We start from the raw sequence: 143,863 nt of genomic DNA on the forward strand, positions 1-143,863 counted from the left end.
GTGTTGTCCCCTCCAGTCTCTGCCGTGGTGTTCCCCTCACCCTCCGTCCCACTGGTGCCCTCAGTGTCGGTGGACTCTGCCTACAGGGTCCTGTGGGATGCAGCTCCCTCAGTTGCCAGTGCCTCTGCTCCTCTGTCAGATGATGCTAATGCACATAAGAACAGGATGACAAAACAAGAAAGGGGGGGAGAGAGACAAAGGATACACTGGGTCAATGACTGCACCAATACTACCGTTGGAGTACACCGCACCCTCACACACAGGTAACAGGCCTAAGTACTATGCGTTGCACTACCAGTGAAATGGCTACTAAACAAGGAATGAGGAGGGGTACACACCACCAACTGCAGCACAGTTGGGACCCACGCAGCCCTGACCAGTAGTGAATACTAACAAGCTAGGTAAGCAGTATTTCCCCTTCAGACCCTTAGCCACCAGAGGACCTATGCTGCTATGTCTGGCCTGGCCTAGGGGCACCCACTGACAAACAAACACCACCCGGGTAACTCCCCTCCAGCCGTGAGCTTCAATGATGGAAACTGTACTCACCCCCTTGTGGCTGCTGTGATGCCCTCAATCACCCATCCAGCATGCGGGCCATTAAGAGGGTCAGGGTCCGACGGGCACCCCTTCCTTGTTGGGAGGTCATATCCAACTGGGCCTCTGTGATCTTCCGTGCCCAGCGTCTTAGGTACTCCCACTGTTTCTGACGGTGGGTGCTCCATCTGCCATAGACCCCCAGGGTCCGCATGTCCTTGGCGATGGCAAGCCATATACTCTTCTTTTGATGGGCGCTGACCTGCAGAGGCAATACAGACAGGAGAACACCATTAGACAAACAATCCAGCCAGTAACACAAATGGCCCACCATGCCTGTTTCCATCACCATTGGCACACACATAGCCCAGCACCCGTGTACACCGCAAAGAGATCATCCACCCACCCCCTTACACGAGGCCTTCACACACACAACTCCATGCATTCATGCCGCATGCATTGTGCCCACAGTGTACTCACCTGTTGGTCTGGAGGCCCATACAGCAGTCTGTACTGGGGTAGGACCCCATCCACCAGACTCTCCAACTCCTCAAAACTGAAGGCTGGGGCCCTTTTCCCGGTCACACGGGCCATGGTAGGTTCAGACACAGCTCACAGCAGCACATGCAGTGTAGGTCCTCTTCCATGGAAGATCGGGAAACAAGTGATAAATATTATAGAAAATGGTGGTCACTTCCGCGGCGGTGCATACCGTCACTACCAGCGTAGATCACCATTGGCCACTGTACCCCATATGGCCCAATTATAACCAGTGAGGAATTGCACGTTGCACAAAGTCAGCGGCTTTACCTCACTTCCACCTGTCCCTCCACACAGGACAGGCGGACGCCATTTCAGGGGGCGGGGGAACAGGCCTATGGATTAATGCTGCGTCACAGGATGAATAGACACATACTTCACAAATTACACTATCCCATAACATGTTTGCAGATTGTGGACTGCTGTTGTGGCTCCATTGCTCAGTTTGTGACAGCCTCCTCACTTTTTTGTCCCTTAGATACCTACCCCTGCGGATGAGTAGGAGATGGAGGCATACCCCCGTGTACAGACCCCTGGTGGACTTGGCAACACTGGAAGACAGGCACATTATACTCACATATAGACTGGACAGGGCCACAATCACAGAGCTGTGTGCCCAATTGGAGCCTGACCTAATATCTGCTATCCATCACCCCACTGTGACCCCCCCTCTTGTGCAAGTGCTATTAGTTCTCCATTTCCTGGCAACTGGTTCTTTCTAAGTGACAGTGGGCTTGGCAGCAGGAATGTCACAGTCAATGTTCTCAAATGTGCTGACAAGAATGTTTTCTGCCCTGATAAAACACATTTGCAGCTACATTGCATTCCCCCAGGTTTAGGATTTGGCCACTGTAAAGGTCGGATTCTATGCAGTGGGACATATCCCCAATATAATTGGTCCAACTGACGGAACAAATATTGCATTTGTACGCCCCCACCAGAATCGACAGGTGTTCAGGAATCATAAGAGCTTCCACTCCATGAATGTGCAGATGGTGTGCTTGGCAGACCAGTACATCTCCCACATCAATGCTAAGTATCCTGGGTCGGTGCATGATGCCTTTGTCCTGAGGAATAGCAGCATCCCACATGTTATGGCCCAACTACAGAGGCAAAGGGTGTGGCTAATAGGTGAGCCCTGGTTCCCAACCAGTATATGTTGGTGTATGCCTATGCTGTTGGCCATACAGGATAGTGTGTGGCTAAATGTTGTCCCTCAATATTTGCAGGTGACTCTGTGTCTTATCCAGGTGACTGATTGACACCTATTTGGTTGTAGCTGTTTCAATCAATACATATTTGAAATACATGACATACTTGAAGTCGAATTTTATCCAAGGGTGTTTATTGTAGTGCTAATATATAGAGGGGAAAGTGCAATGGGATGGGGTGATGATGGAGGAAAGTCCAGGGTATTGTTCCAGTCTGTTTGTAGCACAGGTGCATTGTCCATGAGGACATGGGAAGGGGAGCAATGGCAGTTCAAGGAGGACAAGTTGACTGAGTAGGACACAAGGGGGAAAATCAGGAGAGTCTCACTTCCTGGCGGTGGTCTTGGCAAGTATCTCTGGCTTCTGTCTGGTTTGCAGGGAACGTCTGCAGGGTGGTTCACCTTCTGCAGGGGGAGTTGTGCTGGTGGCCTGTTGGTCCTGTGGCGGGACCTCCTGGCCACTAGCAGCAGCGGAAGTGGAAGTGGAGGGCTGTTCAGATGACTGGCTATTGTCAGGGGCCCGCTGGTGTGACACTGCCTCCCTCATAATGTTGCCCATGTCTGCCAGCACTCCTGCTATGGAGATCAGGGTATTATTCATGGCCTGCATGTCCTCCCTGATCCCCTGACTGATACTGTCCCTCCTGCAGCCGCCTGTTCTCCTGCACATTGTCTAGGATCTGGCCCATTGTGTCCTGGCAAAGTTGATAGGCTTCCAAGAATCTCGAAGAATGCCTCCTGGAGAGTCGGTTCCCTGCTCCTGTCCTCCCCCTGGTGCACAGCAGTCCTCCCAGTGTCCCTAGTGGCCTGTGCCTCTCTCCCCTGAACTGTGTGCCCACTGCCACTGACCACATGTCCCTGATTGTCTTGTGTGTGGGGTGTAGCCTGGGGTACCTGTACAGGTGGGCACACTGCTGATTGATGTGTCCCGGGGACAGAGGTTTGGGGATGCTGGGTGGGTGCTATGATGTTGGTTCCTGATGGGGGAGGCTCTGTGGTGGTCTGTGACTTGGCTTGGGGGACCGGCTGTCCAGTGGTCCCTGATGGGCCAGGTAGATCGTCCAGATCCTGAAGACCACAGTTACTGTCATCACTGTGGGCCTCTTCTGTTGGGGGACTGGATAGTGATGGCACCTCCTCTCCAGTGACATTGACAGGGGTACCTGTGGGGATGTAAATTATGTATTATGCTTCATGTGTGTGACATATTGTACATCCCTGGCTTCCCCTCTATGGTTGGTGTTGCCCTGCCAGCTTATACTTGTGTATGTTGGTGTATGGTGGGATTGTTAGTTTCCCTATGCTGTGCGTGCTTTAGTGATGAGTGTCCATGCATTGGTACAGAATGCAGGGCTTGGCATTGGGATTAGTGCAATGTGATAGTGGAGTGTGTGGGATGGACTGCAGTGATGGGAGTGAGGGTGAGGGTATGTGATGGCATGCACGTATGGGGGGTGATAATTGTTGAAAGTTGACTTACCAGAATCCAGTCCTCCTCCAACTCTGGCCAGGCCCACAAGATGCAGTATTACCAGTACCTGCTCCTCCCAAGCAGTGAGTTGTGTGGGAGGTGGTGAGGGTCCACCGCCAGTCCTCTGTATAGCGAGCTGGTGTCTTGCTGCTATGGAACGTACCTTCCCCCGTTGGTCATTCCACTTCTTCCTGATGTCGTCCCTTGTTCTGGGGTGCTGTCCCACTGCGTTGACCCTGTCAACGATTCTCCGCCATATCTCCATCTTCCTTGCTATTGATATTTGCTGCACATGTGCTCCAAATAGCTGTGGCTCTACCCTGACGATTTCCTCCACCATGACCCTTAACTCCTCCTCAGTGAAACGTGGTGCCTTTTTGGTGCCATGGGTGTTGTGTGATGTGTGTTGGTGAGTGTGTGTTGGGTAATATGTTGGGGGGTGTGATGGGGAGTGCGTGAAGGGTGTATGGGTGTGAGTGGTGTGTGGCTCTAGTTGTCGCATTGGTCTTCGTGTCAGTCTTGTGCCAATGATTTGTATTCGTAAGAGGTTGTGGGTAATGTGGGTGTGTTTTATAATGGTGTGGGTGTGGTGTATGCATGGGTGTCAGATGTGTGTTGTTTGAATTGGCCAATGTGGTGTTGTTTTGTCTTTTGGTGTCCATTGTGAGCGCTGCGGTATGTACTACCAATGGTTTACCGCCGTTGAATGTCCGCCGTGGTGATTTGTGGGTCATAATGTGATGGGCGTTCTGTTGGCGTAACGGTGTAGGTTTTGGGACCGCCACTATAGCACTGACCTTTGGTCTGGCGGATTTATATATGTGGCTGTATTCTCTCGGATTGGTGTGTGTGTGTGTGTGTCATAATATGGTGAACGGATATCTGCCAGCGCGGCAATAAGTTGGCGGCCGTCAGCGTGGCGGTAAGCAGGATTTACCGCCAGTGCCATAATGAGGGCCTCAGTCTTTTTGAGTGTATTCAGGGGATTCCCAATTAATTGGTCTTAATTAGTGCCATTTTGCTGCTGCTATTTTTAATTTGCAATGGCTGCCCCATCTCAACAAGGAGGACTGATTGCACCACCACAACTGTGTTGTGAACACATGATGCAGTATTTCAGAGAACCACTCCTGAGGAACTGGAGCGCAACTGGTCTCTATCATTGAGACTAGTCCTGGACTGTGTGCAGCCCGTGTTTCATTGTCTTTGGTGTCCTTTTGAATGTGCAATATAATTGTGTCTTTCTACGCAGCACTTACTTTCATTGGATGCTGATTTGTTAATGTTCTCATTGAGGGCTCATTACCAGACATGTGCGTTGAGGGTGCTATGGGAAGCCTCCCATGAGCCACCCATCCTGGATCAAGTGGCTCTTGGTACTTTAACATCTGGCACTACACAGAATACTGCCACCTTGGCTGGAGCTGAGGCTTCAGAAAACAAGTGCTCTTTGGTTTTCCTTGGCACCGATTTGGTTGCATTATGCCTGCTGAAGTGGGATCTTTCCACAATTCAATTGTCCTGGCTATAATTGGTGATTTTCACAATGACAATGACTTTTAAATATGGTATTCAGCTTTTAACAACAAGATCGTTACATTTTAAATTGACCGTTTTTTATTTGGACTGCTTCTGTGTGCTTTGCTTGTCATCATGGACATTTATATATATATATATATGCATATATATATATATATATATATATAAATATATATATTAGTTTATTTTTAGTATGATATTAATTGGGTCAACCTCTACACTTTGAATCAACAAGGGAAGGGTGTCATGAGGTTATTTTAGCAGCTTTTTATGGGCACGTTATTGTAGCCATAGGCCTGCAGTTTGTACTCTTTAGCTTAGTAATAATTAATTTGTGTTCATTTTATTTTCTGAGCAGAAGCATCATTCTGTGGTGATGTTTTTTATTTCTTTCATCTAATACACTTTTAGCCCAGAAACTGGTTAGTCTGACATTCTCGTTCTGTGCTTTGCTCAAAGGCTTTACACAATATTGTTGTTGGTACAAAGTGGAATACCAAAATCTCTGCCACTTCACGCAAACATATGTGTTCTTAAGTTAGGACAGTCTTCTTAGAACAGCAGCTGTTTTATTATAAGACATCTCTGCCCCCTATACATTAGAGGGAAAGTTCCAGCCAGAAATTGCCACTGCACACTGTTGCTCCTTTGCAGCTGTCTGTTGAAGACTTTACATCTTTTCTGCCTACAAGGGAGAGGACTCTTGGTAGAACAACAGCCCTCTATGCTTCTACCATATTCAGCTATGGGGGTTGTTGTCTTCCATGGGGCACTGAAGGGTGGATTGGGGCTAATGCTGCTAAACTCTAGTATAGTACTCTAGTGGCATCGGTAGGAATTCCAACACTTAGCATTCTGACACTATGGTGGGACTATTCTTATGTTTCACATTCTTTGTCACCGCTCTGCTATCATTATGTTTAATAATCCTAATCATTGTAATACATGTCATTTTATCTAGAATGCAGTTGATTCAATAGAAAACATTGAACCAATTCCTGCTTCTGTTTGCCTTTGCAATTGAGAGACAAATGTAACTGAGAGAAAAGGATGAGCTCTGTTCCACCACGATTTCCCTGAGGAATCAGAATGTCATGCGCACGGCTGCTAGCTGGCCGAAAGAATTAGGGTGACAGTTGTCACACGGTGTGGGATTGGACTCAGTCCCCCACAATCCGGTAGTGCTGCCACCCAAATCCAGCAGTCTCATTGGTACAATAAGAGCCAACAGAACCATTGTACAGTGCAGCTAAGTTGGCTCTGGATAACTTGAGTTCTTAGAGAACCTACAAACTCTATATATCCCACAACCAGAAGGGTCTAGCAGGTGTAATGATACACTGTGTTTGTAAATCAGCCTTTGTGACAAAATGTTACAGAAGAAAACGTCACAAATGGCCGTTTTTCTCTACTCATTTTCAATAGTTATATATTTCAAAAATTAGTTTCTCTGCAAATACCTTCAGGGATCTACACATATGACCCCTTGCTGATTTCGGAATTTTGTGTACTTTTCAGAAATGTTAGCTTTCATGGATCACCTATAGGTTTCACACTGCTTTCCACCACAAATTGGAAGTAGTATGAAAGCACAAGAAACAGGAAAAATGGACTATCTTTTTTAAAAATGCCACAACTGTGATAAAATAGTAGTTGTTTTTTAAAATTCATCTCTGCATGTTTGTGAAAGCTTGGAGATTGTGACTTTAGCACAACAAACCATTCATTGATACCATTTCTAGGACAAAAAACATGCACTTTTATCCAGAGCACTTTTTTCTCATCTTTCCCAAAAAACTCAAAATGTAGCAATATTTTGCCCCTTTTATCTGTAACCTCAAGGGGAATCCACAAACGTGGGGTCCGTTTAGAATCCCCAGGATTTTGGGAAAAAGGATGCAAATTTGGTAGGAATACCTTATGTGTAAAAAGGTTATGGTGCCCTAATCTTGAACTACCCCAAATAGCCAAAAATTGGCTCAGCACTTGGGAATGAAGGGCCAGCAGTTAAGGAGTTAATATGTAAGGAAACACAAATGTCGGCATATTGGTTACAGTTTGCAGCATACAAGGCGCTAGTAGTAGGATCACTTGTCTCTTAGAAAATCTTAAAATTTCTTATGGAGTTGCACGTAGCCATGCTTTACCACTTCATGTGCCAAATGAACAAGTTACTTACCTTCGGTAACGCTTTTTCTTGTGGATACATTAGCTACCTGGGGATTCCTCACCTTATGAATTATCCCAATACGCCAGCATCCGACGGAAAATCTTCTTCCCAGCTCTCCACGTCGACGAGGATGTCACAATTGCACAGCTCCACGCGAGTCCGTCTGATGTCACCGTGCCAATAAGAGGTCCTCGCCGGCGTGCTGTCGTCAGTTTCACCCATTTTTTATGTTCCTTTGAGGCTAACAGGTGAAAACCGACCTCACAATAGCTCAAACGAATATATACATAAAACCATACTGGTGTAATACAATTATAACCATCATTTATATATACATATAATAACCAAAACATATATACACTTGTAAAATAAAAGCCTTGCTATGACCAGACAGGCAACGGGGAGGCGGGTGGGACTGTGAGGAATCCACAGGTAGCTAACGTATCCACCAGAAAACGCGTTACGGAAGGTAAGTAACTTGTTCTTCTGATGGATACAACTGCCTGTGGATTCATCACCTTATGAATAGAGTCCCAAAGCAGTACCGCACTCGGAATCGAAATCCTGAAATACAGATCGTGCAAAATGGCCATCCATCCGAACCTCCAAGTCCAAGCAATAATGCTTTGCGAAGGTGTGGAGGGACGCCCAAGTTGCTGCCTTGCAAATATCCACTACCGGAACCCCTCTAGCCAGGGCCGAAGTGGCAGACTTAGCCCTGGTCGAATGGGCTCTAATACCCTCAGGGGGGAACCTTCTTTGCCAATGAGTAACAAACCATGATACAAAGAATGACCAACCTGGATTTTGTTCTTTTATTGACCGCTCTGCCCTTCCTCTTTCCTACATATCCCACGAATAGCTGGTTTTCCAACCGAAAGTCTTTTGTCCTCTCAATATAAATACTGAGAGCCCTTCTGGGGTCCAAATGGTGGAACCTCTCTTCCTCCTTTGAGGGGCGAGGAGGAGGGTAGAAAGATGGAAGGGTAATGGTCTGTCCCATATGAAAAGGAGTGACAACTTCAGGTAGGAAAGCCGCCCTAGATTTCAGCACCACTTTATCAGGAAAGAATAAAGTAAAGGGAGGTTTAACACTCACAGACATGCCTAGCCGATGTTATAGCTATCAGGAAAACCATCTAAAGAACTAAAAATCTTCACGGGCAAGAATGCATGGCTTCAAACAGTGAACCCATTAAAAAAGTTAAAACCAGATTCAGATCCCACGGAGGCATGTGAAAAGGAGTGGGAGGAAATGTATTAGTTAAACCCTTTAAGAACCTAATAACAATAGGCGAATTAAACAAGGAGGGTTGATCTGGAAGGCAAAGAAAGGCTGACAGTACCGCCAAATAGCCTTTAACAGTAGCAACTGCACAACCCTTCTGTGCCAAAGGTAATGCAAACAACAGAACATCAGACAGATGGGCCCTCAAAGGATCAATTTGTTTCTCTCCACACCAAGCCACAAACTTTGCCCACCTGCTGGCCTCAACAGTCTTAGTGGAGTGTTGCCTGGCCGATAAAATAACATCCACTATCTCTGGTGGGAGAGAGAAAGAACTCAGATTGCCCCGTTCAATCTCCAGGCATGAAGGTGCAGACTCTGGAGGTGGGGATGTAGAACCTGCCCCTGCAACTGCGAGAGGAGATCTGCCCTGAGAGGGAGACGGAACGGAGGGCACAGTGAGAGTTGAAAAAGGTCCGTGTATCACACACTTCTTGGCCAATCCGGAGCTTTTAAAATAACCTGAGCCCGATCTTGGCGAATCTTCCTCAGAACCCGTGGAATCAAGGGTATGGGGGAACGCGTAAAGCAACTGGTCGCACCAAGAGATCTGAAACTCGTCCCCCAAAGCACTGTGCACCAGATACTAGAGGCTGCAAAACGACGGGCAGTGCACGTTCTCCCGAGTGGCAAACAGATCTATCCTTGGAGAACCCCACATCTGAAAGATGAGCAGGACCAGATCCGGATGGATACACCACTCGTGATCGGCCGAGAAATGTCGACTGAGAGTGTCCGCACGTACGTTGAGCACTCCGGCCACATGATTCGCTACCAAGCAAATCCGATGGTCCTGAATCCAGGACCAGAGCAGCAGAGCATCTCTGAAGAGAAGGTACGACCCCCCTCCTCCCTGCTTGTTTATATACCACATCGCGGTAGTGTTGTCCGTCAGGACCTGAACTGACTGACCGCGAAGGGACGGGAGGAAGGCCTTGAGAGCCAGACGTATCGGCTGCAATTCTAACAGATTGATATGAAAAGTCTGTTTCACTGGAGACCAACGGCCCTTGATCTCCAGGTCCCCCAGATGAGCTCCCCACACTAGAGTGGAAGCATCCGTCATGACTGTGGCCACCGGAGGCGGCAGTGAAAATGGCCTTCCTTGAGAAAGGTTGCCGTACACAGCCCACCATCGTAGATCCGCTGCAGGTTCTCTGGAGATCGATATTGACTCCTTGAGATCCCCTTTGTGTTGAAATGACTGCTTGCAAAGGCACCATTGGAGAGCCCTCATGTGCCACCATGCATGAGTGACCAACAGAATGCAAGAGGCGAACAGACCGAGCAGGTGTAGGACCTTGAGGACTGGAACAACCGCTCCATTTTGAAACAATGGAATTAACGCCTGGATGTCCGGAATCCGCTGAGGTGGAGGATAGGCTTGATTCAATGCTGTATCCAGTACTGCCCCTATGAACAGGAGGCGCTGGGAGGGCTCCAGGTGAGACTTGGGCACGTTTATCGAAAACCCCAGACTGAACAACAACTGAGTTGTCATTTGCAAGTGATACAGCACAAGCTCCAGAGACTTGGCTTTGATCAACCAATCCTCCAGGTAAGGGAATACCGATATTCCCTTCTTTCTGAGACTTGCTGCAACCCCCGCCATCACCTTTGTGAAGACTTGAGGTGCTGAAGTAAGACCAAATGGAAGGACCACAAACTGGTAGTGTTGCGACCCCACCACAAACCAGAGATACTTCCTGTGCGACTTGAGTGTAGGGATGTGAAAGTAAGCATCCTGCAAGTCAACAGACACCATACAATCCTCTTTGTTCAACGCCAGAAGCACCTGCGCCAGAGTCAGCATCTTGAATTTCTCCTGTTTGAGGAACCAATTCAAAATCCTCAGGTCTAGGATTGGTCTCAATCAACCATCCTTCTTGGGAATCAGGAAATATCTCGAATAACAAGCCTGACCCCGTTCCTTCTCTGTAACCAACTCCACTGCACCTTTTGATAACAGGATTTGAACCTCCTGCTGCAACAACAGGAGATGGTCTTCGGAACAAAACGAGGGAAGGGGAGGGATGGCAGGGGGAACTCCTGAAAAGGAAGAGCATATCCTTTCCTCACGATGTTCAGAACCCAGGAGTCTGATGTGATTAACTCCCTCTTGCGGAGAAAAAGACGTAATTTTCCCCATACAGGAGAAGTATGGCTGAAAATGGGCAGAAAACTAGGGCTGCTTCCCTGGTTGTTGTCCTCCAAAGGAAGAGGATGATACAGGGTGCTGCTGGGTGGCCCCTCTTGTCCGAACCCTCCCCGCCCTCTAAAGGACCTATATGGAAGGCTGGCAGTCTGTTGGACTGTTGACTGAGGTCTCCCACGGTAAACGGCTCCATACCCAAACCCCCTGAACCTTTGCAAAGACCTGAAAGGGGTAGTAGTGGAAGCCTGCAGTCCCAAGTACTTTGCTGTGGCCCTACTGTCTTTAAAGCGCTCTAAGGCAGAGTCAGCTTTAGCACCAAAAAACTTTTCCCCCATCAAAAGGCAAGTCCAAGAGAGTAGACTGGACATCCGAAGAAAGGCCAGAGGACCTCAACTACGCATGCCTCCTGGTAGCGATAGAGGACTCATCGCCCTGGCCACTGAATCTGTAGACTCCAGACCAGACTGGATAATCTGTTTAGCCGCCACCTGAGCATCTGACAGGAGCTCTCCAAATTGTCCTTGCACCTCCTGCAGCAGGTCTGGAACCATAGCCTTAGCTGTGTCCACCAGGGCGTGCACATATCTACCTAATATGCAGGTAGCATTTGCTGCTTTGAGGGCCATACTACAAGAAGAAAAAGTCTTCTTCGCCGACTGCTCCATCCTCTTGGACTCCATGTACGACGGAATCACAGGGAAGGAGCCTGGTGCAGACCGTGTGGAACATGAGGCTTGAACAACTAGACTTTTGGAGGTAGGATGTTTTGACAAAAATCCCAGATCTCCAGGAGCCACCCTGTATGTCCTTGCCACAGATCTGTTGACAGTTGGGGATGACACAGGCTTCCTCCATACCTCTAAGATAGGCTCCGTAAGAACATCATTAAACTGAAGGAATGGTTCCGCTGAAGCCCAAGAAGGATGCAGGACCTCAGTTAGAATATTATTTTTGAACTCTGCAGCAGGCAACGGAAGATCCAAAAACTTTGCTGCCTTCCTGACCACAGTATGGAAAGAGGCCGCCTCCTCCGTAAACTACCCTGGAGAAGAAAGGTCCCACTCTGGGGAAGTGTCCAGCCCACTGGCTGAGTCAAGTCCTTGATATTCCCCCAAGGGCTCCACAGTATCTCTTTCCTCCAGCAGCTGCCTTTGGTTCTCCTGCTCCTCCAAAAGCCTTAAAGCTTTTCTGCATGACCTCAGCCTGGCCGCTAACCTAGGCGTCGACATAGAATTAGCCGATGTCGATGACACCGGCTTCAAGACTGAAAGACGTGGACCAGGAGAAGAAGGTTGACTACGGTCTAATCCGGAGCCATCCGGTGCCGGAGCGGATCCCATCAGTGCCGTGGTCACCTGAGGCTCTGTCATCGGCGTTGACTGATAAGGTGATGTCATTGGTGCCACAGGTCTATAAGGTGATGTCATCGGTGCCGCAGGTCTTTGAGGCGACGTCATCGGCGCCGAACTAGCACCCTCAGCCGGATAAAAGGGCATAAACTGCACCATCTTGTAAGGAGCCGTGGAACCCAACGTTAATGCAAACGGACCCGTGGGACCAGCCGGTGCACTAGCAGGGATCATAGCATTAACATACTAAACATGGCATTTAAAAATGTCGCTGGATCCGCTCCCGGAGCCGGAAAGGCAGGATACCGCTGGTCTCCATGCAGCACTTGCGCTGGTTGAGCATCCAAATCCTGTGTCGCAGGTGAAAAGCGAGGACTCTCTGGAGGCGCGACCACCTCGAAGACCAACAGCACCAGAGAAGCCTGAGGCTCCGTCATTGGCGTCGACTGATAAGGTGAAGTCATTGGTGCTGCAGATCTATAAGGTGATGTCATCGGCGCTGCAGGTCTTTGAGGCGACGTCATCGGCGCCGAACCAGCAACCTCAGCCGGATAAATGGGCATAAATGGCGCCGCCTTGTAGGGAGCCGGGGAGCCCAACGTAAATGCCAAAGGACCCGTGGGACCAGCCAGTGCACCAGCAGGGGCCATAGCATTAAACATATTAAACATGGCATTTAAAAATGCCGCTGGATCCGCTCCTGGAGCCAGGAAGGCAGGATACTGCTGGCCTCCATGCGGCACTTGTGCCGCTTAAGCATCTGAAACCTGCGCCGCAGGTGAAAAGCGAGGACTCTCTGGAGGCGCAACCACCTCGAAGACCGACGGCGCCGGAGAAGCCTAAGGGCTTTGAGGCTGTGGAGTCACAGTAGGACTAACCGCCCACATCCCACGGCGCCGTCTAGCTGGAGACCTGGACCTTGAACGGCTCCGAGCCGAATGACGCAGAGAGTCGTGATGATGTTGCTTCTTGTGCTTCTTCGATGAAGTGTGAGAAGACGATATATGATGGCTCTTATGTCCTTTCTTCGCCTAAGCCAAAAAGAGTTTGGCTTCTCTCTCCTTCAGAGTCTTTGGATTCATGCTCTGGCAGGATACACACTCCTCGACGTCATGCTCGGAGCTTAAACACCAAAGGCAATCATCATGAGGGTCGGTAACCGACATGCGACGCCCGCATTCTTGACAAGGCTCAAACCCCGACTTCCTAGGAGGAGACATTGTAACCAGAAACAAGACTGTAACCAGAAACAAGATGGAACACCTTCCACAGTGGCAATACCTTGGAGGAAACCATTAGCGTCGAAGGCACAGAAAAAAGGGAACTGACGTCAGCACGCCAGCGAGGACCTCTTATTGGCACGGTGATATCAGACGGAGTCGCGTGGAGCCGTACAATTGTGACGTCCTCGTCGACGTGGAGAGCTGGGAAGAAGATTTTCCGTTGGATGGTGGTGCATTAGGAGAATTCATAAGGGGAGGAATCCACAGGTAGTTGTATCCACCAGAAAGCTCTATTTAGCAAGAGAGGATACTGATGTAATAGTCTTTCTCCTTGTTGGCTTACCTGGCAGGTGGAAGTTGCAACTTGTGTATGGATGTAGGGACATTTCCTATAACTAGGACTGCCATGGCTATTGTGCCCATGATTGTGGAAGAAGGATGATTTTCATGGTCGCTTACTGCATATGTGTCATATGGCAGCAGTGGTAGAGAAAGAAAAGTATAGCTAAATATCGAAGACCGGTCTAAACACAGTTAACACTAATTTATACAAGTATGCCGTGGTATTCATTCGATGGTTAACATTCAGTGGTTATGCCTCTGTAAATTAACACTTCGTGTAAAGTACACCAGTCACTGGGTCGAAGGGCTGTAAACAATGCAACTTTTTGCAAACCAGAGCGTGTTTTGTTTATAAACTAATAAAGATTTTCAAAGTGCAGACGGTACAGAACTGATGGCGATACATACATTTGCATATAACCCTAAACTCACAAGGACATCAAGGGTCAAGAGTTGTTACTGTACAGAAACAAGGGCCCTCTGTTTGTTCTTTCTTTTTATAGAACGCAAATACAGATGGTTTACTCCTGATGAAACAATTGGGAATAATAGGGGGTCGAAACGACGTCAATACTACATCCAGGGAGCTATGTTATTATAATTCGCATTGGGATTAATATGGGAAATTGAAAAAGATGTAATATAAGAAATTGGTTTTACAACCCTTGAAGTTCTTCTGATGTTACGGGTATGCACACATATTTGTATTACCGTGAGCACTGCACCATCTGCACTTTGAAAATGTATCTATATTACTATGGGCATACATAAAGCATTGGTTTGAAAAGAGTGGAGTTATTTAGGTTTTTCACCACTGTTTTTGACTCGTTGGGTTTAGGGGTTGGTCTACGTTTATAAGTATCAGTCTAACCACTCATTCTTTTGTGAGTGCAGGGGTGACTACATGGAGGCATAATATTAGCATTTTATTTTTGGTCTCTGTTGAAAAAGGACTATCGGTGGGATACTCCACCGATGAAGGAAGTATTGAATAATACTCGTTTTGATCTGCCATTATGTGCTTCCTGATGAGCTCTGCTTAAGTGAGCCGCAAAGGTTGCCCATCACTGGCAGATGCGTCATCAAAAGGTGAATGCAATGTGAGTGATGCCAGGGCCTAATCTGTTGAGCCTTATTGGATACCCGAGGAAAATGTGTGTCTTCTTGCTGTTGCATGTAGCGTAGGGTTGTTCTGTGTGAACTTGCTGTATTTTGTTTGCAAGGGTCTCTTGAAAAGCCTCCGGCAGCAGCTCTAATGCAGTCAGCTCCAACAGATTAATGTGATGGATTGCATATTGTGGTTTCCAGTTCACTTGAATATCAAGCCTTGTCACATGTGCACAAACCCTTAGAAGGGATGGTCTGAATTCATAGTCACTTGTTAACTGTGGACCACAAAAACTGTGCACAATAGATTGTGTTTGCTCCACCTCTTTAGTTGTTGCTTTCTATTGAAGGCCAGCAGTATTAGATTCGCCCAACACCCTATCACATGAGACAATAGGCTCATCAAACATTCTTGATGAGGATGCATTTCTAACCTGACATCAGTCAGTAGACAAATTCATGATGCCATTGTTCCCCCCAGTTTTGTTACCTTTCTGACTGTCATACGCTAACACATTTGGTAAGGACGAATCAACTTCTGAAATGCCAATACCCTCTTCACTGAGTGAAGGCTTTTGGTGCTACTAAATTGAGGGGAGATCCCAGGAAATGAATAATCTGATTTGAAGTATGATTTTTGGACATTGACAGTGAGCGTTAGATTGTGTAACAATAAAACTGTCTTCTAATGTTTGGTATTCGTCTATTGAGGTCCCTTTCAGCTGCCACTTATCTGCATACAAGTACCCAGGAAAAGAAGCAATGCTGCTACCACAGCTAGACATTTGAAAAGCCTCTGAGCATTCATTTTATTCAGAATGTCAATACTTTGAACTGGTAATATTTGCCACTATCCATAAATCACAGGTGTCTGTGATGTGTTTGGTGCATTAGTATGTAAAAGAAGGCACCAGGTCCAGAGTAGCTATGAAATTTCCCTTCTATAATAGAGGAATGACGTACTGTAGTGTTGTCATCCTGAAAAGTAAACACCGGACATGCTTGTCTAAATCTAGAATTGGTCTAAGTAAATCATACTTCTTTAGTATCAGGAAGTATACTGAATACACTCCTTTCCTTGGTTTGGATAGCAGGGCCTTCTCTATTGCACGTTTGGAAAACATAGATGCTACTTCTTACAATAAGAGTGGCAAATAATCTAGTTTTGTCTTGTGTCTTTAGAACTCCTCCAGCTTGCTCCTGCTCTTAGATTCTTCACTACGGCTCTTGGTCCACCTTTCCTGTACCTCTAGTTTTGATCCAACTCCGGCCCTACTCCAGCTCCTGCTCCACAACAGAACCTGTTCCTGACAGATGTGGCTCTGCTCTAATCTTGATCTTACTTATACCCAAACCTTCAGCTATGCCAGAAATGTTCTACAATTGGAGTCGAGAGGCTTGCTGATATATTTCTGTCATTGTTTTTTTTTTTTTTACTCCTGGTGCGGTGAGGCATACTTTCCAGAGGCATCAGACATTGGGGGTCATTCAGACCCCGGCGGGCGGCGGGAGCCGCCCGCCTGGAGGGAACCGCCATATGGCCGCTCCGCGGTCGAAAGACCGCGGAGGCCATTCTGGCTTTCCCGCTGGGCTGGCGGGCGACCGCCAGCAGGCCGCCCGCCAGCCCATCGGTAAACCCCTTCCCACGAGGAAGCCGGCTCCGAATGGAGCCGGCGGAGTGGGAAGGTGCGACGGGTGCAGTTGCACCCGTCGCGAATTCCAGTGTCTGCTGAGCAGACACTGCAATTCAAAGTGGGGCCCTCTTATGGGGGCCCCTGCAGTGCCCATGCCATTGGCATGGGCACTGCAGGGGCCCCCAGGGGCCCCACGACACCCCTCACCGCCATCCTGTTCCTGGCATTCGGAACCGCCAGGAACAGGATGGCGGTGAGGGGGTCGGAATCCCCCATGGCGGCGCAGCAAGCTGCACCGCCATGGGGGATTCCCAGGGCAGCGGAAAACCGGCGGGAGACCGCCGGTTTTCCTGGTCTGACGGCGGCCAAACCGCTGCGGTCAGAATGCCCTGTGGGGCACCGCCAGCCTGTTGGCGGTGCTCCCGCATCCCCGGCCCCGGCAGTCCTTGACCGCCGGGGTCGGAATGAGCCCCATTGTGGCTTAGGGAAGGGGGTAATTGTTTCCTCAGAGCCTCAAAGAAAGAGAACGACTGGCCCTACATCTAGCTCTTCATGCCAGGACACCTTGAATCCTTTAATTTCAATTAGAACATTGGAATGATGGTAGCTCCATTGAAAACAATGGAGTGCTCCGGGCTTTTACTGGCCAGTAAAAGCCCGCAGCACCAACATTCCAATCTTCTTTGTTCACAGCAGCAGCTGTGAACAAAGCCTCACGGAGCCTGAGGGGATTGTAATCCCGTCCGGTTCCCTGAAGCCTTTGTTTAATTTAGGAGAACATTCTGCCCTCTAATGGCAGAATGTTCTAATAGCCTTAGAACCTGCCGTAGCGGGCTCTACCGGCTATTAAAGCCCCTCTCCCTTGTTAAAGCTTTAACGCGGGAGCGGGCCTTTAATAGCCGGTAGAGCCCGCTACGGCGGGTTCTAAGGCTATAATAGTTTCACCTTATTATTTCTTATGCCTTTTCTTGTGTGGCTTAAGAGTATATTGAAAAATTATCTAGATCTCCTATATTTAGTGACTGTTGCTTTCACTGAGCAGTGCTTGGGAAATGCCATGTGCCATATCACGATTGCTCCACCAGTAACTGTTTTCCCCACTAAATCACTGAGATTGCCCACCTTCTCTTGGACTTTAGCATAAGGCACATGTAAAGGCTACAGGGAGCTGCATTAAATCTGGTTATACATAACCTTCAACATATATTAATGCTTCAGAAGCAGATTTAAATGTGCCTCTCCCAAAACTTATAGGAAATAACACTATTTTCAAAGAGTTCTTAACGTTTTCTGTTGTCAACTTGATTTCAGTCTTCAGCATTACCAAGGCCTGATTAGTTTTTTCTATGCACAAGAAAAGCCTCAAAAAGTTATTTATTTCTTCTTTAACATCATGGGCGCTGTTGATATGGCCTGCAACTCAAGAGCGCTATTTGCCAAACTCTGTTGATGTGAAGGTCATGTCAAAGCACCAAGGACTCAGAATCCCTTTTTTCCATTTCAAGTCAGGCAGCTTTGGGGAAGAGCCTCCCCATCAGCCCAAGGGCTTTTTTGAAGATCATCATTAATTTGAAAGTGAAATGAGCCATTTGGTGCTCTGGGGCATTTCTTTGCCTCCCAGGTCCCAATTTCAATGGAGAGGTACAGTTGGAAAGCAGACAATTTTACCTTTCCAATGGTATCTCTCCCTAGTGAATCCCTGCTTGGGGATTGTCGCACAAGGGCACTTCTGCCCAATTTTGGGGAAGATTATGGAGTTTTACACCAATCTGAATGTAGAAGGGGCAGAAATACCACTGGGCGCAAGGGAAAACTTATATCAATCAGAAAAGATGGTGGAGGCAACCCACCCAGGCATCAGGCCAGGCCCCTAAACATAAATGGGCTACCTGTCCCCCTTACTCCACAAGCCCACTAGACACCAGGGGATTTCTTTACTGCAGGGGAATCAGTCACCCTAAACATGGGCCTGTTTAGGGTGACTGCTCACCCACCCACCCCCTGGCCACAACAATCTTTCTGCTTCCCTCCCACCTAGCGGAAAGATAAGGTGTTTAACCCTAACTGCCCCTATTGTAGCAGAAAGCCAGTAGACAACAGGGCATAGGGCAACTGACCCAAGGGGTTCCAAAGTCCACTAGCTACCAGGAAAAGAAAAAGTTCAAAAACAAAAACACTGGGGGGCAACTCATTCACACATCAGGAAGCACTCTCACCCTGAATGAACACAATAGTCTTTCTGCCAACCTAGGGATGGGCTGGGGGATATTTACTCCCAATCTGCCCCTAGAGGGCAGAAAGCCAACTAGATGCCAGAGGAAAAAAGCTCCAGAATGTGCCCTTCCTGAGAGGCGGACCAGCCAGATGGAAACAAGGAAATAATAGACCTCACAAAAAAAAAATAAGGGATAGGGTTGGGATGAGGGATGAGCCTTAGGGGCGTTTGACTTGAGAGATGAAGAGGGCGGCAGACTGTTTGGGTGCTCCCAGTGAGAAAGGATGCCATCCATCTGAGCGCAACGTCTGTGATCCCAATCTACTGTAGTCAATCCATGAGTGTGTGGTGGGATACAGTGTTGAAGGCTGTGGATAGGTCCAGCAGGATCAGGGTGGTTGACTCTCCTCTGTCAAATAAGGTGCGGATGTCATCTGTTGCGGCGATCAGACCTGTCTCTGTGCTGTGGTTGGCTCTGAAGCTTGGTTGGGATGGGTCCAGTAGGTTGTTTCTCTCCATGTGCTTAGTGAGTTGGAGGTTGATGGCCTTCTCCAGGACTTTGGGATGGAATGGGACAAGAGAGCTTGACCAGTAGTTCTGGAGCTCGCTGGGGTTAGTGGATGGTTTCTTGCGGAGGGTCTGATCTCTGTATGTTTCCAGGCTTTGGGAAAGGTGGTTGCAGATAACAAGGTATTGAGGATCGTGGATAGTTGGCGGCTGATCTTGTCTCTTCAGAGGTTGAAAATCTAGTGGGGGAAGGGGTCGGTCGGTGCTCCATAGTGGATGGAGTACAAGTGTGGTGTGTTTGGTGTGCTGAGTTGTTCCCATGCTGTGAGCGGGTGTTTGGCAGTGGTGGTTGATGGGATGCTGAGGAGGTTGGAGGGTTGGGGATTGAAATTTCTGTAGATAGTTTCTATCTTGTTGTGGCGAGGGCATCACAGATTTCCTGTGAGGAGGGGATAGAGTTTCCGGTGGCTAACGGGCAGGTAAACTCTCCAATGATGGTGAAGAGTTCCTTGGTTTGGTTGGCACTTATCTTGATTCGGTGGGTCAGGGCCTTCTTTTTTACGACTTTGATCTGGCGGTGGTAGTCATTGAGGATTGATTTTAAAGTGGCTTGGTCAGTGTGGTTTCTGCTGGTGCAACATCTTCTTTCCAGCTGTTTGCACCTGGGTTTTGACATGCTGAGTTCTGAGGTGTACCAGCTTGCTTGTTTGGAGGGTCTGTGGGTTTTGGCTGGCTTGGTTGGAATGACTCAGTCGGCAGCGCTAGTGATCCACTCAATGAAGTACTGTACTTCCTGATCCAAGTTGGTGAAGCCCTTGGAGTGTGTGGTGCTGAGGGCATTGTTCCACTGTTGCTGAGACTTTGGTCCAGCTGTGGAAGGGGGCGCTGTGGCTGTTAGGGGTGGTGTGGGGAGGTCCGGCGAGGGTGAAGTGTACAATGGACTGTCTGACCAGGTGAGTTCTGAGGTGTGGTTCTATCTGATTCTGTTGCTGAACATGAAGATGGGGTCCAGCACGTATCCAGCTTTGCGTGTGGGGTCTGTGACCAGCTGCTTGAGGACAATGATGTCTAATCCTTCCAGTCCAGAAGGTCAGTGGAGTTGGAGTCAGTGGAGTTACCCAGGTGGAAGCTGAGGATCCCAGGAATTCATAGTGCTCCGATTCAATGGTGAGTAGGGTGATGAATTCAGGGATGGCGTTGCTGAGGCCAGTTCAGGGTTCTGGTGGTCTGTATGCGATGGTGACTTTGATGGTGGTTTTGTCGTCGATGTGGAGCTGGAAGTTCAGATTTTCCTTGATCGGTGTGGTTTCATCATTGCTGATGGTGCAGCTGATTAATTCCTTGTGTATGATGGTGATACCACTTCGGTGTCTGTTGGTGCGGTTGTAGTGGTTTTTTTTCCAATCTGTGGGTGTTGCAGTGGCGATGTCAGGGGCTGATGCGGGGGTGAGCCAGGTCTCTGTGATGAAGGTTACACCAGGGTGAGGGTGGAGATGGTGTCCCAGACTTCAGTAGTGTGTTTGCAGAGTTATCTGGCGTTGAGCAGGAGGCATTTGAGTTGTTCCTGGGAGGTCTTTTGCAGTGAGGATGGCTTGGTGTTGGTAGCTGCGATGGCAGTAGGTCCTGGGGTGGAGGAGTACCAGCAGTGGATGTAGGTGAATGGTCCAGCTGTGGAGTGTGGTGATGTGAGGCATCACCACACAGTGATCTGCGGAGGAGTATCTGTGGGAGTGCAAAGGGCCTCTAAGAAGGTAGGACTCAAGATGGCAGGAACCAGGTGCTGGGTTCAAGGTTGCCAGAGCATTTTGTCCCTAGGCTGTAGTCAGAAGGCCAGAAAGAACAGATGATGGACGGAATGCTGAACAATGCAGACATTCACCTCCAGTCACAAAGATCTGGGTTTAATCCATCATTCTTTTGCTCACCACACCACCCCAGTTTAGGCCCAGCCATATGCAAATCAGTCTTAACCCTGTTCCCCATGGGAACAGTCCACCCCGAACTGCCAAGCAAGGTCCTCCCTGGACCGAAAACAAGCATCCAAGGACCGGTTTCAGGGTATCACCCTTCATCAGCCAGACTAGCTTGAAGCCAGTGGCGCAGTGAGCACGGGACCCACGTCTGGGCATACATTTCCCACTTGGGGCGACAAACGCAAAAGAACAGATGATGGACGGAATGCTGAACAATGCAGACATTCACCCCAAGTCACAAGTGAGAAGGCCAGCCAACTAGCCCATGGAGTTAAAAGAGGCAAGAGCTTTCATTGATAGGGGTTTGTGGCTCCCAACAGAACCTTTTCTTTTTACTGTATGTGTTTTTGCTGATTTTGGTGTTTATTTTTATTTTTATGCAAATAGTGTTTTTTTTAGAACTATATTTTAACTTTACTGGCATCTGGTTAATTTGACACTGGAAATTAACTTTGCTTTTAATGGCAAAACTTTCAAAAGTACCCATTTATTTTCTCATTTCCAAATTTTAGGACTTTTTTCACCAGACCAAAGGCTGATTTTGCATTGCATGCTGTGAAAGGCAGGTTTGGTGTGGTGAGGGTTGTTTAGACCCTCAGTTTGCCTCAACACCTCTGTAGGAAAGTTTCTGGTGATCCAGTGTTATGTGGCTTCTGCAGGCACTGTTCTCATTGGAATTTGGCACATTCCTTTTCTTGCTTTGCCTTGAGGTGCCTGTGCTTGGTCGATGTCCATAAAAAAAGAATATTCCTCATATCCCTCTACTGAGCTTTGAGTCACACAGCTAACAGATCACCCTCTGGAATTTAGCTTCTTCTCTCAAGGGGCATAAGTAAAGAGCTCCCAAACTAATGAGTCTTTGGTAGTCTTGTCAGTCTCCACTTTCACCGCTGTAAAAACGACATCATCTTACTGCTCAAAAGCGATGGCCCTTCAACCTTCTCGTCGTCGGCTGAGCTAGGCATCGTTGTGAAATCCAAAACAGCAGTATTCGAGTCTAGCAACTGCTATGCTCTCTAGAAATAGATGTGACTCTTATTGCTGTGGGACAAGCTCTTTTCTGATGTCGTGAAAGGTTGTCTGATCTTTTAGTTAATGAAAAACTCAGAACACCCTTTAAAATGACTAAAAGTATGAAGTCTCTGGTACAGGTCCACGTTCATGATTTTTGTCCATATTACGGGAGACAGACATTAAATCCAGCTGTAGCACTGTTAAAATACAATAGAGAAGGAACAACGATATATCTTGATTTAATCGCTGGCAGCAAACAGATAAATAACTATACCAAATTAAGGGCCTGATTACAATCTTAGCAGATGGGATACTCCGTCATAAATGTGACGGATATCCAGCCTGCCATATTACAAGTTCCATTATATCCCATCCGTCACGATCGTAATCAGGCCCTAAGTGAGTATTAAGTGCTTTAGATATTGTGATCGTATGTAATGACAAGTTTAAGTTAATTTCCTGGAATGTTATATATTTTATTTATTTGTAGCAAAGCCTTATGTGGGTGATCTGAACGTATCATAAAAAGTGTTTGACAATGGAATTCGCCAATTAAAGAGGCTGATTAAAGCCACAGACATGTGAACAAGACTATTGTTTGGTCATTTAGATATCGTATAATTGTGTTGTCTTCTGGACCTCTCGAAAAAGATGGAAAAAGACCTGGGCATGTGGGGATATGTTACAAAAACTCTATGGCCTATGAACGAAGCTCTTTGATGGGCTATGTCAATGACACAAATTATATTTTTTCTTTTGTAACTTCTTGTCATTGGATTATTCACAGCACTGGTATCTAATAAAAAAAAAAAACCTGAAAAACAATTTGTTTTAAAGTGATGGAGAGGTGACATGCAAGATCCTCAGCTCAGACATGACTATGCATCAACCCCTAATAGATTTTGTACTCATTCGCTTTATATCCATACAAGACAGGGATTCGTTTTCAAGGGTTATAAGCATCCTTTGGCAATAGACTGATGCCTGCGACTAGGATTTTGGGAAGTGTATTTTCATATTCTGATGTCTTTTTGAAAATATATTAGCCACTCCTAATTTGTAAAGAGGAAGACACCCAGGGCCTGATTAAGATTCGTACCATAACAGGGAACCTACCAAATACTATGTTTACTGTAACTGTTGGAGAATGTCAATTTTCCCGAAGGACAAGCCCCGACTGTCTCCACCATTGGTCATGGTATGCTTATAACTAAGAGACGACCTAGGATGGGAAAATACTCATGTGGTGAGAGCATTAATGGAAATTGGTATTGTTAGCTGTACCAAAGGATAGACTCGATCTCTACATTTTGTGTGTAGCAGTTGCTGAGATCGAGCAATATAGGCAGATGGCTTCTTCTTGTGAGTCCTTTTACCAGAACAAACTTTTTTTCCTGATTTACCAATGCATCTGTGGATTTACTCTTCCGGGATCATCAGACAATAGTCCACCACCATTCTGAGCTGTGGCTCCACCATAACAGACCACCGTGTAAACCATGGGAGTCTGTCACAGAACCACAAACAGTTTTCCTCTTACAGAATGGAAAGAAATCTCTAGTCATACATATATTTAAATGCTAATCCTTAAAACAGATACAGTACATTTTTAAATCCTATAATTTGTCCGGACACACTCTTAACATTAGTTACCCGAAAAATGAAGGAAAGCCTTACAAATGAAGCAAACTATATCTCCTTAGAAGTTTATTTGCTATAACTAAAGGATGGAGTCATAGCACTGGCAAATATATTACATGACAGGCAAATCAAGTGAACCTATGGCTCCTGTCCAGTTAAAACTCAAAAGGATTACAAGAGAAAGTCTATCTCAGCAGGAAACTCGATGCTAGAAAATATTCTGGGCACCTTCTGCAAAGTGAGTGCATGGACAGGCACCTCTAGACCTAATGACAGAAAATATTGTCTTTGTTTGCTGTGATGAGATATATACTGTCATCTTCAGTTATCACAATGTAACATTTGCAAGATGGTAGCAAAGGCAGAAAGCACGAAATACCATATATTACACCTTTCAAGCCTGTTATCTGTTTCAGTCCAGTTTCCAATAATTCAGCAATAGTGATGCTTGGAAGATACTCTGTTGACAAAAAAATGATTTCAGACACTCTACCCAAGATTCTACACTGTTGAATGTGCATGCCTTTTTTGGTTTGGCTAGAGATAACTTCATATGGCACCTACATTTATCCACTCACGCTGCCCACTCACTAACCTTTAACTACCTACTTTCAAGTATCACCCACTTGCAGCCGTCGACCTTGCTGCTTGCGTTCTCACACTATAGTCCATCACTCTCACTCGCCAGCCACATTTATAAACCTATCTACTCGATCCTGGCAATCACTTACTCATATATACAACCCCAAAGATATACAAAATCTCTGATCAAAGAAGTTATTTCATTGATAAAGCGCCAGACCTATTGGTGTTGACAATGCTTGTTCTGTTCAACAAAAAGGGACTGGATTTGCATATAAGACTGAATTTCTGAAGGATTTTAAGTAATTATGTGGGTATTTAATTTGCTCCAAGAAAAAGGAGATAATTTGATCATGTACACCACTGTTTAAACAAATATTAACCATGATAGTGACTTTATTGCACTCGGCAACAGACCTCAATTGGATTCACTTTGCTTACTATAGGAAATACAGTTGTTTTCCCTTGATTCACAGATGCCCTCTTCTCCTTTTCTCGTTCCTTATCAGTGTTCCTCCTCTGCTATTTTTGCACTGTTCTTCATTTACCAGCAGTCCTTACATGACCTTCCTAATTGCAACATAAATTTCTATGTCATCAAGTGCTCTTGTTCCTGAAAATCATTGTCTTCTGGCAACTGCCGAAACAGGCAGAGGGTACATTAAAGCCATGTTTGTTCAATCAAGATCTGGTCGCGCGTTGAATGTGTTTGTCGGTTGCGAGAGGAAAGTGTAAAAAACTGTTTTATCCTGGCACTTTTCTACAAGGATTCGAGGATGAAATTACCACACTCCTTGAATACCCCGCATAGAAGCCAGCCATTATAAAAAGTAATTCAGGCTTTTTATATGGCTATTTTTTCATTCAGAACTTCTAAAACGATTTAAAAATTCGAGTTTGGTTTAAAGATTTAAAACAAAACTTAGTAAATACTTACACAAAAACGTACACGTTTTTCGAAGTGATATTTTGGTGCAATTTCAACTATCTAAAAAAGAAAGTGCAATGTCAATCGCTTTGGGTTTTAATAAATCAAAAGATGCTCTCAAGCTTCCGCGCTAGAGGGAAGCGGTAGCACAAGTCTAGTAGTATCAGATGCACATTTTCTCACACACTGTGCTGTTAATCGTGAATTGCCACTGCACATGTAGATGTTCTGTGTGCGGGTAGAAGCCCGTGCTGCCACGTGACCCATGACTGTCCTATGCGAACCTTGCACGGAGTGTGCTTAGGTTGTACCTGCGTAGCTTGGTGAAAAGTTGTTCATTGTATAAAAGTCGAAACAAATGCCACTTTGGGAGGCGGGGGCACACAGCAAAGGCACAGAGAGCAAAGGTGGGTAGGGCCGAGGGAGCGAAAGGATGGAGGCAATGCGGAAGCGAGGGGTAAGAAGAAACCGTTATTTATCAATTATCTCCCAATATTCCGAACTGCCCCTGCTTTCAAGAGAGCTTTTATCACTAAATCCTCTTTCTAGTCTTCATTGTGTTTCCAGGCAATTCATAAAAAAAGCATAAAGCTCAAACTTTCCATCGTAAACATAGGGATGAACTGTGTTTAACCCCTTCACTGCCAGGCCTTTTCCCCCTCAGGTGCCAAGCCTTTTTCAGGGTGGAGCCTGCGTCGCATGCGATTTGCATGCGTATCGCTAGCGAGACGCTTTAGGAATTAGAAAAGGGCTCGGAACCCCGTCCACATCACGTCAGTGTCTTTCATTGGTTCATGGGCTTGCCTGTTAGAATCTGCTTGCTTTCATTGGTGGAAGGCACGCATACGTCATGCCTTTTCCGGTGGTTAGCCCTCCTTGAGGGCATCAACCAAGTACTGAAAACATGTGAGGCTCACTGGGTTTGTGGACTACTTTTTCTCTATTTTCGCAGCGCGATCTCGCTTGTTTCAAGTAGTCATTACATTCACTGATGGTTAATAGCATATTAATCGACTTCCTACCCTAATTACTTAAATTAGTGCCCTGCAAGTGCTAGTCAGTCAGAGAATAAATTAAAAGTGTCTTTCGATCCAGCCTTCTCCATCCAGCTCAGTCTGCGCACTTTTTATCCGCCGTCTTCTCAGCAGTTCTGTGTTTGCAGAATCTATTGCTTGGGACCTGTTCTCAGCCAAAGGGCATGCTTTCATCCATAAATAACTTGTAAGGGGGCGGTGTATTTACAACAGTGTTGTGGTTTGGTTACACCATGGCCACTTGCTCAGCCGTGGCGCTTCTGACTCGGCATGTTGTGCGTTTACTGTACATTTGATGGGTTGTCTTCATTGAAACTTCGTAATGGTGAAGTAAGGCCTATTGTTTCTAGGACACTTTAAACGGTGACATGTTTATACTTACAGAAACGTTAGTCTTTTTTTTATTTTTTATTCACGAACCTCAGAATGCCTTACTGCTGGCCAGTCTTTTTCTCTGAGAGGCGGCAAACCTAGTGTTGGGTATTGTTCATAAATAATAACACTTACGTTCTAATCATTGCTGATCTAAAGATCAGAGGCAAAATTAGTATATAAACATATAACGTTATGTCTGTTAAACTATAGAAAATTTAATGGAAGGGGAGATGGGGCAATGAGGGCGATGTCTGTGTCAGTTCTAAACCGACAGAAAGGTATGTCACCTACAATAAGCATAAATAAGGTATCCAAATGTTTTAAAAAGAAAAAAGAAAAAAACTGGAGAAAATGAAGGCTTTAAAGAGCATAGTTGCTTTAATTTTACAATTTTCTTTCTTTAATAAAAGTTAATTCCTTGACCCTCCCTCCTTGCAACACATACACGTTGCCTATTAGGTGCTGGATGGGTTCAGAAGGTGGATCCAAAAACATTTGTAGAAGTTTCAATGATCAATAGAGCAGAATTGTACGCAGAATATTTTACAGGTGTTTCCTTTCACTTCGGACGTAGTGGTTAAATGTCCGCTCATACAAATACTTAAGAAAAACATTTCACTTAACCTGTCTAATCCTTTAGAAAACACCCCCTTAGATTTTTTTGTTTTTTTAAATGCGCGATATGAATTTTAGTAGTGCCCTTGTTTTGTAGCCCTTAATGGCATTTCTTTGGATTGTATGACACTGAATGTGGACATCTAAGGTGAAACGTCCGCAAGCCTGGGTTCTCAATAATTGCCTAGGCAAAAAAAAGGTTATATGTCTCAAACAAACAGTGTAGTAAGACCTTGATGAAGGATGTTCCCATAAAACACAGGGTCCTGTCTGTCGACTAGAGGGGTTGTTGCTAGAGCGATTATTGAGAAATTAGGCCTCATCTACTCCGACGAGAAATTCGCACAACTGGAACAGCAAACTAGCTGTAGCAAGAAAAAATCTTGAACCTGTGATAATTCAGGTAGTATAAGTGCATAGAAGTATTTAGTAATTTAGTATGAATACACTGCTTATATTGTCTTTGTCCTTCAAAGAGCAAACATCAAAGTGTATGTCAATTCAAGGATGAATCGGTCATGCAAAATTAGAGTTTAACAAATTATAGTTTAGTCTACGAACGCCAGACTAGAATGGCATGATACATAATCCCATTTGAATGTTAACTACTGTGTGTATCGAAAGGAAATCTTCTACCTAAATAAGTCTACATACCTTGTTAAAGATCGGATTTGTGCATACTGTATTGTGTGACAAGCTGAAAATAACTTGTAAGCCCCAATTATTTAGTTGAATATCATGCCAGTGTCATGCTCATAATGTTGGAAAGTGTTTTTCGGTTAGGAAAATAATTTCTGCCTCTCAATATTCCTTTATACACTTTAAATGGATGGGTGGAGGGTGTAAAAGCCAGTTAATGGTTGTACACTGAACAGTGTGGGCAAAGTAATGGGGACTGTTGGACTTTTGCTTTTGCAGGGTCATCCCCAGACTTTTTTGCCTCCTGCCTCCTATATTTTTCTGACATGTTGCTGTTGGCTTTTCAACTCTGAGCACTTTACCACTGCTAACCAGTGCTAAAGTGCATATGCTCTCCTGTTTAAATTGTATGTAAGTGGTTTATCCATGATTGGCATATTTGATTTACTAGTAAGTCCCTAGTAAGGTGCACTAGAGGTGCCAGGGCCTGTAAATCAAATGCTACTAGTGGGCCTGCAGCACTGGTTGTGCCACCCACATAAGTAGCTCTGTAATCATGTCTCAGACCTGCCACTGCAGTGTCTGTATGTGTATTTTTACACTGTAAATTCGACTTGGCAAGTGTACCCACTTGCCAGGCCTAAACCTTCCCTTTCCTTACATGTAAGGCACCCCTAAGGTAGGCCCTAGGTAGCCCCAAGGGCAGGGTGCAGTGTATGGATAAGGTAGGACATATAGTAATGTGGTTTATATGTCCTGACAGTGAAATACTGCCAATTTCGTTTTCACTGTTGCAAGGTCTGTCTCTCTCTCATAGGATAATATGGGGGCTACCTTTAAATATGATTAAAGTGTAGATTCCCCTAGAGAGTAGATGGACAGGTGGAGTTTGGGATCCCTGAACTCACAATTTAAAAATACATCTTTTAGTAAAGTTGATTTTGAGATTGTGCGTTTGAAAATGCCACTTTTAGAAAGTGAGCATTTTCTTGCTTAAACCATTCTGTGACTCTGCCTTGTTTGTGGATTCCCTGTCTGGGTCAGTTTGACAGTTGGGTTGTTTTTCACCTCACACCAGACAGTGACACAAAGGGAGCTGGGGTGTGATCTGCATTTCCTGATTAGCCATCTCTGCTAGGAGGGAGGGGTGGAGTGGTCACTCTCATCTGAAAGGACTGTGCCTGCCTCTGACAATGCTGTCTCCAGCCCCCTGGTGTGTGTCTGAGGCCTTGCCTGGGCAAGGCAGGATTTCACAAGAAGGTGTGAGTCCCCTTTGAAGGAAGGTGACTTCAAAGACTAAAATGGGTATAAGAAGGGCACCCAAACTTACAAACTTTAGAAACACTTCTGGAATCAAGGGGAACCTCTGCCTGGAAAAGAGCTGATCGCTGAGGAACAAGTGCTGCCCTGCCTGTGACTGTGCTTTGTGGAGCTTTCCTGCAGTGCTGCTTCTGCCAGAGTAAGAGGGCAAAGACTGGACTTTGTGTGCCTTCCATCTTGAAGAAGAAATCTCCAAGGGCTTGATGTAGAGCTTGCCTCCTGTTGTTGAAGTCTCAGGGATAGCAAAGACTTCTTCCTGCCAGCACCTGGAGTCTCTGGAGAGACCCCTACTCTGCTCTGTGGTGCCCTGCCAGTTCCTGGGACCCTGAAAGGAGAGGCTGGCAGCCTAAGGACAAAAATACACGCACCGAGCGCCGTGCGGAGAAAAGATCGACGCGAATCCGATCGCGGCTGAGAAAACGACGCGACGCCGGCTCCGCAGCTGAGAAACGACGCCGCAGGAAACGCGACCGAAGAATCGACGCCCGGAGCAGGAGAAACGACGCGCAGCATCGCTGACGAAGGCTGAGAGATCGCAACCTGCGCCGCGGGACTTTCGGACCGTCGCGGGGCTGGCTTTTTCGACGCGCATCGCCGTGCCGAGCTGTTTTCGACGCATATAACCGTGCAGGGTTATTTTCGACGCACACCGCCCGTGCGGGGTTATTTTTGACGCAAACCAGGTACATTTACACGCTAGCAGCGCTAGTGTGTTGTTACAACTACCTAAAGACTCTTTTTATTTTAAACCTTTTAAAAATCATAACTTGACTTGTGTATGTTGGATTTTTGTCGTTTTGGTCTTGTTTTGTCTAGATAAATATTTCCTATTTTTCTAAACTGGTGTTGTGTCATTTTGTAGTGTTTTCATTAAGTTACTGTGTGTGTTGGTACAAATACTTTACGCCCAGCACTCTGAGGTTAAGCCTACTGCTCTGCCAAGCTACCAAGGGGGTAAGCAGGGGTTAGCTGAGGGTGATTCTCTTTTATCCTAACTAGAGTGAGGGTCCTTGCTTGAACAGGGGGTAACCTGACTGTCAACCAAAGACCCCATTTCTAACATTGGTGACCAGCGGTCGGGATTGGACTTGTATTTGTACTTGACATACAGTAATTAAGTGTACACTACTGTTTTGATCTCAGACCACTACGTGACCACATAGTACTTGTCTTGTGATTCTGCTTTTTGTTCTCTGATGTCCTCCTGGAAGTATTGATAATATTTTTGGACTTTGTTTTTGGGTTGTGAAGCCTTTGCAGAATGGAAGTCAATTTCTGGCACCTATTTATGTATAAAAAGTGGCAGCTTAAAGCATTTTGCATGGAAAGGGGACTGGCTGTGAACAAGAAATCCAGAAGGGAGGATCTTGAGTCAGCCCTGTTTCAGTATGAATTGAAACGTTGTCAGGCAACACCACCAAATGAGTCTGAGGAGGATGACTACTCCGAAGAGGAGGAAACAGAAAGAGATGAGTGGCTCCTAGCTCGAATCCGGAGTCTGGAAGAGCTAGATGCAGAGCTTGAGAGGGCTGAGGAGGAGAGAGCCTTAGTCCTAGAAAAAGAAAGGATTGCAGCTCAAGAGCTGAGCTGTGAAGAGCTGAAGCTGGAGGCCATGAGGGCTGAGTCCAGTTCAGATGGTGGCAGCAAAAATCTTGTATCCAGTACTGCTGAAGAAGTGCACATGCCCAGAGATGTGGTGCCCTACTTGAAGGAGGGAGTTAACACACGCCAGGAGGTTCAGGGGTATGAGGTAGCTCCAGTGATGCACAGGGTCCCTGAGGTGGATTGGGGAACTGGCATGGGGAGTCATATTCCTACTGGTGGGAGGGACACTCTACTGACTCTAGTTGAGAGTGACAGGGAGAGGGGTTCCCCCCAGGTAGAAGTCCTGGTTATGGAGTGTGAAAACATCCCAGAAGAGTGTGGGTTGAGTGTCAGGGACAGTCAGGTACTGTCTCACCAGTCTCAGGAGGGTGATGTGGGGTGCTTTTTCAAAGCAGAGTCACTGGATGGTTGGGTGAAGGGTACTTTGGTTAATTCATGTGAGGGGCTGAGTGATGTAATTGCTGGAGAGCATATGTCTAGTCCTTATTTTCCAGAGCTATGCCAACACCAGGTGGAGTGTGAGTTCTCTGACCCCAGGGAGCTTACAATGGAGGCAGACTTCTGGGTGAGTACCAGAGAGTCTGAAGAGGCATTTGGGGGTGCTCCTGAGAGGAGTGGTCTAGGTAGTTCCCAACCAGGTGAGGTAGGGAAGGATTGTAGTGTCCCAGGTAGGTCCCAGTGTAGTGGGATGGGTGAGGGACCCCATGTCCAGTCTCAGAGGAGAGGGAATGGGGATGGGTTGAGGCCCAAGGTGCCCGAGATCCGGTCCCAGGTCCTGGAGGGTTCCCTGCGGGAACACCAGGAGGGGAGCCTAGCCTGTACCATAGGGCCATCTGTTGAGGGAGACCCCACAGTGTCAGGAGAACTTGGGGGGGCGGCTGTAGCCAGCGTCCCACCAGTTCTGGTGTCTGGCAGTACCACTCCTAGTGAGGGGGTGCAGAAGTCCAGACAGAGGGTTGAGAGGGGGTTGCGGACCCCAGTGGAGAACCTGGAGGGTCAGGGGTCAGCTCTGAGAGCAGAGCCCCCCATGAATGACCTTGGTGAGACCATTTCTGGGTTGGGGGGAATCCAGACTCTGTCAGATGGGCAGAGGTCAGGAGACCTGCGCCAGCCAGACTCTTGTGTGGCCCTTCGGGACAGTGTGTCCCTTGAGGGGGGTAAGTGTGCCCCCCTGGAAGTCCTGGTGTGCCAGGCAATGGTTCAACCGCAGGGTGGTGACTCTGGGTTGAATGATCAGGTTCAGGGGGTAAACTCTGACCTGATAGGGGGTAGGTGTGCTCCCAAGGAAGTCCTGGTGTGCCAGGCAGTGGTTCAACCGCAGGGTGGTGACCCTGGGTTGGATGACCAGGTTCAGAGGGTAAACTCTGACCTGGTAGGGGGTAGGTATGCCCCCCAAGAAGTCCTGGTTTGCCAGACAGTGATCCAGTCTGTGGGTACAGGCCCTGGATTGGGAGGCCAGGTTAAGGGTGTCCCCCCTGACCTGGAGGAAGGGGCTACTGCTAACAGTGCCCCTACCATGTTGTCTTCTGGGGGGGCCGCTCCTAGTTGGGTGGTTCAGGACCCCAGAAGAGAGGGCAGGGGGAGGGAAGCCTCACCCCTGGCCCTGGTCCAACCTGAAGGTACAGACCCCAGGTTGGAGGATCAGATGCAGGTTAACATCCCTGCACTGATGGAAGAATTGTGCAGGACTGCTTCTACAAGCACCCTGACAGTTTTGGACTCTGGGGGTGCCGCTTCTGCAGGGAGGGTACAGAGCCCCAGAGGGGAGGACCAGGGTCAGGTTGTCATCCCTGACCTGGTGGAAGAGAGAGTGGTCAAAGGGTGCCAGGCACCTGGGGCTACCACCCCCCACTCTCCACAGTCACAGTGGTTAGAGAGGCCTGAGGTCGGGCTCTCATCCCTGACAGTTGTCTGGGGCCACTGTGGCTTGCTGTCCTGGTGGACAGAGTTGCCCCTGGGGGGGGGAGGACGAGAGTCACACCCCGGGGGTGGAGTGGGCAACACCACTGTGTTGGCCCTGGTGGTACTATCTGCCCATTGCAATACATCTGTGAGCAAAGTAAAGTTAGGTGTTGCACAGATGGTGTCTGTAGATGTGGAGAAGGGTTCCCCATGGGTTAGCTTAGTGGGCCCTGAGAGTATGGACAGAGGGATCCAACTGGAGTCAGGAAGGCGTAGAACTGGAACATGCCCCTGCTGTTGTGGGCCTGGGTCCTTGTTCTATCGCCCCAATCAGGGAAGTACATCAAGGTATTGATTGTTCTCCCCTGGCTTTAGGCTGGTAGGGGGTCGTGTTGGACTTTTGTCGTTTTGGTCTTGTTTTGTCTAGATAAATATTTCCTATTTTTCTAAACTGGTGTTGTGTCATTTTGTAGTGTTTTCATTAAGTTACTGTGTGTGTTGGTACAAATACTTTACGCCCAGCACTCTGAGGTTAAGCCTACTGCTCTGCCAAGCTACCAAGGGGGTAAGCAGGGGTTAGCTGAGGGTGATTCTCTTTTATCCTAACTAGAGTGAGGGTCCTTGCTTGAACAGGGGGTAACCTGACTGTCAACCAAAGACCCCATTTCTAACAGGGACCATAATGCTTATGAAATAGTAGGTCATTGGCTAAATGTGCTTTTGTACATAAAGATCTAAAATTAGGAAAATGTAAATCTCAACATAGTGTTAACTCCTGTCAACCAGCATCATTCCATTGTTTAAATTGTGTAGATTGAGGAAGAAAATACCTCTTTTTTTTTCTCGCAGCCTGTCCTTAGTGTTTTTAGATCGAGCGCGCAAGAACTCTGGCCTGTTGTAATCTATCTGTGGGCTTTTAACTATGCCCATGGTACGCCCGTCACTTTCACTCGTCCATGAGTTTGCCTTTCAAAAATCATTTGTTATCATTGGTAAATGCTTTACGTTTGTCCCTCCTTGGGGCAGTTTTGTTACCACCCTGGCCATCGACCCTGTTACATGGATAATTGTGCTTTTGCCGATACGTTAGACTGCGAGTGAACTTCTTTCTCCTTCTGTGGCTCTCCTTCGTGCTCATGCTCATGGCGGCCGTGGTGCTTTGAATCGGCTTGCTTATGTCAATGGTTTTACTTTTCATTTTCAATTTATGTGGCAAGAAAAGTCCAGTTAGGAATTTACAACGCGAATAGCTCTATATCAAGCAAATGTGAGATCCACTGCATCGTAAATGCTTGTTTTTTTGGCTGTTTGGAGCAGTTCACGCTTAGGCTCTCATAACCTTTTGTCGACATAAGCTACCCACGCCAAATTTGTGTCCTTTTTTCCAACTTCCTAGGGATTTTAGAGGTACCCAGAGTTTGTGGGTTCCCCTTCAGGAGACCAAGAAATTAGTCAAAATACAGCAAAAAAATAGTTTTTTTAAACAATAAAAATAGTAAAAAAGGGCTGCAGAAGAAGGCTTGTGTTTTTTCCCCTGAAAATGGCATCAACAAAAGGTTTGCAGCTCTAAAATCGCCATCTTCCCAGCTTTCGGGAACAGGCAAATTTGAATCAGAAAACCACATTTTTCAACTCAATTTTGGCATTTTACTGGGACATACCCCATTTTTACTGTTTGTTGTGGTTTTAGCCTCCTTCCAGTTAGTGACAGAAATGGGTGTGAAACCACTGCTGGATTCCGGACAGCAAAACATTTCTGACAAGTAGACAAAATCCTGAATTTAGCAAGGGGTCATTTGTGTTGATCATACAAGGTTTACCTTCAGAAAATAACAGCTGAAAAAAAAATATTGAAACTGAAACAGCCATTTTTCTCCACGTTTTACTTTGTAACTTTTTCCTGCAATGTCAGATTTTCAAAAGCAATATATTGTTACGTCTGCTGGACTCTTTTGGTTGTAAGGATATATAGGGCTTGTAGGTTCATCAAAAACCCTAGGTACCAAGAGCCAATAAATGAGCTGCACCATGCAATGGGTTTTCATTGTATACAGGGTAAACAGCAGTTCATTTGATGAAATACAAAGAGTGAAAAATAGGTATCAAGGAAACCTTTGTATTTCCAAAATGGCCACAAGATAAAGTGCTGAGAAGCAGGGGTTATTTGCACATCTCTGAATTCCAGCGTCCCCCATACAAGCATTTCTCAAATAGATGTCTTTTTTACACACAGTCTTACATTTGGAATGAAAAAATGTAGAGAAAGACAAGGGGCAATAACACTTGTTCTTCTATTCTGTGTTACCGTACGTCTCCTCATAAGAATGGTACCTCACTTGCGTGGGTAGCCCAATACATGTGACAGGAAACGCAACATGGACACATCACATTTTTACATTGAAATCTGACGGGTTTTTTGCAAAGTGCCTAGCTGTGGATTTTGGCCTCTAGCTCAGCCGGCAACTACGGAAACCTACCAGACCTGTGCATTTATGAAAACTAGACACCTAGGGGAATCCAGGATGGGGTGACTTGTGGGGCTCTCACCAGGTTCTGTTACCCAGAATCCTTGGTAAACCTCAAAATCTGAAAAAAAAGAAAAACCTTTTCCTTACATTTTGATGATAGAAAGTTCTGGAATCTGAGAGGAGTCACAAATTTCCTTCCACCCAGCATTCCCCCAAGTCTCCCGATAAAAATGGTACCCCACTTGTGTGGGTAGGCCTAGTGCCCGCGACAGGAAAGGCCCCAAAACACAACATGGACACATCACATTTTCCCAAAGAAAACTGACCTAGTTTTTGCTAAGTGCTTAGCTGTAGATTTTGGCCTCTAGATCATACGGCTCCTAGAAAAACCTAGCAAACCTGAACATTTCTGAAAACTAGACACCTAGGGGAACCCAGGATGGGGTAACTTGGGACGCTCTCAGCAGGTTCTGTTACCCAGAATCCTTTGCAAACCTCAAAATTTGGCCAAAAAACTAACAAACAAAAAAAACACTTTTTCCCTCACATTTCGGTGCTGCAAAGATCTGGAATCTGAGGGGAGCCACAAACTTCATTCCACCCAATGTTCCCCCAGGTCTCCCGATAAAAATGGTACCTCACTTGTGTGGATAGGCCTAGTGCCCGCGACATGAAATGCCCTAAAACACTACGTGGACACATCAAAATTATCAATACAAAACTACCTGTATTTGCAAAGGGGGGCATCTGCATTTTTGGTCCTAGGCTCAGCAGCCACCTAGGAAACCAACGAAACCCAAACATTTCTGAAAACTAGACACCCGAGGGAGCCCAGTGAGGTGTGACTTGCATGGATCCCTCAGTATTTTCTGACCCAGAATCCTCAGCAAACCTCAAATTTAGCTAAAAAAAAATAAATAAATCACATTTTCCCCACATTTCTGTGTGGGATCACCACACCGGCACACATTTCCTACCACCCAACGTTCCTCTGTCTCCCGGTAAAAACTGTGCCTCACTTGTGTAGATGGGCCAAGTGCCTGTGACAGGGAAGAGCCAAAAGCATGTTGAAAATGAGGGGGAACCAAAGCAGGTCCAAAAGGGCAGTTTGAAAAAAAAAACGTTTTTAGGCTGACAAGTGGGGCAGACTTTTTATCAATGGTGGGTGGTAGGAATATTTTGGATTCCTGCAGATTCCGGAAGGTTCCATCAAAAAAATGTGGGAAAAATGTGTGATTTCAAGCCAAGTTGGAAGTTTGCAGGGCATTGTGGGTAAGAAAATGGTGCAGGGTGCATGTGGAGCACACTACCCTGGACTCACCCAGATGTTTAGTTTTCAGATGTGTCTAGGTCTCAGATTTTTCTACATGGCAGCGTCCCAAAGTCCCAAAAGAGCAGCCCTCACCATTCCAAGTGGGACGATTCTTAGAGTTAGACAAGCTCTCATGGCCCAAATGTAAAACCACAACCCAAAATAATTAAATGTCCTCTTTCTTGCCGTGGGATACAATGTTTTGGTGTGCGGGGGAGAGCTGAAAGACTGTTATCCCCTTTAGTTGGGGTGGGGGCATAACCATGCCCATAATGGTTGGTAGGCACCACCTCCCTATTTTTTTTTTTATTCCTTGGCATCTAGTAGGCTTTCTGCCCCCCTGGGGAGTGGATCAGGGTAATTTCCCCATCTGCCCACCGGTAGGCAGAACAACTTTGTCCCCATTTATTTGGGGTGGGGGTATGGCCATATCCCCACCCTTTAAAAAAAAAAAAAATCTTCCATGGTCTCTGGTAGGCTTTCTGTCCCCCTTGGGGGCAGATGGGCCTTACAAAAATAGGCCGTTCTGCCCCCGGGGGGGCCGAAATGCCCAACAGTAATGTGCCACCATGGGGAGCAACCCTTGCCCAAGGAGCTGCCCCCCAAACAAAACACATATACACACACCAATCCCATGTGCCTAAGTGGTTTCTGCCCCTCCCCCGCGGACAGATAGGCCTAATAGAAATAGGCCGATCTGTCCCCAAGGGGGGCAGAAATGGCCTAAAATAAATTTGCCCCCCAGGGAAGAGACCCTTGCCTAAAGGGGTCGCTACCCATCTGTAAAAATTAAAAAAATCCTTGGTGCCTATCGGCCTAAGAAAAATAGGGCGATCTGCCCACAAGGTGGGCAGAAATGACCTAAAACAAATTTGCTCCCCCAATGGAAGCGACCCTTGGCCAAGGGGTCACTCCCTTTGCGTGAAACTGACAAAAAAAATAAAAAAATCCCTGGTGTCTATTGGTTTCTGCCACCCCCTCCAGAGGCAGATTGTCCTAAAAAAAAAAAAAAAGAAAAGGCTGATTTTCCTCGGGGGGGGGGGGGGGTTTAGGGGGAGGCTGGTAGAAAAGACCTAATAATTAAATGCCACCACAATCCCCAGGGAGCAGCCCTTGCCAAAGGGGCCAATCCCCTTACGCATAAATCAAATTAAAAAAAAATCCCTGGTGTTCAGTGGGCATTTCTCTGCAGCCTGACTGTGTCACAATCGGGCTGCAGAAATGCTCAGAGGGAAAGGAAAAAGGAAAAGAAAAAGGAAAGGCCTTTCCTTTCATGCCTCTGGCTGTCCCCACCTCCCTGTCGGAAGAGAAATGCTTTGCATTTCTCTTCTGGATCGCGCTGGGAGCCGACCTCTGATGACGTCAGCGCGCAAGTGCACCCTGCCGTCATCAGACGTCACTGGGGGCTTGGGTGGAAGGGGAAGCGATTCTCCATCCATCACTGATGGGGGAGGGTGGGTGGGAGGCCCACGGGGGGGAACGCAAGCGCTCACACTGTGGGCCGGGTGCAGGATGAGCTGGTCTAGTCCTCGGCACACAGGAATCGTGGGCGAAGACAAGACAAGCTCATACCGGCACCCAGGGGGATAATTTACAGATCAAACATTCATCAATTCTAAACAACCTTCTACAACACCATAAAAGTATTTAGTGAGTAATAGGTTGTAGTTATGCAAAACGAAGTGAAACTGATGATTTCTGAAATTTAGTGTGGCGATGCCCATCCTCAGAATCCCTAATATTCACTTTTCTAAATTTTTACCCAGATCATGTAATACACAAATGCCTTTAGTCAGAAAAACACAATCAGAGCATGGATCAACACACTAACTAGATTGTATGTCCTGTATTAGGCTGGTGGACATCTTTTTATTATGTTTCCATTGGCAAAGTAATTAAAACATGGAATTCGGTTGTGATTACAGTGTGTCAGAACCCTTTATTCAGTGTGGGAGGGTCCACAGGACAGACATGATATACTGGGCCACAATCGTGCTGGTTGAGCTAGTTTGCCACTGGAGTCCTGGTGTCCGTTCTACTACGGCTCTTCAAAGTAAGTTATGTCTACCCTTGACTGTCTAGGTAGCAATGGTAAGCAGTCCTCTCAGGGAGTAGTGTAGGATTAAATAATGCAACACAGATCAATTAGGGGAACGAGACATAGAGTTGGGGAGGAGTTTGTTGACAAACTTGCTGCGCTACACCATCTGGCACCCAACGCTCACCAAAGGAGTTGCAAGGCGTCTGGGTCTATTCTCTGGTGTCTGGATACAGCACTGCTTAGGCACAAGTGCAGTTCACTAAACCAACACCAAGGAATGTATACTCCGAAGAGTTCAGTTTGCTATACATCTCTTGATGATTACTTGCAAAAAGAGTTAAATCTGCAAACCTCTGCCCGCTGCTTAGAGACCCATACTGTTCTCAAGCCCCATGGATTCTTGCATTTTAGGCGTTGAAGTCCTGGCAGGTGCAAGAAAGATGTGTGCCTCAGCAGCAGCTTTGTAGCTGTCAGCCTCGCTTGGAACTTGACAACTTTAAAACATAGCAGCTCCTAGGGCAGCTCTCATCTTCTGCACTTGTGTCGTCCTTAGGATGTAGCAAACATGACGCTAGTATAGCATGTGTGGCCTCCAGACCAGGGATGACTTCAATAATGTGCCAGCTGGCCTATGAGGGTGCCACCTCTGGTTTCATTAAGCAGTGGGACTCCGATGTTAGCAGCAGCACCGGTCTCTCACTCACGGCAGACTATCAGTCACAATTGATGCTTGATTTTTGCGCAAGTCTTGTTGCGGTTCATGACGAGAACCAATTTAGAAAACCCCTTTCCACACAAGGAGCAATCAAGTCTTTGCTACCTTGCAGTCGCTCACTTTCTTTGGCTATGCCCCATGTTGTAAACACACTGGGCTTCTCCTGGACAGTCTCTCTCACTTGAGTGCCAGTCACTCTCCTTTCCTATTAGAGCAGGTAGGTAAACTTCTAGGTGATAGGCAGCTGCACAGCTTCCTGATCATGTTGTGCAGATCTCAGGTAATGTCCCCTTACTTCTGAGAGGGGGCTGTCAGACAAACACAAGCCCTGGCAGCACAACAGTACTGGGAGTACTCTGCAGAGACCTCCCTTTGTTGGTCAATAACTTGGAACCAGAAGAAAAGTAGGATGACTGCAAACAGGAGTATATAAATGGGAAGTATAAAAGTGGGCCCCCTGCAGGGGAGATGAATCCAAGGTCTAACATTTCAGAATCGGTTTGGGATGGTTCTGTTTCAAATGTCATATTATGGAACATCCATTATGAGGGCAGTCATAATCATCAAATGTTACACAAGTACGTAGCACGAATACATACCATAGCAGTAGCAAAATGCAAATAAATGAAAATAAGGGATGCCGTGGCAGCAATACATCAAAAATAAAATCAAGCAAACTCCGGTATGTACACCTCATATTACATAACAGTTCTGGTCGTATTAGACCAAGAAAAGAAGAGAAAACTACTAATCTGGGTATAATCTGTTTTACATTTACAGATGCCCTCCACAAGATATAAGCCACCTCCAAAAATATTACCCCGACAACAGCATTTAAAGATCACTCTTGATCCCACATAAGGCCAGCCCAGATTTTCCTAAGCCATTTCAATGCCTCAGGGCCTCTGAACTTATGATCAACATCAGAGTACTAAAGCTATCAGTATGCACAGTTTTACAGCCCAGCATGATCACCCTAGCGGATAGCTCTAGATTACAGCCTGAGTGGTCTATTACTAGCTGAGTGACACCAGCCTAAAATCTGCATAACACAGGACAATTTATAAACATCAGCTGTTAGATAACTACAATTCAGATTTGAAATCTTAGTTGGATTATGGTTGGTTGTCCATTTGGAGATCAAATTGGGTGTACAGTACAGCATACAGATGGTCTAGAACTGTTGTAATTTAAAGCTTACCAAGCAAACAGATTTTTTTTTTTTACAATCTCTAAAGCACTCTGGAGAAATCTCAGTTGCAAGCACCCTGCTCCACATGAAAGCAGCCGCAGGCTATCATCTTTACTATATTAACTGAATCTCTTATACAACATCCTGGCCATATTGTCTTCTTCCATCCATACAGAAAGTAGTCCCACAGCCACAAGTATTTAAAAAAAGAAGCTATGAGGAAGCTTATATAATGCCTGCAGACAGGCAAATGAGCAAAATACATCACTGTCATATAGCTATCTGAGGATCAACACCCCCCAACCTTTACCCATTGGGTCATGAAATATCTCAGGAAATGCGGAGTTTCCCCAGAGTGGCATATATGCACGCAAGGTGATGAGTGAGTACTTAGCACAAATCTCTTGCTATGTACAGACGATGTCAGTAATTACTTTAAATCAGGCTTGTTTGAAATACTTGGGATCATTAAAACTATGTAGGAGGAACCAGACATCAGCCTCCAAAGCCAATTGGTACCCTAGGACAGATGGTTGCAGCTCCCGACCAGTGAGCAAGTTCTGTATGCGACCTGCAAAGGCTGCCTAGAAATATAGCTTAAAGTTGGGTAGTTAAAGCCCCCCTTGCATGTACGGCAGTTTCAGAAGCCGGATAGCCTGCCTGGTCTTCCTATGCCTCCATATAAAACTGCCTATGGTGCCATCAAGCTGCCTAAAGGAGTCCAGGATTCATAATAGTATAGCAAGAAACAAGTACAGGAATTTTAGGAGGGCATTCCAATCACAACGCAGTGTTACAGGACATTCATTATCACTTTCTCTCAGATTATTGTTCCTTTTATAAGCAAACATCCTTCAATGCTTTAGCATATTCTATAATATGGCAACTTTGTGATGGGTTTTGATAATCTTTTCATTTTTTTGAGGAATTCAGCTCATATTATTTCATAGTGTTTTTTTTACTTTCTTGTATTTCCCTTAAGTAGCTGCCGGTCTTTCTTGTATAACCCTTCTATATTTTCTGGAGTATAATAGCCACTTTTTTTTCAAATGTATCTGATCACTCTTTATTTAAATTTACTAAAACCATAAGTGATGTTCTAATAACCAAGAATTATAAAAATCACATCAATTGGTTTTGTAGGAATGTCACTCATCCATTTCCTAATTTGATATGTTAAACTTGCAACCAAAATGAATTTACTCAATATTGATACTGTAGATGCACTTGATGTATTCACGTGTGTCAACCAACATAATAATTCTCTCAATTAACTTTTCTCTCACATCCATCCACAACAAAACATCAGTATCGAACTCTTAATATCTGCTTCCATGATTAATTCATCACATTTTACAAATGTATCCATAAAATCGGCTCACTATGGGCTGGACACAATGCCATTAATTTGAATATCATTCATGGAGCTGTTGAGAAAGCCAATTAACAAATTAGTAATGTACTGAACATTTTTGTACAGGAAGAACAATGTGACAATGTGCAACAAATAAGCGAATGTAATTTAAAGTCGTTATTTTACTTTTGTTGGAATTATTATATGAATTATGAACGAGTGGACAGAAATTAATAATGTGATTTGTATTTTAGCGATACATGTTTCCACATGTAAGGCGAAAAAATTTAATAATTTCAGTGTAAAATCTTGTTTCCTAAAATTGTTGCTGACTGAATGTGATGTGTTGAAAAATAACAGATTTGTTTTGTTTAACCTGTATTGTTAGACACAATTCCTGGTCCAACCACACACACTCCTTAACTTCAGCATAATCATCCGGCATCACTGCAGCAACACCATAATCAAATCTCCACAACAGAATTGGAACAAGATTGCGGAAGCATCCTATTTTTATGAACTTCTACACCACCAGCTCTGACATAACCTCCCAGAATTCATCACCAACTTCAACACCTGGAGCAGAGCCTGCACAGATATCATCAAAGCCATGAGAATCAGACCGCAAGTGAGCTAGTACACAGAAGATCTCAGGCTCACCAAATGTCAATGGAAGCACTTGAACGCAGATGATGACAAAGTATGAATTACACAAATAAGAATTTTGTTGTTTTGGGATGTCATTAAAATAATTTTTAATCTTCATTTCTTTCTTTCAGTTTTGCATGCTTGGATTAAAGGTATTGGGGTTTACAAGTTTGTTTTAGGTCTGATCTAATACTTTTATAAACTTGAGAGAATCTGCAAATATTAACATTATATTTGATCTCTTGGCAGTGGTTAATTGTTTCACAGATTAGTGAAATGGCTGGCTCATACAGATATTATCCAATATGTACTATCACATTTACCCACAGGCCACAGAGAGGGTAAAAGCCTTTGATACATCAGCCCCATTTTATAGCAAGTCAGTAATGATAGCAGGTGAGCTGTCAAACACTTCATGCCTTAAACAGTCACTGCAAGGTGTAGTAAGAGGTACCAGTGAAAATAGTGGTCACTATGCCCATGGAATATTTGTGAAAACATTGCACCAAACGTTTCACATACCAACATAATTCATAGCTGCAAGTATCTTGCCCACTGTTAAATGCGATAACTTCAGCAAATTATGGTTTTTACTCAACAGCATTTTCCTGCTGGGGTTTTGAGCGCATAGTTACTACGTTAACAGCAAAATTGCAAGCTCCAGAATACAAAGTGATGTCTGGTAAAAGGTTAGGACTGACTAAAAGTGAGATATTCACCATTCGGTCACTTGGCAGCTACGAATATCCACCTTAATGTAGTGAGGCTAAGAGTGCAGAAAAGCTGTGGCAAGAATGTTTAAAAGAATTAAGGGCCATATGTACGACCCTGAGTTTTGTGACTCGCAATTTGCAACTCATTTGCGAGTCGCAAAACCGTATGTATAACAGTGTACTTCACACTGTTTGCGATTCACAATGGGGTTGCAAATGACCTACCTCATGAATGTTCATGAGGTAGGTCGCAATTTGCGACCCCATTGGGAATGGCGGCACTCACAGGGATGGTGGCCTGCTGGTGTCAGCAGACCACCATGCCTGTGACTGCTTTTAAATAAAGCTGGATTTTTTTTTTTAATGGATTCCGTTTCCCTTAAAGGAAAATGGAATGCATTTCAAAAACAAAGTTTAATTTTCATTAAGTGGTCCGTGGGACCACGGACTGCTCTGAAAACATGTTTTCGCATTCACAAAGGAGAAGGGGTCCCATGGGGACCCCATCCCTTTTGCGAATGGGTTAGCACCAATTTGAGACTGGTGCTAACTGCGATGGTTTTGTGACCGCAATCGCGGTCACAAAACAATCAGACATCAGACTGCAACTCGCAATTAGGAAGGGAATGCCCCTTCCTAATTACGACTTGCAAACCCTTTTTGAGATTCAGTAAATAGATTACTGAATCGCAAAAATGGGTCTGTACATACAAAAATGCTTTTTTCTCATCGCAAACGGCCCGATTCTGCGAATCGGGCCGCCTACGACACAGAAAAAAGCTACGTATAGGTGGCCCTAAGTTTCATATGCCTTAGAATGCAGGGCTAGAAAACGAATCTTGTATAATTGGTTTAAAGGTTTTACAAGGTATTATTCTGCTGGCATGGCTGTGCACCCCTTAAATGTCATATTACTCAGTAAGGCATAGGTGGATGAACCCCATGTGTCCAGCTATGAAAATAGCACTCTTACTTTTTGACCCATTAATAGTCCTGTAAACCAGACAGGGCCCTGACAAGAGTGTGGCGAATAAATATATAGGAGAGGGTACTGAGATATGAATGCAATACAAAGTTTTTCTATGCTTAGAATACTCTAAAATAAGTCCATTTGACACAATGCCAATGGGAAGTCGCTACATACCCTACATCACCTCTGTTTGATATTATGTGTTTTATAATTATTTATTTTGTTAACACTGTAAACAAAACAGTTTTTGCCTATTTTGGGGGCTAAGCAGCCTAGAAACAGTGGAAATGAACTCGAGTTAATGTCAGTGGAGTTCTTTTAATTTTGTTGGGAGGGGGGGAGGTATTCTGCTCAGTCTCTGTTGGTCTAGGTTGTATATGTTGCCTATTTGCTTTATTATTATTTTGGAGCTCTTTTGACTGCTTGCTCACTTTACTTAACTTGGAACATTTCACTGTTGACTTATTGTAACTTTCTCTCTGAGCACGTTATTTTTCCATTGTGCAGAACACTTGTTACTTAATCGCCTACCTAGGACATTTAGAATAGGTCCTTTTAATCTGAATCTTATATTGTTTATTTAGACAGATTATGTGGTGGGAGCATGCAGTTGACTTTCTGATTTGTATTTGTATTTTTCTGGCTATAATAATACAACTAATGATAAAAAAAAGCAAGTGAGAGCCTTTTGGCAAGTTATTATTCACACAGTTTTGAATCCACTTTGCCTTCCTGTGATTTTGTGGATTGACCTTTCTGATAAAAGGACAAATTTGACACTTGAAATTTCCCCTGGGAGAAATTATAATAAAGGACTACATAAAAAATGTAACTAAAAAACTATATTTATCCTTTCTGCTCCTTCCCTTATTAACACTAATTGCACCTTAATGTATCAAAGTGTAAAGCAAGGTTGCGACTTAAGTGCTCATAACAAATGTTTTCCCCTAATGTTGTATTTCTTTTATTTATTCCTTATTGGTTGTAAATAACAATCAACATATCATTCAAATATTTAGTGCAATTAATACATTTCTGATATTGTTCTACAAGGATCGCTTAGATCCTTCTGCATTCTGGGTAACATGCATATCATGAATGATCTATTTGAAAACAGTTTTTTTTTTTTTCAACCAATCACTTTAAACTGCTTCCTTTTTGCACATGAATAATATTAGCTACATATGTATTGGTGGAATACTCTCATTGGTGGAATTAACTTATAAAACTCACAATCTCAAATAATGTTGCATAGTTAGTACAAACCCTGTGCTTTTTTGTAACATTCTCCTCTATTTGTACAACTTGTATATGCAAATATTAATCACATTTTGTTTCAATCATCAGTTGTCCTTTTCGACCGATACCCAAAATGTTGCCTTCCTTTCACACTTTGGTCATTACCTCTTTAGGTACATGGTACCCCACTCACTTGAGATACTAGTGTCAGTTCTCTATCCATAACTATGCTTACAGAACTTTCTCCATACTTGGTTCACAATAAACTGACTTTTATGGATTCTCTATGTAGTCAGCCACTGAAGTAAAGACTGTTTATATTTGTTCTTGTCCCTTAAAAATGAAATGATTTTATATTGTCCACTCTCGATCGTATACAAGACTACTTTCAGACCAGGCCTCCTACAATTTGTTTTGCTACTTACCCTGTTTAAATTCTATATGCATTTTCAAAATCAAAGTGTCATTTATTCAATTCTTATTGAGTTCTTTAGGCCATTTCTCTATAAAATCAAAGAACCTTAGCACCTATTTAACATCTGGTACGATATTTGGAAAAAAAAAAATGTTTACTCTTTTTGCAAAGAGGTCAAAAAGGCACGGTCAAGCTTCTCTAGCATCTGCACACAGTGGTTTTATGCTAGAATTATAGCATGCAATATCTCACTGATCACTCAATATATTCCTGTTATCTCTCACATTATGTTCTGGTTTATTGGTATGTGTTACTATTTCCATTGTTTCTTCTATTAATGGCCATATTATTTGAACTTTATCCTCAATAAAAACCAACTATTTCTGCTCTATGCACTCCTACATGTGATAGTTTATCAAAATAGATTGTGGGTGTGATCACAAAGCTGTCTTTCAGAAAGATTACAATATATTTTCTGCTGCTATTGTTATGCCGCGGCGCTCGCTGCAGCCGCGGGCTCAGGTTGCCGCGGCGCGGCACGTTAATTCTGCCGCGGCCGGCGCCCGGGTCGCGGAGAGCGCCGCGGCCGGCACTCGGGTCGCGGTAAGCGCCGCGGCCGACGCTCAGGTCGCGGGGGTTGCCGCGGCTCGAGCGAGAGCCATGGAGGCTCCAAGGAGCCGGTCTAGGGGTCGCGGCACTCGCCGCTTCCCTTATTTCACGTACTGCCATAAAGGCAGACGCGGCAGAGCCTGAGACCCCGAGGGGGTCTCAGGCATGGCCGCATACAGCGCATTATGCGCTTAACATTTATTTTTCTTGCATGTCCATTACCTGCCCACCACTTACCGATGTTCCTAGAAACAAACCGAACCCTTGCACTTGGGATCCTTTATACTTGCCTTTTTCTCTTCCCAGCATGCTGACTGCTTCCTCTCTGCCCAGCATGCATTGTTTAACGCACATACCTAATTCACTATTGTTTTCTTTTCCCCAATCCAAGATGGTGGTGTTCTACTTCCTGTTTCCTATTTCCTATCCAGGGGTATATAAGGGGATTCCAACTGCTTGTCCATTGCGTTGCAACACTCCTTGGTGGTAGTCACGCTCTGATTGATTTCCTTCTGCGAATCTTGTGTGTTCCTGACCTGTCCTGTTTTCCAGCCTTCCTGATCTTCGGTCCTAACGCCCTGGTGTTCTCCTTTCGTTTCCGGGAGTTCCTGTGGAGGTTTTTTACCCTACTGGGGTTTTTCCTCTGGGACTCCTTCTGGAGGGCACGGACTGTAGTGGTTCGCTCATACCAAACAGCACTGTGGCTACCGGAAGGGGTCGCCCCTACCTCGGCCAGAGCAGAACCCGCCGGAACAAGGGCCGTTCCCCTACGCCTCTCAGCTGCGACGGTAAGACCATTGAAAACCGTGACAGATTGCAACGCCAAAAATTCCAGTTGCAGTCCGGTACTATGGATAACCCAGTGGCAAACACGGAACCTACTAACCAGGACCTGCTGGCGACGATACAACAACAGGCTCAAAAACTCCAGCAGTTACGTACTGAGAATACTGTTTATCGACAAGCCTTTGCCTCCAGGACCACCGATTTCCCCGCAGTAGCCGCCACTACACCTCGTTTTTCCGGAGATCCTACCAAATTAAAAGAATTCCTGGATGCCTTGACGGTGTACTTTGCCTTTCGTCCCTCGCAATTCGTACAAGAGAAGACCAAGGTGGGTATTTGATTAGTGCCTTATCAGGGCCAGCCTTGGCTTGGGCCACACCTCTAGTAACCAGAAACGATCCCTGTCTATCTAATTATTCCACCTTTATCACTACTTTTAAACAGATGTTTGAACGCCCTGGACTCGAGGCGTCAGCAGAAGAGGCTCTTTGCGAAGTCCAACAAGGGAGTCAAGATGTATTACAATACATCACCCGTTTCAGACAATTAGCAGCAGAAACAACCTGGGTGGAACGTACCTTGGTGACACTCTTCCGTAGAGGTCTCAGAGAGGACATTAAAGATGAATTAGTGCACTCTGCTAGAATAGAAAACCTCAAAGGATTGATGGACCAGGCACTAACGATAGAATATCGGTTGAATGAACGAAGAATGGAGAAAAAGAAGAGTCGTTTGCCATCTCACTCAGTACCATCTCGCTCCTTCGCCCATCGTACCGAGGAAATCCGTCCTGAACCCAAAGGGAATACCGAGGAAGAGCCCATGCAGATTGACACGGCTCGAGGACCTTTATCCGCCAGTGAAAGGGAACATAGACGAAGGAAGGGGCTTTGTCTATATTGTGGTGCAGCTGGTCACCTAATTTGCGCTTGCCCCATTCGTCCAACCAAGCCCTTGGGAAACGCCAACTCCCGTCCTCAGTAAGAAGGGTGAGGACGGGATATCGTGATATACCTTCTATTTGCTCTTCCAGGGAGGAAGGAACTGCCCTTTTTCTCTTACCAGTTACCCTCCATTTAACTGATGGTCGGGAAGAAAGAACTTTGGCCTTATTAGACTGCGGAGCCAGTGGCCTCTATTTAGATGAAACCTGGGCCAAAGAACGACAGATAACACAAATACTCAAGGAAGTACCAGAACAGGTACATACCGTTGATGGGTCGCTCTTGGCCTCTGGACCAGTACAATATACCACCCGACCTTCTGTTTACAGTTTGGAAAACACCAGGAAATTCTTTCATTTGACTTAATTTCATCACCACACCACGTCATGATCCTGGGAATTCCATGGCTTACACGGCACAATCCTTACATCAACTGGGAAACAAAAACCATTTCGTTGTCCTCCCATTTTTGTCAACACCACTGCTATCCCGCCGGGGATTATTGGTCCCCAAAAAGCCTCTCAACAGCACCTTCTCAGGTGGGAGGATCCATTAATGTCCTACAGGGAGTTCCCAGACATTACCAGGACTATGTTGATGTATTCCAGAAGCCAGAAAAGCCTGAACTGCCACCCCACAGAGAATACGACTGTGCCATCCCTTTAGAACCAGACACAGTGGTTCCTTTTGGGCGGATGTACTCTCTCACAGAACCAGAGAAACAAATTTTGTAGGAGTACCTAGATGAGAACCTACAAAGTGGGTTGATTACTCCCTCCTCTTCACCCGCCGGGGCTCCTCTTTTCTTTGTACCAAAGAAAACCAAAGATTTGCGTCCCTGTATCGATTTCAGAGGGTTAAACAGGATCACTATTAAAGACCGGTATCCGTTACCCCTCATAAAGGACATCTTAGAAGCAGTCAGAGGAGCCAAGAGATTCACCAAGCTGGATCTCCGAGGAGCCTATCATCTACTAAGAATAAGAGAAGGTGATGAGTGGAAGACCGCCTTTAGAACACCTTTTGGTCACTACGAATATAGAGTAATGCCATTCGGACTCACTAATGCCCCGTCCATCTTTCAAAGATTCATGGACTCTATCTTCTCTGATCTTTTGCAACAGACAGTGGTGGTGTATCTTGATGATATCCTAATCTATTCGGTTCATCCAGAGGAACATTCCAAGCACGTTCGCCAAGTCTTAGAGAGACTCCGACAACATCATTTATTCTGCAAGCCTGAAAAATGCGAGTTTGATCAGACAGAAGTAAAATACTTGGGATACTGTATAAACCAAACCGGAGTTGCCATGGACGCAGACAAAGTACAGGCTATATTGAATTGGCCATCTCCTTCTTCCATCAAGGAGACTCAATGTTTTCTGGGACTAGCCAACTTCTACCGACAGTTCATAGCAGACTTTGCCCAGAGAACCAGCTTCATTACTCAAACCCTCAAAAAGGAACATCTAAAGAAAGGTTTTTGTTGGACACCAGGCGCAGAGTCAGCCTTTCAGGATTTAAAGAAAGCCTTTATTCAAGCCCCTATTCTTCGACACCCAGACACCAGCAAGCAATTCATTGTTGTCACAGACGCCTCAGAAAGAGCCATTGGGGCTGCCTTGTTACAAAAACAAGACGATGATGACCTAGAACACCCTATATTTTATCTATCACACATTCTATCTGATTCTGAGCGAAACTATTCCGTGCTAGAACGCGAATTACTCGCCTTAAAAGTCGCGTGCACCGAATGGAGACACTTTTTGATGGGATCAAAGGAACCCTTTGAAGCCCGGATCGATCACAGAAACCTACAGTGCTTAAGAAACTTTCAGTGCCAAAATAGCCGGCAGGCTCGATGGGCCTTCTTCTTCAGCCAATATGACTTCTATATCACCTACATCCCTGGTTCTCAGAACATCTTGGCGGATGCCCTGTCCTGACGTTATCCTGGGTGCAGTGATTCCGCTGTTCAAAACTTATTTGACAACAATAAAATTATAGGGGTAGCACAGACTTTTTTAGATCAAGTCAAATCCGAATATGCCCGTCTACACGAAACAGAACTAAAAAAGTTACGCCCTCAGCTGCACACAGATCATGACTATTATTATCATGATAAGGCCCTGTTTTTACCCACTAAAGCAGTGCAAATCGAAGCTTTACGCATGTGCCATGATTCCCCCATCGCAGGTCATCGAGGAATGAAAGCTACTCAAGATCTTTTGCTTCGCTCTTTCTGGTGGCCAACTCTCAAGGCTGACACTGAGGCATATGTGTTATCCTGTCCTACATGTGCTCAAGCCAAGACACCCCGAACCAGACCTGTGGGGTTACTTCGCCCATTACCTGTTCCCCCAGGCCCATGGCATACCATATCCACCGATTTTATGTGCGCATTACCTTCCTCAATGGGAAACCACGTCATAATGGTAACTGTGGACTCCTTCACCAAGATGGCCCACTTCACGGCCTTAAGAAAGTTACCAACGGCAAAGGAGTTAAGTCAGATCTTTACTCAAGAAATCTTCAGGCTACATGGGTTACCCCAAGTCATCATATCGGACAGGGGTCCTCAATATATCTCCCGATTCTGGAATCAATTCTGTAAGACCTTGGGAATCAAGGTGGCCTTATTATCCGGGTTCCACCCTCAAACCAATGGACAAACAGAACGACTCAATCAGGGTCTCGAACAGTACTTACGTAGCTTCTGTAATGCTACACAAAGTAATTGGGCTCCCTACTTACCGCTTGCTGAATTCTCCTATAACAATTCCCTACACAGTGCCTCTAAGGTCTCTCCTTTCTATGGATCCTACGGTTTCCATCCCAGGGCTTTCCCAACTCCCCTGAGAGATAACTCCAATCTTCCTGCCATCTCCTCCTACGTTCGACAGCTACGGGGTATACAACGAATTATTCATTCCAACCTTGTATCCGCCAAGTCCCGCATGAAGAAAATAGCAGATAGGAGACGCTGTGCGGCTCCTCCATATCAGGTCCATGATAAAGTCTGGCTCTCCTCTAGATTCCTACCTCTCCGACTCACCCAAAACAAATTTAAACCCCGCTTTTATGGTCCCTTTCTAATTCTCAAGAAAATCAACCCAGTGTCTGTGCGTCTTCGCCTACCTCGGACGTGGAAGATCCACCCGGTATTCAATGTCTCGCAACTGAAACCTTACCGTCCTGATCTTTTTCATAGGCAGTTGCCCTGTCCCCCTCCTCTGTTGGTTGACAATGTGCCTGAGTACGAAGTTCAGGAGGTCTGTGACTCTCGGATTTTCCATGGGCACCTCCAATACCTTATTCATTGGAAGGGATACCCTTTGAGTGAGTGTTCCTGGGAGGTTGCCTCTTCGGTCCATGCTCCTCTTTTGATCCGCCGCTTTTTTTGGCTCTTCCCTCACAAACCCGGGGCCTCGGGGGGGGGGCATACTGTTATGCCGCGGCTGCGGGCTCAGGTTGCCGCGGCGCGGCACGTTAATTCTGCCGCGGCCGGCGCCCGGGTCGCGGAGAGCGCCGCGGCCGGCACTCGGGTCGCGGTAAGCGCCGCGGCCGACGCTCAGGTCGCGGGGGTTGCCGCGGCTCGAGCGAGAGCCATGGAGGCTCCAAGGAGCCGGTCTAGGGGTCGCGGCACTCGCCGCTTCCCTTATTTCACGTACTCCCATAAAGGCAGACGTGGCAGAGCCTGAGACCCCGAGGGGGTTTCAGGCATGGCCGCATACAGCGCATTATGCGCTTAACATTTATTTTTCTTGCATGTCCATTACCTGCCCACCACTTACCGATGTTCCTAGAAACAAACCGAACCCTTGCACTTGGGATCCTTTATACTTGCCTTTTCTTCTTCCCAGCATGCTGACTGCTTCCTCTCTGCCCAGCATGCATTGTTTAATGCACATACCTAATTCACTATTGTTTTCTTTTCCCCAATCCAAGATGGTGGTGTTCTACTTCCTGTTTCCTATTTCCTGTCCAGGGGTATATAAGGGGATTCCAACTGCTTGTCCATTGCGTTGCAACACTCCTTGGTGGTAGTCACGCTCTGATTGATTTCCTTCTGCGAATCTTGTGTGTTCCTGACCTGTCCTGTTTTCCAGCCTTCCTGATCTTCGGTCCTAACGCCCTGGTGTTCTCCTTTCGTTTCCGGGAGTTCCTGTGGAGGTTTTTTACCCTACTGGGGTTTTTCCTCTGGGACTCCTTCTGGAGGGCACGGACTGTAGTGGTTCGCTCATACCAAACAGCACCGTGGCTACCGGAAGGGGTCGCCCCTACCTCGGCCAGAGCAGAACCCTCCGGAACAAGGGCCGTTCCCCTACGCCTCTCAGCTGCGACGGTAAGACCATTGAAAACCGTGACAGATATTGTCCTAATGAACAAGTTAATTATTATTACCTTCGGTAACGCCTTTTCTGGTGGATACACTAGCTACCTGTGCATTCCTCACCTAAAGAATTCTCCCCACACGCCAGCATTCAACAGAAATTTTCTTCTAGCTCTGCACGTCGACGATGACGTCACAATTGCCCGACTCCCACGCGACGCCATATGACGTCATCCAGGCAATAGGAGGTCCTCGTCGACGTGCAGACATCAGTTATCACCATTTTTTACGTGCCTTTGAGGCGAACAGGTGAACATTGACACTACAGATGTGACATGAACACATCAATCAAACTTGTATACCAACATTTACTTCCACTAATATGACACATAACCAATAGAAATAAACAATACGAAATATGTGCATAAATATATACACGTCCTCTTTTTTTGCCCCAAAAATATATACACAGAAACAAATATATACACATATATAAATCATTGCATCAACATATGCATATGTACCCAAGGAAATCTTGTTAAGACCATCCAGGCAACGGGGAGGCGGGTGGGACCGTGAGGAATCCACAGGTAGCTAGTGTGTCCACCAGAAAAGGCGTTACCGAAGGTAAGTAACTTGTTCTTCTGAGGGTACAACTACCTGTGGATTCCTCACCTAAAGAATAGAGTCCCAAAGCAGTACCTCCCCCGGTGGTGGGTGTCTGAATGGTCAAACCAAGAAATCCTTCAGCACTGAGCGTGAAAAATGGCCATCCCTCCTAACCTCAGAGTCCAAACAATAATGCTTGGCAAAAGTGTGGAGGGATGCCCAAGTTGCCGTCTTGCAGATGTCAACCACAGGAACACCTCTAGCTGAGGCCGATGAAGCCGCCTTAGCCCTGGTGGAATGGGCACGTTGCCTCACAGGAGTTTCCTTCTTTGCTAAAGAATAACACAATTTGATGCAAAGAATGACCCACCTGGAAAGCGTTCTCTTGTGGACAGCTTTGCCTCTCCTCTTCCCCACGTAACCGATGAAGAGCTGATCACCCTGTCTGAACTCCCTCGTCCTGTCGACGAAGAAGCTCAACGCTCTTCTTGGGTCAAGTCGGTGAAGCCTCTCTTCCTCCTTGGATGGATGAGGTGGAGGATAAAAGGAAAAAAGCGTGATGGACTGTCCTAATTGAAAGGGTGTAACAACCTTCGGTAGGAAAGCCGCCTTGGTCCTTAACACCACTTTGTCCCTATAAAAGGAAGTATATGGGGGTTCCACACTAAGAGCCTGGAGCTCACTCACCCTTCTAGCAGATGTTATGGCAACCAGAAAAACAGTTTTTTAAACTAAAAGCCTCAATGGGCAAGAATGCATCGGTTCAAACGGTGAACCCATAAGAAAGGTCAATACGAAGTTCAAATCCCACTGTGGCATAACGAATGGAGTGGGCGGAAACTTGTTAGTGAGACCCTTAATGAACCTCAAAACTATTGGGGACTTTAACAAGGAGGGTTGGTCTGGAAGGCACAGAAAGGCAGACAGTGCAGATAAATAACCCTTAACAGTGGCAACTGCACAACCCCTCTGTGCCAAGGACAATGCAAACAACAGTATGTCAGATAAGTGGGCACTCAATGGATCAATTTGATTCTCTCCACACCAATTTACAAATCTAGCCCACCTGCTTGCATAAATAGATTTGGTGGAGTGTCACCTGACCGATAATATAACTTCCACCACCTCAGGCGGGAGAGAAAAAGCACTCAGATTGCCCAGTTCAATCTTCAGGCATGTAGGTGCAGGCTCTGGAGGTGGGGGTGTAGAACCTGCCCCTGCGACTGCGAGAGGAGGCCTGCCCTGTGAGGGAGACGGAGCGGAGGGCACAGAGAGAGTTGGAGAAGGTCTGAATACCACACCCTTCTTGGCCAATCCGGAGCTATTAAGATGACTTGAGCCCGGTCTTGGCGAATCTTCCTCAGGACCCAAGGAATCAAGGGTATGGGGGGAAATGCATAAAGCAACTGACCCTTCCAGGACATCTGAAACGCGTCCCCCAAAGCTCCTTGCACTGGATACTGGAGGCTGCAGAACAACAGGCAGTGTGCATTCTCCCGAGTGGCAGCAAAAACGGCTTTCCTTGGGAAAAGCTTGCCGTCCGCAGCCCACCATTGAAGATCCGCTTCAGCATCTCTGGAGATCTTTATCGATTCTTCAAGATCTCCTTTGTGTCGAAACCACTGCCTGAGGATGCACCACTGAAGAGCCCTTATGTGCTAGCGTGCAGGAGTGACCAGCAGAATGCAAGAAGCGAACAGACCGAGCAGACGAAGGACCTTGAGGACTGGAACGACCACTCCATTCTGAAACATTGGAATCAACGCCTGAATGTCCTGAATCTGCTGCGGCGGAGGAAAGGCCCGATTCAATGTTGTGTCCAGTACCGCCCCTATGAACAGGAGGTGCTGAGAGGGCTCCATGTGAGATTTGGGCATGTTCACCGAAAAGCCCAGATCGAACAACAACTGAGTTGTCGACTGCAGGTGACGCCGCAGGAGATCCGGAGACTTGGCTTTGATCAACCAATCGTCGAGATAAGAAAATACTGCTATCCCCCTTCTTCTGAGCTCCGCTGCAACCACCGCCATCCCCTTTGTGAAGACTCGAGGTGCCGAAGTAAGACCAAACGAAAGGACCGCAAACTGATAGCGTTGTGACCCTACCACAAACCGGAGATACTTCCTGTGTGACTTGAGGATCGGGATATGGAAGTAAGCATCCTGCAAGTCGACAGACACCATCCAATCTCCTTTGTTCAATGCCAAAAGAACCTGTGACAGGGTCAGCATCTTGAACTTTTCCTGCTTGAGGAACCAATTCAAAATCCTCAGGTCCAGGACTGGCCTCAATCGACCATCCTTTTTGGGGATCAGGGAGTATCTTGAATAGCAGCCCTGACCCCTCTCCTGCCCTGGAACCAACTCCACTGCGCCTTTCGACAAAAAGATTAGCACTTCCTGTTGTAGTAAAAGAAGATGGTCTTCCGAACAGAAGGATGGGAGGGGGAAACTCCAGAAAGGGAAGAGTATAACCTTTCCCCACAATGTCCGTGATCCAGGAATCCGATGTTTATTGACTCCCACATGTGAAAAAATTGAGACAGTCTCCCCCCTACAGGAGATGCGTGTAAAGGGAGTGATGGAGGACTAAGGCTGCTTTCCTTGCTGCACCCCTCCGGAGGAAGAGGCAGAGTGCTGCTGGGCGGCCCCTTTAGTACAAACTCTACCCCTGCCCCTGAAAGATCTATAAGGGTGAGCTCCTGAAGATTGCCGTCCTGCTGCCTGGAGCCTCCCTCGAAAGAAAGAGCCACGCCCAAACCCCCTAAACTTCCTAAATGATCTTAAGGAAGAGGAGGTGGCTGCTTGCAGTCCCAAAGATCTTGCTGTGGCCCTACTCTCCTTGAACCGCTCCAAGGCAGAGTCAGCTTTTGCTCCAAATAGTTTGCCCCCATCAAAGGGCAGGTCGAGCAGGGTTGTCTGAACATCGGGAGAGAATTCTGAAGACCGTAGCCAGGCATGTCGTCTTGTCGCTATGGACGTGCCCATAGCCCTGGCCACAGAGTCCAAGGTGTCTAGCCCAGATTGAATAACCTGGGTTGCCGCCGCCTGAGCGTCCGCCAAAAGGTTAAGCACCTCCTGAGGAAATCCATAGTGCGCCTTGGCCTCATCCATAAGAGCATACATATACCTTCCTAGAATACAAGTAGCATTCGTAGACTTGAGGGCCATGCTACATGAAGAGAACGCCTTCTTAGCAGACTAGTCCATTCTCTGACTCCCCGTTCGCGGGAACCCCTGGAAAAGATCCCAGAGCAGAGCGAGAGGAGCATGAAGCCTGCACAACCAAACTCTCTGGAGTCGGGTGTCTGGATAAGAACACCGGATCACCTGGAGCCACTCGATACCTTCTCGCCACTGACCTGTTCACAGCAGTCGAAGTCACAGGCTTCTTCCACACCTCCATAATTAGGTCCATAAGCACCTCATTAAACGGAAGAAGCGGCTCTGCCACAGCTGATGATGGATGCAAAACCTCAGTGAGAATGTTAGTCTTGACATTCGCAGCTGGAAGAGGAAGGTCCAAAAAATCCACTGCCTTCCAGACCACTGTATGAAAAGAGGCAGCCTCCTCAGTGTACTTCCCTGGAGAAGCCAAGTCCCACTCCGGGGAAGTGTCCAAACCACTCGCCTTGTCCAAGCCTTGCAGGTCTCCTAGTGGCTCCACAATCTCTCCCTCCTCCAAGAGATGCTACTCATACTCCAGCTCCTCTAGCTGCCTCAGAGCCAACCTTCTGGAGCAGAGCCTGGATTCAATCCTCAGCGTCGATAAGGCACCAGCCGACGCCGAAGACCTCAGACGGCGTCGACCATCTGAGTCATCCAACGCCGGATCCACCGTCGCCAGGGTGGTGGACGTTGTCAGCGTCACCGGTCTTCTAGGCGATGCCATTGGTACCGGCGCCAAACCAGCACTTCCCGAAGGAAGAAAAGGCATGAAGGGCGTCGGTCTATATGAAGCCTTGTCGAAAGCCAATGGATCTGAAGGCCCCGAATGCACACCTCCCGGGGCCATGGTGGCAAAGATGTTGAACATCGCATTGAGGAATCTGAGGGTCTGTGGGCGCCGGGAACGCCGGATAACTTTGTGGAGCCGGTGCATAAGGCGAAGCAGGCGTCAGCTCAGGCATCTCCATCTGCGCCGGAGAGGCCTTTGGCTCCTGATGTGGATCAGCTTCAAAGACCGAAAGTGGTGACGTCGGGGAAGCTGGAGTCGTCGGAGGCAGAGGTGTAACAGTTGGACTGACTTCCCAAGTCGGTCGACGCCGAGCCTATGGCGACCTCGAGCGGGAGCAGTCCTTACTTGACCGGCGCTGTGATCCATGCCGGCGCCGGGAGTCTCGATGAAGCCGGTGACATCTCGAGGACTTCGAAGAAGACTCACAGCGATGATGCTTCTCCTTCTTCTTGGAGCTTGCCAGGAACAACTTGGCTTCCCGCTCCTTAAGGGCCTTCGGATTTATGTGCTGACATGAACCACACACAATTTTTGTGTGGGTCTGTGACCGACATTCGACCTCCACACTTCCTACAGGGTTTAAAACCCCACTTCCTTGGCTGCGACATTGTTACACACGAAGTGAAACAGTAGCTCCCTGGTAGCCTCGAAGAAAAAAACGTTACTCGAAGGCACGGAAAAAAGGGAACTGATGTCTGCACGTTGACGAGGACCTCTTATTGCCTGGATGATGTCATACGGCGTTGCATGGGAGGCGGGCAATTGTACCATCATCGTCGATGTGCAGAGCTAGAAGAAAATTTCCGTTGAATGCTGGCACGTAGGGAGAATTCTTTAGGTGAGGAATCCACAGGTAGTTGTATCCATCAGAAAAAAACATCTCCTAAGTTCTTGGTTTCAACAAAGTAATCATATCTAATTGACATGGGTGCTACAATGTGACAGTCCAGATTGTCTACCATTTAATATATCCAAGTTGCATATAGAATAAAAGGCATAATATCCACAGATTACTCCTTCATTCCAACATGCACTCTCGAATAGGAGCACATTATGCAAGTGCTTTAAAAAAATTCAACATTTAATAGTCTGCTCTTCGTAAATATAATCCAGGATTCACAGCTTTCTCTTGCTTGTTGAATCATCTTACCACAGCAATTACTTCCATTATGGGATTTCTTATGAATGTAGCGGCATCTTGCTACTAATTGTTTGTCTCACCCTACCTTTCATTTAATTCTCTTTAAGTTAATCTGTAAAATTAAATTTAGTTGAAAGCCACCTTAAATCAGCATTATGTGAGTATCATTATTTGACAACCAAACATGCACTGTGGGCATCCATACATTAAGTGGGCTGGTTTGACGATGCAGGCTAAAACAATTCTCGAAATGCAGTGATATGGGCAAGATGTATTTCAAAGTCAACTTAACCATTATATAAATTCTTACATTGAATGAAATAAGAAAATAGTGTCAATGTTTTTCCCCGACAGTACTGTCCTAGATAATGGTAAGAAATGTCTACCAAGGTCGAGAAAGGATACAATGTATGCTAATCTTTTCTCAAGAGCGACCTGCCTTGGAAAAGTTGATAAAGTCTTTCAATTAATAAGATTGTATGCATGTTTTAGATAATTATTTTAATGATTTAATTATGGCTTTTATATTCAATAAAATATTTTGAGCACAAAATAAAATTCACACAATTTATTATAAACACACCACATTACAACTGCATAAATACAACCATAATAATACATTCTTCAGGAACTGTAGTTTCATTCCTTTCCATCTGGCATCAGAACCATGACATCCACTTACTAGGTACAAAAATTATGTCCATGTAATTTTGTCTGAGGAGACAGGACTGAGCAAGAACTGTAACACATCTTGTCCTACTAGTCGACTCAACTCTCATTTCTTAGATACCAATGTTCCAGTACTGGCACATAATCGCTTCTCCTCCAGTATGGAGATGGGATGACATGAATGCAACTTAAACTGAGTTCTCTGGTTCAGGCATAAACATCATGACCTGGTGGCACCTTAGAAATAAATACAATCATGATTTGGTGACATTTTATAAATAAATAAGTTAACACATGCATAAATAAACATCCTACAAAACAAGTAGTGGCAGTGATAGGCAAATACAAAAGGACCATGTGGAACTCTCCAGCAGGGCTGTAGCTCAGTTATTTATTTGGGCCTGTCCTGCATGAATAACATTTTTTTACACACAACCAACTTAAACCAGAATCTTCGCTTTAGTCTTTTCTTTTACTATTTGGAGTTTGTAAGAGGCCAGTCAGAGAGGAGAAAAAGAGGGTAATCTTTCTTTTCAGTTAGTAAAGATATATTTATCAACCGTCTAACCATTTAGCATTTCAGTTATTTTAACAGCACACAAGGTGGAAAAAAACATCTTCGGCAAAGGATGTGAAAAATATTCGATACTGACTATTTTGGGCAACAGGACATCCATTTTATAACAGTCTGTATGGTACGTGTTTTTTTTTGGTTCCATGCCTTGCTTCTGGCTATAAATGACACACTCTATGATCCACATTTCACAAAGGAATCAAATCCAGAGCTTCACAGGTTGATTCCTTAAGTCCGTATTCACCTGCCCACCTAAGCCCATTCTTAAAGTACACAGTGAACTGCACAAGAAACCTACATGTATCTCTGTTATTCAGAATAGCTGAAGACTGGTTTAGCCAACTGCACTTCTTTATGAGGCAAGTTACTTCATCTATACCCAAAATGTGCACAGAGACGGAAGGAACCCACATTTGGGACTGGCTTTGGGAAAAAAAGAAAAAAAAAGTTTTTCTTGCTGTTTCCTATTCTTCTTTAACTTTGTTACAGAATGGTTTGCACTACGGCAGTACTCACATGATTTTTGTTATCTAGGCATTCTGTAAACTGCTGTTATATATTCTACCACTGAGAAAGAAAAAGTTACATAGTGCCAGTGCGCTGAAACCGTTAAATCCAACGTCCTCATGTTATTAGGTTATATACATATATTTTTTTTTTGCATGAGAACATGCAACAGACTAAGACCAATGGCAAACAAAAATGTAATAGGTAAGAGATGGGAGTATGAACGAGCAAAGTTTTTAGTAGCTTCCTAAAGGTGGGATGTTTTATTTCAGCTCATAGACTATAAAGTAGAGAGTTTGACAGCTTTTCGAACAACCTATTTCTATGAGCGACCAGTCTTGTTTTGGGAATGGCCAGTAAAAGATTACTGTGATAAAAGTTTATTAAAAGAACAGAGTAAGCAAGCAAGCAGGTAGGACAACTAACAGAGAGTTTGCCCATTAAAGGCAGGGTTTTTGCTATTTATCACTTTGTGGATAGAGGATTCTAAAAATGTATGGGCAGCCAATGGAGACACCAAGATGAGAATGCTCTGGACGCGTCTGGGGATGGGGGCGACAACCTGGGCTGCTGCATCTGACCACGCTAGAGACACCAAATACATTTTTTCGGAGGGGCCAAAAAACTTGAGTTTACCTAGTGTAATCTTGATTGAATTAGAAGGTGCCTATGAGGAATGTGAAGGGTCCAGTCAAGACAGAATATAATTATTTCAGGATATTCAGTTGGACAAACTAGGTACTGGAATCTCTCGCAAATAGGGGGTGAAGTGTCACTTTACAGTCAATAAGTACACAAGGCTACAAACAAGTTTAGTCCTTTGTATGCTACTAGAAAGTATGTTGCCAATTGAATTGCGGTGAATATGATCCTGGCCGGATTTATTTTGAGGAAGTTAGTGGACATCCGTAGGCAAATTGCAGAAAGGCAGGTTGCAATGACTATGTTGAAGTGATCTGCCGACAAAGAGAAACTGGGTGTTGTTGGTATACAAGTATAGGTGGGTCTCAATTTCATGGAATTCTTAAGCAAGAGCCTGCACGCAGAGACTGAACAAGAGGAAACAATACATCTATGCAAGGTACTAAAATTCAGGATACTGTCTTTAAATTAGAAGGAATAATACTACTGCCCGAATTCTCCAGCACAGAGCAAGGTTTTTAAGGGGTTAAAGTAAAATATTGTAGTCAATGGTGTTGAGGCCTGATGACAGATCTAACTGAATCAGAGCCCTAGCACTACCGTCTCATCCACAAACCTTCTTAGATCATCTAGAGTGGAGACAACCAGTAACTGTGCTACGATCTGGCTGAAAATCTGCCTGAAAGGTGTCTAAAATTCTGTTTTCTTCCATAGCTTATGTAATGATATTTGTGTTTTGACCACCGACTCCACGTTGCACTTAGCCTAGCAGCACACCGTCACATCAGTGACCACCAACTTCATTTTGCCTATTGACTATATTTTAGCATTAGCCACTGCCACTGCCACGTTAAAAGCTGCAAGTATTTTTCCATGCTCATGTTATACAATGTTCTCATGTTTTTATTATGCCTGTTATTTCTCAGCAAGGGCTCAGGCTGATAAGAATGTACTAGAATGATGTGTATGGTACAGCAGGGAACGGTTTTGTTTTGAGAGAGGGCACCTTAGGATTTTAGCCAATTCCCGAAGTGTTCTTTTCAAATCTGACCTCAGGACACTGAGGTGTGTCATCCTTCCGGTGAGGATAATTGATCTCTCTCTCTCCACGATCGATTCTGGGATCTGGCAGTCTGATGCTGATAAGGAGGGAGATGACGCAGATTACCCATGCCTCATGGTGATGCATTTTTTATTCATTATTTGCTTTGCATTGTAATATAGATACATATATTTGCTGTATATACTGCAGTGGAGAATCATTTGTACGTTTTCATTTCATTGCTGTGACCATTTTTAAACATGTGCCTTCAGCATGCTAATCTCCTCGACGAACATTGCAGAGTGAATTAATAAATGTTTCCGTCAGAATAGGAAGGGCATTCCAGGGATCTTTTTCATGGCATGAGTGTTTCATCTCAGTAATCAGTGAAGCAAAAGAGCTTATCAAAAAGGACTGAAGGGAGATAGGATGGAAATTATTCAGATCATCAGGACTGAAGGTAGCCATCTTGAGTAGTGGCTGCAATACTGCTGTCTTCCATACTGTAGGGAATAGTTGTTGAATATTTGGTAGTTTATTTTGGTACACCGAGAGGATCTTTTTTCCTGAATCTCGTCGGACATGAAATCAAAAGTTATCAGACTGATATGGCAGCAGCTAACTGAGAGTCCGATATAGGTTAGAAATCTTCAAGAAGAGTGTGTTAATAAAAAGTTAGACAGAGGAACACTACTAAGGTTTAATGCCACATCAATATTATTCTTATAGTCAGTTAACCTTGTCAGCAAATATCTACAGAGTTGTAGGGGGGAGGATGTATCCTTGTCTGGGCTGCTTGGGCTGAATACATTCCAGAAAATATATGGAACCGAACCATTTGCAAGATTAAGGGCCTGTTTAATAAACTTAATGAAATATGCATTTTTGTTTCTTAAATGTACACTTATACGAAAGTGCCAAGACTGAAAACTGAGATGTAAGATTGGTAGAATGATGTTTGTTCTAGCTCTTTTTCGCTGTGCATACTGCTGCCGAAAGATCTTTCAGCTCTGCAGAGAATCAATTATTACATTTAATTCTAAAACTATGAAGGGCTTTATTTCTGGAAAGGAAGAAACTCATCCAAAACTGAGGAAATAAAGCTGTGCGCTTGATTCATAACAGTGTAGGGCTAGGGCAGGGGGCCTTTACTAATGCAGAGGACACCAGTAAAAAACTGGTGGGACTCATGCAAACTGGATCTCAATACAGATCAGTCAATGCAGACCTCACAATAGCCACATCACTGGTGCAAAAAGCACAGTTGTTTAAAATGGAAAGCATACGTACGGCGACAAGAGAGATATTTCTGTGATTTACACTAGCTTTGGAAATCTCCTCTGTGCTGTTAACATGGAACAGATCACAAGTTAGTTAGACTATTGTTACTACAAGGTCTCAAGTCAAAGATAAACATATTTGAGTTATAGTTTAATCAAAATGAAAGTCAAAAAACAAATGAGGCTAAAAAAAAACAAGTACGAGTCATAATGTAACATGGGAATTTTAGTATGTAGTGACTGTAATTGGTTATACGATAAACTGCATACTAAATTCACAGATAACTGCAATGAAATACATCTATCAGGTGAGTTCCCATGTTTGCATCAGTCTGGATCATCTGGTTTTAGGTTTCTATTGTGGTTGAAGCATACTGACTAGATGATGCCACGTGTAATCTGTACAAACTGTATTGGTTATTCTTTATCACACTTTGATAAATGTTTCTCTAGTAAGGCAGCCGTTTGTGTGCAGGTCCACCATGGAGTTTCCCAGACTACTGTTACCAAACTATACATCTAACACAGACAATTCTAAAAATAGAATATAAAGCTTTGGAGTCCATATGTTTTCTCCGAGCAGTGGTGCAGGAGTCACATGCTAGCGAAATGTCATATTACCAATAATATTTAACTTCTCAATAGCAAATAGAAGCATAACAAAAATTTGCAATGCACAGATAACCTCTTGTTAATACATGGTTGTGAAGTTAAGCTTCAGGTACTATGTGTGTTTCCAGCAGCTATGGGATGCATCATAAAATTTGCCCAGAATCAGCCACATTGCATTCAAATGGTACACGTGTGTGGCTGGGATCTCTATCACATCACATCTGTACAAGTACCAGCAGAAGAAGGTTTGGTTGTAGCTCAGAGGAACTCTCGGTGGGGAAAGGGAGCAAGAGTGGATTTAGGAGACAACGAGATAAAGAGCTCTTTGAGCCTGGGGCACGGTTTGAACGTCTTTAATTTTTTGTGTAAAGGGTAATGGGAAATATTTTATGCAACTAATCCCACGTGAAAGTACACAATACAGTTTCAAAAATAGGAGTGGAAGCATGGCAATTTTATTTGGATTGATTCAGGAATCACCACCAATAGGACACTAGACTTAGCCTTAATAAAACATCCCTGGGCTCCTGGAAAGAGAAAATAGAAACCTAAGAAAAGAGAAAGTGTTCCTGCTTTTCTGAGTAGAATACTTCCCACCTACCTGAGCAGCGTCCTGTGGGACAAGGAGCTGTCTCATGTTCGGTCTTGAATTTTTGCCTACACTTGTCACCATAAATGAGCGAGCATGACTCCAACCTTAAGACTTCCAAAGCAAGGATGGGTGTGTTTAGCAGACAAAAAGCCAGTTAACTGGAGGTAGCCTGCCTCCTGGGATAAATTGTCCTGAGGAGATGGCGTGATGAGGGACTGTTAAGAGCTTGAGACCAGACGGAACTGTTGTTCGGGAAGACTTAAATGGGGATACTGTCAGTCTTAACGAACCCTGAAAACTTTTGCAAAGTGCACCAGGATTGTGCAGCTCGTCAATAACTTCAAAGTTAAATCACTCTGAAGACCATTTGTCTGGAGCCTGTTCTTGGGTTACGTTGTTTGTAGCCAAGTAACACCTGCATCATGTCATAGATCACTGCACAGCAATGCCTGGGGCCACAAGTGGTAAGCATCCGGGTTTAAATCTGTGCTGACAGATAAAATCCCATAGTTCCGCCCACTATTCAACACCACATCATTTGAACTTTGTAACTACTTCAAATCAGATACTCAACATTTACCAGCCTTTATTATTAATTTCCTAACAAGCAACCTAAAACCCGCAAACCACTCATTATTTTCTGAGCTGCAGTTCTAAAGCAGAAATCTACGCCTTTCAGGCGATGAGCTGGCTCGTTGTGATTCAACGCTGTTTCCACAAGCAAAACAGCATGGTTCGACTTCTTAATTTATTCAACAGAACAATTTTGGAGTATTGTTGACCTATCCAAGCATTTAGTGACTATTAGTAGATTAACCACATACTTTTTAACATTTTTGCCAGTTTTTTCTTAGTGTGGTTTACACTATTTTTATTAACTATTTACCTTCCAATTAACTTGGTTTAGCAATTTTAATTTTTAGATCAACGTATCGTTATTTTGCTAACTGTTGTATACACACCACACACATTGTTTGGGCCATCTGGATGCCTGATCGCATTAAGTCTACAACATGTTACTCTCACAGCCTGTCAATCAAATTTCATACTGTAATCTAGGAAGCATTTTTAACAACCCAAAAAATCGTGCAGGTTCTACATGTAAGATTATTTAAGGGCTGTCAGAAAAAGTGACAGGAGGAAAAAAAAAAAAAAGTGTGGTAAAAGGCACAGTGGATAATAAAAACTACAATGTCCATCACAGAGCGGTCCACAAAGGACGTATCCATGCCATATTTTCAAGATAACCATTAATTATGGAAACAATTCTTATATAGATTAAACTGTACATAAAAGTATCCCATGGGGATAGCCTGAAACTCTGACATGGATTTAGCTCTCGCTGACCAGCAATGGACACCCATGCTCTTAGCATTTTACCTCAGCTGCAACAAAGGGAAAGAAGATACACGGCTCACCAGCAAATATCTTTCTGGCTCACAGCTCAAAACAAACTTTTCCTCTCTTGTTTGGAGAAGGTGGTATGTTTTCCATTGCTCATAGCTTGATCTCATCCTCTCCTAAATGCACAGCAAAATCCTCTGGACAGATTGGTGGAGGTAAACACTAATAATAAATATGCTAGCTTCTAGTGGGGTTTACAGGTCCTTTCTGAATTCTTTCACTACAGTGTACCCCAGCCAATTCCATCCACCATTCACTTTGTAGCCACATTTCTCAAACAGTCCTGTGGCAGCCTTTGAGACCACAGGTGTATGCAAGACCACCTGGAGGAAGCCCTTGTTCCTGGCATGGGTTTCAAAGAAGCGTACAAGGCAGCAAGCCACACCTGAACGGCGGTACCAGCGGCTAACAGAAAGCCTCTTCAGCTCAGCAATGTGGCGGTCGGATGTGGGTTCCAGAGCCACGCAGCCACAGACATCGTCATCATCATAGATTGCAACCCAGATTTTGCGCTGGCCAGCACTGTAGTAGGAGTAGATGCGCTTTAGATCAGGCGAGTGCCATAGTAGCAATTTCAGGACCACGATGGCCACCAATACAGGGATGAGAAGGGCAGCAATGAATGAATTGATCAAGAAGCGGAGGCCACTGCTGACCACAGCCAGGATGAGCAAAGACATGGGGCGTGTCAATACATAGAGGATCAGGCGGTTCTCCGTATCCTTAAAGCCATCCTGGAAAGCAACAGAATAAAACTTATTAGACAAGTGAGTTGCATTCATATATTCGCCAGTAACAATATCCTATTGTCCTAAACGTACATTCACAATGCCAGTATTTTAATGAGCTGTTCAGCATCCAGTCCTGTGCCATGTACTACATAACAAGCAGGCTGCCTAAAGCATGTAGTTCCATGGATTCCCTCTCAAATAAAGATAAAGACTTTTCTGGGAGTTTGATCATAACTCGCAGCAACTCTCATCTAAGAAGAAAAGACCCAGTGTAGCGTCATTACACTTGAACAAACGTCACCCACTGAACTGTGTCCCAGGCTCCAACATCTGCCACATCACAACTGCACCTGGCCACACTAAACAAGGCAGGTGAAGGATTATGATGGTGCTACATATTGCAAACTGGCCATACATGCCTTGTATTATTGGGTGAACAACTCTCACTCATAAAAACTTACTTCATTTTGTCAACATCCATTTATGACATGCAAATTGCCAGAAACATTTTGCATTTCAGATTTGCAGTCATTGGGAGAGAGTGAATACTATCGCATGATAATATATGGAATTTGTTTACTCGTATAATTTGGAAGAATGTAGTATTAGTGAAACGGGCAATTACGAGGTACTAGAAAGAATAATTCCATAGCCCTTCATGAGAACTCTATGTAGCAGGAATACTGCCCATGTTCTCTAAATTGCAGGTGTTAATTTTATCCCAAATGAATACTCATTACATATATGTAGGAAGATTAGACTGAGTTGGCCTCAGCCCGATTAAACCCTATCAATTGCAGGTTGGATCAAGACTCATTTTGGTGAGTTAACCACCTTCAACTATCTAACGGACTAACATGAAGGCATTGGAAAAAATATAATAAAAGATCAAATGAAAGATAATTTAAGCCAGAAGAGGTTTGGAAGTGTAAATGAACAAGTCTCGGGGTGTGGTCTGGCCATCAACCAACATGGCTAAATAGCAGGGGAGCTCCGCTATGCTGGGTCCACGGCTGCATAAGGATTATGGCTGGTGCTGCCTACTGCATACAAACAGGGGAACCTTTTCCTAACAGCCGACTCAGACTAATACACTTCCGTTTTCTACACCAGGTATGTTACACTCAAGAAACACTATGTAGGTAGGGGTTAAGAAAGGCTGATTAATATGTGAGCGATGTGGAATATCCAAAGCTGGCTTTATACCACTGGCATGGGAGTGTGGTAAAGTAAAACAGTTCTGGGCCAAAGTAGAACACGCCATACAACCAATATCAGACTCGCTCATCAAGGTATTGGTAAAAATGGCCCTTACCGAACGGCTGAGACACACCCCGAGTGACATTAGGAAATTTACTGCCCTTGAGCTGCTGCAGGATAAGTGTCTAGTGTTGATGCACTGGGGTGGGGGACGTGCTCCGAATAACAGGCAATGGGCAGCTGAAATGGCGTACTGTAATGACCAGCTAGAAACATATGCAGAACTGCTGCCTGTCACACCCCCATCTTTGAGATACATGGGCAAAATTCTTGGAAAACCTGTGAGTTGATACGGAGAGGAGCAACCAGGCACTTAGCCCTGACCCGCTCATCTGTGAAGGGACATGATGTTTTCACGGGGTTGGAAGGGTGTGGAATATGTTATCTGTAATACATTACAATCCTGTGTGCATTGAGATTCGTAGCGTGGTATACTATGTTGTTCAGGTATGTGTGTTGAACTATAAAATCACATTTCAAACAGTTTAAAAGAAGGAAAAAATAAAAATAAAATGTCCAGGTCTCACTATGGATTGTGTGACATTGTGGAATTAATGCCCCCAGTGATTAAGAAAAGGTACATTAATCTAGGAGAACCAATGCTGGGGGGACACTTAGGGAGTTAATGTAAACAGAATAAAAGAATTAATAGCAAAGATTAAAGCAAATTATACTACAAAAGGTGGGGAAATTTATAAGAGAAAAACATTGTGAACAGAAGCAAACACAAGGTGGGACAAGAGGAAAACATAAATGCAAGGACTAACAATGTAAACTTAAACAATGAGCGATTGGCATACATGAAACTGAAAACCATTCAGATAATGGAAAACACGCTAGAGGAGAAGCTAACTAGAGGGTTATTGCAGCCTTTGACCTACGCAGATTCTAGGAAAGTCAGAAGAAGTGATAGCTCTGCATCAGTGGCGGTCAGTAATTTTACAAGGGTGTGGGGGGGGGAGACGGGAAGCACAATCACGCACATCTATTCACAGCACTCATCAACATTCAAACATACACGCAGGCACCAAACATTCATTTAAAAAAAAAAACCACACACTTACCTTCAGCTTGGAGGTCCCGGGAGGGTTGGGACTGCTGCCTTCCCACACTGGCTGACCTTAGGTCAGTCAATGAGGGAAGGCAGCAGTCCGAACTTTGTCACAGAGTGGGATGGGGTCAGTGAGACTGCTGACCCCACCCCACTCTGAGACAAGGTGTCCCGACACTCTCCCTGGGCGCTTCAGGGCTTAAACCTTTGCTGAGCCAAGGAGGTCACGCCAATGGGAGCTGTGACATCCTCAGCCCAGCAAAGTTCAGCTCAGGCAGCCAGGAGTCTGCATAAATCGCACATGTCTCACTCCTGGCTGCCTGATCGGAACATGAAGAGGGTCTGTCAGCACTCTTCATGAGGGGCAAAAGGTGGGGGGGGGGAGGGTGCGTGGCCCCTCCGCCCTAAAGGACAGGCCGCGGCTGCTCTGCATGTTGTCTACTTACAGTTCATTGTTCATTTAGGATCATTGACTGTGCGATTACCCAGTTTCTATAATAGCTGAAATGGTTATGTCCAACAATTTGTTTATAGCGAACAATGAAATAAAGTCTGGGGTCTATTTTCACTTGTGCGCTAATGAAAAGTCAGGCAGATCCAACTGGTTGCTCAATATTACTTGAAACATAATCCACAAATAAACACCATATGAATACGTTCATCCCACAACTAGGAATTTGAAAGTCCTTTTCTTTAGGCACCTGATATTTCAATAAGCACGCATATAAAGCTGAAAGCTTGCGTAGTGTTCGGTGGTCTCTTATTTGGGTAAACTTCGCAAATGTTTTTTGCCCTGCCCAACAAGGAGATTAGCCCCTATACCAGTCACTCAGCAGAGTACTCTAACTCTCCCTAAAATACGAACGTAGAGTAACCCCAGAATTATCTGATGGTTGCTGTGCATTCTCATCCACACTTTTTATGACAGTTAAGTAGTACTCAACACACTAGTTTCAATCTTACACCACAGGTGTAATCTTGCACTACAAAATGTATATTTTATGGTCGTTTTCAAGCTCTAAAGCCAGAGCTTTACACTTGCTGCTGCACATGGGCTATTTCCCATAAATGTAAGGCCTAAAGTGAAAAGCTCTTATTCTTTTCTTAATAAATTCAATACCTTAATTCATATAGTTAGTCTCTTTACCACCCCCAACTTATCACTTCATAAAGGACAACAGGTGTAACTCTACTTAGGTAGAATTGTATTAACCACAGTAGGGATGCACTCTCATGAGCAGCAAACATCTTCAATAATAAATATCTTCCATGGGGTGCTTAGGAGTCTTTGGGATGTTTGTTAGTGATACGTCACTTGGAGGAGGAGTTAGCAGTGAAGCACGAAGAGTGAGAGAGAAGGAATTAGAATGCCACTGCTGTGGTGCAGATGGACCCTGCAGCTGGTCCCTGCTTGGTGCTGTTTGAGGAAAGCGTGCCGCCAGGTTGCTGCTGAGGTGCAACAAGTGGCTAGACCCTGCAGCTATTCCCCACTTGGCGCAGCACGCCTGAGCCGCTACCGTGACTCGCAATCTGCCGCTTGATGCTGCTGCTGTATCATTATAGCTATGGGAAGCAGCATGAAGCAGCAGGAGACACCGCCAAAGAAATGATCACTTTTTGACAGGGCATGTGAACAACAAACAATGAAAAAGGTGATAACAAATTTTGCAGAAACAAGGGTGCAAGATTCGACTGAACAATACAGGTCAAGAGGTTGCACATAGTTTTAGTCTTGGAGACAGAGGCATAGCATGTGGCCATAAAAGGAGGAACCTTGCAAGTGGGGGAACGACCAGGCTGCAGCGTCTCGGTCAAGATGTCCACTGCTGATGCATATACTGCTATCTTCAGTCACCATCCTGACCACCATGCCCATATCACGCTTACTGCCAAGCCTCTGCTATTCTGCAAGAACAGCAAGGTGAGGTGAGGCAGGATCACAATCGTTGCAGCCCATGGGTAGAGCCAATTAATGACTGAGATGGTTGGACTATGTCCTGATGAGATCTGCTGTTCGCAGTGTGCTCCCCTGCCTTATTACCTGCAGTACCCTGTACAATCCTGTTTGAACCTGACCTCTAACTTCTATTCAACACAGCGTGTAGTCCGTCAACCCCCTGGATCATCCTCACAGGCAGGAGCACGAGCCTGGATCGGCACCGCTCACTGGGATCTAGCAGACTCTGGGTGTTGAGGATAGCGCCGCTCTAGCAAGGAACTGAGCTCTCGTACAGTAACAATTCTCCATAACTGAATTTGGAAGCCTGAATGCTGCATGTTCGTGCCCCCCATGCTTTATCAAGTGCTTTAGTACGTGCTCTCTATCGGGGGGTGGTGAGGCCGAGAGACAGTAAGACACCGGGCATCGACCTCTGGCCTTACAGTGACTTACAGCCAGGCCTGGTTCTAGCGGGTGGGCCAGGCCCACCCAAACATGACCTTTGCCCCCACAGTCAAAGCTGAAGAGGCCACGGAAAACACACCTGTTAGGTGCTTCCTCCTGTCATGTTTTTTCAATTTGTTTACTTTATCCGTCACTGGGCATTAAGGAACCTCAGGAATACATTTGAAGTGTATTGTTTTATTAATTACAATTATAATTATTTAGTGATGGGGAGGGGGAAAATACAGAGGGGAAAGATTACGGCTTTAGATTTTACCAATTTGTGTGCTGGCTGAGAAAAAACAGCCTGGTGGCAACCATATCTCTTGCATGAGACAAGCTGCATTGGGATTGTATGTGTTGGGGGAGAAAGAACATGAGTTTTTCCTGACAGTAAGGTGCAGTGACACAAGGGCTGTGATTGGCCTTCTGCACCTCAATGATGGATGTTTCTGTGTGGAGGTTCTGAGAATGTTTATGTATTTTACTCTGTTTAAGATTTGCACATTAATACAGTGTAGAATGGGGCACGCATTCAACTATTAAGACAGTGGCAGTTCATGCCTCATTGGATGAAAAGCCACAAGGAAATCATACGTCTGTCCAAATAAATGTCTTACCTACGAATTAATGTGGAATTCCAATGCCTACTAGAGTATGTGTGCCTGTCTATTCACTGCCAGATGCTTTGATAAAGTAAATAAGTGTTATCTCAAATAAGAAATTGTGCTGTCCTGAATTTATTCTCACCATTGTGGCAACGTTACAAATGTGAGCTTTTCATATTCTGAGATCTTGTTACTGTACAGTATACAGTGCCAGGTCACAGTTGGGACCACAGTTAAAAGGGGGAGAGAGGTCCCTTTGAAGGCAAGTGCAGTGAGTGACTGCACCTCCCTGCAGGGTGATGTATCTGGGGTTCACGGTACCTCATTAGCACCCTCCAGAGGGCTGGCTTAAGGATTGCATACTAAGTATGCACCACCTTCTTGTGGCGTACTGTCAGTTCGAAGAGAAAGGGTCTGTTTGCCTCTGCACCTGCATCCCTGATATGGGACGGGCATAGAGGCAAAGCAATTCCCTCATTTGTATGGGGCCATGTGACCATGCAAAAGAGTAAATGTACTCTGAAGGTAATGCTGGCTCTACATATGCACCAGCGCTATCAGTATTGCGGAAGGGTCGGCCCCCTCCTGTAATAGCACAGTACTCTGAGGGCGCACAAAGTTGATGTTGCGCCCCCCAAGTTACTTTGTGTAATACAGCTTCAGAAAGTAACTTATTTGACTGCAATTACCAGCTTTACAGTAGTCAAAAATACTTATTTTTTCCAAATATGTTGCTGTTTTTCATTTTTTTAATCAATGAGAGCAAGAGAGTGACATGAAAATAAACAGTTACAAAAATCACAGTGTGCAAAGAAAGGCTTGGGCAAATTGCCTGTCTTCCTATTGCAAAGAAGTCAAGGATTGGGTGTGGTAACAGGGACCTCCCTAAGCTTTGAACTACTGTTACAATCTGCTTGGTATCCAGGTGCTTGTATTGAAGCCTAAACTGCTGCTGTATATGGTCAGGGCTGGGCCTGATCAGTATATATATATATATATCAGTTATTTCTCTCAAATAATTCTCCACATGTTCTGTATGACTGTTTGGTAGAAGAGATAATGTAAAGCTAGAGCTTGTAGGCTATCTCCAGAACTGATAACAATTGGGCACATTTTGGCCCACCCGAACACACTTTTAACCCATCCAGGTAGAAGCTCCTAGAACCGGACCTGCTTACATCGTTTTTTTCCTTGCATTCTGCAATTAACTTGCAGATATTTGCTGCCAGTCTTTATCTTTCCGGTTCCGTCTCTGGCATTGGCACATCACAAGTAGTCTGCATCAGCCCATACCATCATGAGTTCAAGGAAATCACGGGGAGCATGTCAGCAGAAAACCAACAAGAAAGGAGTGGGAAGAAAGTCACGAAGCAGCCTGCCAAGAGGGATGCATCTACTATCACTGAGATTGAGGGTGGTGAAATCAGCAATCTGCAAACCTCCCCTTCACGAGATTGGATGCACACTTCTAAACCTCTCTCAAATCCACCACTGCCTAAGCGTCCAAGGATTACAAACTATTACCTTCCTTCCAATAACTCTTCCTCTGGCAGGAAGGACAGGAAATCAGAGAATCCTGCATTCTGCCTTCTGGTAGGTGACTCTCAGGCTCCCCCCAGCACCGCACACAGAAGTGTCCATGCCACCCAACGACAGATCCCTGAATATGTTCCAAACAACATTGGTCACCTTAGCACAAGTTCATGCTGCGGATCTGTTGGAGGAAAGTTTGTCACTCATGGAGACAATCTTTAATCTCAATTTCCCCCGGAACAGAAATAAATACTGTCAATACCTCAAAAAGAAGTGAGGTTAGAAGGAATAATTAACTAACTGATGCGACCAGTATGGCATGCCAGATGGCCAGCCCAGGATTAGTCAGCCCATGTGCGCATTTAACTGACTGGAACAATACAACGAGTAATTCTGCAAGCCATTAGATTGCTGGAACCCCACTGAGTCCCATCAAGTTAAATCTACTAACCTCCAAGGCCTCATCTCCCAGTTCGATCAGGAAGGACCTACTTATATCTTTGAAGAAGGGTTGCGTCCTCGGGTCACTCTTACCTACTGACGCTTTGGGAAGAATGTAATTTACACCATGAGTCACCCTGCAGATAAAATGATGGGACATACCAGCTTAATTCCAGCATCAACCTCTTGAATATCTTGCTCAAAAACCTGGACCCAGTTTCAGCATCCTCGCCCTATCATTGCGACAAAATCAATAAGCAAGTCGATATTCTTAGCTCGCTAGCAAACCACAACGTGGGAATTGATGTCAAGCTTCTTGCCCTGAATAATCTGAATTCCAGTTGATGGAAATGGCTCACTTTAGGGCAAAATCCTGAGACTTTTCGCCTTTTTTCCTCTCTGCCTATGCTATTTCCCTGTGCTGGGCCTTAGGATGCAGGACAGACATTACATCCACTGTCTGCAACAGTGTTAGGAAAAAAACTAGAGCCAAACTGAATACAATGAGGCATCTGGCAAGTGAGTTCCCCGCCCTATCAGTAGTAGGAAGAGGCGGGAAGGAACGTGGCAGGAATTGCACTCCGTTGGCCCCGTAGGAAGGGTGCATTAGATACTTAGGGAGGGGGGGGGGCCTGGTTTCCAGGAGACATACGAGTACCTATGTTGCCCTGATTGGCAACCCTGTTAGCCACATCCAAGGACTGATTGAGTAAATATGCTGGAACCTGCACTCGCTGTGGGGGAAGTAACCTCACCCTGAGAGCTCCCTAGCCTGTCCCCAAAGGGCTAAGATAGAGGGGTTGGAGGATGAGGTATAGCCAGATAACTGCATTAGAAAGGATGTACTTGGGTAGGGAAGTTCTCTACTCAGTGGCCCACAAGCCCTGACCCCCTGTATGGGTGGGGTCGGGTGCACCTTGAAAGTGAAGACCACCCTGACCCACGTATGGTGCACTGGGGCCTACTGGCTCTTGTTAGACCCCAACAGGGCGTTCAACCCATGTCTAAGTACACATGGGGTCTCCCTATACAAGGAGTGCAGGGGGAGTGGCCCGGCAAATGCCTAAACTGCATCAGGGCACCATTCGATTCAAGAGCTAAGGGCACAGAGCCCTTTCCCTCTAGAAAAGCAGAGTGAAAGCACACACCATATACATACGGATTGATCCAAAACTGATACCAGAGTGTGTGTTTAGAATACCCCATGCAGAACCAGGTGCTGGGGTGGTGGTTAGCCTCTCTGACCACTAGCATACATGGTCACGGCCAGGTATAGTGGTTCCTATGGGGGGGGGGGGTAGGAATGCACGACTGTGGTGACCATAGTGCACACATTTATGCTTGTGTATTTCCGCATGGGAACAGAGCCTGTGGGTTCAGGTTAACCCAGGGCGCACAAGCACCATTTTGGTGGCTGAACCGAAGTGTCACATGTATTACCAGGCAGGTGAATGCGCCCTGTTCATGTGTGCCCATGAAGTACCCAAAACCTATGCATGTTCGCACTACCCATGAGAGTTGTCTACCCATATGGTGTAGGAGGCTGGCTCTCTTTAGGGTACAAAAATGATGTGCAGAGACTCCAAGCAAGCCCACCTTGGTTTAATGAGGTAGAAATTAGACCACCTAATGCTCTAATTTTTATGGTAGCTTGGTCTAGCAGTTAGGCCAATCTTAGAGAAGTGCTAAGCATTAGTTGTACTCACAGTATCAATAAACGTGAACCAATACTCAAAAGAATAACTCGAGAACAATTTACAAAAATACTTCAGATTTAAGTTCTTAAGACCAAGATCATCAAAATCGGGTACGTACTTTTTAAGTAATGATTTTTCAATGTTTAGCAAAAATAGTCTTTTTGTGCATAATTACGCATCATAGGAATCAATGGAAGAAAACTGCAGGTCAGCAGGGCCACTCTGGAGGGTAATTCTTACGTGTCTTGAAGTCCCTTGACTGGGGCTTGCTCCTGGTCCTTTGAGAGTCTGGAGTGGACTTTTCTTCTTGGTGTCCAGTACCCAGGGCTATTGCAGGGTTCAGACACTGGAGGTTGCAGTGCCACCAAACTTGCCACACTTGCAGGATTTGTGCTCCGGGACCGTCAGGTGGAATCTGGTCTGGCTGCTGTATCCGATTCCTTAGTCAGAGGCTGGCAGTGAAATGGACTTCACTGGTGTTTTGCTTCTTTGTTGCAGGGAGTGATGCCCTCACTCTGAAGGGAGATCTTTGGCGATTTTTTGAAGGGTGGAGGTCCTCTGGGGTTTTGTACAGTCCATCAGATGTCCATGAAACCCTTCAGCAGCAATTGTCGAGTGCTGGGTGTAGGAGGCTGGGTTTTCGCCTTTTTCTTGTGCAGCAGGAATGCAGTTCTCGAGCCTTGGGTCTTCTTTGTTGCAGGCCTTCTTGTGTCCTTGGAATCCGATCTGCAAGTCTAGGGGTGCTCAATAAATACTGCATTTAGTGGGCATTTAGGGGAGTCCCTAGTAGTGACCAATGAGTCATCTACCTTAGGGTGGCTACATCCACTATGTGGCCACTTCCTGTGGGCAGAGGTCACTTCCCTATCCCCGATAGGCTATTTTCCTACAGTGCAAGATGGAGGAAAATGAAATTAAGAGGTCACCTCACATGGGAACACCTTAGGGGTGGTGAAAGCTGGAGGTGGCCACTTCCCCTGTCCTTTGTGCATTTTCCCACCACTGCTCCTTTGAAGCTCGCTGGTAGGGCAGTACACATTCCTGGGGAAGGAGGTGTAACACCTCTGCCCAGGAAGGGCTTTGTTATCTGAAACCAGAGAGCAAGGGCTCTCCCTCCAGGGTTCCAGAATCCTGTCTGGTGGTGACAGGCTGATTGTGACAGACCAGCAACCATGCCAGAGTTAGTTAGATTTTGCAGAGGGCATCTCTAAGGTGGCCCCTGGGTACATTTTGCAATAAATCCAATAGTGGCTTGATAGCCAACAACCCGGGTTTCAGAGTGGCCATCATGTAGCTGCGAAACGTGTACTGACCAGTGTCCAGCACATGCATTTAAAATGACTGCTCTTTTCACTTACTATGTCCCAGGTTTGGCAAGGACACAGTAGAGGCATTCTGCTCATGTATCTGTGCCCACACATGCGTCATAGTTCACCCTGCCTTAGGGGAGGAAGGCCTGTCAAAGGGGTCTTTTACCTATACTGCATGCAGTGTGTAGTGGGCAGGTCACACAGGTTTTGTGCTAAGTCAGTTTTGCATTTTAGGACTGCACCAGTACACCCAGCCTGCAATGGCAATGATGGGTGCACTTGGATGCATGGCACCTGAGGATGGCACAATCTGCGCTGCTGCCCTCAGGGGCCTACCCTTACTACTCCATGTCCTGGTTACCCAAATACCATTTATTAGGGTCTTATAGTGGCACCTAAAGGTGTTGTTAATGCTGACAATATTTTTTTCCATTTTAGGGGAATATCACGGACACTGGGGACCTGGTTAGCAGGTACCTAGTGCACTCCAGTTCAAGCTGCATTACGAAACCAGGCAAAAAGTTGGTGGTACTGCAACAATGGGCCAGTTTCCTACATACAGTGGTATGGGAAGCCATTTATTAAGATCGGTTGCAATATTTTATTGCAGGGGAGCGGCCGCATACTGTTTGGTATCGTTAAACTCAGAATTACAAATCTGCACTTTTGATCACACTAGTTTTGTCATCACTGACCGAGAAGTGCCACTTCGGGGACATTGGTAATTCTAGGTCTGGACTGGACTGGTTCTGGTGCTTTATAAATTAGGTTTCATTCCATCGGCCCCAGGCAAAGAGCACATCCGCACATTCCCCAGATGACTGATATAAAACTCGTGCAGACAGAAAACAGATCACTGCCATTTGGGGCCTGGCAGATAGATGGGGGAGAGGTTGTGACACTTGGCCTCCCGGAGCCACAGCCTGGCACCCATAAAGAAACAGATCTGTATTACAGGACCCCAGGGCAGACAGGAAGGAAATTTAGGGGAGAGGTATACGGTTCAAAGGAATACCATTCTTAAAAAAAAAAAAAAAAAAAATCAAAGCATTTACCTAGTATAAATAGGGGTACTGAATGTCTGCAACTTAGAGTACCACCTACAGATACACAGGACTAGTGTGGCTGGACCGTGTTGGTGCCCAGGAGGATAACTGTCTGAGGAAGGGATTTGCGCATCCTTGCAGATTAAAGACTGGCCTGTGGCTGATTTTCTGCTGCTGCTGTGTGGCATCCGGAAAGTGACTTTCCAAGGGCAGGTGGGCTTGCCCCCATTTTCTCGGCAGAGGTCTCAGGGACATCAAAGACATTAGAGGGGACTTGCATCATAAATGGGAATATCTGAAGAGCCGTGCCCTCTATTGCACAAACACTCTGCTGGATTCCATCTGGCAGGGGAAGTATGCGTGTGGTCTATGGAAGAAGTCTGGAAGACCAGGTGCATCAGGTGCAAGGTAGCAGAGTACTACGCGCATGACTGACTTGTGGCCCTTCAAAGTGAGGACCACTGCACTCCAACACTGCTTGTGAAGTGAACGGATCACTATGGCAGGACCCTGTTGGGTCTTCACGAAGGTCAAGTGGGAAGCATTTCTCTTGTGTAACCCTTGGCTGCATGCTCATCGTCTAATGTGCCTGTTCATAGGTTGGAACCCACAGGAGGTGTGAGTACAACCCGAGGAGTGAGGTACTTTGCCTAGTCCAGCACAAGCTTGCATCTAGTGTGTTAGTCCGGAGGAGGGTCCAGTGCGGCTAAGGTCATAGCATACTGGATGGAGTACCTCATTCCAGAGGGGTACAAGAACCAAGAGTTGGTTGGAGCAACCTTATGCCATCAGGGAACTCCAGGTCATCGTATTCCTGACTACTGTCCTCTATTTGCGGGTGCATGGCACTGAGCACTTTTCTATCTCGGATCAAACCTGACTGGGGTGGCCCTTGGAAGTTCACAGGCACCAGACAGGCTGTCTCCCCTCCGGAGGCACGGACCTAATAACTTGTTGAGTACAGTCTGAGCTGTCTAGGGCAGACTGATGCAGCATGCCGTAACAGCACCTTTCCACTCCAGAGGTGGTGGACTTGGTTACAATTTTCCAACACTGGACTGTTTGTCGACAGATCCTGGTGTCCCTCCGCCTGTGTTTTGCAAACCTGAGTGAACCTCCTATTTGGAGGCTGAACATCTCCACCTGGTTTGTTTGCTGGCCGTTGGTTTTTCTGATCCTTCGTTAACCCTGACACCTGGGGAGTTTTGACCTGGTCAAGAATGTCTAGGTGCCCAGTGGAAAGTACCATACTCTGTTGGTTGCGGTGGGGTGAGGTTGACTACAGTGCTGGGTGGCAGGTTGAAGGAGTTAGGGTGCCGCAGTGAGTGCATAGGAAAGTGTGCGTGCGCACCTGTGCCAACATATAGCCGAGCCCCATGCCTAGGCACGGGGTGGATGAGAGGGAGTGGGAACGAGTGAGTGCTGGGGCAGCACCGTGGTGTTGCTAGGTACTCGGGTTCTGCCAGGGAGGTCCTAAGGTTGACATAGCATTTTACCAGTGCGGCTGAGGCCCTGGGTCGGAGAGTGTGGGTACTGTGATATACATTTTTTGGCCAGCTCCGGGCCACATCCTGAAATACGTGTGTAATGCCGATTGTAGAGGAACATGGGGATGGGCCCAGTGGTGACAGCGAGCTGGCACTTTATGAGGATGTGGAGGAGGGAATGAGCATTTTCTCCAAAGGTTTATACAGTAATTGATGTTCAACGCAGTGGGGCCTGTTAGCAAGTGTTGCTTTGTTCATTTAGATTCACACCCACATTTACATTGTCTCTTATTGTGCATTGTGTGCTCAACTGTCCTTTAGGCTGAGATCGCATTATAATCAAACGGTGTTGATTATGTTTTGTGTATTGAATACAAGTTGAAGTCTCTTTTTGGGGTTGTTCAACCAGAGTGTTGTGGAAGCGTGCTGTGGCTTTACACATTGCCTCTGGAGTAAGCCTGACTGCTCTGTGCCAAGCTAACCAAGGGTGAGCACAGGCTGTTTAGCAAGTGTGTCCAACCACTCCAGACAGAAATAGCGTGCTACGCCGGGCTGGGCTTGCGCTTTAGCCAGATGGACCAAGCTGCCTCCAACACCAGGGTCCAGTTGGTTTCAGCTGCTGTGTTCCACACTTGTGCCTGCACATCTGCCATCAACGCCATTGCTAAGATACCTGAAATGTTGGACACTCTTCTTGAATGAATACCCACAGTGCTTCCCCCCACAAACAAGTCCATCCATAATGTCACAAGACATTAGAGGACCCAGCACGTCCATGTATGTCTAGCAGTGTTTAATCCACTGACTGCAGGTGACCCTTCCAAAGTCGTTAGCCACAGCACTGAGCATGTCAAGGCATCTGTGGGGTTTGCTTCGGAGCAAGTCCAACTACCTGGAACTGACCCATCATAAGCCATAATTATGAGAGAGGGTGGCCTCTGTACTGTCACTCCTAACTCACGACTTACTATCAGTAGTTGTTTGCCCAAATTAACTAACACAATATGGCCCCAAATGAAGAGGGGACGTGAAAGGCTGAGAAAGGCAGGGCATAAGCGCAGCGTTAGCCGCCCCTGCCTCCTCCTTGTCCAACCGCAGTCTTACAAGCTGTTCCCAGCAATGACAACCTTGCCAGCTTGGTGGCTACTCCCGTGCCACCAGGAAAACAGCCTCCTAATGATATTAAATCTTCCTCCTGTTTATTCGCAACTCAGCCTAGATGCCAGTCTACAAAGAAAGTAGTGCTTCTGCTACTGCAGCACCGGCACCCCTTTCAGGTGCACCTAACTCATGAACACGTATCTCTCATACTGTCAACAGCCACTTTGCAAATTCTGGCATCACAATCTCCAGCCCCGTCATGCAGCCTTTGAAGGGAGAAATTGCAACTTCTGCTTGGTTCGGATCACTAGTCGAGCTGGTAGCCAATCCACCGGCATTGAGATTCAGCATATGATTTCTGCACCCAATCCCTGTTATTAGCAGTCCCGTATATATCACCCTTGCATAGATCCTGAAGCGTCAACTGCCATCACCATTCATCCCCTTCCCCTGTGAGGATTGCAACAACTCTACTGAGCATGTGGATTAATGTTAGCAAGCTTCCGGAAGTAGTGGTACAGCAAGTAGCTCGTACTTGCAATTTTCCTACAAAAAAAAACAAACTTGAGTTTACTCCATACCATGGGCCTGATTTAGATTTTGACGGATAGGTTACTCCGTTACAACAGTGTTGGATATCCTGTCAGCCAAAATATAAATCCGATAGGAAATAATTAATTATATTTCAGAGGAAGGGATATCCGTCACCGCTGTGATGGAGTAACCCGTCCATCGAAATCAAAATCATGCCCTACCTCTTCAGAGGCATATACGACATACTCAACAGGAGCACTATTCTGAAGCTGCTAGGGGTAGCTGCTGGTATGGGCTATTTCAATTCCACTCACCTGGAGTCTATTAAATTTAGAGAAAATCCAGCCCAAAGGAGGCGCGAGCTATTTTTAATACATACTGGTCCCTTCTGGCAAATTTACACTGAACAGGTGTTCTGTTCAGTTGAAAAGAGGAGGGGCAATAAAAGATGCCTTTAACTCTTGTCCTCATGTCACATTTGTTCTGTTCACAGGAGGAGGTCAAAAGTCTGTTTTTATTATGATTAATTTTCCTTCTGACTGCAGAGTTCTAGGACTTTGTAAGGTGAACTGTGTGACCTGCTGCTTAGAATGTAAAATAAAATGATATAGGTGTCATGTTTTTCCTAACACACAACATGTAAATGACTAAGTCAACTGAGCAAACATTTCAAAATATATTTCAGTAGCTGTGAAAGCCCTTTTTTATATTTCTGTATGATGAAAAAATATTTTAATATGATGAAAACAAATCAAAATAATTTACGTGTTGTGTGCAAAGGATATGTTTTCTGAAACCCAATTTTCACAGACTGTTATTACACTATATAGTTTTATCAGTAAAGCTGCAAGTTAGTGGAGAGGTTTTTGGACATTTCTTGGAAAGTTACTGTGTGTAGATGACAATATGCTACCACATCATTGTTTAGTAATATATGTATTAAAATTGAGTGTTTAAACAAACTGAGATACTCTCCTGCCCTGATGGCAATGTTGTTAGTAAACTAAATGAAGTCCTAGGTTATGTGGGCTAGACCTCATGGGTATGTGGGCTAGATTCTTGTGATGCATGCAGCAAACTTTAGTCTACTTAATTAAACAAAAGAGTTTATTTTGTACTGCAGAAATGCTGAGTTCACATATTTGAAGGTGCAATCATATTTGAGAATTAAGAAAAAGGTGACTCTATAAATTATTTGCCTAGGATCACACAATGTGAGACCCGTTTACGGGTCAAGTACATTACTGTCAGGTCGAGTAGATTATTTAAGTTACTCAACCTGCAGGTCTAGTAAAATTTTTATGACTTTTCGAGCCCTGATGTGGAGTATTCCGGATCTAGCTAACTCCGTTTGGAAGATCAGGGATATTTTCTCCACATGGCGAATTGAAGTTTATTTCTTTAGTGTTACCACCCCCCCATACCCTAAGCCACTGCAACAGAGGGTGGAATTCTACAAGGAGCAATTGGCTTTGACTTCTATAGATCTTTGCTGATGCTGTTGCCAGCTACACGTGTGAAGGCACTGGGCCACTTCCGAGATGTTATCTTACAGTCTTAGCAGCCTGTAAATAAATTCACAATAATGCATAGCCTGCCTCTGCCTACAACCGACCAATGAACTTTTGATGGAGCTCAAAACATGCCCCTCTCAGCGAATAACTACATCTACAACTTGCCAGTTAACTTTGGAGTTACCTTAAATACCGCTCACGATCCATGCGCACACCTATGCCCTTTCTCTAAAATGGCAACAGGATCTTTGTGGGATTTATTCACACTTTCTCTTTTGCAGCAGGATCCCAAGCTCAAAGATGGCAAACAGGGCCTGGAAATTCTTACCACGACTGTCCGACAGCCAAATCGCTCAGCCTTGGATACAATAAAACAACCCGGCAGTAGCTCCGGAAGTGCCTATTCTCCCAAATTGTCTTTGTTAGTGTGAAATGTTATCGGAATCAAAGAGAAAAATCGATGACGATATATGGACCAATTTTGTGTGTTCCCATTCAATCTTATGCCTACAGGAAACATGGGCCGTTTTGCCTGCCCACATCAATGGGTTTAGGACATTCCATCTACGAGCCACTCCATCTTCCTAAGGTGCCCAAAAGTGGGTTTGGCAACTTATTTCTCAACTATGCTTAATGCAAAACTTTTCTATTATGCTGCACACACTCCATTTTACCAGATTCTGGGTCTGGAATTTGCGGCAGGTCAAGACTGGGCATCAAGATCTTTTAGGGTAACATTCCAACAGCAGGTAGAGGTAGTATCTTGATGAAATTAGACTGTGAACTGGACTAACTTGGTGCCACAGCAGGCAAAATGTTAGGCATGATCTGGGGAGGTGATCTTAATATTCAACTTTGCCCCTGATCTTAAAGACACTTATGGCATAGCTGACTGTGAAGGGAATCCTTCCTTCCACTTCTCTCATGATGCATCTGGGTGTAACCTTATTCACTTGATGATGAAATGTAACCTGTGTTTTGCAAATTAATGCAGTTCCATGAATGCCCCACCAACTTTTGTAGGTAAAGGGCCAGGCATGGGAATTTCTCATCTTACCGTCTTCCAACTTAGCTGCTAGGCTCGGGGAACAGCCGGTTTATAATCTTCCCATGAGCAATTACCTTCTCCAAATCCTTGCTATCGACATTAGTAGCTGGCAGGATCAGGTGGGTAGTTCCAGGAGAATCACTGGTATTACTGCTAACAAGAGCAAGGGCACCCACATCAAATGGGAGTTTGTTAATCCCAACATTTTTACATCTCAGCTAGTTAAAGGCAATCATGCTTTGTTTGAGATCTGCCTAGATGCAGAGTTCCGGAGGGTCAAGGGTTAGTTTGACAAAGCATGTTCAAAATATCACAAAGAGTTGATGGTCTCACTCCACACACAGCCCCGGTCCGCAGCTGTGGTCCCACATTGTAGAAAGTTATATACTAGAGCAAACTCCTCAAGGAAAGTTACTCTTAGACTACAAGCCTGGAAGGCGCTCCAGGAAGCATCACTGATCGATTCTGCCATATTTGGCCATGAATGGGCTGCTTTGTTGGGGGCCTGTGAGAGTGGGGGTTTACTCCAGCAGTGACGAGCTAGGTACTACCAGTGCTGCCTCCGCTGCTGTAGAGAAGAGCTTCCATCCCAAGAATGTCCCCTCACACAAAGAGGTGACTACAGCCATCAAGGCCAGTCGGGCTGTAAGGCCCGTGGCCCGGGTGGGATCCCCCTGGAATTATTTAAGAGTAATCTGGAACTGTGGGCCGCTCTTGCTGCTAATGTCCTCAAAGCAGTGAGCTCTTCTACAAAGATTTTCTCTGGTTCTGCCTCTCTCATTGTCCTGATCTTCAAGAAGGGCAATCTGCAGGACCCCGCCTGCTATCGCCGTTTTTACTTCTAGTATGCATCTTGTTATCCTGTCTGAAGATATGGACAAAGTATAGTGGCACTCTATCTGATATCCAGTACGGGTTCAGGAGAGGAACGGGGACAGAGGACCAGTCCATTTGTTTGCGTATTTTCCTGGGGAAATATACCATTGCCAAGAGTGGCGCTCTGTATCTGGGTTTCATAGATTTGTCCAGTGGGTTAGATCGCATATCTTATTCAAAACGGTGAGGCATCATGGAAGTCCTGGGATAAAGCAATCATCAAAACCATTAGGGAACTGTATGGTGATTCCAGCGCTGCTGTTAGGTTAGGGTTGAGTGGGAATGCTCTGAGTCAATTAGGGTGTGCAGAGGTATTAGACAAGAATGTGTCCTTGCACCATTTTTATTAACCCTTTATATAAGCCACCTGGAGAGGGACACAGAGCCATGGTATGGGAACATGCCTCAGAGTGGATTTCGCCCTACTGTATGCAGACGACGCCGTAGTCATAGGCCGTATACCAGTAGTTTTGCAGCATCTACTGGATGCTTTCGCCTATTAATGGAGGGGACTAGACAAAGATTAACACTAGCAAAACTTTTGTAATGTCCTGAGGTCATAGGTCGGGCCTGAGGCAGGTCTTTCAGCTCCATTTCGACTAATTTTAAATATCTAAGGGTCACCTTCAACTGTGGGGTGTCTTGGTCTCCGCAGATAATAGAAACAATCAGCTTGCAAGGAGTACCAATGCAGTTTTCTCCTTTGCTGCTAAACTGGGCAAAGGATCCCTTACTCACATGCTGGTGATTTATTGTGCCAAATGTGTTGGTCTGGCCACCTATGGTGCAGGGGTGTGGGGCTCCCAAGCGCCAGGCCATTACAGATCACTGAAAATGAATTTACATGCCGCCTCTTGGGTTTACCACCATCCACCTCCTCATTTATTACACATGGGGAACTAAGGCCTATGTATCTTGAAGATGTTTTAAGGAATCGTCCATTGTTACTGTGGTGCAGGATCTGGGTAAATGAGGCCCTATCCCTAAACAGATTGCTAATTAAGGAATGCCTGTCTCTTTCACGGTCCCTAGGTATGCCTTGGCTGAGAGGAGTTAGGGATTTGACAGCGGCCCTGGGCAGGCGGGGCTTATTTGAAGAGCCCTTGCAATCTCTGTCCACAATAGCCAAAAAGAAACTGAGGGAAACATGTTATATGCTCTGGGAGGAAGAAGGATGGACCAGGGTGACTGCAGTTTCTTCTGTGATCCACTACCTGCACCTTGATCCCTTCAGGTGCAAGTAATCTTTTTTATCATATGACACGCGGCATTGTAAGCACTTTACTTTGCTTAGGTTTCGTCTGAACATTTTTTTCCACAGACTAGTCACCTTCCTCCAGTGCAATGCTTCGCCGTGCAACCTAGTGCCTTGTGCATGTGATTAGGTATTGGTTCAAAGTACTTTACATGTGATGTTTTTGCACTTTTTATTCTGATCACAGATCTATTGCTCTTAACCCTGTTTTAATCAAGCAATCTTTGCCTTGTTGCACAGAAGCCTTGTATGTATAACAATCTCTTGGATCAGATGGGATTGTTTTTACAGTTTATTACCTTTTGAGGCTGGTGCTCAAAACAAGGAAATTGCACGGGCAGCTCTGCCAATAAGAACAACATATACAATATACTGTGGCCATACACTATTTTTTATCTTATTTAGTGGCATTGACTGCTGTAGAGCCTCATTTGAATATATGTCTTGTTAATATCTTGAGGCACACGTCTTATCTTTTTAGAACTACATTTGGGACTGAAGCCTTAGGACTGTGTTTTGTATGTATTATAAGTCTACTCTGGAGGGCGCTGTTTTTAATTACTGTGTTTTATTCTACAATGCTAAGTATTTGCATACTTTTAAGGTCTATTTTATAAAAGCAAATAAGGTTGATTTTTCTTGGCTTTGTGGCATTTGTGTTTCATCTTTAGAACCCTTCAAAACGCTAAGTTCACCAATAAGCGTAAGTAAGTGAATTCATTTACCACTTTCAGCTTCCTTCTGCCCAAGAACTAACTACATTTATCTGCAGTGTTTCCAAATATCACAGCCACAATTTAGTCATTTTAAAGATTACACCTGCTGCTAGTACTGTTACAGTGTTGAACCATTATATTACTTGCATATAAAATGCTGAAATTTGGAAATCTTCAAGAAACCTGACTGTTGAGAGAAACGTACAAACTTAAAACACAGAGACAAATTCTCAGTAAAAGGACAATTGAAGCTCTCCACGCCATTGGCCTACGGGACACAAACTGGCAGCAGTAATCTTGATCAACATAAGGGTTTACAAATTTGGCCCGCAAGTGTAATGCTGTGCTGGACTACATAAAACGTTTCCTCCATCTAAATAAAGGAGTTCAAAATAGAACTTTGCATAAAAAGGGGCCATTATCGACAGAAGAGAGTTTTAAGAATCAGCAAATACAGTCTACCGAGGTCCAGACCCATAGAGGAAGGGAATGTGGCACAGAAGGCAATGCTTGTACAATGATTATCATAGGTGAAAGAACAAGTGTCGGAAAAGATGGATTCATTCCAGAGGGATTACATAATTATTATTATTTTTTACACACTACCACTACAGACAATAATCCTTCTAGTCTAGGACATGGTCTGTAGCAATCACAACATTAGGTAGTCAATTGGTCAAGATCGACTCTAAAACAGAAAATACTAATCACATTATATCCCAAGGTACTCATTCCTGGTTTACTGTGTCAAGTGAAAATGAAACTTCATAACTTACCTAGATAAGTGAGCAAATCAAACCACGAAGTGGAACGAAGAAAAAGTGAGATGACTAAGCGGAGGAAACTTTAAAAGAAATTAGTTTGGAAGTCCAAAACATCCAAAAAAGAAGGGCTGTGGATTTTAATTCAAGACAACTCCAGCACATTCTGGAGATGGGTCAATAAATGACCAGCACTAATCAAGACCCCACTGACAAACTTTTAAAGTGCAACAGTGATGGAAAACTTATATTCATCCAACAAGAACATCACTACTATTAGTAAACACAGAACAAGTAGATACAGGAACACTCACATCGAGCCTGCCACCCAAGGAAAGAGGAATCAACACAGAGGGGACTTGCAAGAAGACCCTCGCTGAAGTCCTCTCGAAAAGCAGGAAGGAAGGGCCCAGGACCAAATGGGGTGCCATGTGATGCCAATAACCATCTTCAAATAAACCACATATATTTAGTTAACTCACTAAGCAAGGTCTTCAATAAATTCCAGCACACTTGTTCAATATCTTCGTTCTGGCAGGGCTTGTACATTTTACCGTACATAAGAAGGGGAAAAAGGAAGATCCATCAAACTATAGGCTTACAGAACTCCTGGAGGTTGAGGCCAAATATTTTGCCTTTTTCATTCTTCATGAACAACCTGATTCCTTGGTTCCAAATAGGATTTCAGAACAACAGTGGACCACAGGTAATATTGTGGTGCTTGCCATGTTAGTCCACAAATCCATATATGATAACCTACCCCCGCAATGCATGTTTTGTCGACTTCAAGAAGGCATCTGACATCACTGGCAGGAAGCTGTTATGGGGAAATATGAGTAAATGGGACCTACCATCCAATACTTTGAATGTTATTATTGTCCTTTACTCGAATTATTAGACTCAAGTCAAATCAGGAATTAATGGAACCTTGGCGAAGAAACTGTACATCCACAGAGGCCTAAAACAGGGATATGTGTTGGTCCCAATTTAGGTGGTTATGCCTAAGTTAAAGGGACAGCCACTGTGGGCCCTCCAATTCGCCAACTACACTGTTTTGTCTGATTATTTATCAACAGGTATTGAGCACTCATTAAACAAGCTAGAACTCCGCAGTGGAAAAAAACATCATGGAAATTAACAATGAGAAAGAAGTGTTCCAACTAAATCAAAGCGTGGAAAACAGGACCTTACAGCATCAGCAGCACAAACTTCTACCAATACTAGAACTTGAAGTGGCTAGATGGTGGAAGGCGAGAAGATTATGAGGAAGGAGGAGGTGGCTGCGATCTAGCTTGTTGCTCCAGTGAATTATGCTCAGTTGAATCAATGTGAGAATTTTCATTGCTTTTGCTTTGTCACCAAGTTCTGGCTTTTAACATTGATTTATTATTTATTTTTATAGAAAAATATGCTGGATTTTAAATTTGAATTGGTTTGGACATAGAGCATTCCGGATTTGATGATATGATATTTTATAACCTAAACTCCAATATTAATGATAGATTTTCTGCTTGGATCGCAACACTGTACTGAGCAACAGCGAGTGCATTCCTATAGATTGTTCCCTCCATAGACCATTATTATATAGAGAATAAGACTGTTTGGTAATAAATTCTGAAAGCAAAAACTAAAAGCACCAAATATCAAGTAAAATGGCAATTACAAAAATGTACAATGTAGGATAATAGTAACAAAAAGAAGATCATGACACACCCAACAAAACCTTCTAGAGGTAAATTCCTGCATGCTGGCACTAAACTTCATCTACTAATCCCCCACGTTTTTCCTAATTTAAAGCCTCATGGTGACACTTCACCATCATTATTAGATAAAACAAGGAATTTATAGATAAAACAAATGCAGAGATGGAAGGAAACGCACATACCTTGATCTTGGAGTCTTTACCACAGGATAGAGCCACATTTAATACCCCATATGTTTGTCATCAACGTGGAGTCACTTAGGGGGTCATTATGACCCCGGCTGAAAAAAACCGCCTACCGCCATGGTGACGGCCACCAAAAGACTGTTGCCGCCCCCCGGATTATGACCACAGACGGATTTTCGCCAGAAGGAGGGTGGAAATCAGGCTGTGGCCATGCCATGAGAATAATACGGCCTGGTAGTGTTCTCCTGGCGGACGCTGCTGCTGGCAGCAGCGCCCTGTCCAGTTTCCTGCCAGAGGACCTCCTGTCTACAGGTAAGACAGGTGCTCCGACAGAGGAGGGGAGTAGGGTCTGGTGTGTGTGTGTGTGTGTGTGTATATATCTGTGGGTGCGTGAATGCAGGTGTGTGTTGCGTTTTGTATGTGTGTGCATGTTTGGGGGAAGGGGGTGGGGAAGACCCCTATCAGTGACAGGGAAGGGATTCCTTGTCACTGATGGTGCCGGTGGTAAAGAAGCAACAAAAACCATGGCGGTAGACGGGGGTCATAATCTTGCAGGTGCCAAGTGACGGCCGCCGGGATGGCGATTGAAGTCTCCAGCCTGGCGGCCGTTACCGCTGTGACAGTCAGTGTGGGACATTGGTGGTTTGGCTCCAGCCAAACCGCCAGTGTCATAATATGGAGGAAAGTACTGCCAGCCTGTTGGCATTACTTTCCTACATATTTTCGCCGACCGCTGGGCTCATAATGACCCCCTTAATCTCATTATTGAGACATCAAAGGATTATACTTTTTCAGACACTGAAATCATTCAAGCAATATTGCCTGGTAAATCACTCATTGGATAAATCTTATATCAATAATCCTCAATTGAAGATGAATCCTTCTGACTGTTTTATGGCGTTGAGGCAGTCAGAACAATCAAATTCTATGTTATTTGAGGATCCAGAGATGGGTTCTTTAAAATCACTTTAGTATCCTGGTCTACTCTACACATGCCCACAACTTCAAATGGTCCAAATGGAGGATATCAAATTAGTCAAGACTAAGAACTATTAAGCCATCCAAATTATGATTTTTAATTCACTTTTAATTTAATCTCTTCAACATTTACGAATTCAATTTTTTTTTCCAGTGTATAGGAATGGAAGCCCACCCAATAAAACATTTCTCATAAGTTACCTATCAAATTGAGGCCACTGACAATACCACCTCAAACAAAAATCTTATGTTTGTTCAAGCAATATATGTCCTACTTTTTACGCAGAACTGCAGAGACCATAAAGCCATTTACTATCATGTGTAGCTCTCGCAAATGCATTGTATCCACCCCTAATTCAGGTTATTCTTTAGCGCAATGTGAAAGTTGTACGATTGGGCTTGGCTTGTGGGACCAATCAACTGTGAGAACCAGTCAACCAATGATCATCTGCACCTTTAGCTAAAGTTTGCAAATTTGTACTGAGAATATAGCAGGCTTATATACAAACCCGGAAAAACACAAATGTTGATATAATTTACTTGCAAGAAACCTGGTCTCTTCATATTTTTGCTCTGATGAATTACTATAGAATTAACAATGCAAGAACACTTAGGCCCTCATTACAACCCTGGCGGTCGGTGTTAAAATGGCGGTAAGACCGCCAACAGGCGGTAAAAAAAATGGAATCATGACCGTGGCGGAAACCGTCAACATAGACAGCCACTGTAACACTCCGACCGCTACGGCGGTACAAACAGCATGGCGGTCACCGCCAACAGGCAGGCGGAAGACAATGTACCGCCCACACCATTATGAAAGGCCAATCCGCCACCTTTTCCGGGGCGGATTCAACGCAAACAAAAACATGGCAGAAACAGGACTTGGAAGGGAAAACGCTCACCTCTACACACCCCACGAGGAACCAGGACGCCATGGAGCCGAACTCCAAATTCTCCCTGCGATTGTCTTCCTGCTCCTCTACCAGGAGCACGACCGACGGGGGCGACCACCACAGTGAATATTGCACCTATGACACAGGGGAGGGGGGAGGGAAAAGAGTGACACACACATGCAACACCCCCGCCCCACCCTCACACACAACAACATACACACAAATACATGTTGAAACATTACATTTACACCCCCCAAACCCCCCTGGAAGAACACAAGGACAAAAGGAAATGATTGTAACGATTATGAGTAAAAATCCATTAGTAAAAAAAAAAATATGTATATATATATATATATATATATATATATATATATATATATATATATATACTATTAATTAAGCAATATGTACACCAAGATTTAAAGTCCATGTACTGCACCTACATAGTCCGTGGACCACTGGGCCTAAAATGCATGGGCAAGGCCCACACAAGATACCCGATCCAAACGGAGAGAACACTGCTGGGGCATCAGATCAAAATAAAACAGGCACCTCAGGGGAAGGGAAGGGGGGGCACCTCAGCCAGATGAGTGCACGACGCCAGATCCACGAGGGGGCTCCATGCCCATTGAGGTATCCTGGGGAGTGCAAAGCCACAGTCTCACAAGTCTCTCCAGTGGGTGGTTTGCCCACTGCTTTATCCTAGGGAGTGCAAAGCCACAGTCTCTCAAGTGTCTCAAGTGGGTGTTTTGCCCACTGCATTATCCTGGGGAGTACAAAGCCACAGTCTCACAAGTCTCTCTAGTGGGTGGTTTGCCCACTGCTTTATCCTGGGGAGTGCAAAGCCACAGTCTCTCAAGTCGGTGGTTTGCCCACTGCTTTATCCTGGGGAGTGCAAAGCCACAGTCTCACAAGTCTCTCCAGTGGGTGGTTTGCCCACTGCATTGTCCTGGGGAGTGCAAAGCCACAGTCTTACAAGTGGGTGGTTTGCCCACTGCTGCATCCTGGGGAGAGCAAAGCCACAGTCTCACAAGTCTCTCCAGTGGGTGGTTTGCCCACTGCTGCATCCTGGGGAGTGCAAAGCCAAAGTCTCTCAAGTGGATGTCATTCTCCACTGGTTCTGGAGGAGGCTTTGTGTCCAGAATGCTTCATCCTGCCAAGGACAGAGGTAGTGGATGTCATTCTCCACTGACGGTGGGCCAACATGGAAGCTGTCCAGGCCCCTGGAACTGACCACCAGCCACATACGACTGACCACTGGGGGTGGCAGCCATGTCTGCGGTGGTGCCACTGGCACAAGACGGTGCCCGTGGCGGCGGTGCATGTGGCGGTGTTGTCCGCCGTGCAGGTTGGCGGCGACTTCCCTTTCTTCCTCTGGCCCTTCCCCACCTTGGATGGTGGCGCAGCTGTTTTGCCACTCACAACTGTAGTCGTGGGAGAGCCCTTGGTGGCAGGTGTTTTGGCCTTCTCCCTCCGGGCTGTGGCCAACTTCTTTACTTTTTGAAGTGGGGGAATGGCCTTGTGCTGGCTTCTTGACACACTGGCTGCCCTGCTGCTTGGCACACTCCAGAAGCCGGTTACTGCTGGAACCACTGATCCTGATGATGTGGTGGCTGAGGTGCTGGGTTGGGACCTGGACAGGTGGGCCCCAGGGGACGGAAGAGGTGGGGGAGGTGTGGGGAAGAGGTCAAGGTTTGACAGGAAAAGTTTTTTAGACACACTGGGACAGGTAGATGGAGGGGGTTTGGGAGTGGAGGAAGAGGTAGTGGTTGTAGGAGGTGTACTTTTGCTGACTTTTGGTGAAGGTGCATGGGCTGTAGGCCGTCGTGAGGTGGATGGCTTTTGGGTGGGTGGGTGACTCCGTTTGTGTAGTTTTGGAGGAGGGCTCACAGACACACGTGGAAAGGACACTGGGGATGTGTGAATGGTAGTGGGGGTGGTGATTGCACGTGAGCGGTGTGTGGTGATGGGCGTGCTGGTGATGGACGTAGTGGCTGAAGATGTAGTGCACGCAGGTGTGAGTGGAGACGTGACAGGGAGGGAGGAGGGAGACGTGTAGGAGGGGGACACAGTGGAGGCAGTGGATGTTGGCATGTCTGCATGGGTATGCTGCTTGTGTGAGTGCCTGTGGGATGTGTGGTGCTTATGTTTGCCAGAGCTACCCTTGTGTGTTGAGGTGTGTGCATGCTGGTCTGATGGTGTGCTTGGGATAGGCTGAGGTACTGGGGATTGGGTCTGGGTGGAGGAAGTTGGAGGCTGGACACAGGGACAATGGCTGCCATCAGTGCTGAGGCCAGTGTCTGAAAAGCTTGCTGTTGGGCTTCCTGACCAGAATGAGTGCCCTCCAGGTATGCACTGGTCTGTTGCAACTGCCTCTCTACACCCTGGATGGCATTCAGAATGGTAGACTGCCCAACGGTGAGGGATCTGAGGACATCAATGGCCTCCTCACTGAGGGCAGCAGGGCTGACTGGGGCAGGGGCTGAGGTGCCTGGGGCGAAAGAGATGCCCACCCTCCTGAATGAGCGGGCACGGGATACACGTTGAGGGGCTGCTGGGAGGGCGGTGCTGGTAGGGGGGGTGGCGGCTGTACCTGTAGATGCGGTGGGCACAGAGGGGCCCGCCACTGCAAGGGAGCTCCAATCAGAGGAGGAGTTGGTGTCACTGGTCTCAGCTCCTGTCCCCGTCGTGGAGCTCCCCTTGCCCTCCATCCCACTGGTGAATTCGGAGTCTGTAGTCTCGCCCTCCAGGGACATGTGGGATGCAGCTCCCTCCTGCTCCGGTGGTACTGCTCCTCCGCATGATGATGCTAATGCACATAAGTACAGGGAGAACACATAAAGGGGGGGGGGAGAAAGTAGAAAGACATGTTTAGTGCATGCAATACCGCTAACGTTGGCTGACACTACAGACACAGCAGCCCTCTGCACTATGCCATGCACTAAGAGTTCATTAATTAATCACATGGCTATGGGGTACAAGGACTATGCCTGATTGCTGCACACATGGAAGTCACAGGAGCCTGACTATGGGTAGATGGCTCTTACCACTGGTGGGGATGGGGTGCCACTGAGCCTGCCTCACAAAGGGTCCTTGCCTGCAGAACTCACCCTGGCCTAGTGTAACCCACTGCCCACCTCCCCCACCCAGACACCTCCCATGCGCGCTGAATCAGCTGAATGAGAGTGTACTCACCCCCTTGTGGCTGCTGTGATGCCCTCAAGTGGCCATCCAAATCCGGATACGCCACCGCCAGGATCCGGATCATCGGGAGGTCATGGTGCGACGGGCACCCCTCCCACATTGGGAGGCCATCCCCAGCTGGGCCTCTGCTGTCTTCTTGCTCCAGCGGCGAATGTCCTCCCACCTTTTCGGCAGTGGGTGCTCCGTCTGTGGTGGGCCCCCAGGGTCCGGACTTCCTTGGCGATGGCACGCCAAATATCCTTCTTCTGGTGGGCGCTGACCTAGAGGAATAGTACAGTGGAAAAGGAGAATATATAACCGTCCGGACCGTCACTGTCATTGGCCCACATTCCCACCCTTGCCCTGACACACATACACTCACCGTCCGCTTATGCAGGCCTCATCCCCCACCTTCTCCCATCCACACCACTCCAAACAGGCATTGCCCATACAGCATGCTCACAGTGTACTCACCTATTTGTCTGGAGGACCATAGAGTGGCGTGTACAAGGGGAGGACCCCATCCACTAATTTGTCCAACTCCTCCGAAGTGAAGGCAGGGGCCCTTTCCCCAGACACTGTAGCCATTGTCGCTTCCAGACTGAAGTCACAGCAGCACTTGCAGTGTAGGTCCTCTCCTGTCGAAGATCAGCTATCAAGTGAGTGAACAGAGAGAAAATGGCGGTCACGTCCGCGGCGGTGCGTACCATCACCGCCGGCGTACATCGTCATTGGCTCCTGGGACCCATAGGGTCCAATGTTAACCAATGCAGGCTTGCGCCGCTGTCTTCGACCGCCTACCGCGACGGTGTACAACGCCAGCGCAGTTACCTCATATCCCATTGTCCCACCTTACAGGGCAGGCAGCCGCCATTTAAGGGGGCCACATGGCATTAATTTTAAATGCGTCACACATATCTAGGCCTTGCATACACACTAAGACAGGCACATAGCGGATTGACAAATGTGTGGAATAAAGTTGTGTTTTCGTACCTCAGTGTTGGCTGACCCTCTGCTCGCAGTTCTCATCCATAGAGCAAGTCCGCTGGGGCACGTGAGGAGATGGCAGCATCCTCTGGTGTACAGACCGCTGGTGGACCTGTCGACAATGGAAGAGCGACATGTAATCGTCACCTACAGACTTGACCGTGCCACAATCCATGCACTGTGTGCTCAGTTGGAGCCAGACCTGATGTCAGCTATCCGCCATCCCACAGGTATCCCCCCTCTAGTGCAGGTCCTGTCAGTACTCCATTTCCTGGCAAGTGGGTCTTTTCAAACGACAGTGGCCATAGCATCAGGGATGTCCCAGCCTATGTTCTCCAATGTGTTGTCCAGAGTGTTGTCTGCCCTGCTGAAACACATGCGCAGCTACATCGTTTTCCCTCAGGTGGAGGATTTGCCTACAGTGAAAGGTTACTTCTATGCCCTGGGACATATCCCCAACATCATAGGTGCCATTGATGGGACACATGTGGCCTTGGTACCCCCCGCAGGAGTGAACAGGTGTACAGAAACAGGAAGTTACCATTCGATGAATGTGCAGATGGTGTGTTTGGCCGACCAGTACATCTCCCATGTGAATGCCAAGTTTCCTGGCTCAGTGCATGACGCTGACATTCTGAGGAATAGCAGCATTCCTAATGTGATGGGGCAACTCCGGAGGCACCGTGTGTGGCTATTAGGTGAGGACATGGACCCTATACAGTGTGAATATTTGTCTGTGTCTGGGGTTGTCCCTAAGGGCTATTGTGTGTCTAACAGTTGTCACTCGACATTTGAAGGTGACTCTGGTTACCCCAACCTGTCATAGCTACTGACCCCAGTGAGGAATCCCAGGACAAGGGCAGAGGAACGCTACAATGAGGCACATGGGCGATCTAGGAGGGTTAAAGAGAGGACCTTCAGCCTCCTGAAGGCCAGGTTCAGGTGCCTCCATCTGACAGGTGGTTCTCTGTACTACTCACCAAAGAACGTGTGCCAAATCATCGTGGCCTGCTGTATGCTGCACAACTTGGCTTTGCAACAACAGGTGCCTTTTCTGCAGGAGGATGGTCCTGAAGGAGGTGTTGTTGCAGCTGTGGAGCCTGTGGACAGTGAAGAAAAGGAGGCAGAAGAAGAGGATATCGACAACAGAAACACTGTGATTCATCAATACTTCCAGTGAGACACAGGTAAGAAGACATCACTGCGTCCTACATCTGTCTGTCACTTTCACCCAGTGTATGGACCCCGATTTGTCACTTTGCCTTTTGATTTCACAGATGTGGGTCCCACTGTGTGACCTCTGCTATGTTTCCTCATGGACTAGAGCTGTGTGACATAGGTATGTTGACAATACAATGGACATTGCTATTTCCCTCAGTTATTGCAAATACACATTTGTGAAAGCACACACTGACTCCAGATTGTTTTGTGATTGAAGTGTGTTTATTCCTGTGCTAAATAGTGGAGGGGGTTGTAAAATGGTGAGAGGTGATGGTGGAGGAATGTCCATGGCAGAGTCCAGTCTATTAGTCTCACAGGTGCATTGTCCAAAGGGGCATAGGAAGTGGAGCTAGGGCAGTTTAAGGATGGACAGGGTGACAAAGTGGGACAGAAGAATAACAATCAGGGTGGTTCCATTTCTTGGCGGGGGTCTTGGCATTGTTCTCTGTCTTTGTACTGGATCTCAGGGACCGCTTGTCCACTAGCGCCGGCGGAGGTGGTGGGCAGTTCATCGCCGAGGCTAGTGTCAGGGGCCCCTTGTTGTGCCACAGTGTCCCTCCTGGTATTCACAAGTTCCTTCAGCACCCCTACAATGGCGCCCAGGGTGGTATTGATGGATATGAGTTCCTCCATGAAGCCCAAATACTGTTCCTCCTGCAGCCGGTGGGTCTCCTGAAACTTGGCCAGTACCGTTGCCATCGTCTCCTGGGAATGATGGTACGCTCCCATGATGTTGGAGAGGGCCTTGTGGAGAGTGGGTTCCCTGGGCCTGTCCTCCCCCAGTCGCACAGCAGCCCTCCCAGTTCCCCTGTGTTCCTGGGCCTCTGTCCCCTGAACCGTGTGCCCACTACCACTGCCCCCAGGTCCCTGCTGTTCTCGGGGTGGTGGGTTAGCCTGGGTTCCCTGTAGTGGTAGACACACTGCTGCTTGACGTGTCCTGGGGACAAAGGTATGGGCCCGCTGGGTGGGTGCTGTGCTGGTGTTTCCAGGGGGGGGGGGGAGCTCTGTTGTGGCTTGAGCCAGTGTGAGGGGAACAGACTGTCCCGAGGTCCCAGATGGGCCGGGCTGGTCATCTAGATCCAGTTGGACAGAGCTGCTGTCATCACTGTGGGCCTCTTCTGTGGGTGCAGTGGACATGTCTGGAACCTCCTTTCCGGTGATGTTGGGTAGGGGTCCTGCAGGGGTGTAAAGGCATGATTATTGCATCTGTGTTTGTCATGATGTGCAATGGGTGGGTGACCCTGTACCCCAGTGCTTGCATTCCTGCGTAGGACCTTTTGTGCTAATTGTGTGGGTATGAATAGTGGCCATGCATTGGTGATGGGTGTCCATGCTTTGTTGTTGCATGCAGGGCTTGGTGTTGGGATGGGTGGTTTGTGATAGTGGGACATATGTGAGGAGTTGGAGTGATGGGGGTGAGGGCGAGGGTGGGGGTATGTGATAGCCTGCAGGTAAGGTGGAGGATGTAATAGTTAAGATTTGACTTACCAGAGTCCATTCCTCCTGCTACTCCTGCAAGGCCCTCAGGATGCAGTATAGCCAAGACCTGCTCCTCCCATGATGTTAGTTGTGGGGGAGGAGGTGGGGGTCCGCCGCCAGTCCTCTGAACCGCAATGTGGTGTCTTGAGACCACGGAACGTACCTTCCCCGTAGGTCGTTCCACCTCTTCCTGATGTCATCCCTAGTTCTTGGGTGCTGTCCCACTGCGTTGACCCTGTCCACGATTCTGCGCCATAGCTCCATCTTCCTAGCTATGGTGGTGTGCTGCACCTGTGATCCGAATAGCTGTGGCTATACCCGGATGATTTCCTCCACCATGACCCTGAGCTCCTCCTCAGAGAACCTGGGGTGTCTTTGCAGTGCCATGGGGTGGTGTGGGTGATGTGGAGTCGGTTGCGATGTGTGGGGTGATGTTTAGGGGTGTGTGGTATTTTTTGCGTGGATGTGTATGTGTGGTGTTGTGTGCCTCTGTATGCTGGTGTTGTCTTTGCTGTGCTGTCTCTGGCCTTCGTCTAAATTTTTGGTAGTAAGGGTTTGTGGGTGAAGTGGGTGGGTGTTTTATATTGTATTGGGTGTGTGGGAGTGGTGTGTGTATGTGTATCAGGTGTGTGTATTTTGAATTGTCCAATGTGGTTGTGTTTTGTAAATGTGTGTGTATTTTTAACGCAGCGGTGTGTACCGCCAATGGTTTACTGCGGTTGAAAGACAGCCACGTGGATTTGTGGGTCGTGATAGTGTGGGCGTATTCCTGTTGGCGTGACGGTGGAGGTTTTATCATCACCAGTTTATCACTGACCTTTGGTGTGGCGGGCTTGTGTGGGTGTCTAGATTTTGGCGGATTCCGAGCTGTGGGCCATAACAGCTGTGGCGGAATTCCGCGGCGGTGTGTTGGCGGTCTTTTGCATGGCAGTAAGCGGCATTTACTGCCAATGTTGTAATGAGGGCCTTAGTCTGAAAAAATTATGTAAGCGTGGGCTATTAATTCCTTTATGCAGAAAACATGTTTGGAACTATCAAAAATTCTCATCACAGGCTAAAAATATCCATGGCCTAAAGTTAGTCTTCAGTGCCTCCTCTTTGCCCATTGAGACTGCATATCTGCTTTTGAATGTTTAGTTTCCTCCTGGCACCAAAAAGAATATAAATCTAAGCCATTTTTGAATTTGTTGCATCTCTTGCATATAAAGACCCACAAGATTAGGTAACAAAAATACAAAAAGCTCCAATTATTACACCAAAGTGTGTAGAAAGAGGGACTCTGAAGACGCTTCGTCAGTCCATTTGATAAACTGTCCAGAATCTTGCAAAGCAGATAAACAAGGTATTCTTTTTCTTTCTAAACTAAGGGAATTAGGGTGTATAATTGTTAATGGGTGTTCTGAAAATGATTCCCTTGCTAAACCATTTGGCTCTTCTACAACACATTATAATGCATGTAATTATACACTGTTTAATCTTGTATCTGAAGGTCATATTGAGAGATAACTTTATATTGTCTAAAGAACTAGCATTACCCATAGAAGTTGCAGGGTGGATCAGTAGAGTTCATGAAAATAAATGGTCGGGCAACATGGAACCTTAGAGCAATTTTATCAATAGATGACTATCTGCTGTGAGAGAACAGGGCTGATTACAGAGGCCCCCTAACTTGTTGCCCCCATTTTCACTTTTTGCTGGTGTTTTCCTGACTCTGATGGTGCCCTGGGTACTGCTAACCAGTCCCAGGCCTGTGCTCTGTGTAAAATCAGTATGTAAATTAGGCTAATTAAAACTGGCTAAGTCAACCTACCTATAAGTCCCTAGTATATGGTAGGCCATGTAGGTTTAGGGACCCTAGCATAGGTAGTGCACCCATAGGTACACTGCTGAGGTGCTCAATGTCATTTTAAAGGCAGGCCTGCCTTGCTGGCTGCTTTTAATTTAAAGTTACATGCAAATTCGACTTTGGAATTAAAAGTAGTCCCAAAGTCTTAAACTACCTTATTGTTACATATAAGTCACCCCTAAGGTGTGCCCTATGAACCCCTAGGGCTGGGTGTCATGTAACTATAAGCAGAAACCTTATACAAATAGTTTTATAATCCCTGGTGAGGTAAAACAGCCAAATTTGTTTTTCCTCAATGTGGTGAATGGCCTCCATAGGCCAAAATGGGGAGACTTTATTTTAATTTTAAAAGTCCCATTAAGTAACAGATACAAGTTTGGTATCAAATTAATTGTTATAATAAATCCCACAACTTCCAGTTGTGGGATTTAATATAACTTGTTCAGGTAAAGAGTTTTAAACTTTACTTGAAAAGTTGCCAACTACAGCCCTGCAGTGTTTTTGCTGCTTTGCTCTGATTGGCCAGCCTTGATGAGGTGTGAAGTGGCCTGGCTCAACACAAAGATGTGCCTGGGGGATGAGATCACCCCTCAGCAGATGGGGAAGCAGGAAGGGGGGGGTGGCTGCCAAACTGATCTTCAAAGGCAGGGAAGGACATTTGGAGCAACACAGCAACACCCTCACATCCTGCAAACCCAGACAATTAGGTGCACCCTTGATTTGATTAGAAGAGGGGTGTGTTTAGGATTTTTAGCCACACCAGTGGTTGGGCTCAGCCAGATGTACCCTCCAAAAATCACTTTCAGCCATGATGAATTTTTGAGGAATGTTGCTCCCTGGGATTGATTTTTGCCACACTTCCCAGGAAGTGGTCATCACAGGGGGAAGGACCCTGCCCCTGATTGGAGAACCAGGAGCCCCCTTTTGTTCACCCAGGAGCAAGGATAAAACTGGCAGACCTGCACCCACACCTCAGTTCCCTACCAGATGCCTATCAGATTCCAACAAGAAAGAACTACAGAAGAAGAAGGACTGCCCTGCTGGACCTCTGGCCTGCACCTGGACACTGCACTTGAGGACTGCACCAGCTGCACACTTAGGCTTCACCACAAGAAGGACTTTGCCTGGCTTCAACTGGGTCAAGGAGGGACTCCCCGTTTGCTACAGGTGAAAACTTGTTAACCAGAGTCCCCTGCACCAACTCCTGAAGAAACCAACCAGCTGACCACGGCCCAGTGGCCAAAAAGGAGTTTGCAACAGGTGCATTCTGGGAGTTGTAGTCCACACCCTCGAGGAGCATCTCAGAGCTTCTTGAACCTTGGGGTGAACTGTGGACCTTAAAAGAACATCTGGAATGAGATCCAGAAGTTTAGTTAAGTTTGGAGAATGTTTGGAAAAAAGCTCCATAGAGGGACCGACCCGCCGCAGCAACTCTAGCTGGCTTGTCTCAAACGCGACCCGGCCTGACTTGCAGGTTCGTCCCAGTGAAGAAATTCTCCAAGAAAGTGACTAAGTCTGAATGTAGGAAGTTGACTGGGACCTCCCAGGCAGTGTATCCGCAGAGGGCTCCAAGGACGTCGGATCAAGATTCAGGTTTGCCCCGGTCGAAGGATTTTCACCTTGAAAAAACGACTAAGTCCGAAAGTAAAAATTGTCACCGAGGGCTCCCACAATGCGTATCTGATTAAGAGTTCCAGGAGGTCGGATTGGACAGGCAGGTTCGTCCCGCTGAAAAAAATCTCCAGAAAAACGATTAAATCCTATAGTAAACTTTTGACCGAGGCCTCCCGCGGGCTGTAGCCGAGCCGGGTTCCATCGCAGTCGGCCTTAAACTTTGACTTTGCCCCGGTCGAGGTGCGACCAGATTATCAGATTGACGCTTTTTGTTTCTATGTGCTAGAAAGCACTAATTCTTCAAAAATTCATATCTCCGGTTCCCCTTATCCGATTTTATTCGTTTGGTGTCATTTTAAAGTTAATTTTTTTTCCTATTTTTATAAATTGATTTTGGATTTTTAAACCGTTTCCTGTGTTTTATTTAATTACTGTTTTGTGATATTTTAATGCTCTACGCTTTGTCTCCTAGGTTAAGCCTTGTCACTCGTTGCCAAGCTACCAAGGGTTGAGCTAGGTTTAATTTACTGAGACCTAACTGGACCTAAGTGGAGGTTGGTGACTTATTGCTAATTGTAGGTACTTACCTGCCCTTACCAATAAACTATTTTCCAACATCTGCCAACTATTTATGAACAGATAACACGAGCAAAAGGTTACATTATAGATGTTTTTTGCCTTCATACTGCAGTCTCGGCGGTGCTAATTTACCACAAAAAGCAAGATCGGAACATGGGGCAAATCGGAGTGTACTCGATATAAAGGAACTGAACTATACTGTTGGACTTGCCCCTTTCTGCAGTGTCATCCCTACATTTTTTGCCTTCACCCTCTGGTATTCTGAACCCATTTTGATGGCTTTTAAGACTCTGCAAACTTTACCACTGCTAGTCTGTGTTAACGTGCTTGCAATTTAAACATGGTGAAATTGGCTTACACCCAACAGATACATTTAATTTAGTTGTATGTTCCTAGTAAAGTGGTACTACCTGTAACCAGGGCCTGTAAATTCAATGTTACTAGCAGGCCTGCAGTAACTATTGTGCCCCCCACTCAAGTAGATCTTTAAACATGTCTCAGGCCTGCCATTGCAGCTTGTATGTGCAATTTTTTTGACCACCATTTTGACCTGATAAAATAAACCTTTTGCCAGGCCTAAGCGTTCCTTTTTGACATGTCACCCCAATGGTAGGCCTTAAATAACCCATATAGCACGGTGCAGTACATTTAAAAAGTTGGACACGTACTTTTAAATTTTAGACGTCCTGGCAGTAAAAAAAAAAAAAAAAAAAACCTCTCCCATAGGACCACATTGGAATCCCTTATTACATTTAATAAGTGATAACTTTCAATTGAGAGCAGGTATGAATATCGAGTTTGGTGCCTATGGAATTGTAATTAAAACCCTCCTTTTTGGTAAAGTTGGATTTTAAAACACAGTTATGAAAATGCCACTTTCAGAAAGTTGATATTTTCCTGTCCTAACCATTTGGCGCCTTGTGCCTGTATCCTGGGGCACGACTGGGTGTAGCTGGCTCTGCCTGGGCACACTCACAAAGGGTTTGACACTAGTCTATTGTGACCTCAGACAAGCTGGGGCTATGGCAGGGAGGCAGAACATTCCAAACACCTCTGGGGATGGAAACTTTCTCTTCCTTCAAAGTGGGCATCAGGTATGAATATTGAACCCTCAGACCCAACTCTTCAGTGCTCCTCTACACCTGTGGAAGATTCAAAAGGACTGCTGTGCTGCTCTGCAAGAAGGATGGTTACTCTGTGGACCTGCTCCTTGATTAAAAGGACAGGACCTGCTTCTTGAACCCAGGACCAGCACAGAAACTCTAAGAGCTAGTTGGCTGGCCTCCTGATCAAAGCCTCAGGGACAAAAAGAGGCTCCAACTACCTTGAACCCAGCACCTGGGCTCTACCTGCTGTGCTTCTTACCCGCTAAGTAGTCCCATCCCAGACCTAGACCCTTGGAAGTGGGCCTCAAGGTGCCAGACGCATCCTTAAAATGGATCTTGCATCGTAGCCCTCAGTCTCCTCTGAACCACCGCTGCGCAACACATCTTCAAGGCATGCCTTCACCTCGCAAGCCCCTCGTCAGCAACATCTTCGAAAATGAAGCAGGTTCTGCATCACAGTCTCACAACTCCTCAGATCCACTGCTGCATGAAGTATTCTTGGTGTAGGATATCGCAACACTATACAAACCAGGAATTAAGGTACTTTGCTCAGCAGACCTAACTGGGTCTTTGTATCCAGCCCATGCTCCATTGTGGTTGGCCTGAACTTGTAACTTTGTCCGGGTCCGGAGCAACCAGATAACCACAATTGGCGCTTTACGCTTCTAAGCACTTTTTTTAAACTAAAACTTTGCAGTTGCATATCTCCAGTTCTACCGATTGAATTTTGTTCATTTTGGTGGCAAATGATTTATTACATTTTACTCTATTTTTATGTCGGTATAGGATTATTTCTGTGTTTTCACTTTATTAATGTCTGAAGAGCTGCATAAATACATTACACACTGCCTCTAAGTTAAGCCTGACTGCTTTAGTGCCAAGCTACCAGAGGGTTAAACACTTGTTAATTTGGGGATTGCTTGTGTTTCACCCCAAGAATTGTGCTTGCTACTTGAGTAGGGTTTTGCTCCATCTCCTAACCAGTAACCCAATTTCCAACATATACAATACACAAATAATTTCTGACACCATGCTTACTGAGGTCAAGCAAAATAAATTAAGAAAATAATTAAATAAGGCAGGAGTAAGACCGAAACAAATTGACGTGAATATTGTATGGCATAATTTGTCAGAAGGTGCATGGAAGAAAAACTCACCAACTTCTGGCACACTATAACAAAGCAGGATGAATCAAGAATAAAATGAATACCCGTTGTAATTCCTCAGGATTAATGTCTTTTCCATCTTTCCACTTTAAATAAATTCAACGCAGGCAAGACATTAATTTTAGATGGTCTTTCACTATAATTATGAAACACCTGACGTAGAAACCTTGCTTCAAACTGCAAAATAAATTGAAAATTGTATTCCTGAATCTAGACACTCTGGTGCTGTGGGACCTGATCAGATTCCTGTAACTGTAATAACATTTTACATTATAAAGTCTTAGCACCTTTGATCAGGTTTTGCTACAAATCAGGTAACAAACCCACATCACAGAGTGGGAGTCTTATTCACTCACTGCACAAGAAGGATTCAGACACAAATCCCATTCCATTACTGAATGGGGCGAGTAACATATTTGTAAGAAGTATCCATGAAACCCTTCTAAATTGGGCTGAAGAAGAGATAATACCATATGAGCTTCGGAACTAATTGTTCTGATACAGAAAACATAGTCATTCCTCAATCAATTCCTGATAACTAGGTCAAACAAAAATCTATGCTGCTTTAATAGACTGTTCAACGATGCTTGAGTGAGTGGTCTATGCCTTAGTAGGAGAAAAATTAGCAAAGTCAGGAATTCCTTGATTACTATTAAAGCTCATTATCACTGTGCATTCATCAACCTCCTGTAAAGTATTGTTGGGTGAAGATAGAAGGCTTTCCAATGTGAATAAAACAGAGAACGAACTAAAGCAGGGATGCTTTTTATTCCTTACTTTTTTTCTCTCAATTTAACTGATCTTCCAAATCAATTTTGACAGGTTCATAATTTTTCACCAAAAGTAGACAACTGTTATTATTATACGCTGATTATCTAATTTTATGTGAGTTAACACCCATTAGATTACAAAGAATTTGGATGTATTATAATTTTATTTTAAAACATTTGCTTAAAATGAATGTGCATGATAGGCAAATAGTACTATTTGATTTAACCAAGAAAAAGGCACACATCACTGGAAATTAGAGAAGAGAGAGCAAAAAGTTCTCCTTACTTAGGAAGAACTTTCTAAATTTTAGATCCAAAACCTTGTGTATCACATTTAAGTTTGAAGGTTTTATATTATAGTGGAGCAGTTAACTAATTCTATAAATCTCTTGAGAAAATGCATTTTAAGTACCTATTATCATTAAATCAGGTAAACATTCCACCAACGCTATCATACCTAATGAAATACATATCTTATAAAGCTTAGTCTTATCTTAAAAACATAGAGTGGGATACTGTACTCTCCTTTTCTCTGCATCGACTTGTAAACCAACTCAGACTCTTCAATTAGATCTAGGAAAGTTTACATTCTGTTCTGTGCCTCAGTAGTGTGTTGAGATTTAAACTTTTACATTCCAAAGTGGGAACTATAGGATGTTTTTTTAAAGAGGCTAGCCCCCAAGTGAAACATGAGTAAACATCTTCCATCACCCTTTTAACTACATATTGTCCATCTGAATGATTGCTTAAGAGTATTTTAAGGATTGGAAATCTGGTAATATAACACTTGGCTTAAAAATAATCACTTTGCATACTAGCTTTCTACTAAATAGCTTACATTGCAAGGCATTGAAAAGCTGCAATAAAATTGTAGACTTAGCCATCATAGGTAAGATAAAACCATATTGGCTTATGGTTATAGAACATAATTTTAGAAGAATCATATTTCTATTAAGAGCTGATAGATTATCAATTGAAGTAGCTCTAGGTAACTGTAAAAGTATTTATTTGGAACAGAGAACATGTTTTCTACACAACAATGGTGTACATGACTTGGATCATATGTTTTAGGTGTCCTGTCAGAGCAATATAGTTGTATAATTTTAGAGTCTTGCTTTACAAAATAGTAAATGAAACTATATTTTATTGTATTTTTACATTTCCAAAATCATTTTTAGACATTTATTATCATATAATTGGAGTAATTGCCATTCTATTTATAATGGATTTTGTATTAGGTATGTAAACTTTATCTCATTTGTTTGATATATCATGATTTAGATATATTGTTGTCCTCTGCTGAGGAATAAATAAAGATTGAACTTGACATACGTGAATTGAGCTAATTGAGGTAATGACACTATTGAGTTTAGAGGTTAGACAGTATGAGATTAGGAAAAAATGAAATACTTAAAACAGTGTTTCTGGTTTACTTGATTGTTGTTTCTTCACTGAGAAAGGCTTTTATGTTGTAACAATCATTTTTCACAATGTGTAAGTTAGGCTTTTAATCAACTATGGGGGCATTAGGAGTATGGCGGATGGAAACATTCTTCTGCCAAACTCCCGACGAGGAGACCGCCACTGTGCTTGCGGTCTCTCCACCGGACCCATTACAACTTTCCCACTGGGCTGAACGGTGGAAACCAAGATTTCTGCCGGTCAGCCCAATGGGAAAGGTGCGGCAGCATTGTTCCTGGCTCATAATTGAGCTGGCGGCAATGCTGCTGCACGCAGGGTACACCAGCACCTTTGAAATGCACACTCACTGCACCGCAGACAGTGTGCATTTCAAGGGAGTTGAGCAAGGGGACCACTGCACTGCCCATGCCACGGGCAGTGCAGGGCCCCCTTGTGGCCCCCTGCTTTGTTTGTGTCAACCTTTTCATGGTGGTGAAACCACCATGAAAAGCCTGGAGGGGAGCAAGGTTGTAAACATCAGAGTGGTGCTGAGTTCAGCGCCGTCCTGGCTGACTACAGCCAGCCCGTCTGGATCTTGGATACTGACCGGACGGTGGTAGGTTGGCGGGCATGACAGCCAACCTAGTCACGGTGGTGGCCACCACAGTCGCGGCGGTCCAACCACCACAGTGAGTCTGGCGGTCTTGTGACCGCCAGACTCGTAAGCGGCCCCCAAGTTCTCGATTTGGATGTTATGTCTACATGTGGCTGCAATGCTCTTAAAAGTGGAAGAGATGTAATGGTAGAACCCTATCACATATGACACCTATGAAACCCTAAAAAGTAATAAACAATACCCTTTAAAGAGTAAAAGAGTAGCAAGTTTTATTTAAAAAAAAAATATCAGAATCAATTTCTCCAACAAAACTAGTAAGGTAGGCTAATGCCCAAATAGCATGTAAATGAACAGTCTAAGCACCTCATCTTCACTTGCTCCCTTTGGGGTGTAGCAGGTAAGGGCCTTAACAGATAAATGTGCTCCAAGGCAATGTTGAGAGGGTGAAATTGAGCTATGTATGCAAGAACAAAAAATTGCCCCTTCTGTTAATTCTATATAATTCCTAAAGGACAATAGCTAAACAGTAGCATTATTACCCACTTTAAAGGTACATGCATAGGTACTAAATGTATAAGTGTATGAACACTGTTTTGTTGAAACATTTTTTGCTCAATAATATGTTGCTGCTGACCATGCACTTAGGAGGCTACAGCTGGAGACAGAGTATCAATACAGAGTTTGAGATCCTTCAACTGACCAACCTCAGAGGGTTTTCCCGAATATCTTGATGATTTGAGGGAAGCTTAAAATTATGCAATACAGATTGGCATATCTAATCATTTTTTGTTTAAACATGTAAGAACAAATGTCTACAGCTATGTGTACCAGCTATTCCATGATATTGTCATTTTCGTCCCCTAAGTTTTCCTGTAATTTTGTCTATGTCTTAGGGATCTTTACTCAACACTTCAATGTAAGAAATTTTTGAGAGGGATTGGACCTCCACTCAAGCAACAACTAAAACGCTTGTCAGGATGACACAAACGTCACTAAATTAACTGTTGCTTAACCATCTGTTAGCTTGCCACAAAAGCAGTCAGGCTTAACTTGGAGGTAATGTGTAATGTACTTCTATAGTACACAAGCAATAGTAAAGTGAAAAAACAACACCAGAAAACTCACAACAATTTTTAAAAAATAGACTACATTTTAATAAATAAAAGGGTACCAAGACGAACAAAATACAATCAATAGCACCAGAGATACTGATTTTTAATAATTTTTAGAGAAAATAGTAATAAGAAGCAGAAAGCGCCACTCACGGTTTTTGGGTCATGGGAGACGAGAGGAAAGTTGCAAGTTCAGGTCGACAACTACAGAGTTTGGGCCAGATACATGGACCAGGTTAACCCCACTGAAAAGTTACCTTTTCAAGTCCTAGTTAAAAAGAGTTCTGAGCATGTTGGAGGATGTCGTGAGGGGGAAAGCATTTGGTGCAAAGAGCAGATCCAGCATCGCAGACGGTAATTGCTGTAGTGCAAAGAGCTGGTCCTGGCTGGAGCTTCGCATTGGAGGTTGCTGTTGGCTGCGTATGTGTAGCTCGGAGTCCAGGTCTCGCACTGTCGGTCATCACAGACCGTTGCAGATGAAGCAAAGAGTTTCAGGTTGACAGTCAAAACAGGTAGCAGAGTTTTGAAATAAACTGGCCTGCTAGTTGTCACAAGGAGCGCAAACTTCAGGATTTTCACCTTTTATTTCTAGAAGAGCTCTCACCAATGCAAACCAAGGGTCCAGGACCTGGGGGTACCACTTGGGAATCAGGACTCACTCCAACAGGGATCAGTAGTAGGGTTCAGGCAGGTTCTGAAGATGCTAATCAGCTGGGCAGTTGTAGGGAGGCCTCTGGAAGCATGTTGATTCCCTGTGGCTCAGACAGGAGGACAGCCAAGTGACCCTTGGTGTCACTCTGGATAGCTGGGATCAAGACATTCAAGACCAATCTTCCTTCTTCAGACAACTGGGCAGTCCTTTCAGCAGCATGGCAGTTAGCCTGGCAGTAGGACAGTGCTTCTTCTGAATCTTTCAAAGGTCCAGGTGTGTTCTGATGAGTGGTTCTGAAGATCCTCTTTTTAAGCCTGGTGTCAGCCATTGTGTGAAGGAATACCCTCACCTACCCCCACAACTGGTGCTGGTCCGTTTTTCCCCTGCTCCTGGTTCCAAACTGTCTAGGGTGACAAAAAGCAGGGCAGGTCTGTGGTCAAGTTCCTTTGTACGTGGTGATGCAATCATGGCAGGTGCACCTCCTCCCAGCCATCCTGTCAGGATGACTCTCTCACAGCTACACCCAGGTTCCAAAGTTCACTGTCTAGGCCCAATACACTTTCTTGATGGAGGAACCATTAACAGTCCAAGGCAGCTAGAAATTCATAGAAAAGCCTCAGAAACTTTGGCCAGGAAATTGCCTATAATCCAACCTCCAAAAAGGTTTATTCTGCCAGGCTACAGTGGAAGGTCTAAGGCATGTCTTAAAAGACTACTTTACTGGGTAGCACAATGAGCGTGCAGCCCACTGGTAACCTACACACTCTGGGTACATGTAGTACTGTTTACTAGGGACGTAAGTAAATTAAGTGTGCCAATTAGGTGTAGGCCAATTTTACCACATTTCAGGAAGAGAGCATCTGCACTTTATTACTGATTAGCAGGGAAAAGTGCAAAGAGTCCTAAAAACCAAAACACACAAGTTCAGCAAAGGAAGGCAAAAAACATGGGGTGACCCTGAAGAAAGGCTCAGATCTAACAATTACCCTCTACTGTGACGAGAATAGTAGTTTCAAACACTGGAGAGAACACATCAGGTGCCCTTGCAAACCCTGTCGTTAAGATTAATTCTCAATAATCAGGAACATATTTTTGTGGAATGGGAAAACGCAAACCAGAGAATGGATCCTGCCGACATAAAACAGGGTCTGTTCATCCCAGTTCATTTTTCACTCTTCTCAAGCTTCCTAGGTAGGATCCTTAGTTTCCTTCTAGAATAGATTTCCTAATGTGGTCCATTTCTGCAGGGGAACAAAACAAGAGCAGGACACAAATTCTAGCCTCATCCCATCCTTCCCAGAAGCAGGAAAACTAGCCTTATGCTATTTGATTAGATTTTGAATTTACAGGATGCCCCTACATGATCAGCAGTGGGCTGCTGACCATATATCAAAGAAAGTTAATATAAGATTAAGCCATACTCTAGCACCCTATGGGGCTATATTAACTGACACTTATATTAGATCTGAATATTTCGCACGTTTCGGAGTTTTGAGATTTCTCCTCAAGGCAATTGGTAAGTCTGTGTTGTATTAAGCTTCTACTGCCCTGCCATGTTGCTGCTGCGTTGCCTGCACAAGGAATCCACATATGCGTATAATAACAACAAAGGTGCCCTCCCTTCCCCTCAACAAAGGCTTGGCGGGAACAGCCCAAATGCCTACAAGCGCAGGAAAGCCTACAAGACCAGTGGTGTTTCCTGTAAGCATGGTCCCTGTACAACTACACAGGTTGTTAACTCTGTGATCACCTCCCCTTCACTTTGGTAGTACTAGTATATGTTAGTCTAATTTTGATGTGGTGTTTACAAAGAATCATAACCAGCATGTTGGCCTATACTTTCAAAGAAAGTGTCTCTAAGCAACGCTGAGGGATCTCTTGCCATTGTGTGGCTGTGCAGAGGCCAGCATGTGGTTGGTTGCAGCCCTATGTTGATTCTACCATTCAGGACTGTACCCTCAAAGTTCTTTGGGTGCCTTGTATGCTGGTAGGCTTAACTTCCACAGCATCAGACGGTCATAAACGATCTTGCCTCTCTTAATCTGCAAGACTTGTCTCTCCTGCACCTGACATTTTTCATCGTTGTTACTTGCCTTTACTGACTGCTAGCTATTCAAGTTTTAAGATGCTAGGACACCATGACCCTAAACCTGGAAAACTATCTGGCTTCCCTGATCAAAATACCTTTGGAATGTTTTAACCTTGACAAACATTCAATGGATATCTACATTTAAATGTCCAGGCCTGCAAACATGATCGCTTGCCAAGCACCTTGAGCCAACAGAGTTTGATTTTTTGACCTGCAACTGGAAGGTCCATACATATTGGTAATTACAGCAGTGGTATCACTGTTCACAATATAAATAAGTGGCCACAAACACTGAAAAACAAATATATAAATATATATTCATTATTTTAATTTTATATCAAAGGTATACTTAATGCTTGTTTCAGATTGTGTATACAAAAGGTCTGTGGAGTGCTACGTTTTGGCTGAAGCATTAGAATTCAGAGGCCTTCCTAAAGTATAAAGTTATTCCATTATTTCCTATGAAAGAGAACTGCAATTCTTATCATTTGAGAACAGTGATTTACGAACAGTAAGTTGATCGCAACCAACACAGTGTAGATGAACGACAACAGAAAACCCTACCACGAGGCCTCACTTTCCTATGATATACAGTGTGATGATGGTGCTCAGTACATTCTAAACATGCCTGTTGTCAAACATGTATTGTGGGGCAAGAAAACTTACACCAACAGACTATAGCAAAAATAAGAATGAAGCACACTGAAAAATAGTTAATCACATGTAATAGCTAAGTCCATGGATCCTTTGATACTACTAAAACTTCTAAGAATGGATGTAGTGTAATCCAAATAAATGTCAATAGTGTGTAATGGCTTCAAGATTACATTACTGAAAACAGGAATTTAATACAAAACCAAAAATAACACTATAAACATAAATATGTACATAAAGTGACTAAAAACAGAACAACATGTATATCACAATACTATTACATTACATATATAAATAACATAAATCTAACACAAATCATCTAATTACATGACAAACAATTATTCTCCAAAGACTCAGAGTCCATGCACACATGTCCAATCGGTCCATAGAACGAGTGTGCACTGTCCAAAGTGTTTGACTTGAGGCAATGAAGGTTCTGTCATCCAATACAAGAACTTAATTGCAAAAGAGAAATCCCGAATGAAATACACTTAATAAGCATAAATACACTAAATTAGTAAATACACTTAATAAACACACTTAATTAGTTCGTCAAACTCTACTGAATGACTGCCAGCTTTGAATAATAGCATGAGGCAGCAAGATTTTTAATATATCTAAGAAGGTACAATACTACGGCAACATCTACTATATAAAAACAAGTTATCACTATTAATTTGGTATTATGTAAAGGCTGAATGCTTTCCCAGGGTCTGTCTACCAGTCCGAGTTTTGGAAAGTGTGATGTTCCACATTGCCACATTCAGAGAGTACCTTTAACATTTCCAACACGAGCTGTGCTTCCTCTTCGCGCATCTCCCGAATGGACAGCTGGCTCTCATCTAAGGAAGGCATGGTCTTGGTTACAAAAGAGCCCTCGTCTGGCTGGATGCCCCTGTGGTAAAACAACGGACACTAGGTGGAAACAGGAAGCCTGCACACAGAAAGTACCGACTGACATTATAGGCCCTGTGTATTGTTAGCATACTATGCAAAGGATTGGCAGATATAGGGTGGTACTATAACTATGTCATGAACAGAACGTGATTCTAGTCAAACACAAGATTATACTACAGACGTGCACATGGTTCTATCGAACTATACCACGATCTTGGTGGAGGTATTGGCATGCTATGCACGGAGTGAAATTGTAATTTTAAGCATGCCATGTAGAGGATGTCAACACACACACAATGGCATAATAGGTACGTCAAGAACCCGTGTGAAATGTAGAGATTGCCGTTAGCAAAATGGAAATATAGACACCATAACATGATCGTAATAGTGACATGTCATGCCTAGCATCATAATGTAGGGGTTCCATGCTCACGATGGCCTTACATCAGGCCCACTGGAAAAATGCGATTTTGCAGACCTCTCTCATCACATGCTGCATAATCCGCAGATTTCAACATGTCTGTTTTTAGCTGAAACGGATCAAAATGTACACTGGTGCCTTTCTGTTGCTTATTACTGTATTCGCGTGCTAATCCGCTATCACTGAGAAGAAACATTTAACCAAACAGTGTTATCCAATGCAAAATGACAAAATATGTCAATAATACTATCACAAAATGTGCTGCATAATTTGCCTTTTTTGCGCACAATGTAGTCAACCCTCGCACATAATTTGATCCTCCGCTAACGCATAATTCCAGTGGCCCTCCCTTACGTGCACGTCATGCACGACTATATGAACAATTTATCATGCACAGGATGAAATTAAAGACATTGTATGTTATGAACAACATCCCAATACAGGACGGCACTGGCAAGCACGGATGGTATTTACAGACACAGGCCTGGTCCTTTCAATAAGGAATTATAGCAAGTGAGGTACTTTGCTATCTTTTTGGTAGGTTACCGACCTACAAATATATTCCCGATATGGTTAACTCACCTACTTAATGAGGTGACCCCCTGTCAGCTACTTTACCCGGACCCCTCGTGAATTCAACCTAATATCGGTATTCCGTTGTTTACATTTTAAAGGATGTTATTTGATCATGAATTGTAGCACTTCCGGGTCGCATATCAACGAAGCCACAACTAAACATATCATGAGAGCCAATCATGATGCTTCACACAGATGTTCGAAGTGGGGATTGGCCTAAGAGCCCACGCTAGTGTGTGTCAGCCGGCGGATGTCTTCCTGTTTGGAGCAGCTTGGACCTGGGTGGATGCCTGCCTGAGGAGTTACTCGCTGACATGGCGGTGATAGCTTGTCTCGGGCTGAGCACATCACAAACGGGAAGGAACTGGGAGGAGCAGTAGCGCGAACGGGGCCATACGGCGTTTGGCTGGTGCCTGGCAGGATACGAGATGGCGCACGTGGAACTTGTAACATTTACGGGCACTGGATATTCCGTTTGTTACGTCACTTCGGTTCAGATCGCACCCACCTGCTATATTGACCACTCGCTAGGAAGTCTGAGTTAGTGTCTGGGCCGGCAAGTGGGCGAAGTGCATTTAAAAAGGTATGGGAAACTGTGATGTGCATAGAGAGGGGGCAGGGTCAGTGGGCGTAGGAGCGTGGTCAAAGGTGTGGATAAAAAAACAAAATAATTTGTAATTGTTTTTTTGTTTTTTTGGTCTTTCAGCGTCAGTTAGCTACATATAAAATAAAGCGCAACTTGAATGAAAAGCACATTAAAAATTATTAGGGGGAAATGTATTATAGTACACTATGAAACTTTTATTAGTTAATGCACGCAGAGGTCTGTGTATATATAACAGGACAACCACAGAATTCAATCTTGGATGGTGCAGCAGAGTAGTGACGTGTATTTTTTTTAGTATACAAGGGCACAGCCAGTGACAGAAACCACTGTGAGTATGTAAGCCATTATTTTAAACTCGCATCACACACAGTATAAAATAGACCGCTGCAAAATGCGCAAAAAGGTTTAAAATAAAATGGTGGTTTCAAAATATAGATTTTAGAAAGACCCAGACAGTATGTTGTTATAAAGAAAGGTTCAAGTGAGCTTGCTCAGCGTGAACAACTTGTTTATATTTGTAAATGTTCCACGCTCGGGAGCGGAATGGTTCTGCTGAGCCTGGCACCGTATTTCAGTTGCTAGACTTGCCTTACAGACACCGGCCAGTCCTGGTTGTGGGTTTTACTCATTCACAATAAAAACGGCTTCAAAGCTTCTCGCCTTATTGCCTCTTTACTACAACCCGGAGATGAGGGACCCCACTTCAGTCATCACACCCACCAACTTGATTTTGTGACTTTAGCCCTACGGCTGCCTCCGGAGGACCTCTGTTTGACTTTTGTCTCTGCCTGCTTTGTGACTGTTGGCCTGCTCCCGCCAGTGGCCCCCTACCCTGTGGACTTCATGACATCTCAGCGCAGCCAGATTTCACAGAGACCCAGAGGCACACTGGAATTGAAGTACAACGTAACCCCTGTAAGAAGTATTGTTTTGGTACTTGTGCACAAAAGAACTATTAAGTGGTATCTTTGGCAACGCGCACTTCGCCTTCCTCACAGTTTGTCGCACTTTTATTTTGCACTTGAGAACAATATTTATTTATTTGTGTCGCATTTTACCCTTTACATTGCACTTGGGGAGCATTAGTTATCTGAACTCCCACATTACTTAGATCCTAACCCAGGGAGTACTTTAGGAAAAGAGTACTGGTGTCTTTGGCGAAACTGTAAGTGAATTATTTATTTTTATACTATGTGAGCAAATTTTGGTTCCTCCTCATAGCAACCTCTCAGCATATTGCTCTACCTTCTCCTTTCTTGCAACAACCGAACAAGCCAAACATCAAATGGCATCTGTGACTCAGAATTTTTGAAAATTACTTGGTAGCCATTTACACGGCTAGGTTTGCGCCAGCACGCTAAGTGACAATTTCATATAATTGCATTGGTTACACTGGACAGCAGGTATTTGACAATTTACTTCCCATTCCAGCACCACAAGGGGCAGGTGACAATAATGATAACTGGAACTCGTATAAGGAGGCTTTGGCATGTGAAAGCAAACAAAATGCAGGGGAATCAAGTATAATATTGGAGAGGCACAACTTCTTTAAACGTTAACAGGGTGCAGATGAAGGAGTAGAGGAACACATAGCAGCATTGAGGATTCTAGCAGCCACATGTGACTTTGGAGCTAACTGTGATATATATATATATATATATATATATATATATATATATCAGATCTATTCATATTTTCCTACTTTTCCAAAACAATTCTAAAAATTCAGGCACACTTACTGAGCTGCAGGAACCCCACATTGTTATAAACTGTTGATTTGGCCAAGTGCATTGAGAGATCTATGCTATCCTTCTGATTTAACATTTTATGAAAAATGGATTAAAGGAGTTGACTTGCAAAAGACTGACTTATCTCCCTAGGCTTTCATCGAATTTGACATAGAAATGTTGGGGGTATTTCATGTCCAGCATGCAATGTTTAAGTAGACACACCACAACTAAAGTATGTATTGCTGTCAGAGGACATAACATCATTGGTTGGCAAAACTTAGCCAAGATGGGACTATATCTGGTTCTTTGTCCTGAGAATCCCATTGTTGTTGGTAAAGCAGGATATGTTGATGAGGAACATGAAGTTTCAAGTATTGTTGAAGATTCTCACACACTAGACATTGAACATTTAATCAATCACTATCCACATGTTTTTATTGATAAAATTGTGTCTGTCAAAGGATTCTCTGAGCAGATTCAGCTTCAACCAGGAGCTCTACCAGTAGTTCACAAGGTGCGTCCCATACCGCCGAGCACAAGAAATGAACTTAAAGCTACACTTAAATTCTTCTGTTCTGATGGGGTGATAACGCTTAGTGATTCTGCTGAGTGGCTTTCACCCATTGTCATAGTCGGGGGTGGGGGGGGTGGGAATCTGGAGAGGTTGGGATGTGTGCTGACTTACGGTCGCTGAATAAGAGTAATGCAATTGACTGCCATCCCCTTTCCAAAATACAGGAGTTGATGGCAAAGCTGAGCGGGGCGATAATATTTTCTGTCATTGACTTGTGCTCAGCTTACCACCAAATCCTGCTTACAGCTGAGTCACAGGAACTCATCTCCTTTATCACCCCATTTGGTGCATTTAAGTATCTTAAATTACATTTTGCCCTGGCCTCTGCGGCGAGAGTCTTTCATAAGCTGGTGGAAAATCTACTGGAAGATATTACTTGGGTTCAAGCCTACCAAGACAACATTTTAGTCTTTGGCAGCAGTTAGAAAGAGCACAATGCAGCACTTCACAAAGTCCTTGCTAAATTTTCTGATGCAGGGATGACAATTAGGAAATAAACATTTAAATTTGGCACACAAGAATTAGAATATTTACGTCACAATTTCCTCTGAAGAAATCAAACCCAAGTTTTTGTTGATCAAAGCCTTACAGGATGCATTTGCCCCAGTGGATAAAGATTGCATACATTCATTTTAGTATGCCTGTTTTGTACACGGGTAAGCCCAAACCATAGAACTTCCACGAGCTTTACTAAGAAAAGATACAAAATTTTGTTTGGTCTGAACAACTGACTGAAGTCTTTAACAAGGTAAATAAACTAATTGTGGAAGCATCTGCACTAGTTCCTTTTCAAGACAATTGCAAACGTTTTATCAGTGTGGATGCCAGCATGACAGGTCTTGGTGCTGTCTTAGGACAGTAGGTAGGTGACAAGGAACAGACAGTCACATTTTCTTCTAGAATGCTAAAATCTTCTGAAACACACTGTAGTACAATCAAGCGAGAAGTATTAGCCTGTGTCTGGGCTATTTACAAGTTTAAAACCTACATTTGAGGACGCAAGTTTGAGATATTCACTGACCACAAGTTTCTAGTGCATATACTCAATGGTACTGGGTCAAACAAAGCCTCAGCGATACTAATGTGTTTACTCTTCAAATTACAAGAGTACAATTTTACTTTCAAGTAGTAACCAGGACGTAAACATTTCAGAGCTGATTGTCTTCAACAGGACCCAGATGTGCTGGAGGAAACCGAGCGTGTTGTGGCTGCACTTGATGCTGTGGTTGAATGCAGTGTTTGTATTTCTCAACAAGTGTGGCAAGATATGTGTGCAAGGACCCAGAAGTTACTCAGGTGAAAGGTTTTATTATAAACGGATGGCCTGAGAACATGAAGCTGTCAGGTGATCTAAAAAGTTTTTCCCTTGTAGCCAGTGAATTATCAGTGGTAAACAATCTGGGTTTGTCCCATGACCTGTTTTTCTCCCAGAACATTGAGGAGGGGAATTATTAATAATTCACATCAAGGGCACCTGGGAGTTAATAAAAGATGTAAACATATTAAACAGTACTACCGGTGGCCCTTTCTGGAAATGCAAGTGAAATCCAGAATTGACAATTGCACAAAATGCTTGTTGTTTGACAAGAAATCGAAAACTATGGATACACCTCTTCATCCTGTTCACTTTCCTAATAAGCCATTGGATAAAGTTGGTCTGGATTTCTCTGGACCATATGGAGTACTGCCCAATGACTGCTACTTTTGAATACTGTTGATAGGTTACCATTCTAAATGGGTGTACTATACATTTTGGGACTCTACAAGCACTGGCAATGCTATCAAATTTCTGAAACGTGTTTGTATTGGAGGATTGACCAAAGATTATTGTTACAAATAACGGCACACATTTTGTGTTCAACAAAATGCACTCCTTCTTAGACAATAATGATAGACAGCATCTTAAGGTGGCCTTGTATTTGGCAAAGTCTAGTGGTCTAGTTGAGAGAGCGAATAGAATAGTTAAGGGAGCGATCAAGACTGCAGTTGCTTCAGGGAAAGATGTGCAGGGATTTATAAGCAATAAAATTTGGAGCTACAGTATAACACCTCACAGTACCACAGGTGTTTCACTGTTCACTTTACTCGGATAGCAAGGTACATACCATCCTGTATCCTGAATGGTTAAGATTTAGAGAGTTGGTAGGAGATGGTGAAAATAGTGCAAATGGTGTTTCATGAGATACTTTTAGTTGACTTACAGGTATTGAAGAAACGGTGATATGAAGGAACATTTTGACAGGTAAAAACGTTGAAAAAATGATTTACAAGTTGGAAAATGGGCACTGATTTAAAAAAAAAAAAAAAAACTCAAAGAAGGTTTGCACAGGTATATCTAAATATTCTGCGACAGTGCTGGTAAAGAGAGTTACCAAAGGTCCTGCCCTCTTGGAGGACAAAGGATGGTGGAACATAGGGAATCTTGTGTGTTTCGTTTCTTCGCAGGTAGACCTGATAAAGAAAAGACATCAGAGTGAGGCAGATCATTGTGACTGCTCCTGTTGGTTGCATTACATCAACAGGTCGATGTTTCTTTTCCTGTCTTGTTGCCTCAGGTTGATGTTTTTTCTCATGCCTCATTGCCTTCTGAGGTGCAGCATATCAACAATAATGGCAACACTTATAAAAGAGAGTGTGGCTGTCGCCAAAGGAGACCACCTAGTAAATTAAATTATGTATTTTTTACTTTCTTATATGTTGAATTTTAATTTCATTTTATTGAGTTGTAGCATGACATAAATATTGAACTTTATTTGTTTTCTTTAATGAGAGAAAAATATGTTGTAATGAAATGTTCACATGAGCCTGCCCTGCGTGAACAACTTGTTTATATTTGTAAATGTTCCACACTCAGGAGTGAAATGGTTTTGCTGTGTTTGGCAACAACGTATTTCAGTTGCTAGATTCGCCTTACAGAAACCAGACACTCCTGGTTGTGGGTGTTATTCACAGTAAAAACGGATTAAACGCTTCTTGCCTTATTGACTCTTTACTACATATGTAATGCATTTGTTTCATTACTGTCTCTTCATAGCCACCAGGGGTGGTAAGCGGTATATAGAAAAAAAGCACACTTCCCAGCTCAGTTGGTAACTCTGCACTACTACTCAAAAACAATACATCTTTGTCATCACAAAGCTTCAAATGATTCGATCAAATTAAAGCTAGTACCAGTTTTGAAGCATCTTTTACATTTGCAGATGAACCTTTACATTTCCAGATTAACTCACAGCGCACAGTTGCGTTTCTTTCTGGCAAGCAGGCACCCTGGCAGGAAGACTTGTTTAGCTGTCTGCCCTCCTTTAGTTTCACAGCACAGGAGACTCACTGAATGACACTTCAGCTGAAGCATTTAAACTCTCGGAATTAACCACCCTGGGACTGTTTTCCTTTTACAAAAAGAAGGGAAAAGGTTTTTCATAAATCAAAAAAGTATAGGCACGTCCTGTTTTTAACAGCATGAAACATTCTGTATGCCACCCATAGATCGATTGCTTTCATTAAGCATGGTGCCCATACACCTGAGGGGCTTCGATGTTACAGATGGTCATAAACAGCATAACTGCACTGGTAAACCGCACACATTCCATCCTCTTGTCTTTGTAATTTCTCTAATAAAATTGCAATCAATGTAACAATGATGACAGAACATTGTTCTACTCTATTTCTTTTATTGCTAATGTGTTTTATTTTAGAAAACAGAGCAAGTTAAGTAACTGTTGGGACAGGAGTGTTCTCTGCATAATGAATTGGTGTATAACCTTTCCCTGAGTGTCTAACTACATGCAAAACTGATAGGCTGGCCTTTTTCTTGGCTCTGGTGCAGAGTCGGATTTGGATCACAGATAGGCACAGACACTGCCAAAAAAGTGGCCCATATTGACAGAGCATGTCCATTTCATGAAACACAATTTGGTTAGTTCCAGGGGGCTAATGGGCTAATTTGTAAAAAAAAAAAAAAAAAAAAAGTGTTTTGGAATTTAAGCATTTTAAAACGTATACAGCCAGTAACACAGGTGAAGACTAGAAGCACTGCAGTTCTGAAAACGGAATAATTATTTGCAGTCTTAACAATCTGCACAAGATAGTACATAGCTATCAAATTTCCTAGGTCTGTAAGTGATGTGCTGCTCCAGTCCAGTATCTTTCCTTTGAATTCTGGGACTTGTAGTCCTGTCTTACAAATACATGAACACTCCTACAATTCCCAGAAATCAAAGGGGAAAAAACCGGACTGGAGCAGCACATCATGCATGGACCTGACAAAGGTGAGGCCTTATGATGCCATCTCCCAACCAACTATGTCTGTGACTCTGATCATCACATAAATCACAACTCTAGTGCTTAGTTAAGGGGGAAGGGATAGGCTTGATTCTCTGGAAACAGAGCATGTAATGGTTAAAAACAAGAGACAGAGCTGCTTTGAAATTCCTCCTTGGTTAATAGAACCTCTAATAACAAAGAGTAAAGAAATGCATTTTGCATATCAGCCATGAAAGCATTTTGCAAAGCACTCAAAGTGCATTTTGATCCAAGACCTGACTGTGCTAGCTCCACTATGATCCACTTGGTTGGGCCTCTGACCTTCAATCCTGTAATAACAGAGAGAGAGAAAAATCACCTAGGAGAAACGACATCTAAAGGTCCCTGAAATTAATAAAATCTAGCACTCTCACAAGTCTTGCTTTAACCTGAATTTACCAACGTATTGTCTGGGTCACCTCCATGACAAGTCGAAAAAGTAATACCTTTGTTTACATATTTGAAGACTAACATCTTGTACAAGGTGGAAAAATACCCATTTCCAACCAAGTCGGTGCTAGGCGTTGACGATTAAAGAATCCAGAAATCTCACAAAGTCACATGAGAAAGGGTTAGGATCCGTTCTCTGGGAACAGAACCCACAATGACCAACTTTCATGGGTTCCTCTTTAGCCAATCCACAGTGTAGGGGCTTTGAAGAACAAAAACTGCAACAACAAAGAATGACGAGAGTAGGTTTACTTTTTACCATACAGAGTTGGAGTTTGGCCCAGTGGTACTTCTGGGTTAGGAGAGTAACTGAACAGAAAAGGCTAAGTGAACACTCTGTAGTTATGTATAGGAGGTGCTTCATGCCTAAGCCCCAGGAGTTGACTCGGTCCACTGAAGACCTAAGCATGGATTCTTTTTTCTTTGGAAAGGCAAGAAAAGGTTGGGGCCTAAGGAGATGAAGTAGTCCGAAGCAGCAGCTAGTTGAAGTAGAGCTTCTGTGTGCCCGAGAGCTGGGCTGTTCTGGTTAGTTTAAAAATGCAGAAAAGGACCCAAATCAGTTCGATTTTCTCTTATTAGTACATGTTTTGAATAGTAAACCTAAGGAAAGCCCTTTAAAATGTGTTCTGAAGTTGATTTTATGATCGATAGTCAGGGCCACTGGTATTATGTGATTATGTGGCTGTGGCGAGTTTTGAATAATGATAGATTTGCTACACAAGCCATCACCCATCATATAACCAGCAGAGTTTTGCAAAAAATATTTTTGTTTCTAGCGCAAACAGTTCGTAAGTTACAAAAAATGCAGCAACACCTGTTTCCGCACAGTGGAAGGTCTGTGCAAACGTTGACTGGTCACCTATCATGTTTATTGTTATATGTGGGTGGCAACTAATGAAGTGCAAGCAATGTCCAGACAGTGTTGAGTTTAAAAATGACAAAATAATGAAGTAACACTATAACACAATTTGGCATACTTTGCCACATAGTTTGCCTTTCTTGCTGCATAATTCACTCAAACCTGCCACATAATTTGGGCCTCCTCTGTGGCATAATCCCGTGGCTCTGCTTATAATTAAACTAAACAAATGCAGAAAAACTGTGTTTAAAAAAAAAAAAAAACGTTTTATATAAATAATCCTTATTAAGTAGCATGCTCTGGCCTTTGCAGAGTCCTAAAACATGAATAGATGGTTATTTTTATTGGGGTGTTTTTTTTTCCTCCACTGGAACGCTATTCGTGAGCATCAGTTAAAGTACTCCAGATCAGATTCATATTTCTTTTAGAGCCTGGAGATGAAATCATTTGCCCAGATCACAGGATATTGAGCCGATACCTGGACTCGGATCTGATTCTCCATCTCCTTGACCGCTTTCACCTTAATACCACTTTCTATGTGCCCTATGTACTCCCCAAATCTAGGCCTGAATGTCGGAGGGGATCATTCCAGGTAAACCCCCCGGGGAAAATGGAGGCAGTCGCCCAACAGCCATAGTAACACCTGCCCGTCCTGCAAGGACCCTTCTCTTACTTACCCCATACCCAGCCCACCATTGCCTTTGGGAGGGGGTTAAGAAAAGGCCACAGCTGCTGATGGCCCAACGGTGAAAACATCACCTGCCTTGTCCATCAAAACCCCTTCTCCCACCCCCTGGGAGGCTGCTTTACTCTCCTGTACAGTGTCCTCTGTGGAAAAGGGAGAGAAAAAATATGGCCCACAGAGGGCACTTAGACAGAGGCCCATCGCCCACTTTTCCAATCTGACCCTGCCCTGGTGTCATGCTAATCTAGTGTATGCTCAGTCATAGGCCTGTGCCTGGTAATGCAAGAACCAGAACCTGTCCTGTGACCTAGAGGGGAGTCCAAAGCGAGCCCTTATGACAGACATAGCTCTGCTGTCACGTAAGTCACATAAAGCGGTGGTGGCAGCATACCACGTTTTTGTAAATTTTTCAGACCTTTTTCTCTCTATCTGGAGAGAGCGTGGCCTACTGACACTTTTTGTGGCAAGTTACGCTTTGTACGCAAGTCCCGGGCCTTGTGCCTGCATTTTGTGTGCATGCTGAGTGTTAGTAGAACTATATAAATAGAATTACAAGTATATATAATTAGTGTGACAGTGTGATCAGAGACTAAATACCAAGATCAGTGGGATCTATTTTGGGTGGCTGTAGAAGGAAGATCAGTACAACTTCAATATAAATGGAACTTGCATTGTTGTGGCTGGATGATGGAGAAGCAGATACCTAAGAATGCTGCTTTTAGAAATTCAGTGAGCTCCCTATTAGCAAGGGCATGCTGATTAGTCCTTTCTGAGTACTGTATTTTGGTAGACAATAAGTGGTGGGACTACAATTTCAATGCTTTTAGGTGAGGAAGTATCAAGACAGGTCTTCTCTGGTTACTGCTTCAGGAAGGCAGATGACAGCCATGTGAAAAGATCTCCTGTTCCATTATGCTCTTGCTTTAAATACTCCTACTTGGAGCCAGCACAATTGCCACCTCCTGTCAGAGCCATGAACAGGTTGTGTTTGAAGAATAGCTAGAAAATTACATTTAACAGAGAACCTATCCAAATTAGTTCCAAAGTGGTAAGCAGTAGATCCACATCCACTGTCTGGAAAATGAATAAGAAAATTGGGAACCACACTAGTCTGCTTTGTTCCAGTGCCAAGTTCTTCTTGACCAAGGTAGGGAGTGCTCCACAGAGTGCTTGCAGGACTGCTGTGTCACCAGAGCTGGTGTCTGTGTGACCACCAGTTTCCCAAAGGTGAGGGCATATCACCTGAATTTGGAACTTTCTGGAGAAGCAGAGGACGATTTAGAAACATTCCTGTCTGCTCAGAAGGGAGAAGAGTGCTTGGCTGTATTGGTGGAGAGACTCTCCATGAGGGGAAACCAAGCTGTATGGAACACCGAGAAGTAGCTGACTACCAACAATTATCAAAGCTGGTATTGACCTCAAAGTATGAGGGATCCCACGGTTTCCTGGTGCAGTTCCTGGTGTGAGTGCACCAAAATCTTGCTGCCTGATATATCCACTATAGACTCCAAAGGCTCTGTGTGCCTCCGCCAATAGGATTGGCCAACTGTGGTGAGCTCCTGCATCACCTAAAATGAGAACCTGCTGCCCGCAACTGCTAAAAACGAGCATCCACCTGTATCTGCCAAGAGGTCGCATCTGCTGATGAGACAGCCAAGCGCCCTGTCCAGCCCAAGTGGTCCAGGGAGGCATACGTCTGAATTTGATGGTCCCTGTGACGGGCGTTGAAGCCCAGGATGTGAATTTGGTGCTCTTACCATGCTATGTGGCCGATTCACCATTTCGGTTGAGAAGGTAATGTAGAGCTGCAACCTCTCAAATTGAAAGATGGTGCCAAAGATTAAGATTGCTGCACGAACACTAAGCTTTTCCTCTACAACCTTGTTAGGTCTAAAGACCATAGTACTGACTTACGACATAATATTTGGGGTAATTGGTAGTGATCTATACCTATGCCTAATCTACACCTTCACCCATATTTTTACCCAAGTTACCCCAAGAAGAGTCAACTTTCCTGAGAAAGAGAAAGTTAATGAGCACCTCGGAGAGAATGAAAATGTCACTAGACCTCGGAGATGGTTTGCACCTTTGTACCTGATCCACTATATAGTGTGCAGTAGTTAATTTTGCTTGAATATTGTATGTTTCACCAAAAAGAGAAGCACTGGCTGGACAATGTTATTTTGTCTGTTGGTTGACTATCGAAGTCTGAGCACTCGCCTCCACACTCTTCCCACAGGAGCTTTTGACTGCTTGTCTTTGCTACCCCAAGAGTCCAATGCTGTCACAGTGTTCTTGACCTTTTGATCAGTGTACTTACCTTGTCCCCATTACTTTTACAGGCAGTTGCAGTTGGCAAAATAGGTAAGCGTGGATTTCTAATAAGAGATATGTTATCAATATTGTGGGTTCCATTTGGAGTCTCAGCTTTATTTTGACAGATATATTGTCTTATACAGGTGATATGCTTCCCTTTCACACTTTTATCCTGTCTCACTTTAGCTTCTCTTCCAAACCCTCTCCCCACAGGCTCATCCTGTAACTCGAGTGTGGGAGCCTCATTGTAACCTTCCAATGGAGGCTGAGAGCATGCAGGCACCAAGCTTCTTCATGTACACTGAGGTCACTGTAAGAGATTCCCTATAAGGACAGTGTAGGAAAGTACCATCTTGCCTGTCATGTTACTCCCGTATTTCACTGTATGTATGTTATTTTAGTCCTTGTGTCACTGGGACCCTGCCAGGCAAGGCCCCAGTGCTCATAGTATGTGCCCTGTATGTGTTCCCTGTGTGGTGCCTAACTGTATCACTGAGGCTTTGCTAACCAGAACCTCAGTGTTTATGCTCTGTCTGATTTCTAAATTTGTCACTGCAGGCTAGTGACTAAATTTACCAATTCTCATTGGCACACTGGTACACTCATATAATTCCCTTGTATATGGTACTGAGGTACCCAGGGTATTGGGGTTCCAGGAGATCCCTATGGGCTGCAGCATTTCTTTTGCCACCCATAGGGAGCTCAGACAATTCTTACATAGGCCTGCCACTGCAGCCTGCGTGAAACAACGTCCACGTTATTTCACAGCCATTTTTCACCGCACATAAGTAACTTACAAGTCACCTATATGCCCAACCTTCACCTGGTGAAGGTTGGGTGCAAAGTTACTTAGTGTGTGGGCACCCTGGCACTAGCCATCGTTCAGGGCAAATTCCCCGGGGACACCATTACACGCGTGCACTATACATAGGTCACTACCTATGTATAGCGTCACAATGGTAACTCCGAACATGGCCATGTAACATGTCTAAGATCATGGAATTGTCACCCCAATACCATTCTGGTATTGGGGGGACAATTTCATGATCCCCCGGGTCTCTAGCACAGAACCCGGGTACTGCCAAACTGCCTTTCCGGGTTTCCACTGCAGCTGCTGCCAACCCCTCAGACAGGTTTCTGCCCTCCTGGGGTCCAGGCAGCCCTGGCCCAGGAAGGCAGAACAAAGGATTTCCTCTGAGAGAGGGTGTTACACCCTCTCCCTTTGGAAATCGGTGTGAAGGGCTGGGGAGGAGTAGCCTCCCCCACCCTTTGGAAATGCTTTGATGGGCACAGATGGTGCCCATCTCTGCATAAGCCAGTCTACACCGGTTCAGGGATCCCCCAGCCCTGCTCTGGCACGAAACTGGACAAAGGAAAGGGGAGTGACCACTCCCCTGACCAGTACCTCCCAGGTGAGATGCCCAGAGCTCCTCCAGTGTGTCCCAGACCTCTGCCATCTTGGAAACAGAGGTGTTGGGGGCACACTGGACTGCTCTGCTGGCACTGGCCACTCAGGTGACGTCAGAGACTCCATCTCATAGGCTCTTGCCTTTCTTGGTAGCCAATCCTCCTTCCTTGGTAGCCAAACCTCCTTTTCTGGCTATTTAGGGTCTCTGCTTTGGGGAATTCTTCAGATAACGAATGCAAGAGCTCACCAGAGTTCCTCTGCATCTCCTTCTTCGACTTCTACCAAGGATCGACTGCTGACTGCTCAAGGACGCCTGCGAAACCACAACAAAGTAGCAAGACGACTACCAGCAACATTGTAGCGTCTCATCCTGCCGGCTTTCTCGACTGTTTCCTGGTGGTGCATGCTCTGAGGGTCGCCTGCCTTCAACCTGCACAAGAAGCACAGAAGAAATCTCCTGTGGGTCGGCGGAATCTTCCCCCTGCTAACGCAGGCACCAAAAGACTGCATCACTGGTCCTCTGGATCCCCTCTCATCCTGACGATTGTGGTCCCTGGAACACAGGAACTCTACCCAAGTGACTCCCACAGTCCAGTAGCCCTTCAGTCCAAGTTTGGTGGAGGTAAGTCCTTGCCTCCCCACGCTAGACTGCAAACCTGTGTACTACGTGATTTGCAGCTGCTCCGGCTTCTGTGCACTCTTCCAGGATTTCCTTTGTGCACAGCCTAGTCTGGCTCCCCAGCACTCCATCCTGCAGTGCTCAAACCGCTGAGTTGGCCTCTGATTTCATGGGACCCTCTTTTGTAACTCTGCGTGGACTCCGGTTCACAAATCTTCCAAGTGCCTGTTCAGGTACTTCTGCGGGAGCTGCCTGCTTCTGTGAGGGCTCTCTGAGTTGCTGAGCGCCCCCTCTGTCTCCTCCTCCAAGGTGTGACATCCTGGTCCTTCCTGGTCCTCAGCAGCACCCAAAAACCTCTACCGCGACCCTTGCAGTTAGCAAGGCTTGTTTGCGGTATTTCTGCGTGGGAACACTTCTGCAACCTTCATCGTGACGTGGGACATCTTTCTTCCAAAGGAAAAGTTCCTAGTCCTCTTCGTTCTTGCAGGATTCCAAGCTTCTTCCATCCGGAGGCAGCTTCCTTGCACCTTCATCCGGGATTTCCTGGGCTCCTTCTCCCCCTGGACACTGTCGTGACTATTGGACTTGGTCCCCTTGCCTTGCAGGTCCTCAGGTCCGAAATCCGTTGTCAGTGCACTGCTGGTGTTTGTTGCTCTTGCAGAATCCCCCTATCACGACTATTGTGCTCTCTTGGGGTAGTAGATGTACTTTACTCCTACTTTTCAGGGTCTTGGGGTGGGGTATCTTGGACACCCTGGCTGTGTTTTTACAGTCCCAGCGACCCTCTACAAGCTCCCATAGGTCTGGGGTCCATTTGTGATTCGCATTCCACTTTTGGAGTATATGGTTTGTGTTGCCCCTAGACCTATGCTTGCCTATTGCAACCTATTGTAATTCTACACTGTTTGCATTACTTTTCTGACTCTTACTTACCTATTTGTGGTTTGTGTACATATAACTTGTGTATATTACTTACCTTCTTACTGAGGGTACTCACTGAGATACTTGTGGCATATTGTCATAAAAATAAAGGACCTTTATTTTTAATAACGCTGTGTATTGTGTTTTCTTATGATATTGTGCATATGATAAAAGTGGTATAGTAGGAGCTTTGCATGTCTCCTAGTTCAGCCTAAGCTGCTTTGCATAGCTACCTTCTATCAGCCTAAGCTGCTAGAAACACCTCTATTCTACTAATAACTGGACCTGGCGCAAGGTGTAAGTACCTTTGGTACCCACTACAAGCCAGGCCAGCCTCCTACAGACAGTTGCTGCCTAAATACCCAATTTGCCTTGAAACACTGAATTCTTATATATAATTACATGATGATCTCATACAAGTGAGTGATGGACCTCACAGAGTTTGACAAAATCAGATGCTTTTATTTAATAGTATAAACCGTGCACGGTCAAAACTATCTCACCTGCCCTGCATCACATCTGTATTTGGATTAAATTGAATAATGCACTCTAAGATGGAAAGACTTATTGCCTCTACAACAAATGTACAGCATGTTAACAGAGTACCTGACAGCCTAATGCTAAGTGTATAACTATCTCTTAAGAAACCCACCCGCTTAACAAGATTAAATTAGAATATGCACTAGAAATGATGTTGAGTGCCTCTGCTCAGAAAACACTCTCCGTTTAGATTGCCCTTTTATTTCTGTTGTGCTAGACTCGCCTCCTTTGTATTTTCCCGTTGTCAGACTGAGAGCGAGAGAGAGATAAGGAAAGTATACATTTTGTGACCAAACCTGTTTGCAAGGCATTTGTGGGGAGAGGCAGTGGTGGTTCTGTATGTACATAGTGGTGACCAAACAGGTAAGGTGACATCCATCTCTCTGTAAAAACGGATCCAATGAGGTTTGGAAAACTGGGAGCTACATCTCGTAAAACGAAAGTAGGAAGGCCCTATTAAACACTTAAATAAGAGCTACATCCTTCATCTGGTGCTTAGTTTTGAGAAGAGTTGCAGAGTATTGGTTGTTTTTTCCTTAGCAGCAGTTGGTTTTCCCAGAGCAGTGGTCGGTCTCCCAGAGCGTAGGTGGCTTCTAGGTGAGCAGACCAGAGAATGGAGATTCCTTTTCTTAAGGAGACTCCTTAAGTCATTGGTGAAATTGTCGGAATCCATATTAATTTGTGAACCAAGTGGCTAGTAGAAGTGTTTATGATGCAACACGGTGCACATTGAAAGGTTGTTGATTTCAAGGGTGGACGAAAGTGCTTGCATCCCAGAAAAGAGAAAAGACTTAGGGGGTGATTCTGACCACGGCGGTCGCCGCCCGCCAAGCGGTTCCCGCCGAAAGACCGCTCCGCGGTCAAAAGACCGCGGCGGTCATTCTGGCTTTCCCACTGGGCTGGCGGGCGACCGCCGAAAGTCCGCCCGCCAGCCCAGCGGGAAACACCCTTCCCACGAGGACGCCGGCTCAGAATGGAGCCGGCGGAGTGGGAAGGTGCGACGGGTGCAGTTGCACCCGTCGCGAATTTCAGTGTCTGCAAAGCAGACACTGAAATTCTTCGTGGGGCCCTCTTACGGGGGCCCCTGCAGTGCCCATGCCATTGGCATGGGCACTGCAGGGGCCCCCAGGGGCCCCGCGGCACCCCCTACCGCCATCCTGTTCCTGGCGGGAGACCCGCCAGGAACAGGATGGCGGTAGGGGGTGTCAGAATCCCCATGGCGGCGGAGCGCGCTCCGCCGCCATGGAGGATTCTCAAGGGCAGCGGGAAGTCGGCGGTACACCGCCGACTTTCCGTTTCTGGCCGCGGCTGAACCGCCGCGGTCAGAATGCCCAGCGGTGCACCGCCAGCCTGTTGGCGGTGCTACCGCCGACCTCCGCCATGGCGGTAATTACCGCCAGGGTCAGAATGACCCCCTTTATGCACTTGCTGTGTGAAAACGCATTAATTACTTAATGAAAGAATGGAGCATAGTTCTTAGATTGAGGAAATAAGGACATTGAAATCATGACAGCCATTCTTAAAGAAAGAACATTTAATGACTAAAAGAACCCTTTAAGTTGTAAAAAGTATGAGGCTGAAAATAACCATTTGTTATCAATAATATCACAAAACAAGAGTATAGTTGTGCACTAATAGTGGCGTGATGTTACTACATCTTTCCACAACTTTCTCTTTTGAGACCAGGAAAACAGATGAACGAAAATCACAGGAGTTTTTTTTATATATTCAGACAAATGTACAAGGATTCCCTTTGGGGTTAAATCATTCACAGTTGTTGTCGTTTCATAACTGCTTCCTCACTGTCCCTCCTATTCCCCCTCCCAGTCTTGCCATTTTGATCCTTATTGCTTTTATAGCAAGTATCTGAATTGCCTGAAGGTGGGCAATATTGAGATTTGCATTGTCCCGAGGAATCCCAGAGGATCTGACTTCCTGCCAGCCAGAATCATCTGTTGGGTCCCTCTTGTTCGTTGCAAGCCGACCAATGACTAGTCATGCCACAAGCGCAATTGAGTCCTTAGAGACATCCTTTCTCTTCATCAGCCTCCTCATTAATGATAGTTCATAAAGATACAATTTCCTTTCCATCTTCAAGTAGAATACATATTTACTTTTGCACTCCTTTTTAATGGTGTAAACTTCCCGAGGGATGAGCTTTTAAAACAGATATATATTATTTTTTCATGTACAAGAGCAATTCATTCAGCTGTATAGTGGGGCTCCTTAGAGAAACACATCAAAAAGTAAATCCTCCATTCTTAACAAGTTGAATAGATTTAATGGAGAAAACAATTAGAACGTATTGCTTTTGTGCCTGCTCAAGATATTTCGTTGAGACACTTTAATAATATCCTCAGCAATGCCAATGGCAGGCATTTTACCTTGCTATCTCTCTTCCCACACTTTGAACTTCACCTACCCTGTTCCTTGAACAAAGCAATTTATTTGTTATAATGTAATCCCTGTTTTTAGTCTGGTAGTGGAACTTTTTTCCTGCCAGTCATTGAGGAATTTGACATTCAGTTCTTTCTTTATAGCTCCGGGTTATAGACAGGTTTAGTAGTTTCTCCTTAGTTTTGTAAATAAATAATACTCAGAGGTTATTTATGCCACCCTTCTTCATGCACTTATTCGAAGTGAACTTCACATAGAGCACCGCGTCACACCTAAAGGTGTGGTGTGATGTAAGGTTTTACACAGTGAAACAATCTTACTGCTGAGGACAGTCTTCGTTATTGTGAGGCACACATTGTAGCACACTGTCCTATGCTGAGGTTTAGTTCCACATAGAGAAATAGGGTAATGTATTGCGAGCCTTGGATTGGCATGCATAATCTCACTCATTGTATATCAGCATCACACCCAGGAAAGAACGTATAAGTCACTGTAAACTGTACGTTTATTGTGATTACACACAGCAGTGACATTCACTGCATTACTTATCGCTACCCTATATCTCTAGTCTAGGTGACATCTTTTGGATGAGCTATCCTCATCCAGTTGTATTTGGCTGGCATTGAGACAACTATATATTTTGTATGGGTAGACACTTTACAAATGCTGTGGCCTAGTGCGAAAAAAAGTTAGCATGAGCACATGTTGGGTGAGTCCTTGAGTGTCAGCCCCTGGCATTGAGTGAGCAGGAATGCAATCTGGGAGTGGAGACCTGTGTTTCTCCTGGGTGGCTGGGAGACTGAGTGACATGCAGGGCTTTCTCTCCTCCTGACAGGGGGAGCAGGTGCTAGCTTTGTACACAGTGCGCTCTGCCTGCACAGACTTCACCACAAATGGCTTTCACGTCATTCATGTTTCAGCATTTTGTCTGCTTTGCCACGGATGCAAACTGGAAATAGCTTCAAGTTCGAAGACAAGATGTAAATGCAATCTAGGCAGTCAGGGTGTCCCTCAGATCAAGTCACAATCTCACCTGCATGTCCAGCTCTCAGGTGTACATGGGTGTTACTACGCACACTGTCCTGTCCTCCCCTGGGAGGGACACTAGTCATAGCATGTCCGGTCACTTTGTGCCCTGTGAAGAGACAGGGGCTTCAGTGAAAACACTGTCCTGGTAAATATTCACAGTCTTCAGCCCCTGCGCGGTCAGTCACTTCCTGCCCAGGCTTTATTCCCAATCCCCATCTGTCCACGTCAGTCAAGTAAGTATACCGATGCTGCAAGCCCAGCACTAGCACTGATTCAAGTTCATTCTCTCCCTTTTCCCTTCACGATTAGGAGGGACAAGTTGCAGTAGACTCAATGGTCCGACTTGACCAGTTCCTACTCTGAGCTGCGCCGAGCCACCAGCTGGGTACAGCAGCAAGCAGATGAATGTAGCACTGCAATAAGGTCTAAATCCCATCTGGGAAGGAGCTAATAGAAAGCTAATAGAAAGCTGTCAGTTGGTTATTGACAAGTCTGTCAAGGACTTTGGACATGATTGGAAGTGTGGAAATAGGACGATAGATAGAATAGATACATCAAGTCCTACTTTTTTTTGGCCAAGGGGAGGATTAGTGCTTGCTTCCAAGAGTCCATATACAGTTGGCTGGACTGGAAATTCTCAGTTCAGGAGAGTACCATTTTTCAGATGAAGTACGTCTAAGAGACACCTCGTTTTCGAAGGGGCGCAGATATCTAGTCATCTGGTTATTTGGTTTGATAGTGGTTCCTCGGGATGGAAGCATAGTTTGCACCCTCCCCCGAACCCTCTTGTAAATAAAAATAAGGTGCACATAGCTGTGCAGCTCAAAATGTTAATAAATTCAGTATCAACAGTGGCAGAAACCATAGGTATGCATTCAGTAGGACATAATATATACTCTATGAACTCTATGTTTGACAGTTTGCCACCTTAATCCATCTACCCCATTTCCCAATGCCGGCACCTGCCACAGCAGCTGTAAGCTATATCAGAATTTTGTTAACGTACAACTCTTCTCCCATTTATGTCTGAGCCAGATTCTGATTAACTATGGATGCATAACCTGAGCTAATTAATTTATTAAGAACTGAAGAACCCGGGGCAAATAATCATCCATAGACTTCTGATTTTCCTTTTCCATTGAATTATTCTCTAAATAATACAAGACTTTTAGTAATTTAACTTGTATGATTTGTATTTACTTAGATGACAGAAACACAGGTGAAATGCTGCCTATCATCACGTTGCCTTCTGCCTTTGGACTGTGGATTTAAGATGTCCTGATTAACGCATCCAGACATACAACTTGCAATAAAAACCTTGTGCTGCCTTATAAATGCATTGTGTATCACCAACAATGCAATTGCCCTTCTGTCGTCGCAGCAAGCAGATGAAGATCTTCAGATATGGATATTTATCAGTAAACCGTGGTGCTTCCAACAAGGGGAATATTAAACTATATCCACTTCTGTTGTAATACTTCAGTTTCACTTCTGGTGTTTCTTGCACTTTTTACAGGCATCTATGATAATGTTGCAAATACTACTGTTGCAGTTCAGAAGCAGTCTGTTCACCGCTTTTGCAACTGTAATGTTTTTTCTCAATGCTGTGCTGCAGCTTGTGGAAGAGGAGTTGGATGCCTCTGTGGTTCCAGCCGTCCTCAGTCTACTGTTGAACAATCTGAAGAACCAGATCCAAAGGTGGTTATTTAGTATTCTATTGCAAAATTAAATTAGTGACCCTGAATCTGCTGTAGGAATGTGCATGCAGAGTACTTTGAAGTTTACCTGAGCACTGTATAGCCAGCTTGGAAAAGTGTTTTGATTTATCGGATACTTATTACTTAACTTTAAAAGAACTTTGCTCTTTAAGTATGTTTAATTGTACAAAGCCATTGATTCTGCAAAACATTTTGTAGGGGCAAGAATGCCCCCTGAATGGTATACAGGTGTGTTCCCCTGCCCTAAGTGCCTGACTCCATGCATATCTAAAGTCCTGACTTTTATTTGGAGCTCTGCATCACACTAAGTACGAGCAGAGGGAAAGGCTGGTCCCTAACTATTCAATGTCCTGGACCCGTCCTGTGATCTGGAGGGGTTCACCAAGCATGTCATAGCTGTGAAAGGAAGACCACTATCCTTGTTTTGGTGTAACGGGCTAAGGGGTGATCGCAACATACCAGTTTTGTAAGAATTAATAATGTAAACAAGCATTTTCACCAGTGCCACAAGCAGCGTGGCCTACCAGTCCTGCTTATGTAAAGATCTGCTGTTTTATGCATGCCCAGAACCTTGCACTGGCATTGTATGTGTATTTTGAGTGTATGAGCGTGTATTGCGCACATAGTACATATCAAGTAGTAAGGCTGAGTGTGTTCGTGAGTGAACCTGAGTAATGAGGCCGGTGGAATCCATGTTGAATGGCCCTGGCCGACTACAGTACAATATAGAGGCCAAAGACTGTTCTCCCAGGCAGTGGAAGTGTATTGCCTGTATTCCTGTGACTGGAGAGATGAGACCAAGACACTGAAGTGAGGAGGATGGAGATAGGGTTACCTTTCGAAATTCCATGAAGCCTTCTGTTAGCAAGGGGTTGGTTATTAGTTTTCCTGAGCCATGCCACTTGGTTGATGGTAGGGGTGAGGAGTGGGTCCTGTTGTGTGAAGTGAGGAAGCGTCTAGGCCATGCATGCCTTTATCCTTGATTACTGCTTCACTTGGGCTCAGGACAGCAAGATTAAAAAACCTCACACCTTCTGCACCTCATTGTGCGTGATCCAGTTTAGAAACTATCCCAGTGCTACTTGTTGTGAGAAACATCACCTACACAAAGGCTGTATCTGGAGAGCAGCCTGTAGAAAATACTTTGAAGAAGAATGAATCCAAACCAGTTCTGTAAATTGAGACAGTGGATCCACATCCCCTGTCTGGAAAAGGTGATAAAAGTGGAACTAAAATTACTACAATTTGTTCTAATTCCAAGTCCTTCATGACTAGGAAAGGTAGTGTTCCACAGAGTCCAAAAATGTCAGTGCAATGAGCGCTGGTGTCTGCCTGACAGACAGTCCCCCAGAGAGGAGGGGATGTCACCTGAAGTATGTACTTTCTTCTAGAGGAGCTTAGGATCTGTCTGAAGAGCCCAGAAGCCTACCGCACTGCTGAGAGGGAAGGAGTCTGCCTAGTTCTCCAGGAGGAGATGATCCAGTAGGTGCAAGCCCCACCTTGTTTCTGTGGATTGAAAAAGAATCCAGAGACAGTGGACTACATGAGAGCAGGCTAGGAGTGACTTGCACTGTGAAGGGTCTCCCTAGTCTCTCACCACTGGTAACTGGCTGCAACAACTTCAAGTTGTTGCCCCTTTGTACCAAATGGGGCTGCATCTGCTGTGCTAAACATTTTGGGCTGCATCTGCTGTGCTAAACATTTTGGCCTGATGAGGGCTGTAAATGCTTTTGGCTCAGTCAGAGTTGCATCTGAAGTGATCATTGTTTTGTCCCAATCAGGCTACAACTACCTTTGATACAATTGGGCCTGCGCCTGCTACGATTCTTGCATCAACCCAATTGGAGCTGCTTCTGTCAGCCAGGACTGCACCTGCGTTAGGACTGCTGCGCTGCAAGACTAAGCAGGATGAGCATGCTGATCGAGACACAGCCCCTCCCTGACCTTCCTGGCGCCCTTGGACTGTCTTCTCTCACCAAGGCCTCCACCTATAACAGTGTGGAGGAGCCACACAACCTGCTTAAAAGGACAAGATAAGACTATCACCAACCAGCTGCACAACAAGGGGGTAAAAAGTGAGAGAAATTGTAAAATGCTTGTACATTTGGCTTGTTTAGAAAACGAAGGACTGTACCTAAGCCTTATTAATGCTTGTACTCAATCATGAGAGGGGAACAATTTACAAGTAATATCAGACGTAACAACGTGGGTCTTTACCCCACATGCCTTTATCCCGTGGGCATTACAATGTGTTGACCTTTACAACATGTAATATCACGCAGGGCTATACAACACATACCATTTCCCTGCCTGATATTCATTTATATTTATCAATCAGTCAATTTATAAAGTGTGGCTAATCACCTAGGAGGGTATCCAGGCACTGAGGGTTATGCTGTTTCAGGCAGAATCAGTTAGCCAGGTCTTGAGTGCCTTCTGGAATTCTAAAAGAGAGGTAGAAGTCCAGAGTTGCAGAGGAAGGTCGTTCCAGGTTTTTGCTGTGAGGTAGGAGAAAGACATCCTCCACAGTTGTTTCCACAAATGCGGGGGCGTGAAGGAGGGAGAGGAAAACAAAACACAGGAGTCTGGAGAGCTGGAGGAAGTTCAGGCAGCGGTTGATGTATGTTGGTCCTTAACAGGACTTTGTATGTGTTGATCATCAACTTGAACTGGCACCTCTTTTCTGTATGGGGAGCCAATGGAGTTTTCGGAGGTGAGGGATTATGTGGGTCCATTTGGGGAGGTCTAGGATCAGTCTTGCTGTGGAGTTCTGTATAGTTTGGAGCCTCTTCAGGAGGGTAATGGTGATTCCTGTGTAGAGTGCTTTGCTGTAGTCTAGTCAGCTTGCGACTAGAGCCTGAGTGACGGTATGTCTGGTGTTGATAGGGAGCCCTTTTAAGATCTTTTGAAGCATGCGAAGTGTGAGAAAGCAGGCAGAGAAGACTGTGTTGATCTTGGATTCCATGGTTAATTTGCTGCCCAGGATTATGCTGAGGTTTCTAGCATGGTCGGTTGGTTTGGGTGAGGGTTCTACCTCCGAAAACCGCCAGGAGTTGTTCCAAGGGGTGGTGTTGTTGTCGAAGATCAGCACTTCCATTTTGTCGATGTTGGGGTTCAGGCAGTTGTTTCTTATCCAGTCAGCGACGCTCGTCATACACCTGTGGAAGTTGGCTCTAGTAGTTGAAGGGTCAGCGAGAGAATGAGCTGGGTGTCGTCTGCGTAGGATATGATATTTAGTCTGTGGCCTCTGACGATGTTGGCCAATGGATCATGTAGGTGTTGAACAGCGTGGGGCTGAGGGAAGAGCCTTGAGGGAAGCCACAGATGTCCTTGGGTACAGAGGTAAGCAGACTTTCTGGGCTCTTCCGGTGAGGAAGGGGGCGATCCACTTGCAGGTGCTTCCTTGAAGTCCGATGTGATGTAACCTCTTGATCAGAGTGTGGTGGTATACGGTGTCGAAAGCTGCTGATAGGTCAGGGAGGATTGGAGCCGCTGTTTCTTTCCGGTCGAGGAGGGTTCTGATGTCATTGGTAGATGCGATCAATGCAGTTTTGCTGCTGTGGTTGTTGCAAAATCCAGGGAGGTGTCTAGAAGAAGATTCTTCTCCAGATGCTCCATAAGTTGGCAATTGATGGCCTTTTCCAGGACTTTGTCAGGAAAGTGGGACAGGGAGACAGGACTGTAGTTTTTGTGGTCGCTGAGGTTGGCGGAAGGTTCCTTAAGTAGAGGATTGACTTCTGCGTGTTTTCATTCTTCAGGGAAGGTGGCCAGGGCAAGCAAGGTGTTGAAGCGGTTGGTGAGCTCACTGCTGACCCTGTTGCTTCCAAGGTTGAAAATATGGTGCGGGCAAGGATCAATGGGGGCTCCTTAGTGGACAAAGTAAATGATGGTGGTGGTATCCTAGAGGGTGAAGCGGTCCCAAGTAGTTAGTGGTGGTCTGGGTTGGTTTCTATGAGTGTGTGGCGATGAAGGAAGTCAGAAGGCTCGGGTTCGAAATTCTTGTAGATGGTGAAGATCTTGTTGTAGAAGAACCCAGCAGTTTGTCACAAAGTTCTTGAGAGGAGTTGATGTTGTTTTCAGTGGCTGATGGGTTTGAGAACTCTCCCTTGATGTTAAAGAACTCTCTGCTGTGGTTGGCACTATCTTCGTTGTGGTCCGCGAGGGCATTCATTTTCGGCTCTCTCATTAGCAGGAGGTAGTGGTTGAGGGATGTCTTGAAGGTGGTCCTGTCTTGGTTTTACTGCTGGTGCGCCATTTCACTCTCACAGTTGCGTTTCATCATTCTCAGTTCTTAGTGTACCATCTGGCCTATTTGGTGGATCTCTTGCATCTGCTGGGCTTGATGGGGTGACGTTGTCAGCGCAGTTGATGATAAAGGAAGTTACGTTTTTCACTGCCTGTCCAGGTTTGATGCAGTGTCAGGGTGGGAAATGTTGAAGGAATTGGCTCATTGGCAGACAATTTGCTTCAGCTGCGTTAGGGGTTGCAGGGAGGCTCGGGGTGGCAGTGAGGTGTGGGGGTTAGCGATGTTGTAGTGGGCAAGGGCTTGGTCAGTTCAGAAGACTTCAGTGAAGTGGATATAGTTGCCTGTTGCTGTATGTGAAGATGGGTATGTGTGTGTGATTTAGATTTATAGTTTTGTAGAGAGTTCAGCTACCATTTACGGTTTCCCGGCGCTAAGCCGAAAAGACGGTGGCAGAACCCCAAGGCTAAAAGAGCCTCATCTTCAAGTTCTTACGGAAGACCAAAAGAATAAAACAGTTTCTCAAAGAGACTGGAAGAGAGTTCCAAAGTTTGGGGCCCAGAATGGAGAAGGACCAGTCTCCCAATTCGAGTTCAGTGAAACCTGGGAACTGTGCACAATTCCATATGTTGGGATCTCAGAGAGTGTGCTGGTAGATAAAGCCGTATAAGCTTCTGAATATAGCGTAGGCCGACTTATGCTCTGGCCTTAGAGACATAGCACAATGCCTTGAACTGTATACATTTTGGAATTATGAGCCAATAAAGCTCTCGCAAGAGCTGGGAAATTGGGGCAGACCCTGGGAGACAGAACAGAAGACGAGCTGCCACATTCTGAACCGTCCGAAGACGACAAATAGAGGTAGGATCAATGCCCAAATTAAGAACACCGCCATAGTCCAACATCAACATGATTATTGCCAGTACCACAGTTTTCTGGGCAGAGAAAGGCAAAATTTGAATTATCTTCTTAAACTATGTTAGTATGACAAAGCAGGCCAGGTCACCTTGACTACCTGAGAACTCATTGAGAAATTTTCATCCAGAACAAAGCCCAGGTTCTTCACCTTGGAAGATGGTTCAGAGAGGAGGGCCTGGGGCTGGTGACGAGTTGGGCGAGTCTGAGTTTATTCATACTGTGAGGAGGTTGGTGGTGTTGGTGTCATTGAGGTGGAAGTTTAGGTCTCTGAAGAAAATGCAATCTTTAGAATTTATGGTGAGAGGGGCAATGGAATCGGAAATGGTCCTGCAGAAGCTGAGGCATGGTCCTGGAGGGCTGTAGGTGAAGGTGCCCCTGCTGGTGGATTTGGTGTCAGTTTGGAGTTTGAACTCAAGGCGCTCCATTACTTAGAGAGGTGTTGTCTGTTATGGTAGTGCAGTCCCTGTGTGCAATTTTGTATCCGTTGGAAGTTGCTGTGGCGATGTCTGGAGAGAATGTGGTGGTGAGCCAGGTTTTGGTGATTAAGATGGCATCTGGGGTGAGGTTGGTGTTGAGGTCCCAGATTTCCGAGGCATAGATGCAGAGTGAACATGTTTTGAGAAAAAGGTATTTGAGTTGTTCCGAAGCAGGTGCATTGCGTTGGTTTGTAGACTTGGTGGTGGTTGCTGTGAAGGCGGATGGTCCGGTGTTGCAAGAGAAGGGGCAGCATAGGCACGCGAAAGGGCCTATCATAGATTGGGGAGCTGTGCAGCATCAGTTGTTGTTGCGGTGTTGGGGGTCCAGAGTTTGAAGTTTAGCAGCAGTGTAGTTGCCGGGAGCTAGACAGCCAGGGTTCCTGGTGCAAGGTACGGTCTAGGTGTAGATTGGCACAGACATGCTTGCCTTTGGCGCACCAGCGGCGCACCCGCACTTCAACCTCCATTAAGTAAGTCCTAGGGTTGGGAGAGGGGCTGGAGGGAGAATGAGGGGAGAAAATGAGCAAAAGGGCAAAAGAGTGAGAAACAAGAGAAGTGGCAGAAAATGGGCAAAGTGTTAGAAAAGGGTGAAAAAACGACTAAGGGCGTAGAGTCAAAAACCGCTCAAGGGCAAAGAGAAACACACTAGCAGAAGGCAAAGAGAAAACAATCAGGGAGCAAAGAGAGACACAAGCAGGAGGGAAAGAGAGAAAAACAATCAAGGGCAAAGGGAAACACACAAGCAGGAGGGAAGGATAGAAAAACGATTAGGGAGCAAAGAGAGACATGAGCAGGAGGCAAAGAGAGGGAGAACGACCAGAGGCAAAGAGAGACATGCAGGAGGGAAAGATAAATATAATCAGGGAGCAGAAAGTGAAGCGAGCCCTAGAGCTGAAAAAAGCGAAAGTGGGTGAAAAAGGCAAGAAGACCTGCAGTTCAGGGTCCGACAGCGGGGCGCTAGGCCTGGGACCTGCTCAATGAGGTCACGCTGCAGCTTGCATTAACTATGTCCTGGGAGGGGTGCTGGGTAGCAGAGGACGGGGCTGGCAGAAGGCAGGAAACAACAGAAGCAGGAAAAGCAGCAGGAGGGCAAAAGAGTGAGGAACTAGCAAAATGGGCAATGTGTTAGAAAAGGGTGAAAAAACGGCCAAGGGGGTGGAGTGTGAAAACGCTCAAGGGGAAAAAGAAAGCATACATGCAAGCCTGAATACGCCCCTGCATCTGGTCTAGACATGTGCAAGCAGAGAGCTTTTAAGTTTGCTTGAGCACTGTATAGCCTGCTAGGAAAAGTGTTTTGATTTATCTGAGACCCATTACTTAAATTTGATAGAACTTTACTATTTAAGATAAGTTTAATTGTACAAAGCCATTGAGTATGCAAACCATTTTGTTGGGGAAAGAATGTCCCTTGAATGGTATACAGGTGTGTTCCCCTGCCCTAAGCGCCCAACTCCATGGATATCTGATATCCTGACTGATATTTTGACACAAGCATGACTGAGGCTCAAGTACAGTCCTTAGTTTTCCAAACAAGTCAAATGTGCAAGCAGCTTGTCTCACTTCTTAACCCCTTGTAGTGCAACAAGTAGGTGATAGTCTTAACTTATTCTTTTTAAGCAGGTTGGGCGGCTCCTCCATACTTGACAGGACAAAATCCTTCTGTAAGACTTAGTAGCTCTTTGTCTGTTTCCAAACTACACAAAGGGAGTGTTCTCACTAAGGCAGATCTAGCAAGCTGGTCAAATGCATACAGACTAGTTATGCCTCCATTGCCTATTCCTCCCAGACCCATTCAACCCTCAAAAAGGAGATTTTCTATGGCTTTCTCGAGGAACATTCTTATAGCTGAGCTGACATCAACAAAGCAGCTATGTGGTCTACTCCCCACATTTTTACCAAGCATTACTGTGTGGATGGCTTAGCTTGCCGACAAGCCAGTGTTAGTCATGCTGTCCTAAGCACACTTTTTCAATCTTCTGCATCATGCTCGGGCTCCCCACTGCACTACTTTGTAGTCTGTGTACAGCATGTGTATCTACAGCTGCACATGCCACAAACCGAAAATGTTACATGCCCTGTAAGCATCTGTTCGTGGCATGTAGTGGTGTAGATTCGGAAGCACCCAGCCTCCTCCGCTGACACGCTTTAGATGTTGCAAAAACGTTTTCTTTCATCGTTAATCTTTATTCGCATGCGTTCCCCTACTGAGCCAACATTGGACCTCAGGGATCCTATCCCAGGGGTCCAAAATAATTGCAGAAGGGGTGAGTGGTGCACCCCCTCCCAGTGCTTATTTCATCACAGGAACACCATTCCCCGGACACCATAATGTACAGTGTCCAGGGGAGGGCACCCTTGGGACACTGTGGTTCCGGGGACGGGGGGGGCGGGGGAGTTCAGACATACCCTACCTGCACTAGGTAAGTGCAAAGGTACAGGGCCAGCTCCTGCCAGCACCCAGTATGGCCCTGGGGCTCCCCAATATGGTGTTTTGTGGGTGCCCCAGTTGGGCAACTGTGTACCCACCTGGAGCCCCAGGTGATGGGATCCCCAAGGCCACTATTGGCTCAGGGAAGGGGCTGAGCACCTCCACCTCATAAAAAAAAGAAAGGCACCAGGTGATGGGGTCCCTAGGGCCCAAAGTGGCTAGAGAATGGGGCCTGTGCTCCCGCCTCCCATCAAAAAAGTAACAAAGGCCTGGCGGGATGGGGTCCCCATGGCCACTATTAGCTTGGGGAGAAGGGCTGCACGGCTACCTCATTTAAAAAAAATCACAAAGGGCATGGGGTCCCGGGGGACCGAAGTGGCTTGGGGAGAGGGGCTGAGCCCCTCCTCCTTAAAAAATAGCAAAGGCTATGGGGGATTGGGTCCACAGGTCCCAAAGTGACTTGGAGAGGAGGAGCGAGAGCTCCCCTCTCCTTAAAGAAAGGCTTGTGGATGGGGTCCCCATGGCCACCATTGGCTAAGGGTGGGGGCCACACAGCCCTCCCCCTAAAACAAAAGAAAAGCCCTGGGGGATGGTGTCCCTGGGCCACATAAAGTGTCTGACCAGAAGTTCCCCAACATTGGACTGAATTTCTGGTTTTTAGCACTCAAAGAAGAGGTTTTCTTTAGAAAAAATGACAAAATCCCTTTTCAGACTGGGGCTTGGAAACTTTTTCGAACTCCCCTACTTCCCGGCCATAGTAGGGCCAATCTACTTGCCGTACTGGAATAGGGCCCCATTAAAAAAATATATATTTTTATTGATTCTGCATTAAACAACAGAGCATACAGTACAATAGCAGGTGTAATAGAAATGGTTAGCAGGGTACATCTCAGCAGAACAGGATTGTACGATTATATGAAAACTGAATACGCTCTTGCAATGTCAATAGAGGAGGAGAGAAGAGATACTTATGGATTGGTGGCACCCTGGGAGACTCATGAAAAACAAACTATTTGATATCCTGTATAGAATGGCAAGTCAGGGGATCGAAGGAATGTCCTGCTGAATGGGGAGAAAAACCAGGTGCAGGTGGATATACTAAAGGGTTGATGACCAAGGAGTGAGGAGCCCTTTCTCAATTCACACCACACAACCACATCTAGGTGATAGGCCTGTGATCGAACCATTCAAACAGACATGGGGCAGGGGAAGCCCAGAGGGTAAACTCATGAGGAAGAGGTGCTATCCTCCTGGGGGTCCATAAACTCAGACAGTAGTCGGGCCCATTACCAGGGGCGGCTCCTCCGCTAAGGCAGAGGAGCATCGCCCCACTGGATTGTGGGGAAAGGAAAAATAAAATGATAATGCTACGTTATAATTTTATTTTTGATGGAAGAAGGGCACGGAAGGGCTGGAGGGAGGGGGCCGGAGGAGGTCTATGCACCACAATGTGCGCATGTCTCTGGCCAGCCGTGTTGGGCCAGCGAAACAGACATGCGCACTTTGCATGTTCTCTACCCGACTTTATTGCACAGCCAATTGCAGAACATGGCCAGGTTTCCACTCCCAGTTTGAGTGGCGAAGCAGGCCGCGCAGACCAATCACGACGCTGCTGTTGCTGGTGACAACAGCATCGTGATTGGCTGGGAGCCTGGGAACAGGAAGAGGACGGAGGGGATATGAACGCATCTCCCCCACAAGTAAGCTTTTTCTTTTTTTCACCCGTCCCCCCTCACCCAGCTCCATCGTCCCTGCCCAACCACCCCGCTAAGTGGCAGCCACCACTGCCCATTGCATAGCCATCAGGTGACAGCGAAGGCCTCTAGCTTCTTCCCAATATAGAGCTACAACCTTTGCCTCAGCCCCCAGGCTCACTGTATGTTCCAAGCTGCACTGTTGGGAGGCAAGACACACTTCCATTTCACAAGAAAAAGGGCCATGTCAGTAAAGCGAATGGCCGTCCTTTGTCTCCTTGCCTTTGTACATTTGCCCAGTGCCCCGGCTTCCCACGAGTCCCAGCTTGCCAGGCCTGTTGTTTCCAAGATCTTCTATGTCACCTCCGACAAGTATGAGAGCAGGCCTGTACAAACCCATAGCACATGTTTGAGGTCTGCAGCTGGGGATGCAAATCGGACACACAAGTCCGAGGCCTCAGGGAATAGTCAGAAGTTGCCAGTGCACATTGCGGGAAACCTTTGGCATGCTCTTTCCTTGGCACATAGAACCCTGTCAAACTCAGTCTCCCATGTATGTCTCAGGGGCTGTAATCAGATCTAAGTGTGAGTGACCAGCGCCTTAGATAACCAACTGACAAGCTGGCTGATGTTTCCCAACATTTGTAGAGAATTTGAGAGGCTGTGAAAGGTAGATTCATAATCCCCCACTTGCTATGGATCCGAGAGGAGACTGCAGAGAAGGCCACAGATTAAGAACTGGCTTCTACAAAATTCAGACTGTTCTGTGAGGATTTCAAAGGATAG

General features: G+C 45.3%; 1 protein-coding gene across 1 annotated transcript; it reads right to left on the reverse strand.

The window, feature by feature from the left end:
• Positions 1 to 58,914: 58,914 nt before the first annotated feature.
• On the reverse strand, positions 58,915 to 113,362 carry NAT14 (N-acetyltransferase 14 (putative)). The gene is made up of 3 exons (XM_069200529.1): positions 113,170 to 113,362; positions 112,044 to 112,164; positions 58,915 to 66,417 (listed from the first exon to the last, which is right to left on the reverse strand). Exons 2-3 carry the CDS (start codon positions 112,122 to 112,124, stop codon positions 65,878 to 65,880), a joined length of 621 nt encoding a protein of 206 aa, XP_069056630.1. The 5' UTR covers positions 112,125 to 112,164; positions 113,170 to 113,362; the 3' UTR covers positions 58,915 to 65,877.
• Positions 113,363 to 143,863: the final 30,501 nt, after the last annotated feature.

Source organism: Pleurodeles waltl, chromosome 7 (assembly GCF_031143425.1).
Source record: "Pleurodeles waltl isolate 20211129_DDA chromosome 7, aPleWal1.hap1.20221129, whole genome shotgun sequence".
NCBI classification, from domain to species: Eukaryota; Metazoa; Chordata; class Amphibia; order Caudata; family Salamandridae; genus Pleurodeles; species Pleurodeles waltl.

What these genes read in the sequence shown, in the direction of transcription:
- NAT14 (XM_069200529.1), bottom strand. Translation starts at nt 112,124, where the DNA reads ATGCCTTCCTTAGATGAGAGCCAGCTGTCCATTCGGGAGATGCGCGAA. An exon ending in TCGTGTTGGAAATGTTAAAG is followed by an intron (nt 66,418 to 112,043) that starts GTACTCTCTGAA and finishes GTTGCTTTCCAG; the next exon opens with GATGGCTTTAAGGATACGGA.